A 121,896-nucleotide genomic window follows, 5' to 3' on the forward strand; every position below is an offset into this window, starting at 1 on the left:
AGTCAGACCACATGTTCTCTGGAGTTAGTGGGAGCCGGACCCTGAAGAGAGATCTGGTGAAATGTGACACGCTCCGGTTAGGAACGCCTGGATTCATTGCTGACAGGGACACAGCAGAACCGACCCGACAGTGGCACAGCAGATCGATCCCACAAGGACACAGCAGCTGCTTTAAGAGTGAGATGAAAATGGCCCTGGTGAGAGGCCCACTGGTGACTTTCCACCACGGCGCTGGGAAGGGAGGGTGACCTTGTTGTGTTTCTGTAAGCCGGCAGCTGCTTTTATCTTCCTGAAACTTCTACCTCTGGCCCTTGCAGCGGAGGTGAATTGTTTTTACTGCCTGCAAGGACATGACAAAAGAAGAAAAAAAATAAAAGTTTGGTGGTATGCATTTTTTGGGCAACCAAAGTTTAGATGCGTTCAATATTCAAAAAACGATTGCTTTCATGCATAACCGGTTTCTTCTAAATCAGACAGGTTTTGTTGTTTTTAATTGTTTCCAACCTTTCTGCCTTCCTGCCACAATATCTTCCTTTTACTTTAATATCTTCCTTTCTTGTGTTCTTACTTCCTTCTTCCTGTTCTTGCCTCCATTGTTTCTAAATCAGTTGTGTACTACCTCCCTTCCTTCTCACCATTACACTTTCCTTTTGTTCTTCCTTTTTTTCCTGCAACCTATCTCACTTTCCCTACCTATGATGTTTCCGCCTTGTTCTTATATTTCCTTGCTTACTGTTTCTGGATTTTTGCAAATTCCACATCTAATGTTCATGAACTGTGGAAATACTTGACGTTAATTCATAGTAAACCTTAGTGTTCTATATAATGAAATGAACAGAAGCAACCAGAAACTCTGGAAAGTTAAATAATATGGATTACTAACATGATAAATCAATAGGAAACCTGACAGTGGGATTCTTCTTGTCACTCTTCCATAAAAGTCATATTTGTAAACTGAAAACTTAAAATTGTCCCATCAAAAGATTCTCTCACTTGAGCCTTAAGTTTCTGCATGGGTCTTTTTGCTGCTTCTTTGCAAACTGTTTTTATTTTTGAGATATTTTAATGAATCAATTGACTTTTGTGTTTGGCTGATTAAAATTGTTGGATTCTTAAACATATGAAACTTCTTTTCACCTCGTAGTTATAATCTACTTAGTGTTGGTCAGTTGCACAAATCCCACAGCAACATATAAAAGTTTGTGGTAATGAATACGTTGTACACAGTGTATAACGTGTGTAGATTCAATTGCAAGAGACGGTGAGTGCATTCATCACTCCTTATGTATGGAATGGTCAAAATGTCTAAGTTCAATTCAAGTTCTCTAGTTAGTTTCTCAATGTCACTGCAGTTTGGGACACAGTTTGTTTTCAAGTTTGTCATAAATTACAGGAACATTGCATTTATGCAAAATTACATTTAGTAGAGCAAAGCGGATATGCTCCATGCAGTACAACCAAAATCGCAGGATGTCACGTCTTTAACCATTTTGACAGCGTACTATCTGCGCTCTTCTTCACAAACAAACACAGCAAAATATGGCAGTGGATCACCCTCAACGGCTGCCTTCACTAAAGGCCTCTTTAAAAGGGAAACTCAAGCAGAGGGGGCAGGAGACAAAGCATACGACTTCCGCTTCTCTGATTTCACTCACTTATGAGAATCCAATACCACTGGAGCAGCACTGGTTTCCTTCTCTTCCTCCGCTTAGCACTCCATCCACTGGGATAAGTGAGCAGAAAACACAGCAAAAAATGATGGAGGTAGAGAAGAGAAGAAGAGGTGTGTGTTGGGGTGCAGGGGGTGTGTGTGTGCGTATGCAACATCAAGACACAGATAAAGAGATGGAAAAGGGTTAGCGAGTGCAGCCGAGAGCAGAGAAGGAGAAGAGCGGGGAGCCTTGGGGGCAGCGTGCAGGCAAATGGAAGGGGGGTTTGCAAATTTTTTGGAAGGCATGAGTAAAAGCGAGAGAAATAGAGGAGTTTGAAACAGTTTAAAAGAGTGAACAAATGGAGGGAAGTCAGAGAAGAAACGGAAAACAGCTGGCTGAGAGGAATGCGGCAAAGAAGAAGAAAAACCCCCTTATGTGAAGACGAACCTGCATAATTCATGTTCTGCTCCTTTTAGAAACAGCAGCTTCATCAGGACAGGGCTGCTGCTTTACTGTAGCAATGCAGTGTGCGTTTCATGTGTTTGTGCAGGAGAGTAAGCGATGCGCCGAGTCCTGCCTATTGTGGCATGTTTTGGTAGCTGTGCTCCTTCTCTCTTCCCTGTTCTTTTTGCCATACCTGTGTCTGAGCTCCTAGTACACTGATGTTCTTGTGTGTATGTGTGTGTGTGTGTTTTTGTTGCCTTTTGTTCCCAGGAAGTGGATCTGTTCGCCTTCACCTTGCCCTGCTCTTCACCCTGACTCTCTCTGACTGCACTCTGCAAGGCCATTAGAGCTCTCCGAGGCCCACGGAGATCTACTCGTCTCTGTGTCTGCTTTCATGTGTCAGTGAGTGGGCTCTCATGTTTGTGTGCGCACGTGTACGGCTGTGGACGTCGATCCCACAAAGGGAGCGCTTCTTTTTTTCTTTTTCTTTTTTGTTTTTAAACGTAATGCGCACCCCATGTGTTCTGGAACTGATGTAAAATGAGATAAAAAGTGGAAATCGAGCTTGGAAAATGTTTGCTCTTTCTAGATGCTATACAAGCTAATCTTAATACTCATCAGAAATATTTGTTTGTTCACTATTTACTGAAATTGTTAAACACAAGGAATGCAACAGTTTCCCCACAACTGGAGATCTGGTGACTCAATTCAAAATCCTTCAAAAATTATCAAAACTGCTGGGTATTTTTTATTTTAATTTTTTTGTGGGAGTGTGTTGAACAATGGATGCATTGTTACATGAAGAGATTTTGCCCTCAAAACTATAACGAAGAAAATTGCTTAAAACCCATAATGCCTTTTTTTTACCCTGGCATATCTTGACATAACTAATTCTTCTGCACATTGCGTTTGGTTAGCATAAACAGAAAATATCAATTTGGCCATAGTATTAAAAATATGTACGTCTGCAACCGAATGAAGAACATTCATGAAGACTGAGGAACAATTTTATACATAAGTTGTCTGTTTGCATTTCAGCTTTGCCCATTATTAAAATAGTAAATTCAAAAGATAATGTGACATTAAATATAGATTCCATCTTTTTATTTTATTTTATTTTTGCATATCCATTCAAAACTGTTTTATTATTGGGCAGTCCAAGAGTTTGTGCCAGTGATTTCCATCGCAAAAAATCAGATCAAGCATTTCCAGTTGAATTCTCTGAATGAACATGACTTTGAGCATTTCCACACAAATGTAAAGTAACCTTGTCAGTCATTATATCCTGTTGAATAGGGTTAATTGTTAATAAACCCTTTATAAAATCTGAATATTAAGACTGCTGTTATGCCCTCTGCTTGTCCATCTTCTTTGACCACACTTTTTCCTTCCATTCAACTTTCCACTGATCTGTTTTGATGCAGTTCTCTGCGAATAACCTATCTCAGACTCACCTTGAGTCTCCCTAATCCTCCGATCGCCTCCAGGTTCAGACCACAACTTTCATGCTCCGAGGCAAACTCATCTGTCTCCACGGGAACCTGTCACTGGTCAACTCACTGCTATATCTGTCTGCTACTTAGCAGCAACACCAAACAAACAAACAAAAAAAAATCTTTCTCTCATCACTACAAACTTGCCAGCAGCTCTGCAACAGACAAAAAATATTCAATGAACAAGTTAAATCTGGTGAATAATCCAGTGTTTCTCTAATTCCCCTATTTTCTTCTTTAGCTCATCCTGTGTGCTGCTGAATAAGATCACAGATTTCCCTGAGAAAATCTGGGAAACTTTTGTATTGAAACTTTTGTATTGAAACTTTTGAATAAACATCTGCCTTTAACCTCACCTGTTGCCTCACACTGTGTTCATGCTTTTGAATATTAAATTCAGCTTTTTAACATGATAGTTTTGGGATTCCAGGCGGTAGTGTACCCCTTTTCACCAAATTTTCTTACAATCCTCCAGTTTTAACCCAACAGACACCAGGTTTCTTAAAACACATCCAGGAAGAATGGTTTTTTTGCTTAGCAAATAATAAATGAGTCACAGTCTTTTTATGATATTTGTTTATGGACAGACACATAGAAACTGATAGGGAAAATGCCTATGTTGAAACATAGTGAAGGTTTTACCAAACTGCTTATTGTACATGAAGAATAAAATATCTTTAAACAAGATTAAACGCACTTTAAAGTGTGTTAAAAGTGTGTGTTAATTTAAAAGTGTATTATCCAGTTTTTGAAAACAGCTTTAAATACAATGGATATTTTACGGGGGGACAAAAGGATAGAAAATTACATGTCTTTAACCGGCTTTTAAAATCTCAATCCAATTTCCGTTTAACACTTTGCAAAAAAGATGAAAAATGGATTATAAAGGTTGAAATTTATATCTGCTCTAGTAGAAAACAGGAAACTTATGAAACGTTATTCCCATAAAAAGCTTCAAGAAACTTTTGATATTACTATTTCAGCTTTAAATTTAAAAATTGCTCTGATTTTTCAATGCCTCTGATAATGTAGCATACTGTACACTGAACACCTCATTTTAGACATGTAATATTCAACACAAAAGGGCCGCCGCTTAATTCAGCTGATTATTTAAAAATAATTTGGCGACATAATTGGATGTATACTGTTTACACCCTTTATACCAAGAATCACACAGCCTCCCAAAATGGAGGTGCATCGTAGCCAACGTACATACTCTTTACAGGACAAAAAGACTTTTCCCAAGTGTTAAGGCTCAGGTGTGTGAGGGTGCAGGAATGCATGGCGGTAACCCCAGTGTGAGAACATCTACACAGTTTGTACAGCTGCAAAGAAATCTCTGAGGGGTTTCATAAAGGGTTGGGCTCTGCCAGCACCGTGGGCCTGATCAAAAGATCCGCAGGTCTCTGAAATACACAGCTTGGGCTTTAAATCTGTTAGCTGCTGGATTAGCGTGCTGAGAACAAACACCAACACACAAAGAGACGGATGAAAAGTCATTTTTTAAGTAAAGTCTGCGCTTCAACAGAGTGCTTTAAAATGCTCCTGTTCTGCATGAAGCAAAAGAAGTGGAGGATGAGATCGTTTCTAGTAAAATAAGCAAAGGCTTAAAATAAGTTATTGTTAAAGGTTTTAAGTCTCCAAACTTAACGCAGAAGAATAACATGTCCAAATATCTCTCAGACGCTGAAGTCAGCATAGTTTGCTTGTGTTTTTATTGAGTCTTTTAATCTTGGAGTCGGAAAAGGTTGCTTCACCCTAACAGTAAGTAAGCATAAACCTGTGACCTGTTGATATTAGCTCACCTATATACTAATAAACCATGCTGGCTGTGGTTATGATAAGCTGCTTCTGATTATGATTCTGCACAGCTTCTTCCCAGTAGGACCAGAAGTGCAGCTGCAGTTTGGATAGGAATCTTTTGAGAGTCATTGGATTTTGATAAGTGTTTTTAAAAATGCTTTTTTTTTAAACAAAATTACATTAAATCTCTTCATAAGAGAGCACTCTGAAATTGTTGCGTGGAGAAACCAACAACTACTCAATGATGGAAACTAAATTAAACTGGAAGAATTTGCACTTTTTGCAAAAATGCAACATGGATGCCTTAAGTTGAGAATTTGTAGTGCAGAAGCATTGGAAATCAACTGCAGAAGACAAACAGAAACATAAGAAATAGGCAGAAGGAGCCTGCAAAACGCAAACAGAAAATGTGTAGTAGAGATAAACTTTCAAACAATTCAAAAATCCCACCAAAGGTGTGTTAGAAATTCATACAGAACACTGTTCACAAAGTCAAACTGTAAGGTCAGTGCACATAGACTAAAATTAGCTAAAAAGCTAAAGCTAGCTGAAATTGGAAATAGGGTTAGACTGTAATTCTAACCATATTTCTACTAGAATTGGGGTTAGAATAAAATTTTAATTTGGAATTAGGGTTGGAAAATTTAACTCTGTTCCAGTAGAACAGTGATATTACAGTGGCAATATAAAAAGAAGTAGTAACAGGTTGCAGTACAGACAAGAAATCATCTATATTGGCTCATTATTAATCAATTGCAGCTTCAAACAAATGGGTTTTTACTCACCATTTAAAGGCGTTTCAATATTTTTTGTTCCAGATTAGTGGGTGGGGGGTTGCCAAGGGTATTATTCATGCAAAAACATGCACATTTCCTGTTTTTTCTTTGTGGCAATCAATGGAATAATTCAACACTCCCTTTTCAGCTGCTGAATTCAAACCATGACTGCCCAGCAAGATCAAAACCGTACCCATGCTCAAATCATGACTCTCCTGTCCATGCTTCACATTTGGCAGATTCTTTACTGAGAATAAATAGTGTTTATTTTCAGCCTCCAACTAAGCTTTTCTGGGGCCAAATTTCACTCCCATGAGAACCAGTCCAGCTAGAAACCAAACAGTAGCCTCTGCTTGTAAAATTCAGACAGATTTAACATTTAGAGCTGAAATCCCTGTAATTTAGTAAAAGTTATGTATTATTCCAACTTTCCTGTAACTGATTTTTTCCCCCCACTTGCCAATAATTTCTAAGGCACTCTAAACTCTTTCAAACATCGCATCAGTCACTCTTTATGTGTGGGAATATGAAAGCTGGTTTAGGAACGGCTTGACCCTGATCATAAGGTTTGATCCTACCGTCTTATCAGAAGCCTGGAGATATCCCACTGCCCTTCAAGAAACTTCGGCGGAGCATTAGCACGTCTGATTTTTCTTTTAAAATACTGCCATGTGCTACTGCTGACTCCAGGGTTTTGAATATGCATTTCGAAGGTTGTTTGGATTTTAATGTTATTCATCATAGTGGCCAGATGAAAAGACTGCTTGTTGGACGACTTCCTATTGCGGCGGATTGTGGCTCATCCACTCTTCATTGGAGAGTATTTTGAGTTTAGATCTGAACATATATTATAGGATATTTACCACCGCCTGCACTGTATTTTGTGTAACATCCCTATCCACTTTAAAGATGCACTAGGGGTCATCGGAGAATGTAAGCAGGCCATCCCCTTTGAGGGAATATGCAACACCCATTAAAAAAAATAATAAAAAAAATCAGCTTAAATCTGCCACCAAACAAGCAGCTTTTTTGATTCCGGCTAATTATGAAATGGTTAAACATTCTCTGCATGTTTTCCTCTCGCGCTCAAGTTGAGCGGCTGCATAGCTGCACTCCTCTATCAGCTCTCAGATGAGGCTCGTCAATTAGAGCCGGGGCCGAAGTGCGGCATGTTAATTCGCTGTAAAATATTCCTCCTCCAGCCCTAATTAGGTGCTAGCTGTGGTCGAGTGGAGCCTGTCCACTGCGTGCGAGCAGCCTGTGCTGCATCGCTGTCCCCCGGTATCGTTTGGCTGACCAAAGCAGGCGCGATAACCGGGAATTATTTTAATTAACCTGTGCCGCCTTCTGCAGCTAATGAGCGTAGTTAAGACTAACCCGGGATCTGAAACTTAAAAGAATAATGTGGCGCCACATGTTATGCATAGTCAAGCTGGCTGGGTGCGAAACTTGCACATGTTTTGATGCGCCCTGAAGCGTCTTCACTTTTTTGTCACATTTCGGGCTCAAAACCTGAATGTTTTTATTTGGTCTCTGAGCAAATAAAAAGACAAACCAATGCATGGTTGTGATGTAACAGGAAGACGAGGGTCACATGCTTTTTTGCACTTAAATCCTGAAAAGTGTGATATGCATATTCAACCCTTTTGAGTCAGTTCTTTGTAGAACTACATTTCATTTTGTTCAAATAGTTGTGTCACAACAACTTTGAACATCTACAGGCTGAAATTCTTACCCATTCTTCTTTGCAAAATTGCTCAAGCTCAGTCAGATCGGATGGAAAGTGTCTAAGAACAGCAGCTTTCAAGTATTTCTACAATGCAACGACTTGATTTAGATCTTAACTTTGGATAATTTATCTAATAGATTATTAATTTTTGATGCACTCCACATTATTGTGGTTCTGTTTAGTGTTATCCTGCTGATGTGAACAAGTTTTTTATGGCCGCTTAAGTTTTCAGCCAAGTCTGACCTACATTTAGCTTCATTCATCTTCCTGTTAAACTCTAATCAGGCGCCGTATCCCAGCTGAAGAAAGGCATGATTCTACAGCATGATTCTGCCACTATCGTGCTTTATAGTGGGGAATTATATTTTCAAGGTAATGTAAAGATTTTAGATTTTTTCCCCCCATGTAGTAATCCAAAAAGTTTTCAAAAATTCAGGTTGACTTGGCAGAGAAAAATCTTAATAAAATACTCTGACGTTTGCGGCTATAACGTGAATGAAAAGGAATTAAAATTTATGAACAGGTAAAAATAATTATGAGAGGTTGTGAAGTTAAAGTTGTTTGAAGAAAACCCACTTTTGCTAAAAAAGTGTGCAGCAACTTTAGGTGTTTTCTTTGACTACATTGAGACTTGCTGAGCACGAGCCATAGGCTGCGTGATGACAGCCATGGCTCGGAGGGAGTAGCATTTTTTCACTCCTAAAGTCCTTCATTGCACAGAAGAGCGGATAATCCATTTCCTGTTTACATGTTAAACAGGAGAAATTACATGTTACAAGACACTTTTTTCTCTCTTTCTTCTATCTGAGTCAGAATGAGAAAAGAGGAGGCTTTGAAACTCTGCCCGGTCTCCTGCACAGAGTGGCAGAGGAGAGGAAAAGCAGACACGTCGGCCCTTGTCGCCGGTACCAGCCTTCGGTTTGTGTAATATCGACATTTGCTCCGGTCTGAAGAACGCTCATCTCAACCTCCAGACCACCTGCATCTTGAGAACTGTTGGCTTTCACATCCTTCTGTGCAAAAATAACTTGACTGTGCGCAGGCGACACTTGTTGACACCACCCCTCGTCCCTCCATCTACCCCCCGGATCTGCTGCGTATGAAGAGATTGAGCTTAGGTAGGCACAGATGCTAACTGAGCTTTCAGGTCGGTAACAGCACTGTCTTTGCGGTGTCTCTCGCGGACAGTGTGTGCGTTGCACATGTGCAAAGGCTGCATGTCTTTGTAATTCCATATGGCGGGAAATGCGGCCTCTGCAATCTGGGAGCTGACTCCAGAGATCAGGTGGTGTCACACTGACGAGGTAATCACCACCAGGATCCAAATATAGTGAACTACAGGGTTAACAAACAGCTCTGAGACTCTGCGCGCCGCCCCCGTGTCCGCTGGAGCTCACTGCAGATGTCCAACCTCAGATAAATCTGCGACCTGGGCCTGCGGTGAAACACTGCAAGTGCAGAGGCTCTCATTACCTTTACATCGGGGCTGAACTTTAAATTAGTCAGCATGGCATATTCATTAGCCTGCCTGGATTCATATCCCTCTCACACACTTATGTGCATTAGCACACTTCATCTGTACATCACACGTCTTTCTGTCGTACTTAGACTCTCATCTAAGACCCAGGGATGCTGGTGGCGGCAGCAGTCAAGGTCATTTGTAAAGAGCCGGAGGTGTATGTGATGTGAATTCACCCGCTGGATTGATTCCTCCTGTACGTCCTAATGATCAAACCCTTGTGGTGTTAGAGGATAGTCGGGTGTCTTAAATGGGAATTTGGAGGATATGGGCGTACCTGGAAATGAGACACATGCAGCTACAGCAGACCGGGCCAGATGATGAGAACCTCTGTTGTAGTTTAACCTGCAGATCAAGGTGACAAAAGAAAATCCAGCTTTAATTTCAATTAAATACTGTCAACGAGTCATAGGACTGATTGTATTTATTACATTTTACTCTCACTCATTATTGTGTTCTTTCTATCCATCCATCCAATAACTTCTTTTTACTCACATTTTGAAGTGTGCTAAACTGCGGTCAAAATGCAGTTATTGAAGACCCAGAATCATCGCACAGTTGTTATTAAATGACTCAAATCCGTATCTTAGACATGGGAAAAGTCAAACCCAGAATCCCTGGATTTTACACAAATCAGTCTGTTGCAAAAGTACATTTTTCTCTGTTCATTTTAACTTCATCTGTTAGAAACTGAATGGATCTAGTCAGAAAATAAAACTCAAGAATGCGTGGAGAATGATTTTTTTTTAGACCACTTAAAATAAATGAAAAAGGCATCCACGCTGTAACCCACCTTGAGCGGTATGCCGCTGTGCACGGATGAAATCTCAGGTGTGATGTTTGTGACAGCCTGTTACAGGCTTTTGTTATCATTGTGACAAGGTGCTGATGTTTCAAACAGCTGCCTTGTGCTGAATGGGAGAAATATTTCTTTGACAATGAATCAGCTCGAAGGTGAAAAGGCTCGTCATCACCTGCGAGCCACCCCGTCTCCAACCGGCTCTACACTTTGCGTTTGTCAAAAGCTGTTGAAATAAGACTTATTTCCACAAGATGCATATTGCAAACAGGTGCTACACTGTGAATTTGGACATTACTAATGTGCAAGTCTTTTCTGCAATCATGTTATTTCTCCACAATCTCTGAGTTAAAGAAAAAAACCATTTATTTATTTTTTTGCTATCACATTTCTGTGTCAAAAATGGACGGCTCCTGCCCAAAAGTATGATTCACGATTAATCTTGATAACTGAGCCAGTATTAACTGGGCTAAATGAAATGAAAATCCATCAGTCACATTATGTAAAATATTGCCTGTTTATGTGTCTTTAGGAAAAAGTATTTACTCAAAGTGTGAATGATGAACATCCTGGGTCTAATTGGTTGTTTCTGATCGAGTCGTATCTTTCTGCAGGTGGCAGTAGGAACACCTGCAGGGGGAAGGCAGTGGAGCTAAATATTTTCACAAAATATTTGGAAAAGAACAAGACGAAAAAATGCAAACCCCTTCTTGCCCCCATGAAACTAGAAAACCTATTTTGCATCTCTAAGCAATGTGGTAAATCTGTGGTATTTCCTGCTTTGGACTCTCATAAGGCTGTTGTGTTGTGGTTTCTACCAGAGGCTTTTGTGAGGCCAAAAACATTAGATTTAAACACACCTCTGAGGGGAATTGGTGTGCAATAGAGTGTATGGGGCCCAGTGCTGTTTTGGGGTTGAGAATTAGGTTTAGGATTAAGGTGTGAATTGAGTTCAGGTCACTGGTTTAGGCTCAAACATTTACTGCTGATGGATAGATGCAGGGTGTTAGGCTGGAGAAATGAATGAAAAGTGAATGGAAGTCAATGCAAAGTCCTTGTGAAGATAGAAAGACGTAATATGTGTGTGGGTGGGTGGGTGGGTGTGTGCGTGTGTGTGTGTGTGTGACAGTAAAACATAGCACTAATGAGATCCCAAACCAGCACCAAGCGATGCTGGAATTAGCGTCTTTCACACCCTCGCCTCCTCCTCCCCCATCGCCCAGCAGCCCCCATATTCTCTAAACTCTTCCAGCGGCTTTATTAAAACCTGGACATGAGACGGAGTAGAAAAATGAGCAGAACTCAATCTCGGCTTTAAGGCCGACGCCGTCCGGCTTGTGTGCTCTCATGGAGCGGAGGGAAATGACCTATGAAATATTGCCTTGTCTTTTAAATACAGTACAAGCCGCCGCTGCACACATGCAGCGATAGAAGTGTGGGCCGTGCAGAAACCCATGCAGTCCTACGCGCACACACGCACCTTGCCAAGCATTGAAGCAATTATGGGAACTGTGTTTCATGTAAGACATAAAATTGGACAATATACTTGCTTCTTTATTTGACGTAAAGCCCAATCAGAGTCAAATGTTCTGCTTCACCAGTTTACAACTCGCTGCAGAATTATCCACAAAACAACAGAGGGAACATGAAAATGTGGCTTTGTAAAAATAGGGTAAATCAGCATAATCTTCCGCTGCGTGCCGCCAACACACACAGTGGGCCTAGCAAGAAAACGGCGCTTAGAAAAGTAAAGCAAATAGTGTGTTGCTTATTATCAAAGCCCTCCTGCTGCCTGTGACCAGTTCTAATGAGGAATTAGCAAAAGATAGAAATACACGTTCTGATTCACCATTCACTCTTTCCTTTCCCCATCAAAGGCCTGAGCTGAGCTGAGCTGATCTGAGTGATGGGAGCTTTCTTCGCCCAGTGCCAAAGCTGTGAAATTGTACAGGCTTATTGCAGCTCATGCTTTGCTGGGTTTCTCATTGATTTTGGTTTTGTTAAGGTTCACAATACTTTCAGCCTCTCACTGACCAACTTATTAGCCGTGGCTCACAGAGCAGCGGGGAGTATGTGTTCCTTGTCATTAATGTGCTTTGCCAGGTCATTAGCAGTTGAGCGGCTCTGCACCACAAGCGAGGAGCTAGGCACACGCGCACACACTCACACACTTACAAAACACACCGAATAAAGCGTGGGTGGGTCACCACTGACTTTTGCCCACAGCCTCGGCTCTGGCGATGATTAAAGCTAGCGGTGACACAAAAAAAATAAATAAATAAATGAACATGCATGTGTGTGCAAGAGCAAACACACACACAATCACGCAGACATTAGCCACGGTCACACAAACACATGCTGCGATAAAGACAAAGTCTGCAGAGCAACGCTGCAACGCGAACACAAGCAAAGTAGCAGCTTTTAATCATCTTTCGGGGAAAAGCCGGTCTACAAAGGAAGTCTCACAAACAGCTGCAGGGGCAGGGCTTTTTCTGCCGCTCAGTAATGGAGAGAGATCATGTTCACCATGTCACCAACTCTATAACAGAGTTCACCTGTAAACAACAGATTAACATATTAAATCAAAATCTGAAACTAATCTGTGGGCTGTTTCCCCCCCACCCTCTAGACTTACTCCCTCTCTTTGTCCCTGTCTGTCTCTCTCATTAGCTGGGCACATTAGCTTTCCTGCTACTCTTTCAGCCAAAAGAAAGGAAAGAGAGCCTGCGGCAAAGTGACCTTCTGGGGATGGAAGGAGGACAGGGGGGAATTCTCCGACACCACTGATCTCCAGCTAGTTCAGTCTCTGCGTGGGCAAAACTCTGATCTGATGCAGCCATCGGTGATTGACGGGGAAGCTGGAACAAACTCAGAGCGCTGCTTCTATGCAAGGGAGATCATTTAACTAAAGAGTGGCAAGTCGGGTAATGGGTGTTGGCAAATTAACCCCAGCAAAAAAAAAAAAAATGTCTTCATGAAAGAGCTGAGGTGAAGAAAGATCTTATGTGTGATTAAAGTGCAGGGAAGCACACAGGAGATGGCTGATCAAAAACCTCGGCTTCTGGTTCCTTCTAGGAATTATGGCAATAATTGAACTCATGAAGGATTTGAGTGGAAATCCAGAGAGATAGAGGTGCATAATTAAAGGGTCACTGTTGTGTTTGTCCTCAATCCCTCCTCCACTGCAGCTATATCAAATTATGTGGCCATGGTTCTCGGAGACACTTGAGAGACCTCCGGTGGCCCAGTATCACCGCCAGACCCTGGCAGGGTCAGCGCTTCTGCACAGAGCGCTGCTCAGCATGCCACATAAACTGATTATAAACTAATATAAAGTTCAGAGACAAAGGCTGACAGACACACAAACAGACAAGTGAACAGCTCAACCATCCGTCTGTGCTTTAAAGCCGAGGCACCAGCTGTTATCACAGCCCCGGCGGTCCTACAAGAGAGTAAGTCCAAACCTCAGACTTACTAAATTTGGTCAAATTAATGGTGAAATAGATCAAAAATTGATGCAGAAATAAATATTTATTTTTTTATGATTTGAAAGATATGAAATCTCTGATTTACAGTTAGTATTTGAAAATACTTAAAAAAGGAACGAGAACAGCACAATTTTTGCTCTTTGAAGGCATGTTTGTTTTGTTTTTTGGGGGTTTTTTTGCTCCTGTAGTGCTGGGGTCCAATTTTCCATCATGTATTTAATGTTTACCTCCTTCAACACATTTAATTTTATTTGATGGGAAATGAACAAGCCCATCCTGAACTCATTGATGTATAACAAAGGTACTTTGACCACATGAAGCAACTATGCCAGAGCAGGGATGTATCTTCAACAATGTAGGGCGATGACTGAAAAACACTAACGGACAAAATACACAAACGTTCTGACAATTGGGATTACTTTCTTTCACCTGTGCTGCCTCTGCACAAGTATCATGATACCACCACAAATTTCAATGTTTTTACATTGGATCTCCACACAATGGTGTACAATTCTGAAAACGATAAATCCGCAGATGCTCGTCCCCCTCTTTGATCTGACACCCCTGCATAAAACCCATGCAGTTGCTGAACAGGATTTAGCATGCAGGTTAAGTATTTAGCATATTTCTGGAGTTTGACCTGGGAAATCAATATGGCTGAGCTTTTAGATAATTGAATCCTTAGTCCTGTGGAGTCAGATAGCCAATGCTTGCTAGTGGGTTCACAAACTGAAAGCTTAGGACAAGTTCTGGGGTGTTGCATGGAAAATGTATTGTTGTATTGTGCCTAAGCCTAGATGAATCCAGGCGGTTAGTAAAACTCATCAACATTTATCAACAAACGATTACCAATTAGCACTTAAAGTAGTTTATAAAAAGTTATGTGCAAGTGTAGAAGAGAAGGTGGATCCACACTCATGGTCTGCAAAATGCCCTCCTGATGTCTCTATTGTGGGGTCTGACTTCAGTGGGTAAAATGCTGGCGCTTACGAGGCTCTGCAATCGAGCTGGCAAGGGGAGCAACCACACATCCAGAGTTAATCACTACGTTCCCTTCTGTACAAACACACACACGCCCCCACCCACAATCACATAAACTGTGGGGACATGCAGAGACACACTAGGGGAACCACAAATGCCTGCAGGGTAAAAAGGGGGGCTAATCCGACAGTGATCTAGTGACTCCAGAGAGAAACCCGCTGCACCGACGAGTGTCGCTGCCTTGGTAAATAGATGTGTGCACATTTCTATCTTACGCTGCAACTGCTGACAAAGTTTAGAGATTGAGACTGGGGATGAAGCGTTCTTGTTTTCCTAAGCATTAATAAAAATAATAAACATGGTTTCAGCACATTTCTCAAGTTTTTATTGTCTTGCCTTCTTATGAAGAAGGTCCTGGGGTTGAATCCTGACCAGAGGTTTCTCTGAGTGTAGCTTGCATGTTCTCACTGCGCATGTGTGGGTTCTCTCCAGGTGCCCTGATGCCTCCCACAGCTCAAGAAGTACGCTTGCTAGGTTAATTGGTCTTTGGTGGAAGAGTGTGTGCATGCATGGCTGTTCGTCCTGCTTGGATTGGTTACCTGTCCATGGCGTCTCCCGACCCAATGTTTCCCTCAAGGACCCCTACAAGGTTAAGCAAGCAAGCAGTTTCTTGCAATGTGGTAAATAGAATTTCCCAAATTGACCAAAAGAGACATTGTGAAAAAAAAAAAAATGACAAAACTTATTTATTTTCACACTTTAAAAAAAAAAAGCCAAACAAAAAAAAAATCAATTGCTATATTTCTTGTCACATTTTGTTTACTATCTGTTGTTGAGTTAAGTTATTTGCTGCTTCAGGTTAGTTGAGTTCCACACTTCCGTCAGAGGGATGTTGTAGATGATCATCTACAACATGATTGCTTAGAAGCTGCTGACTTTTTTTTCTTCTGAAAACACAATGTGATATTTATTAGTTCAGTTTTCATGTCACCTCAAAAAGGTCATAGAAGCTGACCTTTCACGCCGGACTGGGCCATGAAAGCAGACTGCTATTACCTTTATTATTTAAGTTAGTATTTAAAAGAATCTGGAGACCCGAGCAGGGAATAGTGGGAACATAAACAGCTTACAGAGTTTCTTGAGAACAGTGATGGTTATAGAGTCTAACAGCTGCTCCTGCAACAATGCTCCTTTGTGCATTTAGGGTGCAGCAACCTCTCACTGGAGGAGCGCTCCGGTGCTGCAGCAGTGTTAGTATGGGGTAGAAACCATTGTCCAGCAGTGATGTTACCATAGATCGCTTTTACTGATGTAGCAAGACTGAACTGATTAAGAAAGAAATTGATATTTGAACCAATACGTTTTGTGGCACACATGCTAAACTTTGTGGCATTTAAATGGATAAACGAAAACAATACCAGACTAAATTAGGCAGATTTTATAACATGCTTTGGATGTTTTGTTTTTTTCTGTTGTATTTCATTCAGGACACACAGGAAAGCAAGTTAATGTCTTGTGCATCAAAAACGAGGCTCAAATGAGTAAAAGACAGGTCATTTTAGAAACACTGAAACCTAATAAAGCTGTAAAATTGTACCACAATCCCCCTTTAAAATGTGCAGAATAGCCTGGCCTTGTAGAAGAGAAATATAGAGAAACAATGAATGGATCAAGATTTCTCTACAGTGTCTTGTTTACTACAGGTGCTTTCATGAATATTTTTACAAGTTAGGAGGAACCAGAGGTGCTGAAAAGCTAAGATGAACAAAATAGAAAAAGAATCAAATTGATAGAGATGAAGCAGGACAATCAGAAGGCAAACAAGAAGCAATTAAACAAATGTGCTGAGCGTTGGAGCAAGCGTCCACTTGGGGTTCCCATGGGAATGATCAGCTCAGCCCACTCTTATTGAGGGATGAACAAATGTTTCTGGGCCCACATGTCACCGAACAAAGAGTGGGTCGTGCCACACTTCTACTCCTCAGAGCTTCTATTGTTAGTGTTCATTTCCCTTTAGACTTCATGAAAACAAGCTTAGTAAACAGCTCAACCTTTAAAATCTTTCTCTGAGGTGGTAGTGGGAGGCTGAGGGTGAGATTTGAGTGGAGTCCAAATCTACAGGTTCAAAACCAGAATGAATTTGATGTGAACAAAAAAAAAGGAGAAAAAAAGAAAAGAAAAAAAAGATGAACAGGTGCGACTAAAACTACTGGTAGCTCGTTTCAGATGGCGCACTTTAGTCGTCCAAATATGCAGCTGTATTTGTCTTTTCTTTTGCCCACATCTTTTAAATTTCCAGTTTAAACACTGCGAACTGGAAGAGTTGTTTAGCTGCAAATCCACAGCTAACACAACGCCAAGCAGGAAACACAACACAAATATCCTTTTAAAAAAAGTCCTTGTGGCTAGAAAAATGTGGGGATGTTAAAAGTACTTTCTCCAAAAGCGTTGGAGACAGCATCGTTCTACAATAAGGCTGATGATTTTCTGGCATAAAACATGAAGGGCAGCGGCAAACGCACTCAGGGATGCCCAGCATTCTGAACAAGATCAGACTTTTGCCTGCTCAGTGAAACTCAAAAACTCCGAAGCAGCTTTCTGCAAGTTTTACACTTCACAGGAACTTTTTTAAAGTTTACTTTAAAGGCACAGTGGGGTGGATGCTTCCTGCAGGATTTGGCCGAGTGATAGAAGGAGGAGTTTCACACCTCGATATTCAACTGGTGGCTCTGGTTATTTTGTTCTCCATTAATTGAAGCCAAGGTGTTTTGTAGAAAAAGAAATATTTGCAGAAACATAAACCCAATGGAAGAAAAGAAAAAATCTTCAAAGCTCCCAAACTGAGTTCCTATCAAAAATACATGGTCTACGGTGGACCAATTGGCTGTGCAGCTCTTGCCCTCTCTGCCTTTTAAGGTCCAAGATCCTCAGATGTGCAGCTTCTCCTCCAGGTCTTAAACTTGAACCATCGACAAGACAAACCAACATTAATTAGAATTTAACCTCAGTGAGAAATCTGTCCAAATACAACATGTTTAATTATGCATCAAATATTTTTTAAAAACTATTTGGTTGCATAGATAAGAATGTAGGTTGTTGTTTTTTTTCCAAAACTGACACAAAAACATTCATAGATAGTGGCTTGGTGATCCTTCCCTTAATCACCAAATCTGTGAAAGATTGTTTTTTTTAGCCTCATTGCTTGGTTTTAAAAGACAGACATGGCAAAAAAATTGGAGAAAGACAAAAGTTGCTCTTAAATCTAAACCAGAAAAAATAGATATCGGCAGGTTAAAACCCAAGATAGAAGAAAACGGCTTTTGATGTCTGTCTTTCCTTTAGGTCCAGAAAACGTAGGGAGTTACTTTATGATTGTTTTTGGTTTTATTATTTACTCCTTTCTATTATTTACTCAGGTACAAATCAAAAGGATAAAAACAGACCATCTTTGATGTGTTTTTCTTGATACCTTCTCCCTTCAAAAGTATCAACCTGTTGGAAATTTTTTTCTTTAGTCAAGCAATTTCTTACATTTATGGGTGCTTTCTTTAAAAAAACAAAAACAAACAAACAAAAAAAACATTTCCAAACATCTCAATAACACTGAGAAATGAGAAAAGCTAACTTCAACCGTATTAACCTTGTGTTTTACATACAGAATATGTGCAATTAAAAATTGTTACAAAGGAACGATGCTTCAGTTTTTTGAACACCTGCAAAATAAATTTGTCACGTAAAACCTCTATGCTTGAATGACCAGATTGATTTGAAAGCTTTAAAAAGTATGCTTCCATAATGTAAATTTCAACATTTGAGTTTACAGCCTTCATGGCTGCAATGACTAAGTCCTTTCTATTTTCTACTGTGAGCAGCATGAAAGATCACTGAGCGTCTGGCGTGGCGGGGTGGGCTGACTGACTCTTGTACATACATAAATCTTCAGTTGGCTCTTAGTTTTCATCAGGGCAAAAAAAAAATCCAAAATTTGAGCATTTGTGCAAAAAGGACAAATGACAAACATGTGATGTATGAAACTAATTCAGTCTTATTATATTATATTATATTAAATTATATTATATTATAGTTATATTAAATAATTTTGAGTTTTCTACAATCGAAAGCATGTTTATACTAACACTGTGTAAGTAAACTTCGGTTTCTCATTGTACCGTTAAATAATCCAAATGCAAGAATAAAAATAGAGCGCATTGCTTTAGAGAATTTTTCCCTTCCTTTCAAACGTTAGAAGTTTCCGTCAACTAGGATTACTTTACACTTAATTGAGGAAAACCTGATCAAGCCATGGCATTGTAAGCTTGAACTGCTTGGGTGACCCGCACAAGTTTGGTCCTCGGGTAAAATTTCAATTTAACGTGTTGCGTTCATCTCCACAGTCATATAGAGCGAGAAATAACTTGTTTCTCAAATTGGAAGTCTGACTTATCATAACCCTTGGCAACCACAGTTTCTACACAATGAATAATAAAGATACACATTTATGAAGTAAATGTTTAGTAGAACAGTGAATGTGAGCCAGTAGGGCCAGGTTCTGTGAATTTACTTTCTATTCTTGGTTGTGCAGGTCCTACAACAAACATATTGATCGTGTTTACATTAACGGGTACTTTGGGAGCTGCAAAAGAGAAGCCGGCCCCAGCTTTACTGCAGTCCTGATTCCACTCAAACGGGAGGGCTAGTCTCAACTCAGAGCTGGTTTCACTCCCTTCCTGCGCAGACAGTAATAATGCACCTATGCAAACACTCTTCACAATTACCTCCTTACCCCAAGTCTGCACATGGTGGGAAAATCCTCCAGTGGCTCTACGGAAAGACCTCAGAGGGATCAACACACAAATGTATACTCCATAACACACAGAATTGCAAATGCACTTACCTGGAGAGAGCTGCATATTCTGTACAAAAAAATAATCACAAAATAAAAGTCCTGCACACATTCTGACAAGCCAAACCCCAGCAGACAGACTTAAAAGCATCAAGGAAATCATCCAGTTGTGGCAGAGCAGGAAAAATAATTGCAAGAGAATCAATGCTAGTTATCCGGGCCTAATAAGGCCGATATCGGAGAGTGAAAGAAGAAATGCTTTTAAGTCCAGCAGACCTTGGGTTCACACTGAAGTCGTAAACCGAAACCCCCCGCAGTGTGTAGTCACTGTAGGTTGTGGGATCAGATGATAATTAACAGTTTCCATCCCGTGACGGCGCAGGGTCCTGATGAGACGTTCAGACAGACGTTTCAAGTCTTTTGAGTCAAGAAGGAAAATAAAAAGACCCCCAAAAAATCACAACATGCTCAAAGGTTTTGATGTATGGTGGCCAACTAGAGCAAAACACAACTTTGAACAAAACTTTCATGTAAAAAGCACGCCTGTGGCCAATTACAGCTAAACAGCAACACACTGATGTAGTTGTAAACTTAGTTTGTGATGGTAGTTTAACAATAACAGGATCGTAAGAGCAAGAAAGTGCAAACACGTGTTATTTTTGTTTTGTAAAATTCATCTTGTATTTTGTAAAGTAACAGCTACAAATATGCACATATTAAGCCCGCCCTCACTTCATCATAAGATCCAGAGCAAGCAACTGCTTTACAAAGTTACTTGATTAGTAAATATATTCCACAGGTGTGTGTTCAGTGAAGGCCTTTGGATTTGTTACAGAACATTAGTAAACAAGGATGAAGACCAAGAAACACAGCAGATCAGCTTAAAGCAGCTTTAGGTTGTAAACAACATCCCAAGCTTTAAACCTCTCACGGAGGTGAAAATTACATGACACAAATGGAAGCCCAGCCAGGCTTATCTGAGGAAGGACAAAGTATACAAGAAAGCAGGCAAGAGACCCACGGTGGTCTAACTGTAGAGACCCACAGCTTAGGATGGATAATTTGTTGGCATAATCATTAGCTGTATGCTCCACACATCTAGTCTTTATGTAGTTGCAAGAAGAAAATCCAGAGCGTTAAGAATCAAGAGCATTAATCCTTTAATGTTAGCAGGGGACACACATACTGTGTGGAAAAGGAAAAGGAAATCACATTTTACAAGAAAATAAATAACTGCATATCTGAGCAACATGTGACAAACACGGACTAATATAAAAAAATAAAACACTTGTGTCCACCTAACAAATGCATGCTAGTTGCAAAGAACAAATGGAGGACGATGCTAGACTAAACTCACATTCGAATGCCAACAGATTAGTGGGTATAAAAATCTGGAAACAGTGTGATGAGAAAAAAACCTGATTTTTATTAAAGTTATTACAAAAATAAAACAAACAAAGTCTGTTTTGGGGGAGAAAAAATTGTGAATAAATTTCAACATATAGCCTACATATGGTTGGATCTACATAACCATGTAGTATTCATTTAGATTCTCAGGATGGCTGTTCATTACTGCTCTTTAAACCTGGAGACTCCTCTCTTTCTCATTCCATGGGAAACATTCCAGGACGGGAACTGATTCCTGTTTTTCACTTCCATAGTAACCGTTGCCCAGCATCAGAAAGCCGCAGTATGAATGTGAACACAAACAGGTTTTTCTTGCGGCATGTTTTGACTTTGGTAATTAATCTTAATGTGTATCTAGTAGATTATTTTCCCACTTTGTCCTTCTTCAAGTAGGGAAGTCGTGAGGAGACCAAGCAGCTAAATCCAAAGGGCCCTGTGTCAGTTTTGGAGCCACTGTGGGATATTTAAAAATCTCACGGCAGTAGTGATGTCGCTCCTTCAGAAAGCCCAGCATGTAGGACGCATAAAGCACTACATCGCAAACGATGCACATGGCCCACACATGTTTACATTGTGAGCTGTTGGAAAGTTGCCTTATAGTGAGGAGGAGGAAGACCTGTGCCAGATATGAATATTAATTCCTTTCTGAAAGATAAAAAAAGCACAATCTCCTTCTCCCTGGTTCTGTGCTAATAAAACATGTCGTAATTGCGAATCTCAAATTCCAGTTCTTACAATCGACTTTTGGTAGGAGTTGTAGTAAAACTTGCATTATTGTACTGCATGTTTACTTACAGTTGAATGACTCAACTAATTTGAAGGTAGAATTTCTTGTTTCTTTGGAAATCAATGAGTTTTGTGGCCAAATCGATTCCAACAAGCTAGAAAATACTTATTAATAAAACCTCTCACTCTGGTTCCTTAATACGCTGTGAAAACTTTATTCGTCTCCTGCTTTATTGGAGTAAACAATTTCTTTTTCGCAAGTCTTTGTTTGATTTATTTAGTTTGAGCAACAATGAATTCTTAGTGAACACCTTGAAACCTACATGATGAACACCACACAATTTAAATCCATTGTATTCAAAAGTGACACAGTGTTGTCATGAAATAGTGAAATAACTACAAGACTCCAAAAGTAAAGTATCCAAAATTAATTTGCAGTTTCTGCAAGAACACATAAAAACTCTAACCTGAACTATTTTGAGACCTGAAGAAGGAATTGAATCTGAAATGATTTCTCACTCAAAACATTTGTTATACTACCTGTTGTGAGTAAAATATTGGCTCAAAAACAGTTTAGTTTTCATCTTATTCAACCTTAATAAACCAGAAAAAAAACATGAATTGGCTGTTTAAATCTCGTTTTTAACTAGCATTTAATTTGATTTAGCTTCCTGATTTTTACCACAAATATAAATAGATAATTGTGTCTTAATTAAATGCTTTATTGCTGGGGGTATTTATTTTTTTTAAATGTGTAAAGTAACTTCAGCCATAAACTACAGAACTCTTCTCATTCTTACTTTGAAATAAATGTTTTGTATTTTAACTTTATTTAAAATAAATAAACAAACTCTTGGCATTAACAAATCCAGAATTGTCATATTTCAGTTCTGTTGATCCAGTTTTCTTATATGTGCATTCACACCGCTTGATTGTCACATTTATCAATATGTTGTTTCATGAAATGTTGCGTGCTGGTGATAATAATGGCAAGCACAGATAATATTACACTATATAATGGAAAATAATGTGCACACACAAAAATATAATGCAATATAAATAGATTCCTCCAGCCTCATATCCATTTCCCCTGTATCTCCACACTGACCCATGACCTGTTAGATGTAGCGCTTCCAAAGACACCGGCCTCATTACCCGGGCTTCTCTTTGGCTGAGCCAGGTCTTTTATACCCCCGAGGAAGGACAGAAATAAACAAAGACCACCACTGATTGAGAGATGGAAACAAAACACTGTGGCAGGAAAAGGTTACATTGGCTGTTATCCTGTTCGGTGGCCGCTGGCTTTCAGTCATTAAAAAAAAACAACAAAAAAAAAAACTTCCAGTCATCTGTGACAATATCTCAGTTATGCAAGAAATGTCACTAAAAACAGCTATACACATGAGAATTATGTCATTTAGTTGCAAACTGCTAGCTGAGCGCTGTGCCATTAGTAGAGACAATTTAGCAAAACGTAATTTTAAAATATGTTACATCACTAAAGTTTAATGAATTAAACAATGTCTTCATGAGGTCGTATATATGTAGCTATTGATATTCACCATTTCCTCTAATGATAATTCTCAAGTTTGAAAAAGGGATTTTCACATTCAAAAATATTTACAGATTGATGGCCTTAAATATTACCTGTGAAACAAGATCGCAAAAGTGTCTGCATGTCTATCTAATTTACAAACTCGCCGCCTAAGATGACTTCCTCCTCAAAATGTCCTATGAAACAAATAACGGTAGACTTTCCTGTTTACCATTGCTCTAGAAAGGGTTTACTTCAAACATGTTGTTATTATGCTGCCCCAGCTTGAGCTATATTCACATTTAAGCATCTTATCTTATCTGTAAAAGCTGTGACTGGTTCTAAGTTTTTCTTTTACGTGCGTGAGAACAACATGTGAGTGCACGGCCTCGTACGGTTAAAGTGACTTTCAGATAGTATATTTGTGCGATTTCCTTTTCCAAGGGTAAAGGGCAACTATGATGCAATAAGGGTGCAAATCTGCTCTTCCATGTAGGACTTGGTGAACATGTGAACAAGGCACTGAGATGAAGCAAACGATCAGACATGGGTCGTTCCTTCTGGATTAAAACCGCAAATACGAACAGTACTTTAAAAATATTCCCCTTTGTCTACCACACAGATTATCAGAAATCATTTTTACACAAACTCTACTTCCCATTCTACAACGCGACATCATAAGACCTCAGAGACCTTCGGTCATTGTTCTGCGTCTCTGTCCTCTGTGTGTGTGAAATGGATAGGCACTACATGTAGACAGACGAATGAACTGCAACCACAGGTGACAGGAGGGGTCAACATGGCGGAAGAACCTCCGGGATGGAACAAGGGCAAGACTGTATGAGTGAATCAATGAGACGAATAGTTAGTATTGATCCTGCTGGATTTATCCCCTTCAATGTCAATGAGCAGCATCAGTCAGATGAAGAGGCTGTGCCCCATTTGCCCGAAGAGCAGCAGGACAAATCTCATTCTCCCTTCTTCTGCTCATTTAATGAAGGATATAATGGTGTGAGTAGGCTGAATGACTGCTAGCAGACCATTTCAGCGAACAGACTGTGTATCTGTTATCCTCCTGACTTTAATATGCAGCAAAACCTCCGCTGGAAATTAGAGGGAGTGTGCGCTCACAAGAAAAATTGCATGTTTATCCTTTGGTTACCGCTAATTTTGAGGTTTAGCTTTTCTCGTGTAGCCATTCTGCCGCTGAAGAGTGAAACGCACTAATTAGGTGCTGATGTAGTGACTGGGAAATCAATACACGGCATCATTAAAAGGAATGAGTCAATAAAAGTTCAAAGAGTTACATCAGGATTCTTCAACCTTCCTTTGTCTGATGTGGATATATTGTAAAACAAACAAATGTGTGGTTATATTGAGGTGTTGCTAAAGCAATAACCTCTAATATCATAACTCGTACTCTAATATGTCTTACAAAACATACTGTGTTGAATTGGTATGTTCCTAAAATTAGTTTTTCATGGGATCAAAGAGGTAGGACTACATTGATCTTAACGCAGCGCATCAAAGACATCAGCAATTGTGTAGATGAAACAGTGAATCTATTTATTTTAATCCTTTTATTCTCTTTTTGCCATGCAAAACACTTAGAGCAATGCATTGCAAAGTTTCCAACATTTCAATAATATTTTCTAACCCTAAAATTGTGAACACAGACACTTTCTTCAACCATTTCTTAAAAAGATTTCTGATTGTATAAAAATATGGCATTGGAATTTCTTATATTCAAATATTACACTTCAAAAGAATGTTTCTTTAAAACATTAGTATTTGGGACTAAAAGGGTCAATATGGTGGGCACCCGAATATTGGAGGATTCACTACTCTTTCTATTATTTTGTAAAAGTAAATCCAAATTATTCACAGAAAAAAACACCTGTTCACAGATACTGAAAAGAAAATGCAGCTTGGGAAGATGAAATCCCATTTTCTGTGGAGGTGATTGCTATACTCACAAAAGGGGAGATAAGGCATGTTAATATATATATAGTATATACTCTCAATAAAACATGGACTTTCAAGTCTTTTGCAGCCTCTAACAGGTTTTCTTTATTTTACCTGATCAGAAGTCAGATCAGATTCCATGTTCTTGCTGAAAACATGCATTGCCAACACATGACTCTTCCACCACCATGTATCACAGTGGGAATGGTGTGATCAGGGCGAGAAGAACTTCTCCTCCATTCACACATCTAAAAGCCCAACTCAAGCTCAACACTAAATAAGGCAATCTGTGAACACAATTACTCGACAAAATGCCTAATTAAGTGAGCAGCATCGCTTGACCTGACTTTGAATGAGGAGGGGGCCAACTGATTCATGGAGCGAGAGGATATACAAGATGTTGAGTGTGTTGCCGCTAGTGAGTGAAATGAGTGTGAGTGAGTGTGTGAAAGGCACCTTCAGAGGTTCTCATCGATCACATTCACATCAAACGAGGAGGACAGAGAGGAGGTTCAGGTGCTCTGCAAAGCACCTGAACAAACACACAACTGCGGTGCATTTTGCACATGGATTCACAATAAACACGTCTGTGATTACAGCACAATGTGAATATGAACAGCGCCGCTTTTCACAGTCGGCTCCACAAACAGACAGAGACACCCACCATAGCGGAAACCTTTCTTTGTGGAACCAGTATGGTGCAGGACGCCGACTGAGTTCACTACAAATGCTGTTGATCTAAGATTTAGCAGCTTGTCGTCCCTCATTACAAACGAACTGAAAGGAACAGCAATTTAGAAAGATGTCTTATTTCTGTTCATTTAAACAAACCTTCTGGATTTTACCCCCCTTTTCATCAGATCCCTATAGCAAGAAACTCTGAAGATTCAGGAAGGAAAAAAGATGGGGGCAGTATGATGTATTTTCCATGCACATAGATCTATTTTATAAAACATCTAAGTTATTTTCACTTGTTTTAAAAATGCTTTATAAATCAGATATGGCTAAAAATAAATGTGACTGTCTTCGGGACAACTTCAGGAAGTGGACGCAACATCGTTCCTCTGTTACCCCTTTAATAGCGTTTTTACCAGAGTTTCACTGAGAGGCAGCTCATATACTGAGCTCAGCAGAAGCACAGTTCCACCAGGTGTTTGCTAATTGCTGCTGGCTAGTCTGAAGGAGCTGAGAGGGGGAGGGGTGCGCTGTGAGGCAGAAGCTTGGAAGATGCAGCTCCAGGGAGGTGCTGCATCTCGAAGGCGGAGCTATGTCCACCCAGGCGTTTTGCACAGCTGAAGGTTGCCACGGGAGATTAAAGGATTTCTCAAACATGCATGAAAGAATAAAAGCAACACTCTATCTATGTTTAAGATGAAGGAATAACATTATAGACAATTTTATACAATGCTGTCCCTTTGAGATTAGTATAATTGCCAGCAGGGGAAGAGTTTGATGTAATGGCCTGAATCATGTGTCTGCATTGCGGTGTATTTAACTGTTTATGTTTTGTCCAAGATTTCTTGTCAAACTGGCTGTCAGATGTGGCGACTCCACCCATCTGGAGGAGCAGATTTGGCCTCTTTGTTCCTTGTTGTAGATGCTCAGCATCTTTGGCTAGGGTGTCAGCATTTCGGGATCACCTGGGTGTAACGTTCCCAGAATAAAATCTACCTTGCTGCAGTTTTTAGTGAGTTCACGGAGGAAAACTCACACACAACTTTAGCTTGATTTATTCTATTTTTAGCTCTTTTGACACACTTATGTGGTTGAGATAATTTCACAAGTCTTGATATCAAACAGCGATACGCCCAGTAAATACTAAAAGTGGTTTTCAGATTAAAATGTAATAAAAGCTGTCCAGACCAACCTCAACTTGCATGGAAAAATGTTTTCTTCAGATCTTGTTTGCCTTGCTCCTGCTGAAAAAAAAAAAAAAAAGAGTTCATATTTTCAAAAAAACCCAAAAACAAATACCTAAATTAACAATACTTTCAGAAAAAATATTTTGTGGACTGATGATACAAAATGGAATCTCTTTGTAAGGTGTGCATCCTATTAAATAAGTTGTAAAACTAAGCAGCATTTTTGAGGAAAAACTGATTTAACTTGTAACACTTCATCCATCCGTCCATTTTCTTACACCCTTGTCCCTGGTGGGGTCGGGAGGTGCTGGTAACTTGTTCACACCTCCACCCTTTATTTGTTACATTTTTTAACTATTGTGACCCCTGATCTCTCAGTTGTTTCTCTGCTGTCCAATAGGACAGACTTAGTGCATGGCTCGTTATCATACCACTACTGCATTCGTCATCACAGCTATTTCGACAAAACTGCGGATCCATTTTGGATTATGTCAGACAATACCACACATATCATGCACATAGTCTATGAAAACCTGCAGACATATACATTTTCCAGTGAAATTCAGTCCTATCAAGCATGCACAGGCACAGTAACACGTTTTATTAAATTAGGTGCTTCATTCTGTGAGTAAAATTATTGTTAATCAGAATTTATTACACCACTGTTGCGGCTTGGTGTTTTAGCACAGATCAAAACAGCAAAAAGATTATTAAATGATCTACTTTACTAGTCATAACTGGGAAGAAAATGTATTCTTCAACTTTCTGTAAGTCATAAATATATTCCCACCTTTAATGTGAATCTAATTGTTTAAACCTCTGGATACTTTTTAGATCTTTTAAGCATTTGCCAATATTATCATATGCTGATGATTGACTTAAAATTGGTGATATATCCTACAATATCTCATTTTCCATAGACTGTTTTGTCATGAATCACTTAAAAAACAAATGGACATCACCAGAGGGGTGAGAAGTTGGGTGTTCCTGTTTTTATAGCCTAATTAGATCATTTCCTGTTTGATTAGAAAAGACATTACTTAAATGTGCAACTAAAATGTTGCTGACGTACAAAGAGTAATAAAAGGAGAGATCACTTCTCCACAATAAAATAGAAATTTGTTCCCTCTTACACATAAAATGTTTAATTACCAAACTCCATCTCATATAAGAGATTTGATAGTTCCATCTCAGAACTTTACTTTTCTGTACTTTATAAAAGTACAGGGTGATTTTCATTCACCTCTTTTGTAGAGCCGCGTAACACTGTTCACTTTTATGACTGGACTAACTTTTTTTCCTTTTTGTTAAAGAATGTACTTAGTGTGTTTTTCCCCCCCGTTTCGCTGCACGTATGTGTGTTTTGGTACAGGCCAGCTATCTGGTCAAAAGCCATTCTGGTTTCGACACAGTGAATATATAAAATATTTTTGCACGTGCGCTGCTTGTTTGAAACCTTCCAAAAGTTTTACATTGATTTATGCTCGACAGAGACTCCTCCACCGCCTCACTCCGGCGCTGTCCTTTCAGCAAACAGAGAGCGGGAAAGAGAGATGAGTCCTGTCCTGATCCTTGTCCAAACTCTGCAGGTGGCCTCGATGAAGGGTATGCTTTTTTTTTTTTTTTCATCAAGGTCTGCCAGCTAGGCTATCCTGACAGTCCCATCCTCTGCCAAAATTCAAAGAGTGAGAGAGAAAGAGAGGAGAAGAAAAGAGGAGTCTCGTCTGGTCTTGCGATATACTTTATGCAACTCTAAAGAGTAAATAAGAAGAAAACGTAATTAGAAGAGAAAACGTGTGTGTGTGTGTGTGTGTATGAGCAAAAATCTTTACCCGACCATTGTGCACTCTGCGCAGTAATAGAGCAACACTGGCAAAGGAAATGAAGGCCGTGACGCATTGTTTGGCGGCGTACTGTAATGCTTACAAGCCTGGACAGGTTGTTCTATTGTTATTGATGCTCTTATTTGGGTGGACATAATTTAATTCCAAGAAACAGTATCACTCATTCATCACGTCGAGGGTTGACGTTTCTATCAGGCTTATCGATGCACAGTCAAGTGAGTTTAGCAAGGTGTAAAATCATGCGCAGATGTACATAGGCTGCCGTTGACGGAAAATTATCATCTTGCATGTTGGAGAAAACACGGAGCAGTCGTTTTACACAAGTCGACCCGAAATGCGGCCGGGCTTTCGCAGCCTACACGTATAATCTGCAGCCATTTGTGGAGATAAAACTGTTCAGAGCTTAATCATACCGAGTCACGTTTCGAGCCCGGCCGATGGTCTCTGACCACCGCTGAATCAGTGGTGAACTTTTGGCTTAAATCACGGGCACCGAGCTACCGAGGAGGAAATGTGACAGTTTGTTGCAAATGTTTCAAATTCTGCAAAGCGAGTGAAACCCAGGGCACCTTTTGGAGGTTTAAAAGTGAAGGTGAGAGCGCTGCTGAATCATTTTTCTCAGCCTCCGACAACGACGCATGGTTTGTGCTTCATCTTTGACTCAGAGGCTGTTTGATAAGTTCAGCAGGAGCCATTTTTTTTCTTCTTTTTTTGCCTGTTTGAGAGTGATAACAATTACAGGCCTGTGTTGCTACATATCAATTGCCTCTTATGGAAGCGACTGTCGCATTTTCATTGTTCTATTGATCCCTGGAGGCGCCAGTGTTTGGGAGGGGCATATTTCCATCTGGGCCTGTTGACAGTGATTGGAGACATGGGGTCTGTTAAAACCATCAACTTTGGGAAAAAAAGGGCAAAAACTCATCTAAATAAGGATGGGTCAAAATGACATGATTCAAAATGCTAAAAAAAAATCAGCTCAATTCTGGGGTTAGAATAAATTGAAATGTAGTCATTTTCTCGTCACATAAAAAAAGTCTGACTCAGCAACAGGCAGAGGGAATCAATTCCCCGTTGACTGCACAAACATATAAACAATAGAAAACGTGTTCAAGGCACAACTTGTGGATAGGTTAATTTTTATATATATATATATATCTTTGCTTCTGCACCTTTCCTTCCTGATGACACCCCGGGTGTCTGGCAATGTGGCTTATCAAAAGCTGTCACTGGATGCACAGCTCTGAAAAAGAAAATAACTGCAGGAAATAAAATCCATCCATCCATTGTCTTCTGCTTATCCGATATCGAGGCAACAGGTCCATCTAATTCTGGGGGGAAAAGTAAGGCTGAATAAAAATAAACATAATATAATTCTACTGCTAATCAAAATATCAAGCATTAAATAACTAAACAATCCAGCAAACATGCATGTTAACATTTGCATGTGAGATCAAACAGCATGAAGAAATTCGACTTTGTAAAACATTTTTTGTCGGATCAAAGTTGGGTTGCCGACCACCTGCTATTCTTCTCTCTCTAGTATGCATGTCATAGCGCAGTCAGCAGCTTTGCTTGTGGATATATTTTCAACTCGGAAGTCACTCAACACCATCGCCATCAGCAGAAAGCTTAGTTTCACTTTTACGTTTGTATTATAGAAGATAAAATGCTGCGCTACTGTATTTTTAATTCATTATTCTGAATATTGCGTCCTCTTAGATGGTACACCAACATGGATATTATGTATTCTAGTATGAAATGGGGATTCCATGGTGTGACAAATTTGAAATTAAAGGTCTAATTCACTGCTTTTCAATTTAACTATTTCACTCCGCTTCGCCATAGAAGCCATACTTTATTAAATACACAAGATTTTTTTTATGTGATGAAAAGAAGACTTTATGATCTTGCATCTGGACTTAAGTAATAACCATTCATCTTGTTTGTTCTCCACAATGTTGTGTCTGCTCGGTTCAGGGTTATTAGTCATATTCTGAACTTAATGGGTTTATAATCATGAAATGATTAGAATCACTCTCACCAGCATCTTGGCTGCATTTTAAAAACCTTAGGGTCACGATGGTGAGCTTGAAAATGAAGAGGAAGCATTTAGCAGCATTGCGACTCGAAATGCAAGACATTTTGATTGCAGTGTTCTCACACCTGGCTCTCTCTCTCGTAGATGAAACATAATTCCAATAGCTAAGTGTTGTAGCATGCAAATAAATTATTCTCCAATAAGATGTTCCACAAATCTGCTGTGAAATCCTTCAGCATTCACAAGCCTTGAAGTGGCCGCTGCGTTTGCAGGTCGCACAGTTAGAACGTCTGTCCCCTCTATTAAAGCACACAATATACGAGTCTTCTGCATCATCGCGCTTCTTCTCTGCTTCCTATTTTTGGCAGGTTTAATTTGAGAGTTAATTTACTTGCACCGCTGTTCACTGAGTTGAGTTAACTCAGAGATGTGTTAGTGCCGTGTTATGGCATCCAAGAAGCCATAAAGGGAGCCGCGTCGTAAACTTCTGAAGAACAAGGGGACGTCTGACAAAGGTATTGACTGAAAATAATAATAATAATAATAATAAACAGACAAAAAATAAATAAAATTACATTTCAACCAGATAAATCGCAACGTATGAAAAATAGTGCAATATTTAAAAAATAAGAACCCCACAAATATTTAATCACATATTTACTGTAATTAACTTTGTATTTCTGGAAAGTAGGCTAAAAGATCTTAAAGCAGCACATTATTAAGCACCAATAAGAACCAAAGTAATTGACATATATCCATCTGCAGCAGGTTACAAAGACGATTTAAGTCCAGACACCCTGCAGAGGAAACCAGTTTCGGCTGCTTCTAACCCTGATTTCATTCTTAAGCTTGCAGGTGATGGTAGGAACGTAGAAGAACCGGCAACTTACAGTAGACTGGACCTCTTCGCCACGACAGACTGCTTCAGCAACCACATCACTTCAGACGCAGCACCAATCTGCCACAGTTTGGTGGGACTTTTCATAAATTATTCTGTGGACTGACGGGAGAAAAGTCACACCTGTTGAAATGCTTGAATCCCTTTAAGTATTGTATGAAGCTAACACAGGATTTCAGGAAAAGAGGACCATCTCGACATTCAACATGGAGGTGGTAGTTTGGTGGTTTGGGCCCACTTTGCTGCTTCAGGGCCGGGATAACTTATCTTAGTTGCACCATAAGCTCTGTTGTCTTCACCAGAAATTGGCAAAAAGCTTCTTTTTTTTTTTTACCTTGAGCTGAAGCAAACTTAAACACTAATTTCCAGTTAGGCACAATGTCTTATAGACATTCAGTCTATAAGAGCAATCATTCTGATGTTTTATAGATAGTTTTTCTTCTTATTAAACAAAATCTTCAAAATTGCTTTTTTATCATTTACTGTATTGCAATTTTTGTTTCATATTTAAAAATTGCATACTTGGGGTGCTGTGGTGATGCAGGAGGTAAGCACAACCTACATATGGAGGCCTTAGTCCTCCATGCGGCCGTCGCAGGTTCGATTCCGGCCTGATGACCTTTGCTGCATGTCTTCCCATTTCTCTCATTACCCACTTTCCTGTTAATTCACTATCAAATAAAGGCCACAAGAGCCAATAAAACCTATTTTTTATTGTATACTCGTGTTGTACATGACTATCAGAATAAAAAGCAAATGAGAAAAACACACCTAGCATTGCATAGGGGTGGAAACTGCTCCCCACCACTTTTCCCCCTTGACCTCTGCTATGTGGAAACAGTACAAGGCTGACCCAGATGTTCCTGAAAACTCAGTTTGATATTCATAATCCTTGTTCATAATCACATTATTTCTTCCTTTTTTGCATGTTTGTTTGTTTCTTCCTTTCTTGTTTCCTTTAGTACTTTCTCTTATGTCTCCCTTTCTTTAGGACTGCCTTATCTCAAGGCAGGTGAAAATAAATCGTGGTAGAAAACTTGGACTGAAGCAAGGTCCACCTGACTGTGTTGCTCCTGGTCAGTTCGCCCAATCAACAATTCCAGTGCCTCTTATCTGTTTTACTTCCATTTTGAACATGTAAGCAATGCATTTCAATTTAAATGCAGATTATTTCTCAAGTTAGTGGAGTGTTTTTGGTGATTTGCGTGACATCGTTTTCATGTATTTTGGTTCTAAATCTTTATTTGGCCACGCAGACTCTTATAATGTGTAGAATATGGCCCAATGTGATCAAACTAAAACACTGTCAGAATTCCTCCAGGAAAGTCGCAAGAGGCGAAATCACAGGATTCCCACAGATTACGCAACACGGACAGCGCATGGCTGCCACAGAAGAGAGCGATGCACTCCAAAACCTTAACGCAGTCATTAAATAAATAAATAAATTTATAGTTTCTTTATAGTTTAAAGAAACTATAAACTCTTTTATAGTTTATTTTATAAACTATAAAAGAAAAAAAAAACTTATAAAAGAAAATATAAAGAACTCTTTAAACCACATAGACCATGTTTTGTGGTCATTTCTTGTACAGTGTGATAAAGTAATTGAATTCAGCTGTGAACTCTTCGTTTAAAATCCAAATCTAGCTTCTTATTTTTCACCCGCCCGGAACTACATAGTTCAAAACTAACTATAATCGTAATCTTGGATACGCCTCCGTCTTCCCGCTCGGTCCTTGACACCGAGCCGGGCGCTGATCGGACCTGACCGGGGGGCTGAGGACAGCTGAGGACAGCGACGGACTCGCGAAGTTGCGCCGCCCCGGTTCAGACAGCTGCACTGGAGCAGATAGAAGCCGAGATAGTGATTGAAAGTGATGGTAAAAGGATTTAGCCTCGGCATTAACACAGAGGGAGGGAGAGAGAGAGAGAGAGGGAGGGAGATAGGAAACAGAGAGAGAGAGGAAGAGGAGGAGGGAGGGTGATATTTTCCATAAAGCCCTTTCCACCCCCCTCCCCTCCCTCTCTTTCTGCCCTTGAGCATCCCGGGTAAACCCGAAGCTTGTAAAGTGGGAAGAGGAGGAGGAGGGACGGAGGAGGAGAGGGGGGTCTGATCGGGGCGGGCTCAAGCCTTTCTTCAAACTCAATATTTTATACTTTTGATACTCCCTGACGGTGGAATTCATTCCTCTTTTCCCGGCCGATCCCAGATCTAGGACGCCGCTGAGCCGTCATTGCGCAGCCATCTACGGTGGGATAAAAGAAAGATTTAAAAATAGAAGAAGAAAAAAAGTGTCCGGCGGACTGCAAATAAGAATAATAATAACAACAACAACAATAAAAAAAGCAACAAACAGCGCGCAGGGCAGATTGATATCGGGAGTACAGTGAGGAGACGGCGGCGGGGAGCGAGTACAGTGGAGGATCGGACGGGATTTAGTGCTGACTGGCCTCAGAGAGACGCGTGCAAGAAGTAAGTGCTCTACCTGATCAAGCATTTCGCAACACGGTGCGTTTATCTTGCTGGACGTATGTGCACGCAAAACGGAGCACTTAGTCGGGAGTGGACAGACGGCCTCTTTAATTTGAATCAGTTAGGAAGAAAAGGCAGCGAGTCAATAAACAGTTTGTGTGTGTGTGTGTGGTGTGTGAGCGACGCTGCACTGTCGGGTGCATAACTGTGGAAACTGACACACCCCTGAATAATCGGTGCCGGGGAAAACCGCCTGGGCCACTTGTCAAGTGAGCAAAGTCTGCATGGGTCGGGACGTGCTGTTCGCGGACCGGACTTCTGTCACAAGGCGTGTGAGGTTCGGATTACAATCCCTGAAAATGACAATGGAAGCGCAATCTGTGTCTCATTTATCAACGCGTGCGGGGAAAAAAAAAAAAAAAAAAACAATAAATAGAGTTGAATTAAGTTTGGAGTTTCCGCTTAAAGTTAGTTGCGCTGTGAAATAAGAATAGCTAAGAGGGTTCTCTCTAATGCACCCGATGAACCTAAAGAAAACTAACTTTTTCCTCCCCACGGAGCCGCAAAAGATTTTCTTCCAACTCCGCATTTTGCACAAGCGCCAGTCAAATAAATAATAATAATAATAATAATAATAATAATAATAATAATAATAATAATAATAATAATAATAACAAAAAGGATGACCCAGATAGATGTTGACTGGTACTTTTTACAGTGTAATCGTGGTTGCAACATCTGTAGCCCACTCTGCAGCACAAGAGGAATTACACGCACCGGGCAGCAGCACGTGTTTTTACGCACAAGATTAAAGTACACAGACAGGCGCTTTTTGGCGGGTTTTACGTGGCCAATGATTTTGAAACGCGAAATTACCGCAGGTTAGAGAGGACAACTTCAAATTTATACTCTTAGTGGAAAGAAAGAGGTAGTGTGGCAAGTAGTATGTGGTATGATGAATTTCGTTCATAAAAAGTTTCTAGGCTGCACAACAAGCAATGTCAGGAATAAATAATGCAATTCTATGCTGTTTTTTTATTATTAACTTTTCCTCCCATTGTACTCACAGCGCTCCAGATCTACAAGAGGAGCCCAGGCGGTCTGAGCCCCTTCAATGGATCTAGCCGGAGACACAGCCGCTGCTTTTTCACCTTCCCCTCCCGGCGCCGCTGTTCCGCTGCAGGACCCCGCTCTCTGAAACATGGATTCTCGTGAGCATCTCCCACCCAACTCCCTACAGCATTATGGTAAAGGTGCACACCGAGAGTCCTCTCAGTAACGGTTTCCGCCCATCCGTTCCCGTGGAAACCAGCCGTCCCAAGCAACAAACTTCTTTACCTCTGTCTCTCTCTCTCGTTTCTCCCCGGGGGACGTCAGTGTTTGTCAGGCGACGCTGACTGAAAGCTGCATATCTACCTGTCTCCTTTCACCTGAGGGATCTCAATCAAAAGCTAAGAGGCGAGTCCTTTTAAAAGTCGCACGGTGGTCAGGATGCTCACGTTCTCCCTGTGATCACCCCTCCATGCGCTTTACCTCTCCTCTGAGCCGTGTGGCCCCCTCACCCTGTGCCGGACCCTGCTCCATACGCCACTCCCCAGGCCTGCCATGCTCCTCCGGGCTGCGTTGTTGCTGTTGCTGCTGCTGCTGCTGCTGCTGCACTGCTGGGCCTCCGCCCTCGGCCAGTACAACATGTGCAAGTCTCTGGTGAGCACGGACGAGGGCTCGGTGTGGGAACATTACGCATGCCAGCCCAGTCCCGCGTCCATGAAGGACTACATGCGGATCAAGGTGGATCCTCACGGAATCACGTGTGGAAATCCACCTGAGAGGTTCTGCACTCTGGTAGGTTGAGTCACGCACCTGTGATTTTGTCATTTATTTTCTCAGTGTATCAATAAGTAAAGAGTGCTCTCAGACGTGCCAAACTTTGTGGTCAGTGACAGAGTGTGACGTTTTAGAGCTTGAAAACTTTTATTCAGGTTGTGGCAGACAGGACTGAGATAATGTGAAGCCTGAGGGCGACACAAACAGGGAAAAGCAAGAAGTCAGAGCAAGATTGATATTTAAACATTTGACCTTGAAAAGACATTGGCGTTTGCACCTAACATGAACTTTATGACCTTGGATCAAACTCATATTTAGACTCATAGAAAGAGCCCCAAAGTCTTCCAGATGAAATGCAGATATCAGGACCTTTCACTTCCAAGGACACTACAGGATGAGCTGAGGGAGAAAAAAAAACTCGTTAAAATGTCTACTAAACCCTGCAGGCCAGTCCTGGCTAATGAAGGTATAATAGTTTGAAATAAAGGTAATAAAATCTCAATCATAAGACTGCAATTAGGGTTCTCTTCCTTCCTGTGCTCAATGAGAAGTTTTCTATCCGAGCTTTGACTCATATCTTGACTCATTGTGTGTGAGAGATGAGATTTTTGATTTTTTTTCCCTTGACAATCGACCCGCTGTCACTGAACGTCCACTCGCTGGCGCTGACCGCTGCAGAAGGCGCCAGACTTGTCTCCACAGCCATGACTCAAAATCTCACAAACAGTGTTAGAACCGATGTGTAGGACTGTCTATATCATGTTATATAATAATGCAATTCTGTTAACTACCCTTTTTTTTTTCTAAGTTAGAAATTATTTGCTACTTTGGGAGAAGTTTTACCTTTTTCTGGCATAGGCTGATAATTAACATGTGAAGTCGTTTAAACAGGAGAGGATAACGCGTACCTCAGATACCTAATGGTTAATGACTTGTTTTAGTAGCGGAAGCCGGCATTGTTTTGAGTGAAACCTCTCCGCTTAAGAGATTAGATGGACCTGAGTGAGGCAAGAGGTGAAGTGATGCCTACTGCCATAACGTATTGACGTCTGCCCCCTAATGGCCCGGGCCTGGAAACTTCTATAACTATGTTTCTGAGTGAGCGATGATGAAATATTGATGCAGCCCTTAATGGGCTTCCTTACAAGGGGTTGGCTGGCGACGCTTCATCCCAAGGATCCTGAGTGTGCTGCACAGCTGATGAGACAGAAAGAAAGAAGGGTGATGGAGGGCGGGACAGGAAGGAGTCTGGGCTTAGTCAGCACTTTCTTGTGGGATGGGATGGGAGCTTTACAGTGGAAAGTTCTGGTTCCCGTAAGGTCATTTGTGGTTGTGGGGATTGAAACAGGTCCCAGACTGCTCTGATTAGGGGGTTTAGAGAGTAACGTTTACGTGAGAAAAGAGAGATGTCAGCTTAATATTCCAAAATGCACTGACTACTTTTCTCAGAGAGGCTATTTTTCTGAAGCATATAACCGTCCACTGAGGATGTGAGGCTTCCTTTGCCTCAAGTCTTCTGCAGCGTGACAAGTGTTCATTCCCTGACTGCTTCCATTAGAGACGCCAAATTGGCATTGCCCATCATTTATTAATATGCACCAGGCGTGGACGGTTATCAATAACTGAATATTCAAAAAGCTTTGAAACTCCTAACTTTTCCTGCCACACTATTGCTACTGATTGTAGACATTTCATTTCAGTGCCACTGAAAGTGTCGGAGTGACCAGCGACACCTTCACCTGTGCAGAATAATGCAGCAAGCCCCTTCCCCCACTTGTTGCTAGGCACTGCTGGTTGAAAGAAGACTACTACATTTCTAAACTTTCCACAGAAAAGAAAATTAATGCAAATGTGGAATATTTCTGGATGTGACAAACAGGGATGATCATGGTGTGTTTACTGAAGTATTTTAAAACTGTGGCCGGGTGTTTATTCTTCTTTTGTGTTCTGTAAAAATTTTACATTTAGACCAAAGTCTGCATTATACTATAATAAATGTAACACTTAGTATGTTCGTTTTTTTTTGGGGGGGGGGGGGGGGTTGCAGCATTTGGACGTACTACTATCAATGCAGATTCATAAACTTATGATTTTAGTGCTTGAACTAAAACACGCTCCGTTGTGCAGTTCTCTGGCTATATTACTGCACACTGCTGGTCAGCTTGCTAAGTAAGAGTTCTACACTTTTACATCAATAATAGAGACAGCTCTAGCTGTTTGGAAACATTCCCATGCTTGTGATATATGTGCCACTCAATAAGGAGCAGAAAGGGAGAATGGTATTATTTTCTGTGCCACTGTGTGAGGTTCTATATAGTCCATTTAACAGAATATGCTTAAAATAACTATTCATTTCCTGTTTTAAATTAAAACAAAAAAATAAACTTTTGTTTTGCTGTTTCATAGAAAAACCACAAAACTGCGGCATTTGCCTAATGTGCACATTGTGATTTTTTAGGGAAGCCTCTTTTTCCCCTCCTTTTTGCCATGCCTAGTTTTAGCAGCTACTCAGAAAAGTCAGTATCATATCTAATTGGTTTACTTTTTCAGTCACTCATTCAGCAACGCCACAAATCAAGAGTAAAATTCTTCTCACTTGGGAATATATATATATATATATATATGAAAAAAGTCTTCACATCCCAACGCGCCGAGTCGTTCATCTATAAAAAGACTTGAGATAAGCTGCGGAAGATGCAAAGTACTTTTTTCCCCTCCATCTCTCACCCTACAGAATGAGTGCTTCTGCACACTCTGGGAGAATTCACTTTTTTAAAGCATAGTGGTTTCCATTGAGTCCATCACTTTACAGTAAGTTTTGCTTCTTCCTTCTCTATAGGGATCTATTTTTTTTCCTACTCCATTCATCTGACTCGTTTCTTGGGAGTGCAGTATCGTGTCTGCACAGCCAACGCGGCCAGCATCATGTTGGCTTCTTTCAACGTGACACGCTTCCAGCACTTTGAAAAAGATGCTACTGTCACCAGTGCTGCATGAGGAGCTTCAGTGGCTTTTTGTGTGTGTGTGTGTGTGTGTGTGTGTGTGTGTGTAGTTTCATTGTATAATCTACTATAGGGCTTGTAGGGAGTGATGGAGCAAAGATATTCAAGGCAAGAATGCTGCAGATAGGCAGCTAATGATGAGAAAAAGGTGGGCCAGATCAAAGCTGAAGCATAAAGACAAAACCCTTCTACTGTCCCGCAGAGACACTCACAGCGCCTGTCTCAAAAATGCTGCATTTAGAAGGGTTTGGCTTTTGTTTGTTGCTGTGGTTTTTTGGGGGGGGTTTGGGGTTTGAAACCAAGCCTTCAATCAGCCATCTCCCTTGGGTGGAGAACAGAGAGCAGTCGAATGCTAATGGGAATGTGCATGTGTCTCGGAATGTGGCGTTAACAGGGACCGGTCGGGGTTTGAGAAACATGCGGACGAGTTGGCTGAGAGTGTGCGTTAGTATGTCTAAGGAAGACACAAAAACAACAAAAAAAAAGCCCTCACACACACACACACACATATACACCTTGCTGTTCCACAACACATTTGCCCATTTTAGAAGCTAGAAATCAGCCAGCTCTAAAAATAGACATGAGAGGAGAGAGGAGCCGCGCAGCAGCGGAAGGGGAGCATGCAGGAAGGGGAGAAAGATGGCAGCTGGTAGTGTGGATCAGTGCATCTCAGACTGGGCCTGTGGCCATAATTCAGGCTCACTGCCTGGTGTAGCCTTGCCAGACCCGGATGGCCTGCCCTGCCCAGCAGTGGCCCATCAAGGCCACACGAGAGGAGGGGGTGGGAGGGTGGAATAAATCCAGGAGTGGGCCAAATCTCGATGAACCTCCTTGGTGTAAATGATAGCCCAGGTGGCCAGTGTCCTGATAAAACTCGACTGGGGGTGAATACAGGTGCAGCAGGAACTGGTCTCACGCTGCAAGGCGTACAGTAATTGGCGAAGGGAACAGATAGTTGAGGAGAGCAGACAACGAGAGTGAATGTACAAACAACGGACATGGGGGAGGGTGCAGTGATGTAATGGTGTGGCTCGCTTTCCCATTAGGACACGGTTGAAAGTGATCTGAGAGTGTTTAGATGTGTTGGCAGAACGGGAGGATAGTTTTAAGTGAGATTTATCCTTCACTGAGGTGATTCTAAGAGGGATTGGCCGCAGGCGCTTAAACAGCCTGAGGTGGACTTAGTAAACCACCTTATCAACCAACCAGGATCTCTGGACAGATACCTGTTTGAAGAGGAGGAAACATATGTAGGAGCTAAGAAGCAATTTGAGCATGATTACAAGTGTGAGGGATTCAGTAACGCAGACGGCCAACGCAAAGCATTTTTTTGAGCAGTCTGATATTTTTCTGCTCCAGATGTGGTCATAGCTGTAGATACTTAGCAAATAAATGCAAGGTTTCTTTTAAAAATCTTAGCTAGAAAAAAAGAATCTTGTTGCAACGTTTTGATTTGAAGTATTAAAAAGCCTTTGAAGGCTCTCATTCACTTGAGATTTATTCTATTCCAAAAGTCTTTGCATTATGTGGTTTATAAAAAAGCATTAAACAAAGGAAAACTAGATGTCTTGAGCTTTCTAAAAGCATTTGAATATACATATTTCTCAGAAACGTCCTTGTTTTGTTTTATGTTTGTCTTAGTTTGAGTCAAAATCAGGAAATTTCCAACATGGCTCCATATCAGGAACTTCAGAACTAGGTTTAGACTTTTAAGCGCAACAGGAGAGTATTTAAGATTAATTCTGAAAATTGAGAACATTTTTTGTCTTTCTGTGCTCACTATAAAAAATAACTCCAATTTAATTACTATAAAACAGTCTTGTAATAAGTGTGTTTGAGTAATTTAGAAACTGCTTTACTAAAGAAATAAATATTTCCTGGATAACAAGTAATTGTCCTCCTTTTTAAAAACTCCAATTATTTTTAACCACATTCCCTTCTCTTTACAGTTATTTTTTTTATATTGCATGCTATGGCTTATACGTAACATTTTACATTTTCATTTGGGTTTAAAGTCTTTAAATGCCGAAAGATTTACCTATTGGTATGTGTTATGTCTTAAAAATAAATATTTTGTTTCATAATAAGAAAAAAATGAAAGTATCGAAAAGCTATTTTAAAATAAAAATCAAAAAACTAGTCTTAAACTTTTAGAGATGCATCACAGGTCCACAAAGGGTGGCAGCATGAGAGTCCTCAACCTACCCTGAAAAGATATGATTACAGGACTCAAAATTATTATTAAAGTGTAAAGATTAAGAACGTCTGTCGGAGAGAAGAAAAAAAAATGTCAGAGGTTCAAAGTAGCAAAGAAATGAGGTGCAACTCTCTAGGTGAAGCAATGACAAACTTGAGGCTGTATGAGGTACTTTAATTAAACCTGGTGTCAGTTCAGTGACATCCTGTATAGCTGCTGTGCTTTACCAAGAGCAATAGTGTCTTCTAATAAACCGTGTTATACTTTAAGTTTGTTGCACTTCCAAAATCTAACAATAAAGAAGTAACTTAATATTCTGTTACACAATCCATATCTCAGTTGATTTGAAGCCCTAGAATCCCCTTTTCTTGCTCCGGCTTTGTGGTTGGCTTTAGATTGAAAAACATCAATAAAATATACAGTAGCAGCTTTTCCCTGAATTCAGCTCTTAAGTGCTTACTCAGAAAACAGCAACTGTTTTCTCTGAAAATGTGGTTCTCCCAATGAACTGCATCTGCTGTAGTCTAAGTTAAGTTTTTTTTTTTTTTTAAATAACATGTCCAGGTCCAACTGTGGGGACTTTATTAAGATGAGCTCAGCTGCTGCTGCTTTGGAGCAGCATGATGTCTCTGCTCTGTCCTTCTCTCCTCTTCCTCCTCCTCCAGTCACACATGCCTACAGTAAACATTTCTTCTTCTTTTTTTTCCCCCTCCTTTCTCCTTGCGCACACACGCACACACACACGCCGACATAAACAACACCTGCCCACGCAAACGCACACCTAAGATACATTTACACGCGCCGAGGAGCTGTTTGGTGCCGGGGAAGGCATTTCACAAGAAACCAATAAACAGTGTTTCAGGTAATTAAAGCAAAAAAATAAATAAATAAAAATCCTAGGACATTATATGGTGTTTTATTCATAAATATACCAGCAGCATGTAAATCGAGTTAAAATGGTGTCTGTTAAAAATAGTTTAATAAGTCAAAGGTGACATGCTGTTAAAATGGAGTTAGAGATAAAGCATTTATTTCATTTTTATGCTAAAGCACTTATTTTATAGATGAAATAGAACAGGAACTGGAAGCATACCTTTGAGCACTCTGCCTGGTTAAGTCTTACCATCAAAGGATTTAGCACCTACTTATAGCACTATGATTACTTTTCTCCCCTTGGCCTTTTAGTTTTTATTTGAGCGATTTTCACCAGAACTGTTTCCAGTTCCTCGAAACTCTGGAAGCTTTGCCCAGCTCAGAAATCGCAGCTATTTCATGGAATTGTGTAAGGTTTTGACAATACGCAAAATGAATGAAACTTTGATAGGGATAGTAAATGCTTAGCTGCAAATGAAAACAGAGAACACTTTGTTACATTTTTTTAAAGCCTACTAAATTAGGTTTTATTGCTAATTTAATATTGGTGAGTATTTATTGCTTTGGTTCTGACTAAACTGTGATGAACCGCTGAAGTTGCATCTTATTAATCTGTTCCTCTTTCACACTTGTGCCGAACTTTTCACCTCAGCCATCTGTGACTCCTTTTTTTTCTTATTTTCTCTTCCTGAATTCAAATAAAATGTTCTTTTTTTAAGAGAATTGTCACTCTTAAAGCAATCGTAGGGCAAAAATATTGAATAAAATAAAATAAATGTTAAAAAAAAAAAAAGAAATCCAGCACAGACATGCAGCTCAGGGTTTGTAGCTGCTTAGAGGAAATTTTATTTATTTTATTTACGATTGCCTGAACAAGTAATGAGTTACTGTGCAGCTTTAAAGCAAAGGTGATCCCAGTCTTCTTGAACTAAATGTCCATCTTTTTGAAAAAAAAAAAAATTAGTAGGTGTTGGAGTATTTCTATGACCAAAAACCAGAATTTCCCATTTCTGCTTACTAGACACTTTAGTAAACTTCACATTTGTTTCATTTCAGTCCTTAAAAGACAATGAACATTTGCAGTCACACACTTATGGTACTTGAAGGGACTGCTTTTTTTTTTTTGTTAGGGATACCCAAATGTTTGTATTCCCCTCTATGCATGTGCAGATTTGTCAGGCAATACTCAGATGGAGAGAAACCACCATCACTCTCCTTGAAGAAGAACTTCCAGCGTGACGGAAAGATGTCATAAGTGAAAAGCAATATCCCTTTCTCATCCCTTCTGTGGCCTTTTTAATGGGAAGGTCGTTCTGTTTGATGTTTCCTCAAAACATAATAAATTGTGTTGTGTGTGTGCCTGCCTTTATTCCCCTCGCCACCAATATAAGATAGAAGCTTCTGAAAGTGGAAGGAGAAGAGAGAGCAGGAGAGCAAAGTGACATGTTTTGAGTGGAGAGAAACGAAGAGGAAGGGAGATGAGAAGCAGGTAAAGAACTGATTTCTATGTAAATACATGTTGGTAAAGTGTTTTACCTGGGAAAAAAAATCTGTATTTCACTTCTTTTAAAGGAATTAAGAGCAACAATAAGTCATAGTGACAACATTCCTCTTGTAAGGTGATATTTAGGAAGTAGGAAAGCATTGTGTTTTTTCACACTCAGGACGCTGTGTGGTAGAAAACGGATATTGTGGACATTGTACCAATGATGTTACACCAGCCTTATGCTGCAAAATTGGTGATGGTAGCGTCATGCTTTGGCATTGCTCCTCCTTGGCATGGTCAGGAAATTGGTTAGAGTCTAATTCAGTTCAAATGTTATAAACATTTACAAAACAAGGAGTACACCAAAGGGCTGGACAGGGCAGCAAGGCGAACAAATAACTGCAGTGCATAAAAGACTACTGTGCAAGATGGTGAGGCCTAAAATTACTAAAACAATATAAAAAATTTGACTTTACGATAACTGAATATTGCAGGTGTCCAGCTCAACTTGAGTTAAAATCTGGTGTGTCTTTCAAAAAGATTTAAAAGTTGGGTGAGTCAAGGCAACTTTCATGTCCTTGATGAACGTAGAGGTAGAGCTGCAGTGGAAAGGTTTGGATAAAAGGACATTTAAGTGTGTGTGGATGGAAATGAAAAATTGAAATTGTATCAATCAATCAATCAATCAATAAAATTCTATTTGTATAGCACATTTCAGCAACAAGGCATTTCAAAGTGCTTTACATCATATCAAACACAGAAACACAAAGCAACATAGAATCAACAATCAAAACATGACATTAAGTCAAGTTCCATCAATAAATTTGTAATTGATTACGTTTCAAATACAATTCTAAACAGGTGGGTTTTTAGTCTAGATTTAAAGGAAGTCAGTGTTTCAACTGTTTTACAGTTTTCTGGAAGTTTGTTCCAAATTTGTGGTGCATAGAAGCTGAAAGCTGCTTCTCCTCGTTTGGTTCTGGTTCTGGGGATGCAGAGCAGAACCAGAACCGGAAGACCTGAGAGGTCTGGAAGGTTGATACAACAACAGCAGATCTTTAATGTATTGTGGTGCTAAGCCGTTCAGTGATTTATAAACTAACAACAGTATTTTAAAGTCTATTCTTTGAGCTACAGGGAGCCAGTGGAGGGACTTTAAAACTGGTGTTATGTTCTCTATCTTCCTGGTTTTAGTGAGAACGCGAGCAGCAGCATTCTGGATCAGCTGCAGCTGTTTGATTGATTTGTAGGACAGACCTGTGAAGACGTTGTTGCAATAATCAATACGACTGAAGATGAATGCATGGATGAGTTTCTCTAGATCTGGCTGAGACATTAGTCCTCTAATCCTGGAAATGTTCTTCGTGGAAATTGTAGTGAAAGGTGGCTGCAAAAGAAAAAAAGAAGAAAGGTGATTCTAGAGAGCACTTATTCAAAAGTCAGTTTAATTACTTTCAAAACTATCTGCGCTTCACTTCACAGCTGTACTGACATTGACATTTTGTGTTTGCAATGTGACAAGAGTGAAAAACGTTGGCGGGGGTTTGAATACTTTTCCTCATTGTCTTGGTTCCCATTGTTGTCCCACAAGTCAAACCACTCGTCACTGGGGCATAATGGCAGCTGTTGTGGTGGAGGCAAGAGCCCAGTGAGGATAATTGCTGGAGGGGCTTAGCGACATGGGCCACCTGCTGCAGCATTAGGCCTGGATCACACAGAGACAGAGCGTGTTTGCGGGAGTTTGTGACTATACTGGCGCAGATATACCAAGGAGCAGGGACAAAGCAGTGGCAGGCAGCAGAGGGGGATAAGGAGGACAAGGTGCACAAAAGGGCTTAGACATAACCTCGCGTAAAGCTCTTGTGGGGGATGAAAATCTTCCCGCCTCTATTATTGTACAGTGCATATCACCTCTACTGTAGCTAATCCCCAAAGGCTCTGTAAGGTCAGAGCAAACTGACGAGTAGCAACATGCAACAGTTTGACACAAGGGCTCCAACAAAGTGTAAGAAAAATTGCATGAACTTTTATTTCCATTGCTGCTCATGCAGCTTCGCTTGCGCACAAAGCCGCCACACAAAGCCCTGTGCGGCGGAATCCTCTGTGAGAGCGAGACCTCTAACCTGGAAGGAGTTCGCTCCATATCTGGGACAGGATGACAGGGCGGTCATCTTCAATAGGATTTGTGGGGTTAAGGGTCATCTCCAGAACAACAGCATTCTAATCTTTGCTTCCAAGTGTGTAAACATTTGTCTGGAGTGGGGTCGAGAGGCGCGCTAACAGGAGCAGCTGGACCTCCAACAGGGCAGCCAGTCGCGCTCCCAACATCTGCAGCAACCCTCCTCACCTGACTCTAATTACCTTGTCTGTTTGCAGTTGTTTGCGTGCGTGGTAGATTATCATCCTAAGTGTGTTTGTGCTGACAGTGATCTCTATCTGAGTCACTGCAATGGGGTTAATTGGGTTATCAGGTAGTAAACAATGCTGCGATGTGGCTTCAGTGTGAAGCAAGATGTATCATCTGCAGTTTGTGGTGTATAGATAGTATCGCTTCACAGCTGTGTCTTCACATGCATTATGAGCCCAGCTTTCCTCAGCACCACCTCAGCGTTTGCTTTTGTTTAGAGTTTTCCCGCTCTGCGCTGTCACCACAAATCAGATGATTTATAACGATAGCCTCACAGGATTCCAACTTTTTCCTTTTCGGTGTTACTCCGCAAGAGTGGCTTTGAGTGACTGCTCACTTTCCCGCCGAGCAGCACCAACAGAAGCTGGGCCCTCACTGGCTCCGGATGTGAAAAAGTGAACGTCTGCAAAGAAGCAGTGACACATGATCTACGCTCGCACGGTACATCAATATAATGCGGTATTGCTTTCACGTTAGAGCTTACATCATAAAGAAGAAACTGCTGTATCATGTGATACTCCACCAAGATCTTTTGAAAATTGACCGCTTAGCTTCCGCGGAACTGAAAGGAGGCAATAAAAAGTTGAAATTCACAATAGTTGCAAAAAAAAAAAAAAAAAAAAAAAAACACCCCAAAGGTTTTCACTTTTCTGGCCACTCCCACAACATTTCTCCATCTGTATGCTGAACATGTAGCAATACTCACATTTCCATGCAAAACCTGCACTGCAAACAGATATCTGGAAGGCTCATTTGCGTGCGCTTTGGTTTGAGCAGGTTAAAGCGCCTTGCTGATATCTGCCGCCATTTACCATCGATGATGTGAAAGGAAACGTTGCATCCACCTTTTAAGGGCTGCAGGAGGTTTGAGGTTGATGGTCAAAAAACAAATTATGGGTGAAAATGTAGGCAAGCAATTGCAGCTTCATCAAACTAAAATTAACTGTGTTTTGACTTTTAGATTAATAGTGCATCAGTTTGTGATCCGATATGTATCCGGTTGTAACTCACATCTGATAAAAATGAAAAATTTAAGCTAATTTAATGACAGCCTGGACAAATGGCTGCCACTGTAGAAATCTGGATCAATGTCAAAGAAAAAAAAATATTCTGGACCCAAGCAAAACATGTAGGTGAAGTAAATACTTGAGAATTTATTTCTGTTTAATTAACTAAATACAAACATAATAACATCTAAACTTATTCATTTAAATTTAGATGTAAGGCATAAATGTGTATAGTTATGTGTAGTTACAAGAAGCTCTAAGTTAAGAGAATTTAAAGTTCAGAAATATTAACATCAATACTTAATCATTTCATACGAATAAGTCATGAAATATATTAACTGACTCATTCGACAGACAGCGCGACTTTAATACATAGGGGAGAAAATAATAACCCTTATCAAAGTAATTAGTGCTTCCTTGGGGCATTAAATGAGTCTTCTGTATGTAAAACAAACCAAACAGAACCCGAGCTGAATTTAGCAAATTAAGCATCAAGAGAGATGAGCGCAGATCTCTGGGAATTCTTTGTGCAAATATTTTGACTCCTGTTTTGAATGGGTTGTCAGAAATCTGGCAGATAACAGTCAGCTATGTGAACGCTGGAGCTTTGTGAGTCTTTCAGTCACAACCCCCTGTTATGAGTGTGCAACGTTTCACACTTCAATCATAAAATAGAGTTGTTTTCGAAAAATAATTCATTCGGTGATATTTGTGACCGCAGTGGTTAGATTACCATTTCGTAATAGCGTTCTAGTATTTCAACAGACTCGATGCATTTTTGGGGTATGCAATTATGAGTGAGTGGGTGACGAAATTGTTTTCCATGTCACACAAGAAGATCTCCAATCAGAGTAAAAGACATTTCTTACAGCGGGTAGAAAGAGGCTTGTGGGGCTCTGTGAATAATCCTGTTGACTTTTGCTTGTGTGGCAGGGCAGCAGTTTCAAAGTCTTGGCATCAGTGGAAGTGGAGGATCAATCCTCTAGAGTTAAAGTGCAGCAGCACTCTGCTGCCCATGCAAAGACGGTGATGATGCACGATCCCCCTGACCTTCACACTTTGTGTTGTGTTGTTTTGCAAGTTTACTTTTCAGACCTCCCAAGTGTCTTGGCAGGGTCTGCCTTCCTAAGATTTTTGTTTTTGTTTTGGTGGAAAAAATAGGTTAGTTTATATTCTATTTTTGGACATTGTTGGAGCAAGTTCACATATCTAGTCACAGGTAACACGGCCTTGGAGGAGAGAGTTATGCCTAAAACATACCAAAGCATTTTGTACTTCAACTGAAACTTATTTTAGGTTTTTTTTCATAGCGTTGTCATATAGGTGACCAGCTGAGTGCATAATGAGTCATTGCTTCCTGAAAACATCCTAAACTGCACTTCTTGTCAATAGCTTTATCAAAGTAGCATCAGAAGGTTTTGGTTATTTACTGACCTTTCTGCTTTGTCTGCATCTCTTTTGCAGGAGAACCCATATTTGTGCAGTGACGAGTGTGATGCCTCCAACCCAGACTTGGCTCACCCTCCTCAGCTGATGCAGGACCGTGAACGCAACGGCCTAATCACCTACTGGCAGACGGTGACCTGGGGTCGACATCCCGAGCCCCTACTCGCCAACATTACTATGTCTTGGAACAAGAGTCTGGAGCTCACAGATGACATCCAGATCACGTTTGAATATGGCCGTCCCACAATCATGGTTCTGGATAAGTCCATGGACCACGGGCGCTCCTGGCAACCCTACCAGTTCTATGCCGACGACTGCCAAGACGCCTTCAACATGCAGCCCAAACGAGTGCGTGACCTCTCACCCACAAACCTGACACGGGTCATTTGCACTGAGCAGTACTCGCGCTGGGTCGGCTCCAAGAACGATAAGAACGTGAAGTTCGAGGTGAGGGAGCGCTTTGCTCTGTTTGCAGGCCCCCGGCTGCAGAACATGGACAATCTGTACACCCGCATGGAAAGTATGAAGGGACTGAGGGACTTCTTTACCTTCACCAACCTGAGGATGAGGCTGCTTAGGCCTGCGCTCGGAGGCACCTATGTCCAGAGAGACAACCTGCTAAAGTACTTCTACGCAATCTCCAACATTGAGGTTCCTGCCAGGTGAGGACTAACTGTTTTCTTGCTTGTTGCACCTTTACCATCACAGGTTTACACATTTCATCAAGCAAAGAGTTATTATGTATCAAAAGCCGGCAAAAATGTCTTAGATATTTTAAAATACATACAATTACACAAGGAAGAAGGTGAGGATGTTGCTGGTCATTTTGCCGTTCTGTACTTTTGCAGTTTGGTCATAATAAGGCATGAAACAAATGACTGTGTAAAAAGATTTCTTTTGTGTAAAAAAGTGTTTCTATTTGCTGCAACTAGATGAACTGATGATCTGTGTGAAGATCAATGACAACAGCCTGGTTGTCAATAAAATGTCCCTAACCCTTCCGTGGTGTTAAGACGGGGCAATTTAGAGCCTACAGGTTTTTTTACTCTGTGTGCGGTCCGGCAGTGTCGCACTGACCCCGTGTGCGCTTTTGCAAGTTCTTTTTTTGAGTGGTTTCAGAAAGTGCTGGTTTGAAAGGACACCCCTCCGTCCCCTCTGTCCCCACTTCCCCGCTGTCTGATCATGACATTGTTACAATCCTCCTGAGCGGCTTGCTAGGACCACAGGAGGGTCAATCTTAAAATTACCTTTGAGATCGACAGCTTGCATGGATGTGTTTTTGGTTTACTCCTAAAACTCTTTAGATATATAACAATTTATCAAAGATATGTGTTTTGTTATTACTTTGTAAGGGTGAATAGGAATTTTTTTGCGACCTGTTTTGCTTTATGCTGTCGGAAATAGCTAAATCTTGTTTAGTTGAGACTTGCTCAGCCCTCTGTCTCTGCTCCTCACACACACCCAAACACACACACCCCATATTAATACTTGATCAAGGGAAGAAAGAAAGCTTGTAAGGTTACAGTGTTGCCGACTTAGCAGTTTCTTGCTGCTAGATTTAGGGTCTTTTCAGACTCTTTTTGCACACTCTTTAAGTAGTTCAATAAGAGATTTGTGGTTAGAGGTACTTGGATGTTTTTGCAGACTAACAACAGCATCTTGTAAAACGCTCAGTTGTAAAAGTATAAAAAGGCTTTGCTTCTTTACCTAAGCTACAACAATAGCACTGTAAAACAAAAAAACATTTGCCCATATAAGAAGAAAGTCTTCAGTGAAAGAGACATTTGATGAAAATCCTAGGGATTTGTTTTGACTCTAAAAAACTGATCAGTGTCATTTAGAAGCAAAAGTTTCTAGTCTGATATTTAATTGCAATCACTGCAGTGCATGTGGGGATTTTTTCCCCGACATTGATGGGTACTTTGTCCCGACCATAGATTCCACAGTACATCCTCAAAATGCTGCAACATTACTTGGTTAAGAAAGCAGGTATCAATGTCGCATAAATTAGCAAAAATTCATTGGTAAAAGCTTTTTCATTCATTTACCTAACATACATAGCTACTGTCTTCAACAAACTGATGTATTTGTACTGTTAAGTTTTAGTTTATTGATTTGCTAGGCTGACATTTTTTGCTTTCTGTTTTTATATGACTTGTTGATCATTCGACCCATAAAGTGCATCAGGAAAAAAGATCTTACATGATGTTTTTCGTCCATCCCATAAACTAATCCTAGGCTTGGATCATTGTGAAATGTATTAATTAAAGTTTCGGCTCTTCAGGATGGCTGGCTTTATCAAGAGACTCCAATAAGAACAATTTAAAAATACTCTGATCACATGAAAATTAGGAAGGATTACATCCTGTTTCTAACATTCAGAAAAATAAATGAAAAACTACCAAAAACAACCCTTTTTTCCTTTACAATTTGGTTTTACTAACTTCTAGACATGTTTAATGGCACTAAAGAGCAACAAACTGCTATTGTCTTGAAGGACGATTACTCTTGGTTTAGTCATTTACATCTGGTCAAATCAGACCAGTTATCACAAAGTATCTGTTTACTGTGTGGTAACCACTGCTTCCTTGTTGTACAGTGGATATGTGATTTGCACTATTTCCTCCCATCTAGACGACTACCAGTTTGAATCTTGATTAAGGTGTTTGTGTGCAAAGTTTGAATGTTCTCCAAGGTTTTTCACACCCTTTCAGCAAACCTTAAGCATGAATGTTCGGTAAGCTGGAGATCCTTTAAATGACTGTTAGGTGTTAGTCTGTGTATGGTTGATAAATTAGTGTCTTTTCCTCCTGCCTGTGACCTTCCGGTGATTCTGAACAGGGTTAACTGGTTACAGAAAATGTATAGATGAATGGATGGTGTCTGAAAAGCTATGCTTTGTCAAACTAACAGAAATAATCTATGCACTGCTAAAATTCCTGAAAAGCAAAGTAGAAGTTAAAACACACAAAAGCAATTACATCTTACATCTCATTGCACTTTAATCTTTTACAGTGTATTACTAACTGTTTAATAAGCTCTTCGTGGAATCAGTATCTAAGGCTCTTGCATGAATTCAGCAGAGTTTGCTGATGTAGTGCATAATAAGATATACAAATGAGAAATACTGAGTCTAGCTTATCAGTTTTGCACTTAAGTGACAAAAAATTCAATAAGAACATGGATAGCATTCAAACTCTGCAAGCTGTACTGCTAGAATGTGTTCATGTATGTCTTTTTGTTGCAATCATACATGACAAGAAGCAAAAATCACTTGGTGGTGAACATACCCTCTGGTTTTGACATGCACACACAGCGACCGTGACCAGAGGGCTCTCAGACTGACCCCGCTCTCAGCATGAATCCGGGTGTGCCTGTCACTGAACAATGATTAATGACAGAAATAAAAGGCCTCGGTGGTTGAACGTAAACCCTGATCCACATTCTGCCAGGGGATCCGAAAACCCTTACATGGCAACTTTGTGACAGTGAATGATGTTACGGCGATCATGCACCTGCTTAGCATCAACAAGCCATCTCTTCTTCCTTTCAGAGTTATTATTCCAATCAATACGGCGGGGCTGACATTTGAATGGTATTTAACATCCTTGTTGGGACGCATGTGCAGTGGGACGAATTTGTGTATGCAAGACGACCGGCGTGTGTGCGCGACTTACGGTTTGCTGAGCAAGAAGGTGGAAAGGGGAAAACGAGCATCTGAGTGGGGCGTTGACCGATGTGGGTGTCTGTGAATGCGTGTCTGCGTGTGAGGAAAAGGTGTGGGGAGTGTTTGATGAAGTCCTGAGTGGATGCTGACACAGCACACATATAGACACACGCGCACACACACACATTCACAGACACACTAGCCTTCTGGCGGCGGGCCTGTAGGTATTGATCACAGACACTTTTCAGGCTCAGCACAGAATCAGAGAGAGAGAGAAAAAGAGAGAGAGTGAGAGAGAGGTTATTAGCCTAATATTCAGGGGGGTAAACCTGAATCAAAACCCAAAACATTTTGTAACCAGCCACTGAAGCAATTTTGTTTTTGATTCTTGGCTATGTCCGCTAACATTACACATTATTCAACCAGATGAAATGACCCAGGGCTGAATTTATTGATTCCACTGTTATTTTTTACTTGGTGATAGCAAAGTTACTCATTTCAGTTTGATCTTCCTGGTTACTAGCCACTCAGAAAATTCAAAATTTGATTTTTCTTTCCAGACCAGTGGCTTTTACTGAAGGAAGAAGACACGTAGTAAACTACTTGCAGTATAAGATCTGTCATAAATTAACACAGAAACCACAAATAATCTTTAAAGTGTATGAAAAAAGATGACCTGTCCAGACATTGCTCCAGTTCATTCTGAATGCAAGTGAGAGATTATCATTAAATACAAAGAAGGCTGAATGCTGCACATAATACAGAAAAGTTGCATAGTTGGTCTCTATCCTTTATAGATTAGAACCTTTTCTGTGCGCCATTTTGAATTTGTGAAAAGTCCAACCTTAAGATAATCATTTTGTCATTGCTTAAAAATAAGACACCACATCTACTTCTAACATAAATTATTAAAAGATGACAGGAAGGCCAGAAAAGATGTGATGAATGAATGCCCTTCTCATGTGTTCTTATATTACAGGTCTAAAATGAGAATCTCTATTAACTCAGCAGCTTAAAAACTTTACAAAACTGGAGATTGTTGCATCTCCACTGAGCTTTTATTAACTTTTTTTTTTTCCAAGAAAATTCTTCAAATTTTTCTTCAAAACCAGAAATTTGGTGACAGCTGGTGATAGTGTCAGCATGCGCTAGATCTGATGACAAAGGACCCAAATTTAGCCCTGCAGAGAATGACTGAGGCCAGTCCATCTTCCGCCCTGGCCACCCGCACCTCCCGTAACATTATCGCCAATCAATAAGTTATTCTGGGCAGCCGGGAGGGGTATTAGGTGATAGCAGTGGAGGGGGTCCTCAACAGTACAGTACAATCAGGAGTGTCTGATGCTTACGGCTGGGAAATTGATTCTGGGGAGCGAGACGATTAGTCAACGCTCTCTGGACAAAAGGCTAAGCTATTTCATCTCGTCTCATCTGGCCTCAGTAACATATTGGGATTTCCAATGCTTAAAATTTGAATAATGAATATTCCACTACGCCGCCGCTCCATCGGGGACAGCACACTGAAATGGGTTTTATATGATCAGGACCGAGTGGCAGTGTACCTCAGGTCGCCACGGTAATGAGATATGCCGGCGTTATCGATGGTTAGAGGGTTGTAGTCACTTCCTGGCCGTATTGTCTGTCCTCGGGCTTCTTGCTGAGGCTCTTGGACTCAACCCGGTTAAAAGTAATTATTATTAGTTGACTGTTCTTAATGGTCTGAATTGAGGCTGCACAGAGACAGCAAAACAAGCTTTCTTCCAATCAATCAGTACAAATGTTCCCTCTACAGGATGAGTCCCTTGTATGCGTGCTATCAGAGTGCCCAGCCAATTCCTAGCAATACAGCAGGGATAAATACTGCTGTATTATCAATATCTATAGAACCCGATAAACCAGTAGGTGCAAACGCAGGCAAGATTAGGTTGATGAGTGGGAGATTTGTTGACAAGATGAGAACGTCGAGCCGGCTGACTCTGAGAGGGCAGCCAAAGGTGGAGCAAGTGTTTGGAAGTGGATAAAGACAGAAGAAAGGTCAAACTCAGACCAGTTCAGATCGGACCGAGTCAACAGAAAATGACTCAGCATCGCTCAGTTCTCTCAAGGTTAAACAGGATGTGCTGAAGCACCGGCTCCAGAATGAGCTCCAAGCAAAGGTGTTTCAGTTTTTAAAAGCCCAGGGATTTATGTTCATTTCGCAGGCTGGATTCAAACTGCAGATGAGGGTATTTCCATATCACCGCTGGACCATATGAAAGCTATCTCCGACCATCAAAAGATAGAGTAGCAAAGTCTCAGTTCTATCATCATTTACATCAGTGAAATGATATTCGCTGGGAAAGGCTCACTCATAAGTACGGCTCTCAAATTCTCCCTTATCCATTTGACCTCCATCTCTCCATGCCTGCACCCTTCAGTCCCATCTGTCCGGACTGCGGTGCAGACTGTAGCAGCTCACTAGTCTGCATTATGGATTAGACAAAGGGTCATGGATTGGGCCATTTTTAATGAAATAAACAGCAAATCATATGGTGGGTCTTTATAATGGAATAAAGCAAAGGCTCCAAGCTCAGGAAGAGCCAACTAAGTGGATTAAGGCCAAGAGAGAGGAAAGGAGATGGAGCAGGATGAGGAGCTAGACAAAGTCTGCAATGGGTTTTTTTTCTGTTTTTTTTTTACCCCCACCTTTCCAGGCTTGTAATCGCTGCAGCATCAAGTTCTCTTCTCCTCGACTTCTAAATTTGATTTGATTGGAGAAGATGGCATTTAAGAGAAGCCAAGTAGTCTGAGTGTCTCTTACTGTGTTATGGCAGTTAGCTGAATCAGGTGTAAAGAGCAACAGTCAGCAAATGTGCCACATTACATCACTGATCATTCTTCCATTACGGCAGACGATGCCAGTCTGGTGCAAGCCAGGCAACGTTCATGAAAAAATATTTATAGAATGTGAAATATATTTAATTTTTTTTTTATTACTATGAGCAATATAGATTGTGCATTAAGGTAATATGTTTTTCATATGTTGACATCTGCTGAGTGCAGGAGAAAAGAAATATCCAAACAAGGTACTTTGTGAGTGTCTCTGGACAGAGATTTGTGCTCTGTGTAATCTCAGAATTAGACAGCAGTCTCGGGTCAACCTGAAGTGGCACACTCATTGATGAATGCTCATTGATAAACTCATACAAGACAACTTGCTGCCTATTTTAGAGAGTATGACGTTGAATTTGTTTGTGTCAATTCAACTCTAATAAAACGTTGATATTTACTCAGTGGGCAAATTTCACAACTTTTATTTGAGAAATAATTTTCACTTGAAAAAGGTGACTGGATTATTTAAAAATAGGCTGAATACCATAATTTGTACCATAGTAGCGAAGGTCACAAAGCAGCGCAGTGACTGGGCTCTGTAGGCCTAATCCCTAATTACACTCAGTAGGCTCAGTCTTGCCTGAAAGCAACAACTAATTATTTTCCAGTGGTGTGAATTAGTTAAGAGCTGACCAGGCAGGGAGCGAGGTATCCAAATATTATACCTTTTCCAAGTTTCTCTTTTGCTTTACAGGCATGTTGTGTCATGCCTGCTTGACTCGCTTATCCTCTGTGTGTCTGTGTTTCTCTCTGTGCTATTCTGGCCCCCCTGCTGATCGAGCTAATGTGCTGAGAGGTTTAAGCTCTCCATCTCCTCACAAACTGGCACAGGAAACTTTCCATCGCTGCTCAGTGTTCATCTTTGTTTGGGGCTTACAGTCCAGACGGAAGCAGAGCCACTTTGTAATACTTTATCCAGTGGCAATATTTTTTTGCTTCCTTAAAGGTACTTAACTTAGATATGAGATTTTGAAATATTCTAAAGCATTACTAGTACCATTTATAATTCTATATAATGATAACTGCTGGCCAGTGGGATGTTAGTGCCTATATTCAGTAAATAGTAGACAAGCAACCCTACATGGCACAGATAGCCCTACTTGAATGGAGATGAAAACTCCACACAGAAAGGTGCTGGCCCGGATTCAAACCCAAGACTTTCTTTTTGCAAGGCAACAGTGCAATGTGACATATGCCAATGGAGACATTTGTCTTTAGCACTGGTCCAGTGAGTTCTTGCTGAACCTTGAGAAGGTGTAAATCTTGCACCAGACTGTAACCATTTCCACAGCAGGTCTCCAAGGTCCAGCATCTGGGGTGTTGGATCAAGAAGATCCATGAAAGTCAGATCTGTAACTTCGGCTCTGAACTACAACAGTAACTGTTCATCTTCAAACTTCATTGTTGATTAATGAAAACATTCTTGGCAAATCTTCCCACTTTTGTTCATTTTGCACCAGTCCAAGAATTTCGCCTAGCAGTCCATCTTAATTATGGCTTCATGTTCTATTACTCGAACATTTTTATTGGAAACAAATATTCGCACATAAAGCGCAGATGTAATTCAACGCATCCAACAATGGTTAGATTATACTTTTCGAGTGACGTGTCACTTTAAGGTGGACTTGTACTTCATACTTGTTCTAGCTGCCTCAACCACTTTAACCTTAACATTTGCCCTCTTAAGACATCAGCAAATTAGTGTGAGATTCTCATGGTATGGAGTCCTTATGGAGAAAACTAGGTACTGAATTATTACATCCCTTAATATCAATTAATTAGTGACAGAAAAAGTGTTGACACCATTAATCGCAACTTCTTCAGTTTTCTGTAATTTCTGGCACAACACTGATGCACACAATCCAGTCCTAGAGGTGGTGGTAACACATGAAGTTTGCTGGATGCCGAGAGGATGTACTGGATGTATTGAGCCCCTCAAAACTAATCTTAAAGTATTGACACAATGCGAAACACTGAGGTGATATTTTATGAATACTAGATGTTAGAGATAACAGCCAATCAGAGACTAGATGGTGGGTTTCAGAGCCAGATAAAGTCAGCATTTCACATCACTGTTCACATGATTTGTTAAGTCATCAACTAAAGTTTGCTCAAATTAAAAGAACTTCTCCTACTGTGTCAAACATTGCTACTCGTTAAAACTGTCATCACTCACATTAAATATGAATTAATAATAGTATTGAAGCCACCACTTCTTAAAATATGAAATTTTTATATTAAATATCCTTCATTTTTCCCAAAAAACACACAAGCTTTAACTGCCTTGGAAAACTTTACCTCTATCAGTTTCAGCTGTTTGTGGTTTGCTGGACTTGCATGTCTCTGAGCGCCAACAGGAAGGCTGTCTTCAGTGACCAACTGCTGCAAAGTGTCTGTAACAAACTCTAGATCCCACAGTGGAACTAAAACAATAAAACCAGCTTAAAAAAAAAAAAGATGTAGTCTCAAAAAGTCCACTACAGAGGCTGCTTTCATGCCAGCCCACAAAAATGAATGAAGCCTCTGTTCTGTTCAAAGGGATCCTGTAGAAACGGAAGCTTCTCTGGAGACCCATGCATGAGTGGATCTGCCAGGTTCACCTTCTGCTTATCACAACTCAGATGTTCACATGCTGCTCACTGTAAAAATGAAAAGAAAGCCAAACTGATTATGCACTTCTGAGCGTTCCTGAACAAGTGGTTGTTATTAAAAAATAATTTGCATCCAGAGTGAGAGGTTGTGACGCTTCCAGGAATATGGAACAACTTTAAGAAATATTGTTTCTACAATATGGTGCAATCTTTTATTGACCTTTGAAATAACTAGTGTTAAATGTTCCTAATTTTGTTTTATAGGCTTTACTAAAGCAGCAAATTGTGTTGTCTAAGTGCAGTGTAATTATTACATGCAAATCTACGTTAGTTTTGAATTGTGGTTGAGGTTTAAATAATCTCAGGTAATAAATTTAAATGTTCCAGGTAGCATAGGTGTGTATAAAATCATCTTTTTAATTCCTCTTGGTATAATTTCACACTTAGACTCCAATCTTTATTTTGACCAAGTTTCAAGGTAGAAAATGCACAGATTTGTTGTTTTTTTACAAACTTACTGCTGCCAGTAAGTGCTCATGTTAAGACTTTGTACAATCCCCCTTTGACAATAATGCAGCATTTAGTTTTCTGCTATAAACTCTGACAAGGTTCAAGTGCACAGTAATAGCGATTTTGAATATGCCTCTTTGCAAAATCTATTTATATTTATAACTTCAGGCTCCTCTCTTATGTGCTTCTCTTCAGCTCACCTGACCTAACCATTTCTCTGTTGCCTTAACACAGAGGATGAGGTGTTCTCAGCATTCATTATTCTTTGATTTCCACCTGAATCATCTAAAATCGCTTGTTGTCGAAAAGTCCAAGCTGTTGGTTAAAGTTAGAGTTACATTTGGCTGTCTTCACTTATTCACGTGTGATGGTAGGACAGAAATAGCTTCTTCTTTTTGCAAGATCCAAAGTGAGTTTAATTGTTGTTTCTAAGATTTTGGTAACTCAAAAATACTTTGGAGACTTATTTCCCTGCTTTAATGTCCTATTTGAGAACATGGCAACAGAAACATTGGTGTAATTCTTTTTCTTTTTTTTTGTTACAGTGTTGTCTCTATTACACTTTAATACTGATTACCAAGATGGCAGATATTGGCAAGTTTGGGCAAGTAGCTTTTTTTTGTTGTAGCCCTTCCTGATTCATAAAGATGAACATGCTCCTGTTTTATTTAAATGACATGTTCTCCTGTCATTTCCATTTTGAAGAGTGTCTGAGCCACATTACATTCTTATCCCATGGAAACAAGAAGTCGGGCTGCACACAGCTGGTAGCACTGTTGCTTTGCATCGAGAACATCTTGGGCTCAGATCCCATGGATGTCTTGTTGCAGGGAGTTTGCATGTACTCCCTGTACATGTGTGGGTTCTCTCCAGGTACTCCAGCTTCCTCTCACGGCCCAAACACATAACTGGCTATAGTCTTTCTAAATCAACCAACTGGAAATAGGCAACAGAAGCTCCAACCACACCTAATTTCCCCTAAAAGGGCAATGTATTGACAATGACTGGATGTCCAAATAATTAATCACATACTATATTTTTTGCCCATGAAAAATTAGGAAATAAATGTTTTCTTTTGTTTAGTATTTTTATTTTAGAAATGTTCAGACTGCAAGAAAAAAAATTATCTTTAGGGATTTAACCCATCTTCACCATATGGAAGATGGGTTAAATCCCCAAAGATCCAACCCCTCAGTAATCAGTACAGTAATTCTTCTACTGTATCTTCATCAGTAGAAGAATTACTCAGATCACACATACAAACAAAGTAAAAGCTTAACATTTATGGCCATTTATTAATAATAAAGATAAACTGTTGCGGAAACATGCTCATTTAAACTAGCAAATCACCATTATATAACCCTTGTGCAGCAACGCTGTAGCCTAAGGGAAGGACTAATTAGACCCTTAATGGCTTTCTGCTGCTAATCCTACTTGTACAAAGGTTTATCGTTTCAGTGGAAGCATGAATGAGGATGACAGGGCAGATAGTGGAGAGTCTCTGTGACTTCTGGGCTTGCTCCACCACTGCACAAGAGAACAAGGAACAGATGCTTGCCCTCTGCCCCCCACACTCACACCCCAGCTTTTTGGGGCCTTCAGGTTGTGTGCGCGCGTGTGTGTCTCAATGAGCTTGTTAGAGCGACTTTGACTTTGGAGACTGTCCCTCTATTTTTGAATTACCCCAAAGTTTTCTTTTTCCGTCCTTTGCAGACGGAAGGTGAACGGATGGGAGGTGTAAGCCTGGATAAAGGAGAGAAAAGAGATGCAGGCAGATGATGGATTAATGCCTAGTTCCTGGGGACTAGCCGGGCTGTGTGATTTTGTGATGAATGATGTGCAGTGTGAGTCTCTGTAAATATTATTCACCAGTTTACATGGCCACCATTTGTCCATCCACACAGCTGAAATCTTGTATCGCGTTGAAGGAAAACACCACTTTCTGCTCCATTATTGATGGATTTGCTCCCTGCATGATTGGATACGGAACCTTGTGAAAGTATTCACACCTGTGGAGCCTTTTCACAGCTTGTCACATTACATTTAGTAATTTTTTATTATTTCTTTTGCGTATGTGTGTGTGTGTGATTGACCAGCAAGAGGAAGCACATTGTTGTGAAGTGGTATGAAAAGGAAAACATCTATAATAAGCATTTTGTTTTACTCTAATTAAGCAACATTTTCTTTCAGTATGTGTTTAAGTGGCTTTTAGAGTACACCTATGTTTAATTTAATCTCAGTATAAAGCTGTGAATGCAGCTAATAAAGTCTGCGAGATGCAACACATGGGAGACAGCAAACATGTGGAAGAATGTGCTTTGGTCATGTATTTCAGACTTAAATGCATCACAACTCAATGTGTGGTGGAAATCTAACACTGCGTCACCCTCAGGAATTTGCTCCTATGATGAAACATGGTGGTTGGCAGCATTATGCTGGTTAGAGTTGATAAAAAGATGGACGGAGATAAATACAGGGCACTTAAATTACTCACTTAAATTTTGCTACCAAATAGACAATCTGTCACAAAATCTGAAAATTCCTCTGCACAGAACTCTCTTCATTTAACTGACTCAGAGTTATTCTACAAACAAACCTCACAAATATTGGTCTCTAAAAGGGCAACAGCATTGGAAGAATAAAACCCTGAAACTGCAACGAAAGACAGTTCTAGAAAGTATTGACTCAGGTGAGTAGAATAGAAAATGCACATCAATACTTTTAGATTTTTATTCTTAAAACAATGTACAATTTAACTAGGTTCCCTTCTATTTCACACTGCTTTATGATAATCCGTCTCATAAAACTGCAAAATACACTGAAGCTTGTGATGGTAAAAAAAAAAAAGTTCAAGGTTCATAAATATTTTTGCAAGCTCCAGTGTAAATAAATACTTCATATGCTGGCTTCTGCACAGAACATCTTTACTTTTGGCTCCTCCCATCTTGCTCAGGCTCCTCCCTCTTGAGCTATCTCCCTTTGAGGCAGCCGAAGCCTTGGAAACAGATCACTTTTTAAATCATTCATGAGCAGTCCACGGAAAAGAAAGGCACGCAGAAAGCTGTGGAAACGCAATGAGGGATGTGTCATTGTTTCTTTCATATGCAATGATTTATGACACGACGGTTGTTACTGATTTGATAATCACAGTTTATTTCCTCTCAGAAAGGAAGAAAGTTATAGTCAGCAATTTTTGCCTGTTTTTCTTTCATTGCTTTTGTCTCATAGATATTTTTTTTTTGCTTCCCCACTCCCTTTCAAGAGTTTTCTCTTCTCCTCTTCCACCTTCCCTCCTGCGTCATACCCATAAACATCCTTTTAAAAACACAAACACAGAAAAGAAATAAAAGCACTTGCACTGTGTCTTACCTTACATCTGGTGAGTGGGGGGGGAATCTCTTGATACCATAAGCGTGCTCTAAAGCTGAAAAGCGCGCTGGGAATTGTAAGTGGGAGAACATGAGGTTCAGGGAGTGTGTCCTTGAAGAGATAGCTTGTTCTCAGTCAGCCACATTAATTAGCATAGCATTATTACAGGCATGGTGTGATCAAAAACACACTGTCATCTTTACTGCTGAACCGTCTCTGTCATTGCAGCCATGTTGATGGGTATGGATAAACAACTCTTTAGCCGGGGCCTGAATGTGCCACAGTGAGAAAAGGCTCGTGTGTTTTAATGAGATGTGTCCTGTCTCATACTGTCAGCGCTCTGTGGTTGTTGTCTGAGACTTTCTCTTTTCACCAAAATCTGGTCCCATCATGGACCTTGGGGAGATGACAGACAGCAGCCTCCTAAGTCAGCCAAACAAATCTTCAGGGAATGTCGTTTACACATCGCCTCTACACTAATAGCTTATTTGTGAATAGTTAAGAACCGTGGCTCTCGTTGAGTTTCAGCGCTTCCGGCTGTCAGTGAAGGTTGCCTAAAAAGTTGAGCTTCATGTGACATTTCATCCTTATGTTTTCAGTTTTTGGAGCTACACTCATGTATGCCACATCAGCAGATTTAGTTGGCGTTTTTTTTCCACTGTTGCTTAATCAGATGTAAAATTAACTGCAAGCAGAGACGGAATATAAACACTACAGGTGAGAGGTGAATTTCTTGATACCGTAAGCGTAAGTAGGTACAGATCGGTGTAAGTCATTTAAGTAAAAATACTAGACATGATTTTACTTGAGCAAAATTCTTATATTCATAGACTAACACAAGTTAAAGAAAAATATATAATGAAAAACCAATTCCTGCACACCAATTGCTTTGCCATGAGTGAAATATGTCTCTAAATAAATATCCTCCCTCCAAAGGGAGGCGCTATTCCAACAACTGAACTTTTAAGGTGAATTCAGTGACAGATAATGCAGTAGATTGCCTATCTAAACATCTTCAAAATGATGTTAATTTTCTTTTATTCACAAATACTACCATAGTCTGACTCAAAAAGTCCTAAATAGAAGCCTTGATCATTTTAAGGTGGTCTTATTGTTGGAGAATGTATCCAGGGATTTGCTGTAAATGATCAAACTAAAGCTCCAGACAGTTTTTTCCCCATCGCCACTATAAAATATAATAAAATCCAAATATTTTCACAAATTTGAAAAATTTCTTTGTTTATTGCTGAATGAAGTAAAAGCAAATGATTTTCTTCTCTTGATCAAAGCATGTACAGAAAGTAAAATGTACAGAACTGTGACTTTTAAACCTTCAGAATAGATATTTCTGTGTATACTTACACCTCAACTCAACATTGATTAGTTAAAATATTTATAAACCTTGCTTCTGTTTGTAAAAAAAAAAAATGGCATTCTCAATTCTTTTTGGCATTAGGAGTGAGGCGTGATACTTATGCTCTACAGTGATAATAGTTGCTTCAAAAGACAAGTGTGAAATCAATATGTGAAATATCAGTGTAAAAAAGAGCAGTCTTTATCCCAGTTAGTATCATATCAGTATTTTTTAGATGTCGTTTTGGCTGATTTTTGGTGGGACCACTGCTTTTTGCAGAAACAACTTTTTTTATGAATATGCATGCCTTTTTTTTTAAATTTGCCATTAAGTTGTTACAGCTGTCTAGGATGCCAATGTGGAGGGAGTACAACAAAAACAGTAAAGCGTTGTCATCTTTTGTATTTATCCACAGTTTCAAATAATTTACAAGTTGTAATTCTCATAACATCGACTTTATTTAAGGAGTAGAAATAATAAGAGGAAATATTTTTTCTGTAACGTTCTAATAAAAAAAACCCAGAGGTGATTTCATTAACTGTAAAATTACATAGCACACTGGCCTCTGAAGACAACAAAAAAACTTTTGCAACACAAACAAAACAAGTGTAGATGTTCCAGGTAAATATCACAATTACTAAATAGGGTGCATGTTCCTGTTACCCTTCATAGTGAAGCTAAACACAGTCCTTGCTTCTTTTTTTCCCCATTCCTCAGCTAAGACCCTCAAGTTTTAGTCCTTGTGCTAATTGTCTTGCTAAGTGCTCAAGTGGGTTTTGATGCTCTCCTTTTTGCCTTCCCCTCCTCCGTTCTTCCCTCCTCCTTTCTTCGCCTCTCCCCTGGCCCTGCAGCTCATGTAGCTTTTCACCCGCTATGACTAATGATGTTCTCTCAGTCTCAAGGTTTTGGTAGGATAATTATATTAACCCTTGTCCTCTGAATGATCCCAAGTCGGTTCCTCCACCCCAGGCATCCTCCCCCCCTCGCGGTTTCTCGGGAATTAAACTGTAATTTCAACAATGGGCGTAAAAGAGCCATGAACACTATTATATGTGTGCGTGTGCGTGTGTGTGTGTGTGTGTGTGTGTGTGTGTGGGTGTGTGTGTGTGTGTGTTTTGTCAGCATGCATTTTGCTGTACATTTTAGGACCTTCCAGAAGATTTCACACAAAAATGGTTTAGTCATTCAAATGAGGTAGACTGCAAAGATGGCACTCACTGAAAGTATTGCACAGTCAAGGCCAACAGGTCCAGGTGTGCTTGTGTCTTTAAATATTAATAATCTATAAAAAATACTCCATGACACATTAGAGGTTCAAAAGTGCATTGGTTAATTTTTTATGATGGGGAAACAGACATCAGAGAAAAAGACAAAGAGATCCTGCATGGACTTTGATTCTCATCTAAAATGGTTGCTTATCTTTTCTTTTCATTTCATTCTAATACATAAACAAGAAGTTGATATAGATAGCCAACAAACAGTTATATCACCCTTCAGGGGTTTAGATGCTCTGCGGGGGAACAGAGAACAGGAAGGATCTCCTAACAAACCCCATCCCGTCCCAAAGTTCCTGCCTTTTCATCACTTTTTTTATTCCTCCCTTTGCCTCCCGTCTCCCATTACTACTTTCTCCGTGTTCATATCTTAAATAAGAAAACATATAGCAACCCCCCCTCGGCCTCCCTCGTTCTCCATCTCACACCCAATTTCCTCTCACCCCAGGTGTTACTCTTTGTGAGAGTATTCATTAAAACAAATTCAGCAGCAGTAAGGAGTCTGCAGGGAGGTAACATTCTAATATCAAGCACAGTTTTTATGGTGATTTCAGGACTTTTAGGGGAGGACGGACCGAGGCTGGGATCCTCCTCAGTGGAAGCGGCGCTAAAATGCATTGACGTGTCTGCCTCGGTGAGACGGTGTCTGTAGTCTGTATCATTATTCCCCTTGCAACGCTATTACAATTCATGCCGGGTCTATAATTATCACCCCACCGCCCCCCAGCAGGGTGAGCCTTCACAGTGGTCATTTACTTCTGGAGGTGCCTCCATTAATGGGTGATACATTTCAGCAAAAAAATATATTTTAAGTACAACTTTTCATTAGCATCATGGGGTGGAATTGCTGACATGGTGCTTTCACGCAGCGTCCCACAACCCCTGTAGCCTAAACGTGAACAAAAGCGGCCAGAAGAGAGAGTCAGATCCTTTCATTGGACGGGTTCAACCTTAAAATGTCCTTATTGTGTATTTTATATGTAAAAGGAGATGAATCTGGCAGTCAGTAAAATGAAGTTACACTTATGTAATCCTTTATCTGTTTGGCACTGTTGTTACAACTTAGTGCCTATTGAAAAAACAAACGAAACAATCTAAAGCTCTGGAAAAAGTTAAGAGATCACTTAAAATAATCAGTTTCTCTGATTTTGCTTTTTATAGCTATATGTTTGAGTAAAATGAACATTGTCCTTTCATTCTATGGACCACTGACAACATGTCTGAAATTCCAAGTCAAAATTTTATTATTTAGTTGCAGAAAATGAGAAATGGTCAAAATAGCAAAAACGATGCTTTCAGATCTCAAATAATGCAAAGAAAACAAGTTCATGTTTATTTAGAAACAACAATGCTAATGTTTTAACTCAGGAAGAGTTCAGAAATCAATATTTGGTGGAATAACCAAACATTGATTAGGTTTTTCCTCTCCACTGTCCCAACATGCGTGATTAATATGAGTGGTTGCTTTAAAATCAACAACACAATGCCATCAAGTCTTTACTGTCGCTATATTCTTCTCCAGGGGGAGTTGATGCCTCGAGTTATGGACTTGACATAGTCAGCTAGATTTCCTTGAATAGAAAATGTTTTAACCAATTGGAATAATAAAACTGAATTTGATGTGCTGTTTGATAACTAGGATCAATTAGAATGTATGTATGACTGAATTGAAGGGACTTTTTGGTAAAGTGCCTTGAGATAATGTATTGTGCATTAGCGTTATCTAAATAAACTGAATTAAAATGAATTGAACTTGCTCCAGCTGAATGTTTTCATCCAAAGCGCTTTTCTGAAACCGCAGACTAAGACTAGTGTGTTTACTCTTTGTTTTAATATGACTCCTTGATAGTTTGACTGATAACATATATCAATGTGGTTCCAGCTCTGCAGAGACAAAACAGAAGTTCTCTCGCGTCCTAAACTTTATGTTTAAGATTGAAATCGAATCTAAACTGACGATACGGCTGCTTAGCTCTCTTTCGAAAATATCAAAACAACCCACAAAATATGCCACATGACATGGACATGGAGAACAATAGCAGACAATGCAACCTCTCTTTCACTATGACTAAAAAACATTAAAACCTTTAAGGCTAGAGTGTCTAATGTCAATCCTCAAGGGCCGGCATCCTGCATGTTTTCGTTCTCTCCCTGGTTTAACAGCCTTGGATCAAATGGTGGCTTGTTAGCGGGCCTCTGCAGAACATTGACATGCTGAGGAGGTAGTAACTACCATCAGGGACAGAACGAAAACATGAAGGATATCGGCCCTTGAGGACTGACTTTTAAACCACTGCTGTAGAAAAACACAGATTTGTTAGATCAGGGAAAAAAATTGTGTCTACAGTATAGAGTCTATGATACAGTTTAACCAAATGTGCTCATGAAAATAGACTAATTGTTGCAAACGGCTGAGTAAAATGCAGCTGCACTGCTCACTAAGGGTTTAGCTGACTAAATCACACATACTACAGCAACAACAACAGGTTTCATGGGTTGATTTTTTTTCAGAAATGACAATTTGGAATCTGATTAGAACATCCCCAGTATTATTTACCTGTTTGGTCTTGTGCATACACTGCATACTTCAAAGCAAGGCCCAGTTTGAGAGCATCTAGTTTTAGGTGACAGTGAAAAGGACCAAAAGTATCTACTAATTCCTCAGTTCTAAAGTAAGATAAATAAGTGTAAAGGATTGATTTTATGTACACATTGCATTATTATGGGCAGAGTGTTATGCAAGATTCCTAATTAATTCAAATGCATGCCTGGGTGGCTTGGTATCACTAGTGCATCTTATAGAAGAATGCTTATATTGCATGTTTAAGTAACAGTCCTACACTCATATACATGAGGTGTGATCAAAACCACAAAATCCTACTCCCTGAGAGCAACATATTACTTCCCACTGTAGTTTGAAAGGCCAGCAAAAACAGCACACAGCTGGCATGTAACCCACACCTGAACTGCTTCAATATATAGCTCTCCCACTCTCAGCAGGCTCTGCTGCAATCATGAGAGTAGTCCTCTGAGGTCCGGATGGGGGAACAGGACGTGCCCCGGCTCCATTATTTACCTGTTTGGTCTTGTGCATACACTGCATACTTCAGAGAGCCGGGTACCTCAAAGCGAGGCCCAGTTTGCCTGCTGCTCTTTACGTGACCCAACACAGCCAATCACAGAGCCGCTCTCCGGTCGGAGCACCGGCTCGACACGCAATAGCCATTTATTTTATGCTGTGTAAATAATTTACTTGTGAGCTTAGTCCCACAAAAGTCTCTCTCCGTCCCTCCGTCTATCCCACATTAAAGTGCACGGTCACAGACTGAGGCACTTTCTTACTGAGAGCATGCTGTGCTAAAATAACGAATTATCCCAAAAACACACCAGGGAGTTCACACATCCACCGTCCAGCATCAGCACTGCACACACTGACTACAAAGCCACGCAAGGTGTGGATAGCAAAGACAGTCAAGGTCATCGCTCCTCTCTGAATAATTTAGGATGTCTTTTTGCTTGACGCACCTCTCAATGTTTTATCCAGGGCCAAAAACATCCAGTAACCTCTTGACATTAAATATATTTAACAAGTAGAAGCACTGAGTTTTTGTGTGTCTGTTGTATTCAAAGGAATAGGAGACACATAGTTCTTTGGGGCCTGTTTTTATTTTTATGTTTGTAGACAGTCCTACATAAAGTCAGAGGAAGAGAGGTTCAGCGGTTGCAGGGCCCCCTACTGCTAGAGAGTTGTAATGCAATGCAATAACTAAAAATAATCATTAAGAGGAGACTGTAAAGGATAATCAAATCATATTTTGCCTGCAAGAGTCGCAACGACATAAGTGTGACTGTTTCTAAGAAAACAAAAAAGTAGAAGAAAACAGCAATTTTTTTGAATGCCGACAATAAGCTCTGACCAGATTCAGAGTTATTTAGGAGTGTCCTGGAGCAGCTTGATGCTCCAATCGCTATGCATTCTGGGTTTGGGTCCCAGTGCAGTCTTAATAACGAGGCGGTTAACCCTGCGTCGCGGCTTTCAGGCCAAAATGGAACAGACAGCATCTCGCTTTGAAATCTATTGCTCCACAGCAAAATACAGAGCAAAAGAGGGTGTGTTTTTTTTTAACTAGTAGATAATGGGTATTTTTACTGTGCAAAGCCACAGTACTATCAGCTGTAGTAATGCATTTCTCTCTTGGTGAAACCAACAACAGAACTAAAGCTTCTGGTGAGCCAGGGAGGAAGAGAAACAGCATAAGAGGGAAAGCTGTGATCAGACAATGTGATCCAGAGAGTACAGTGAGGCTTGTGAAGGGGCTTTGTTAACTCATTCACTGTTTACTTTCTGTTTGGTCAGATGCAGTAAAGATTATCACTGTATGAAGTCAAACAGTGTTAGTGTTTTATGATGCATCCATAAACAACGAAATACCGCTGTTATTTTATTTACTTTTTTATCAGTAATGGTGTCAGGAGTGATACTTTGTAAACTAGATCCACAGTTGTTCAAGAAACTGAGTCGTTCATTTAGCTAGTGTTTCTAGTGTTAGCTAGTGTAGAAACACTAGCTAAATGCAATGCATGCTACAATTCTTGGTGTGTGTTTGTGCTCTAATCATTAAGATTGTCTATGTTCAAAGCGAAACCTAAGTTTACAAAGCACAGAAGACATAATTTTTTTCTGTAGATTGTGATTATACACAATGCATTGAAACAGAATGGTAAAATGCTGTGAGACAAACTATTAAAGCTTCATTTCAAAACAGAGGAGTAAGCTGACTTTGCAGTAAATACTTCAAAAATCTTTAACGTAACTGTAAGAGATAATCAGAAATCATTTAATCCAGCATTGAAGTAGAAAAGGCCGTCTTACCAGAATCCCTGGGTAACATAATATCGTACCTGTCCAGACAACAAAGACAGAGGAGACGTCAGCATCCTGAATATCATTAGTGAGGGAGTCAAATGTGAAATTACCACGGTAACATAAACTTAAAACTTTCGTATTATTTCTGGGTAGCTTTCATTTTACAAAAATACTTTCTTTTCTTTCCTTATTCTCGGATCAAACATGTCAGCTTTTAATATTCTGAAATATTCTTGGAATAATATTCTTTTCAAGCATTCCTTAAAGCAATTTTATTTGCTTTAAAATTGTGTTGTTTTGTAGCAAATAACACAATTATTCTGAAGTGTTAAAATGTTGCATATTATCTATGTAATTACTTTTTAGCTGTGAAATGAATTTCATTGTGGCCTAATTGTTGTTCAGGAGGTATTTAAGCAGTCTGCACTGAAGGACAGACTAGAGTATATCAAAACTGCATCAAATTACACAATGTTTCAAAACTTTTTCAAAAATATTGTGAGATTTTGTCTGCCTACAAAATTACAAACTCACTTTCCCATTTTTAGATCACACACTGGCTCAGATTATCCCGTTTTCACATGTAGAAGGAAACAACCTTTATGTTGACATATTTTTATAAATTTGAGTTTGGCTTTTAAGTGTTGCAATTCTAACTGCTAATTGCAGTATTGAAATGGGCATCTCGAATCTAACTGGCCTGCAGCTTTCTCCACTCCATAGCAAAGTTTTTAAAAATGAAGAAATGGAAATGTATCCAAGGAATGTGTGTTTTTGTTGTTGTTCGCATTAAAAGAACGGTTGATATAGCGCTGCAAATATCTTTGATTTGGTTTTTAGGTAATGTGAAAGTCTTGAATGAGCTGACAAGATAGTGAGAAAAATATTGGAAAGCGGTGCACTGCAATCCCCGCTCCCCACCTTCCTCCAGAGCAGGTCAGTTATAGATTATCTGTTTGGTCTTGAGAGAGAGAGAGAGAGAGAGAGTGGAAACGCAGATGAGAGGATGGATGGTGGTGAGAGAAAGAAAACGACACGAGGCGTGGTAGAGAGGCGAGCGAACGTTTGAAGAGGCCCCTGTTCGGCCTCGGACGGCTGCGCTCGAGGAAAATCGATCTTCTCCCTTCAGAGAAAGAAATTTATGAACCTGGAACATAAACGCAGTCATGTCCAATTAGCTGCTCTGAATTTACGAGTTGAGGCGAGGGGAGGAAGTAGGAGGAGGACGTGGTGATAAAGACCTCAGTTTAAGCCAATAAGGCGTGGAGCTGATCGTTGATCTCTTCTTTGTATCCACTCCCACCCTGCGCTTGATCTCATCTGTTGTGCTTTGGTCACACATAGTTTGGAGACTCTTCTTTTGCCCAGGCTACCAATAAGATACTAATTGTAGGTCACTAATAATGTGTTTTAGAAAAACAATTAGCTGAAAACCTTTAGCATTATCTTCTTATTTCATTTGGGTTTTTTTTTAATTTTGAAAGTAAAAGAATAAATATTCCACACACTGTTAAAATTGTTGCATAAGTTTAATGCATTTTTATAATCAAAAGCCCTTTATTAGGCAAACATTTCAAAACAACTGAAATGCCAGGGGGCTTTCTCTATAATCATACTGAAACCTATAAGGTATTTCAAGCTACTTACATGTCGTTCACAGTTTTTACCCTGAAATTGAACTCGTGGTTTAAAAACATCTAAATATTGAAAACAACAAACATTTTCATCATGACTGTTTTAGCAGCGTCCACCATACAGATGCAGCTAAACCAGATTTGCAAAGAGGAACAGATAAAAAAGAAATTTTAAAAAACATATATGACTTTATACAGTAAAAGGCAAATAAAAAACAATTAAAATGCTGTAATAAATACATTTTTGCTTTTCTTTATTTCTAATATAGGAGAAGGAAGGTAACAATTTTGTGCTTTATGAATCTTATTTTTGGCTTTTGGTGGAGCAGTGGTATTGTGTTGTTTGTATGTTCTTATTGCATTGCTGTGAAAATTGCCTTTCTTCCATCTCTCCAGTCAATTCTGCAGCATCTTCTCGCCTTTTTGGCATCCATGGTAAATAGGGAAGATGATGCAAAAGGTAAACTTCAGGGAAAATGTAAATATTTAAGAAAAATCACAGCAAAACATTCAAGACACTTCCCATAGTTCAACTGGATTGCGGAGTGAACACAGCAGTCAGGGAGTGAGACTCAAAGCTCTTTCTCCAAGCTGCAGGATTTCCTGGTGGTTTTACAACAACACTTTGCAAAACAGGAATCATCTTCTTGTTGCAAAGTCAGATCTATATGAGGTCAAGAGGAAATATGCAGGAAATATGTTGCACAATTATGGAAACCACAAATACCACCCTTATCAGCATTTCAATTAAATGTCCTTGAAATTCATTTAGCAGAAAAATGTAATGGATACTTTTCACTTTTTTAAGTTCACTGGCGTGTCCAGGAATTTATCCAAAGACCCCTTTCTCTTAGCCAGTCTTAAGACTTGAGAAAGAAAAGTCATTCCTTTCAAGTAAAGCTGTATGTCAAGTTTAGATGATGTATGTCATCACCTAAACTTGCCCAAAATCTTCAGTCAATGCAACTGTTACGGTCCGACCAGTAAGGCACAAGGACAAAGGCATATATAAAAAAATATCTTCCATTTATTTTTCAAAAAAATCTTAACAAACGGTACAAATCTCAAAAATATAGCAAAATGGACCCAAAAGAAATCAACTAAAGTGTACCTAACTCAGAATAGCAAACAAAAACTGACCTCACACAATGAACGCACAGGGGAATTTATACACAAAGGCTAGCCTACACAAACGAGGAGGGATGGGAAAGAAGACAAAGACAAACGATGCATAAACATAAACAACTAATTCAAACCAAAACATTTTGACTAGAACACAACTGTAAAAAAACAAAACAACCTAATACCAAAAATGTTTTAGCAGTTATGCTATTAGTAGAGAGAGGCAGATTCTTCAATATCAAGTCCCCTGCTTCCAGCAGCCTGATGGTTTGTTCCACTTCCTGGTTTGCCTTTCAACCAGTCCTCTCACCCAGCCAGTCCTTCAAACTCAACAAAACAAAATAGTTAAATAAATAGTCAAATAAACATAAGGTGTTTCCTAAATGTGTGCACCCATAATAGTAAACGACCTAATGCAATAACCACCACAAAAAAGTTAAATTATAAATATAGTGTGTGAAAATTCTAAATATATTATGTGAAGACATTTAAATAAACACTAACACTGGGGAAAAGATGGAGGAACCTCCACAGCAACATTTAAAACATCTTAAAAAACCCTGATCTGTGTCAAACCAGATTCATCAGGATGCAGATTGTGACAGAAATACCCAAAACTCTGTTTTAGAGGACCTCAGCAAAAAGTGCCTTCATGACAAAGTCCCCATAGCAACCATTACTATTAGTTACATATTAGCCATGTCAATCCAACCCAGTGTAATTTCCCCATAATCCTCAGTATGAAAGACTAGACTTAGAAAAATGGATGGATGGACACAAAAGATAGTTGGCCATTCTGTCACCAGCCAGCCCTAGTTTGGCTTTAAGCCTTTCTTTCCTTTTAAAAAGCCATAAGACTTTGTGCCCATTAGACTCGACCTCTGGCGTTACTACCGGAGGTTGTGGAGCCTGTTGTGAGTTTTCTTTTTTTCCTCCCGAGGAAGGAGGCAGTTAAAAGTGTGGAATGGTCCGTCTCAGAAACGGTTGATCGACCGCAGAGCAGAGGAGGGAGACCTCCTGTTGGGTCAGAGTTGCATCAATACAATCTGTCATCACAGGTTAGAGCACACAAACACAGACCCTCCTCCTGCCCCTCCTCCAAGTTTCATCACTGCGAGCATGAAGGCTGGCAGACTGTCATGTCTCTGACACGGCCGCCCTAATCTCTGTTGTACTCACTGCTCAGCCCTCCGTATCATCTAAATCCCCTCTATTCTCTCTTTAGACCTCTCTTCTCAAGCACATGTCCACAACCCAATTTATCCAAAGCACTGCTCAGTGAACACTTGTGCAACGAGCAAGAAGCAAAGGAGCTAAAAGGCTGTGGCGACACAGACCGGCACGGGCGAGTCGAAGACGGAAGAAGGGAATAAATGAAAAATGAACGTATAGAGAAGAAAAAGACATTTTGGACAAAGTTCAGAGGGACTAGATGGAAGGAGGAAAACAAGTGAATGATAGCTGTGTCCCTGGTGAGCATCAGAGGAATGCACATAAGCTGCAGTGAAGAGACAGATAAAGCCCCATTAGCTGATGCTTCCAGCTGCTTTTTTAGACTCTGCCACCACATGACTCTCCCCCTTGATGTTTGTTTATCTTTCTTGTTATTTATCCCCATAATTGCTGCATTTCTGCTGTCTAAATCAGGCATTCTCAAATCATTAAGTACTTTCAGGCTTCAGGGGGGATGGACTAAGAAACACATAGCAAGATGGGCTGGAAAGAAGAAAAAGTCCAAAGCACAATGTCAGCTAACAGCGGGCTATACCACATGTTTTTATGAAAACTACATGTTTTCAGACACACTTTCTTTCTTACTTTCTTAAAAAAGAACAATTATTATTGTTCTTTTTTATTCAACACCAAATGAGACAGAAGCCCCCATACATTACATGTTTCTTTATTACAGGAGCAAAATTCACATTGTTTACTATCAACACAGCATGTTATTAGATTACAGAGATTGAATAAATCTTATTCAATGTAAAACACAGCGCCCATTGGTTGCATCAAATACGCATGAAAAAAATTTACCCTTATTACTTTTTGTGAAACTGCGCACATTGTAGGCGTTAGCTAAGCTAAGCTTGCGAAGTCAGCACTTCTTTGTAAACAAAAATGTTGCTCTTCTACAATTTTTAGTAGCTCTTTTATCAGATCATATATATTTGTGTATATATCTTTGTAATTTCCCAATTAAGTTGTTGCATATTTGACATGTGTTTCTGTGTCATTGAAATACACAACGTACTTCCAAAATAACGTTCCAATTTTTCCTGCCTTACTAACTAATTCAATTATATCCTGTCTAATCTAATTTCCAGATAAGCCAGACTGTTTGATATGTCAAAAATTTACCAGCATGTAAATTTGCCATGTAAAGCACACATGTGCACCACTGCGACAAAAGCTTCACAATTATGACTTAAATGCCACATTAATTACCTAACAGTAACTATTCCTAATTCCATGCAAAACTGTGAATCGCTTTATTTACCTGGGTATGCTGGTTTAAAATCTAAATCAATGACATTGTGAAAAAGTAGCACAGCTGGTGATGGTGCAGCAGAACTCTGTGAATTCTCAGTTTCCATTTTGAGTCGGGTGCTGCCACTTACGATTTATCCCACTGCTCTGCTTCTTAAGCCTCAAACTAAAGGCACAAATATAACAAAAATGCCAGGAGCTTTGGTGGCTTTCTTTTGTCGCTGGAGTTTACTTTAATATTCAATGCTTCTTACTGAAGCACTGCGACTGTTTCTTTGACAAACATTAAGCAAGGCTAACATTTCTCTTAGGTTAAAATAAGGCTTAATTCATGAGGAAGTTTTTGTTTTCACTGCCTGGTCCGAGTGAAATAAAAGTGGAAAAAAAGCCAACCTAAAGCATCAGGCCTGTTTGTTCGATTTTCCTTCCTGTAATGAGGGTTTAGTCAGTAATAGCCATGGAGCACAAACGCATGCAGCAGGTTATAGAGATATCTTGGATGCGGTTTCCCTTTTACCATCATATATTTTGCTTCTGTGGTATAATTGGGCTTTCTCTCCACTCGTTGTCTTCTTGTGGTGTGTTTGTCGTGACACCCACACCCTCTACATGTGTGCTTGCATATGCATGCAAAAGACAAACAATATGGGAAACAGAAAGAAAAAAAAAAAAAAACTGCTGCCAGTTTCACAGAAACTGCACAGAGCAGATCGATGAACAGAAGCACTGACCTGTAATTACCACAGCTAATTAAAACTCCAATTTATGAGTGGGTTCTAATGCAAAGAAGAATGAATATTCCTTCTGTTCTGGAAAAAAACTCCCCCCGTTTTCACTTCCTCTCCTCTATCTTCATCTAATCTGCTTGCTTCCTCCTGCCCTAACTAACTAAAAACAATTCTGATGGATCCAGCTGTCCCATCTTAACTTCCTTCAGCTCATAGCTGCACTCCTGCTTTGATGACTTTGCAGCAACGGCCGACATCTTGCACATTAACATACGATTGTTCCCATGTATTATTTGTGCGCGGAGGGACTGGAAAGAGGGACGGGGAAAATCCCAGAGCAAGCTGTCAAATGCAAGAGTGAGAGCAGCGAGACGCATCACTCTAAGAATCGGAGTGTCACATCAGTCAAGCGGAAGGAGTGCGAGGCTGGAAGTACTTGTGGTCTTTATCGGTGGTACTGCGAGGTTGAGGTCAGAATATCAGGTCAAGGGGATAACACGCCTGAGTGACGTCTCTAATTATTCTGCCTTGCAAAATTATTCATCCCGCTTGAACTTTTTCACTTTTTGTCACATTTCAGCTCTGGACTTTTATGCATTTTATGGGCTTTAGAAGAAAACAGTGTATAATTGAGAAGCGAGAGACAATTACATTTTTCTCACAAATAAATGTTTGACCCTATAAGACCTAAGTTTCAAATGGATATTTTTGCTTATTTTAATTGTGTGCAGTTCTATAAATGTCCTGTGAGCAAATATATTTGCCCATTTATCCATAACAACTGGGACTTTCAATCTCTAGCAAGTTATTTTCGCAAATTACCGTCTATTAAAAGAGTGCCCCTCAGATTAATTTCCCTCCCTGCTACGGCGGCGGTGAAATTATTGTAATAACCCGAGATTGGCTGGAAAGGTTAAAGTCTCCCCTTTTAGAAACCGCTGGAATTTTCCAGATAGTGCAAAGTGTGGCAGAATTACGATACTGCAAATTTGGCTGGATAGTCGTCACTACATTGGGTCTGGAAGGGTTAAGAAGTTTCAGTGGATGTACATTCACACATTCACCTTCCAATCAACTCTGTGCTGCTTTCCAGAAAGGTTTAGTTTCTAATCTTGTCTAACTGGAAAACATTTTTATTAACATGTTTTTTTTATGTTACAGAAATTTTTTTCATAAACATTAAAAGTTGTAGATATAATGTGACAAAATGTGAAAAAGTTCAGTGTGAATATATTTTGCAAAGCACAATAGTTGACTTTAAGGAGCCTGTAATCAAATACTGGACCATATTGGCTTTTTATTAACCTAAATAGTCTTTTCAACTTGTTCCAAGTTTTAATGTTGTGCCTAAAGTGGGGCTTGTCATCTGCATAATCGTCTGGACGGGCTAGTTCTCGCTGAATGAGAGCTGCCAAACACAAACTGCATCGCACAACACCTAGGAAATCACTCTATTCTCCAGTATTGATTTAAGCTTCAACTCTTAGATCCTGCACTCAGCAGTGTTTCCACTTTCAAGATGAGACAGATGAGATTTATCAGCAAAGATACAGGAGATGAAAAGCGGTGATATGTTCACGGCTGTCAGTCACTCAGTGCAGGCATTAGTCACAACGCGTCTGTTTTTGCCTGATCTGTTGCCTGTCATCTGCGCTCGCAAACAAATGCATCCCAAACGCATGGGGTAGAACCACACACACACACACACACACACACACACGCACACACACACACACACACCTGTCTCATTTGACACACATTCACTCTCTCATACAGAATGCTTTCTTCTTGAAAAAGATTTCCAATTTCAGTCTTCCCTAAGTGGACAGCTCTTGTCCTTCAGAATGCAGGCAGGAAATGAGGCTTTGTTGGTGGATGAATTCTCCGTGGCATGTCCTGTCAGAGGGAGATGGAGGTGGGGGGCGGGGGGATTCATTGGACCACCGTAAGGCTCGTGATCTGAGACACAATTTTTCCGTCAACCGAGTTCTTGTTTTAATCTTCCCAAGTTTTGGTAATTGTTATTTTGCACTTGTTGCAAGATCAGGCCTCCGCTTGATGGGCTGCTCACCACATCCGCCTTCACAGGAAGAAAGGAGATACAAAAATACGAAAGAGCACCGAAGATTAGTGAGAGGAGAGAAAATTGAAGCAGTCGTCTCTCCTCGAATACAGAGGCCATTCTTTGAATATTTGATGCAGACGGATAGGTGTTCACTCCAGTGGAACAAACTGGATTGGAGTCCAGTCGCTCAACTGGAAAAGGCTGTAATTTCCAGTCATACTTGCGGAGTGTCCTTAAGATCCTCATTTCCTTCATGGCAGAAGTGTGGCGTGTGGATCAGCACACCTGGGCCCTGCCCTCTGCCGAGGTCAAGTATGCACATGTGCATGCACACGTAGCAGTACTCAAGAGACGCACACACACACATACCTGGAAATTTAATTTAATATGTTTTTGGAAAATTATGAAATTGAGAAATACTGTTCTTTTATATTCTTATGCAAGATAATACAAGTGGTAGTTTAAGTATGCAGCCTATGGGGTGGCAAATATAGATAAAACTACATTTTAATGTTTTATCTTACTTTTTGTGTCTTCCAGTCCTTTATTTTATAGCTTGTTCATCTTTAATATTTTTTCTTCTTCAATGTTTGCTTTCCAAATGTACTCATATGTTGATAATTTCGAGAGGAAAAACTATCATTAATGTTGGTCCCCCTGTAGCAGATTAGTGTTGAGGATTAAATTATGAAACATTTAGCTTGTTAGGTATTGATTTTCATAGTTTGCACTCTGACCTGGACCAAATGTCAGGTTGTTCTGGACCCAGCCCATATCTCATTTTTAGTTCTCTCAGATATTGGGAATGCAGAAAATGTGCAAAATCCACTGTAAAGAAACAAAACAAAGATGGTACTTTGCAGATTTGATATAAAAAAAACAGGGGATTTTGGACCATGTGATATTTGAAAAAAAAAAAAACACACACCTAGTTTATGAAGCTGGAGAAAAAATTTTTGTAAGTCAAAATACAATCGCTTTGAAAACATTGTTTCAAGCCCAGCTGTAAACGAGGCACATTAAAACAGAGACAAAGCAAGCTAAGACGTTGCTTGCTGTCTCTGCAAACTCTTCTTTGCGCAAAGATTCTTAGCAGAAGTGAAATACTCATTTATAAAAAATTAAATAAATAAAAGAAAGAAAAAACCTTGTTTTCACTTTGTAGCAGCTTCCTCCAGACTAGTTAACCCTGGGACTCTGCAGGAATGAGGAGAAGGAAAAATATTAACTGCTTTCCAAAAAAAATAGCCAAAGATCAAAAACAAAACATCCTCAGAGTTTCTGCTGATGATTGATTAAACTGGAACAGAACTGCACTATTATTGCATAGCTGCACAAAAACATTAAATGATTCCCAGTAATATAATCCTATTGAACTATTACATTCATATTGTTTTTTTAGTTGGTTTTTTTGTTTTTTACCTTAAATAACAATTCTATTTAAAAACAAAATTGTGAGAAGAAGAATGTTTACTGCAGGTCTGAGTGTCTCTGGGTATCTTTCATTTTTACCTCTGCTGTTGTAGAAATGTTTGAAAAGTTTGCAAAGTAAACAAATTGGCAGTGTTTATGTAAAAATGTCTCATAAAATTCCAGCATAAAGGTCAAATTATTTTGCTTCTAAGCCATAAGGGAATATAATAAAAGGAATATGCTGTTCACTTTTGTGTTGCATGCCTTAGACCTCCTGTGGAAATCAGATTTGGACAACTTGCATTTTATTTCATAGATGCAAAAATAGACAAAATCAGATACTGAAATACCCACATGCTAATTTACTGTTAACTGGTTTACATGTAAATCAGCCAAACATGGAAGCTTTACAATCGATTAATAAAACAGCTAATTGCAAGAAATTGTGGTTGTTTTTTTTGTTTTTTTTTACTTCATTCAGTTGGTGAAGTAAGAAAGGCTGCAAGTGAAATCAAACAACAGAATCAGATGGAGTGGCAGCTGTACAAACTGAGAGAGCAAACATCAAAACAGGAAAAGGATGCTGCAGTTCTGTCGGTGACTTCTGAGGCAGAACTGAATATATTTGAGACTGAAAAGTGACAGTTAACACAATGAACCAAAACATCAAAGCAGAAAGTCTCGGGGCTCTGCATAAGAGGTGTGCCGCATAAAATCTGTTATTTTTGTAGGTTTGTAGTTTTAACTGAGTAAACCGCTCAGATGTTTCTGCAAAACTAGCTGCAGTCGGATAACCGATGCATTTCAATTTCAGGAATGTGTTCGGTTTTGCACCGTCTGTCCGTAGTTGCCCCTGATTTATTTCTGTTTTTACCTTCCTCTGTAAAAACCTATTCTCTTAATTTCTTCAACACGCTGGGTGAAATTACAATGTTTCCCCCCCTGCTACTATCAGTGGGTCACAGTCTATGTTCTCACATATGTCAACTGTTTTCTCTGATTCTTCTCCAAGGTGTAAGTGTAACCTCCACGCCTCCCAGTGCCTGCTGACTGAGGGGAACCTCCAGTGCCAGTGTGAACACAATACCACCGGGCAGGACTGCCAGCGATGCAAGAAGGGCTTCAAAGCCAAGTCCTGGAAAGCAGGTTCCTACCTGCCTGCACCAACTGGAACCCCCAACACCTGTACGTACTTTGTTGCACACTCGAACAAAAGTGATGTCGAGACATGCGGTGGTTGTAAATTTCCTTTACTTTCCTTTTTATCTGAAAATACAAACAACGTTTATAAATCCAACGTGCGTCACACTATGGCTGCCATGTTCTACTGAGCTTCTTCAACACAGAAACTTCGCTTCGCAGTCTCCACTGAGATAAACATATCTCCGTTATTAATACAGCAACATACATTTATGAAACTTTACCACTTCATGTTACAAACATACAATGACTTTTGGTAACTTTTTCTCTACTTCGGCTTACCTGAAAATACAAACAATGTTCATAAATTCAAAGTGTGTCACACTATGGCTGCTATGTACTACTGAGCTTCTTCAACACAGAAACTTAGGACCCAAGGCTGCCCTAAGCGCCTGTTCAAAACTGATGCCTTTCTAAACTAATTTCCCTCTCATCAGCCAGAATAGTTACCAACATATATATGATTGTTCAGCTTAACATGGACAATGAAACACAATGCTTTTTAATAACAAAAACAAAATATTCATAGGAAAGAGAATAGAATCATATTTTAATGGAAGGGGATGAGGGGGTGTCCTTAAAGTCTCCAGCAACTGGTTCCCCACAACTTGCTTCACGCATTGTGTTTATCCAATTCACGGTGGAGGCAGTTCTGGTCAGACGTTTGCGTCCACACATCACGGGATAAAGCGTCATACATTTTGGGCTATTGATAGTTTATTTCAAGGGTTAGCATTTTCAGAATGGAATGATTTTTAAAAATACAAATTGGGAACAAGTTATAACCCGCCCCCCCAAAAAAAATACCAAGGTTGAAAAATATACAAAAATCTTATAAATCATTGAAAGTTTCAGGTGAATTTTATGGAGGGTTTCTAATGGCTATCAAACCCCTGAAACAAGCCTGGGGGAATATTTGGCGACTCTTTATGGTGGATCTGGTATCAGAAGGGTTATGATCTCAATTTACCAACTTTCAACAAAAGTTTAAACTGTTGTTAGTTGCTAATTAGAACTTGGTTAGTGCTTTTTGCCCTTTTGGAAGACACAAATATGTTCAAGTTTTAAAGATCTACAGTAAGTGTTCATGCTAGGTAAAGTTGGACAATGTAGAGATATTTTTTTATTATATGGTCCAGCATTACTCTTTGTGAAAAAGTCCCAAAGCATGATGCTACCACTACCAAGCTTGATCATTAATATAATGTTCCTAAATGTGTTAGGATGAACTTGATTAGTCTAAAAGTTCTTCTCGTCTATGTAGCCAAACAACTCAATCTTTTTCTCATCTGATATTTGAGCTTTTTTCCCAGGATGCATTTTGTTCATCCATGCGGAAAGTTGGGTGGAGAGGCTTCCTTGTTGGTCGTCTTGCTCTCACTCCATGACGATCTAAATCTCACTTCACCACAACTCTGGTGTTTTAACAATTTCCAGCACGAGATAGGCTCGAGCCGCAACGTTTCCTGTGTTGTTCATGAACATCTAAACTTTTTCCTTTTGTCTGAAGGTGACAGCTCAGGTATCCATCAAGACCCAAAAAAGTGGTGACACATTAGAAAAACTCAACTCCTGCATGAATATTTAAACTGATGATCTTAGAATTTGACTCCGAATGTTTTTGACAAACTTTTATAGATCTGCAGTTCTCCACACATCTCACGTAGTTTCTTTGATTTTCCCATTATAGGCGAATTGGTCAGCGCTGTCAAAAATATTTTCTTGTTGCTGGTAAAGAGAAAGTGCCAGCTGCACTCGGTTGTGGTTATTAATGAGAAGCTAGACCTTGGCCTTTTCAAGGCGAAATTTATTTTACTGCAGACACAGATAGGTTCTGACAATAACAAGATAAATGTGTAAATACTTTAATGTGTAAAAAAGTAAAATAAGAAAGAAGTTTTACAAAACTAATTTCTCCATTTATAGTTGATGTTTATATTTATATCTGCTGTACAAGCTAGCATTAGCATTACTTTATAGCTAGATGCCAGAGGAAGTTAGAAATGTAATAATTAAAAACTCCCAGACATGTAGGGCTGTTTGGGTTTTGTTTTTACTACAATGTGACAAACTTGTAGGTCAGACATTTTTCAAATAATTCCTAAAATTACAACTGATATGATTAATTTTTATGGCTGCTGTAAGCCACAGATATAGATATAGCATTTGCTAATTACAACATACTTTTGTGAAAAAGCCCCAAAGCGTGATTCAAACTGATTTCTGAAGTTCAAATGATTGAACTTTGTTGTACTCTGCTAAGCCTTCATGTTCTCTGGTTCAAGTCTTGCTCTCTCACAGGCTGAATGAACCAGAAACAAATGGTGCTTAAATTAATTCCAAGTCAAGACCGTGGACTTTGTTTCAGAGGGTTTACTGTAGAACAACTGATGCATTAATTGTGTCTTAACAAGCCATCATTGAATTCAGAATAATTCTTATCTAAGAAGAGTTGACATTCATTAGTTTTGTCTCATAAAATAATTCAATGTTTAAAGATTTTGAATGACTTTTTTGCTCCATATTGGACTGATGAATGTACAGTAGGCGTTACTATGACTCTCAGCTCCTGAATGAAAAGTAGAACCAGAAGAACAGGCTGAAAAGAAAGGACGGTTTGAAAGATTACGAGGACACTAAGCTCTGTGGAGTTTCTGTGACCTCCTTGCAGAGAGCAGATCAGGGATGTGCAACAGCACAGCGGTGTGTGAGGAGGAAATCCTTTTGGAGAGAGTAACCAGGCACAGCAGCTAGCTATGATAAAATAATAATCTAGGGCAGCCCCTCCCCACTTTTCTGCTTTTACACTGCCACACTCTTTATGCAATAAGAGAAACACCAGTGGAGACGCACACACTTTTACATGCACCCACACTGCAGAAAATTGTCAGTTTCTCCTCCCTCCTTTCTCCACTATGCTGTTGTTTCCAACTTACTTATATTAGTACTGACACACACCTTCAGACCTCACCCCTGGCCTTTTAAAACTCTTGGATCCCATTAGTGGCATTTAAAAATTTAAATGTTTGCAGCTTCCGCTTGGTTGCAATAGAAAGCAAAACGGCCATAGCTTGAAAAGGACACAATGCATAAAACATCACAAAACTAAATCTAAATTTAGTTGAAAAATAAGCTTTATTTGTGGGTGGAAGGGGGGGAAGCAAATAAGAAAGACACTTTGCTGGGGAGAACAAACACATGAATCTGGGAAAAAGGAAAATATGGGATGAGGGGGAAGACAGTTCAGATCCTGTAATTACTCTGAGACGGTGAGAGGTGGTCTTCTGCAATCCTTATTTTTCTTAGCAATTTTCCCCCACCTGTGTCTGATAAATGAGCCAGAGTCAAGTCTTTAGGCAAATTGAATGCATAAATAAACAAGTTCTCATCTCCGCTTCCTTTTTTTATTCTCTTTCAGGTACAATTGCTGGTTCCCCCTCCGGTTCTAGTAAGTAATAATGCAAAGCAAAGCAGAAGATGTGCTACTCATTTCTGCCTCTCTTCCCCGCTCGCTTCTTATCCCTTTTCTGTTGCACTGAAATTTCGAAGTTAACCATCTATTTTTTGTCCCATCTGTATCCCTGCTAAACTCCACCTCTCTCCCCTGTGATGTTCAGCTGGCTCTCTCCAGTTGCTCGTTTCTTTTATTTTTTATTTTTTTCCCCCCACATCTCTACACTTGGTGAGCCCTTGGAGCTTCATTATTAATAGATCTCTCTGTCGCCACATCCTTTCATCACAGAACATCACACTAACCTGCACAGAAGGAATTCTTCCACATATCTGCTTTTTATATTTAGACTAATGACAGTTTGTCGCTGATGGATTGAAGGAAGGAGGAATGAGAGGATGGGGGCTTGTGCATATGTCGGTGCATGGAGCAGCAAAACAGAGCCGAGAGAGAACAGAGGGAGCAATTGGAGATAAGGATGTGGGCATATGTTAGTTTGTAGTAATGCAGTGTGATTCAGGGTGAGGAGCGAGGGAAGGCAGGAATAAAAGGGAATTTGATTAGGGATTCTCTCTGTGGAGAGGCTCTCAGCCTCCGAGCTGTTAGACAGAAGCGATCGGCAAAGTGGCAACTTCTACCCTGACAGCACTGGGCTTTCCTCCACATGGCCCGACAGTAAGAGACGAGTGGATGCATGGGTAAACTTAACAATTGGACCAGGCTGCAGAGAGCTACTCTAAAGCGACCTCCTTTGACAATCAAGACACAACTGAGTGATTTATTTGAACAAATAATGGCTTTGATCAAATATTCTTGATGACTGTGTGGTGTTAGCTGTGGAGAACCAATTTCAAACTCACAGATTCAGTTTTAATTCAATGGCATGGAGACTTTTAAACGGGATTTTTTTCTATTTTTGAAAAGAATCTGTCTCTGAGATTGCAACACCGGTGTTCCAACAGTAGGTGTACAAAACGTCGGTGTTGATAACATTGAAGCTGTTCCTGAGTCAAGTTTTTTTTTTACCTTAATTTTTAATTTTCCTCTCAGCCAATGACGTTTTCAACTTACTAACCTCATTATGAGTTTAATGAGTCAACAGCAGTGTTTTGGGGTTTGAAAAGTGAAAGTGAGAGTCGACTCTCAAGACGTCATCATTTTCATTTTTAACAATCACAGGATATTCGATCCACATGAACACATCACAAACAGTTTTAAAAAATATTTGCCATTTGTCCCCAAAATCAGTTGCGAACAGAGTAAACCATCTTTGATATGCAAATTATCACCTCTTTACCTTCACACTGTATGTTTTCTTTTTCTGGAAATGAAGATAGGAAAAAGGGTGAGGATGACGTTGAAGCTGAAACTGAAGCAACAGTCATCTCTGAAGCTGAACGGTCGCCGGCCGTTACACATGAGCCTTTAACTTCTCCTTTGGAAGGTGTGAAACGTAGTTTAGCCGTAGATAGAGAACCAAGTAGATTTTCCTTTTTACTGTAAAAAAAAAAAAGTAGCGGAAGCCTAACCCCATAATGTCACTTCAGTCCTGTCTAGTGTACACCAGCAGACATGTAGTTCTAGTTACACCAACAGTTGCACACACTGCAGAAAAAAAAGTGTCTGTTATTTAGTCCTAAAACAGCAAATCTACCTTTGCATGAAGGTCACAGCAACAGAAGCCAAGTGCTTTTGTGATTTTGCAACAATAAAATGCTTAAGGCTATTTTTTTTTCCTCTTAAGCTCCCCCTCTTTAAGATTCTGACATTTACTTCACCAATATTTCTTAAAGAAGTGCTTCAGTATTTTGGGAAACATTCGTCTCTGTGTCAGGGAGCTGGAACAGATGATTGACAACGCTCTCATGTCTGTTTCTCAGATATGATGCAGCAGACAGCAGCTGTTTAGCTCATCCAGACACTGAAAACAACAGAACGCAACAATCCTGGCCTACAAGACAATGAGACACCTTAGGTTAACCTTTCCTTGTTTTGCAGTCAATATAAAACATATTATGGAACCAATGAGGAGATGTCTGTTGGCTCGGCACTGCCACAGCTTGGAAAAATCATTGACTGCACAAAAACTCCTAGGAGTATAGTTTATAGAGATTTCGTTCAGATTATTAGAATAATTTAAAACTGGGTTAATATGTGAGCTTCAGAGGTTCTAAATGGACAATTTCAGTTCTTGGTCATATGCTACACTGACTTGTTGATTAGCTTACAAAGAAATATCGTCTCAATTTTGTACAAGTGACGGTGCCAGAAGTTTGAAAACATTCATGGCCATAAATGTCAAATAAAGATGTCCTTTTTTTATCTCAAGGTGAAATTAACACACCATGATTTTATAAGCAAGAACTGACTTCATTCATTTGAGTTTAATGTGAAGTCCTTCCAATCAACACAGGGACATAATTATGGATGTCAGCTAAAATCTACTCACATCCTATTAGTCTTTGGTTTATTGCATCTTGGGAAGTTGCAGAGAAGCCCCTATCTTTTGTAGCCATCATAGTTCTCTCTTATCAGACATGGTAGTGTTCCTTTAAATCATTTGGCTTCCTGGAATAGACCTGGCTTTCAAGAATAGTCCATAAACTCACTTATTTTCCCATTTGGCGCTATTCCAGGAATAACATGTTCAGCTGCTTTATCAATTCCCAAACCAGCTTTGATCTGTGTTCGGGTATATGGTCCTGTTGGATCACCCAATCTCACCAGAACTGTCACACACACACACACACACACACACACACACACACACACACACGAAAAGAAATTGCTTTGGATGTTTCAAAACAATCCAAGCAAGTCAGAGATTCACTCCTAACTAAGATGTTGGCGCACCATTCTTCTTGGGGGATGAAAAAGTGGCAAACGTATGGAATAAAAATCGTCACACAAAACTTGAATCGCCTCTGCTCCAATTAGACCAACCAGGAGGAGATTTATTCAGCACGTCTACATAAACATTACAAACTCCCTAATTAAAGCAAATCTTCCACAAAGCTCCCACTTTTTAATGGTTACATGACCTTTTATAGGACTTCATACCTACTGGGGTGCATTTAGATGTTTCGACCAATGATGTCCTCTCCTTCCACTTGGCTCATTTCATACTGGAGTTTCATGAACAAATCATCCACAGATGGGAGATTTCAAAGCCGACTGTGTAATAGCTTACAGCAGTTTAAGAGTTTCTGTCTCTGAAATTCACTCGGATGACTTTAAGCTGTGAAGAGTGAAAACATAAAGAGGCAAATTGATTATGTGTACCGATGAGTTTTTAACTTGCTAGTGACCTGATACATCAACATGTACACCCCAACACATACATTTTCATAGCTAATATATGTAGTAAATTGTAATAATCTGCTCATTTAAGTTTGGGAGTAAGTTAAAAAAATTGAGTACGTAGGTGTTCCAAAGTGGAAAGTTGAAAGTTTGACGTTTCTCTTTATTTGATCATGATAGCGAAGCGGAGTCTAAGGAGCCTCTTTTGGTGTCTGCATATACAAAAATAATGCCCAGAAGGAAGCCCAACGTTGAAAATTAAGAAAGACTCTTTTTTTTCTATCAGTCCAAAATATCTGACCACTTTAATAAGTGACATGAATTTTTCTCCTTCTGGATGTTTAAGTGATGCAGTCACATTGTAGCAGGAACTTCCTACACATTTGTGACAAATCCAATGTGTGCTCCTGTGGACGTGCTTATAGACTGACAGTCGGGGTGTTTGTGTCGGTGCAGAAATCATACATAATTCATCCTCCAACTTACTGGAGGTCTTAGGCTGAACATTGACCGTTTCTCAGGCTATTTATATCCCTGACATTAATGTTAGATGGGGATTGTCCTGTCTTGAAAGCTGGGTTGTCAAAGTGTTGTGGATATTCAGACTTTATTTGTTCTGACTGACTGATCTGAAACAACCCCCGGAGAGATGGGAAAAGTTTCTGTCAGCTGCCTCGATGTACAGTAAAGTGGTCTTTAAAGCCCTTAAAGCCCAGCTTGCCTTCATACTAAATTAAAAACCTGCCATCTTGGTAAGCAGCTGCACCTTTAATGCCGTGCCAAAACGGAAGTCAAAACGTGGGATGCGCTTGGATTTCCACATCAACGTGATGTCATCGGACTTTTTCTGGTCTTGAAGGAATCCATTAAGCGTGGGCGTTTTGAACAACGCAGCAGTTTTGTTGTTTGGCTGACATCAGGAGGAAACTCAAACGAGTTCAATGATTAGCAATGACTCAGGAGAATCTGACAGGAGCTTCAACTAAGGGGCTCGTGAGCCTTTGAAAGTTCATCATTAAGGATGTCGCCTTCCAATAACATGCACGTTTCAGTTAAACTTAAGTGGAACAGAAACATTTTCTGATCTTAAACTACCTACAGAGTGTTTCTTTTTAAGTTGTATGTTTTTGCTGTACCTTTGCAACCTTAATTCAAATATCACATATTGATTTTCTGATTCAGTACCTTTCTGTGTGGAGATTGCATGTACTGTGTGCTCTGCATGCATGGGTTTTTGATGGCTTTCTCCCACAGTCAAAAACGTGAGTGTTCGTTTAAGGAGTCTCTCTAGCCGCCCCTTGTAGAAAACTTATGAAAACTAAGGTGTGTATTTGTACTCAGACCCCTTTACTCTGATATACATAAATAAAATCCAGGGCATCTTATTAGTTTTGGTTTGCAGTGTCATGTAGAAGCACTGCAAACATGGGGAAAAGAGTAGGAAGTTTAGACTTTTCAGACAAAATACTGTTTTGGACAGGACAGCTCCTGTATGAAACATTGTGGTGGCAGCATGATGCTGAGGGTTTTTCTTCAACAGGGATCGCAAAAGATTTGAGCCAGAGGAGGAGTTTCATGACCCCAAACTTCCAGACCCCAAACTAAACTACATTTAGACCAAAGCATGTTAGTTTTCAGATGGCCCAGTCAAAGTTCAGATCCAAATCCAATTGAGAATCTGGAAGATCTGGAAACTGATGTTCACAGACACTCTCAGTTTGACTCAGGTTGTGTAACAGACAAAAAAAAAAAGTTTAAAAATATGGATATGTATGCTCAGAGAGTTAAAAAAAAGTTAATTCTAGAAACATTCATGTTACTAAATAACTGTATTTAATATAAGTAGCTCAAAGGGTCCAGCTGTCCTTCTGGGACACCATAATGAAAACTCCTATCCAACAGCGAACTTGTACTGCTACCATTTTAAAAATCATAGGCTTAGAGGAGTGTATTTAGGTTTTAGCCTGACCCTGTTGTATGTAAACCCCGTTTTTGTGTGTGTGTGTGCGTGTGTGTGTGTGTGTGTGTGTGTGTGTGTGTGTGTGTGTGTGTGTGTGTGTGTGTGTGTGTGTGTGTGTGTGTGTGCATGTTTAGATTTATGGCAGGCATATGGTGCAGTTCAGTGGAACCCATAAATCATCTCCATCTCCTCTGTGTCCTCCCGGGGATCTGAGGTCTTAGGTCCCATTCTCACCAAGCGGCCGCCACTACTGTTTGCACACGCACACTCTACAACACACACACACACGCGCCAACGCACACACAACACACTGACATGCCAAGCTTTTATGCTGCTGGGTAGCTAAGGTGCTATGATGTCTATAAGTAGTTCACTTTACACCATTAATTATCTTAAATGACAAAAAAACTTTAATGTCTCATCTTTTCTGAAGCTTCAAGGTATTCGACCAGAATTGGAAGTTAGAAAATAATTGTAGCATCCTATTATGGATGGATTTTATTTCATATCTTAATATTTTCTGGTTGGACGGGAAGGAATAATGAAAAGCGAAGGGATTTGTCGTTTGTTTAATGTTATGACTGCTGCCTGCCCAGAAGTATCTATGAAATCCTTACAGCAAACAGTATGTGTTAGACAGCCATGTCATAGTACTCACATCCTTTGTCTTGTCCCTGCCCCAGTTACATCAGTGAGCACGCTCAGAGGATTAGCGATCTATTGGCAACAAGAGTCTGATCCACCGGGCACGCATCTCATTGGTCAGTCTGGACAGATGGGTGCAGGCATGGTGGGGGGTTTCAGGTCATAGTGACCCAATCCGTGAACCCTGTCATAAATCTACAAGCCCCGACCACATGGCCTTCACGTGACCACCGTTTTATTTTTCATCCAAAATCTGGAACTTAACAAGAGCTTCAAAATGCACGGTCATGTGGTCGGGCACGTGCGGAAAAGTGTGCGAACACGGGCTGGTGTTCACGCGGCTCTCTTCAAATCCTTGAATTTTCACAAAAACCAACCTCGGCTCCGGTTATCGACTGATTGGATCATGGCTTGAAAATCATGTGACACATTAACAACATCCATGCTGTTTGACTTCCATTAAGATTTCGTGCAGATGCTAACAGATCCTGAATCACAATGGCTTCATTATTGCCAAGCCAAATCAGCGTCTCACACTCTTGTAACAAATGATGAGAATGCTAAGACTGACAAGTGACATTTAGGCATTATTTACACTTTCTTAGATGATTTTAGAAGAAGTGATAAATCATCTCATTATATGCAAATCCATTTGTGAGGAGGACACCTAGACGTGTGTAAGCACATGAACTGAGGGGATGCGTTCGGCGTCGTGTGTGTGCAGTAGGTGAGTGTGTGTGTGTGTGCCAGAGAGACTGTGTCATCATGGGACTGTTAGTGAGTCCATTTTGACAGATGGGTGCATTTCTACAGGATTAAGATGGATATCAGTTCAGACTGTTGATGCCGTCCATAAGAGAGCAATGGTGCTGTCAGATGGATGGAAACAAAAGTTTTATTTTGCATTTTTCTGTGCATGCAGAGGATTCGGACCTCAAAGACCCCGCTGCTGAGGTTGGAAACTCACTTTTCAGTTCTCTAAACCCTCATCATCTTGATAAAAGTGAAGGTAGGCACGACGCATAGAACCTGCCCCAGATAATTTAGCTGTGCTTTAGTGTTGTTCTACTACAATAGATAATTGCACACTCTAAAAATTGCTGGGTTAGTTAGGTGGTATAGTTGAGCTCAAAGTTATTCCTGCACCTTACAGAGTCAGATTTAAGACAATCTTTAGTTTTTACAAAGAATCTAAAGATTAGGGTGATGGGAAGGGGGCCTTCCTTAAAAACTTGGAGCTTTTAAATACCGGCGGAACGTTTAAAAAAAAAAAAGTGTCCAGAGATAAGGATTTTGTTGCTTTGAAAAAATTAAGCCAGCAGTTTTTGGTGTGTGTCTGTGAGTTTTATGATCTGCAGAAATATTAGTGAATGTAGAACACGTAACCTGCTTGCTCAACCGTTTTTTGCCCCCTCCTCTTAGTTTGCCCATTAGCCTTTTGTGCTTTTTAGCTTTGTGTTCTGAAAACTTTCGAAGAACAATAAAATATTTTCAGGCATAAAATTATAGTGTTATCAAACACTCTTATAGCCAGTGAATAAGGTAGCTTTTATCTATTCTGTCTTTCAAACCATGCAGTGCATTTAGTGTAGCAACTCCAATGTATGTACAAAATAGAATATGGTAGTAATTTTGAATTAATCTTTGTTATGTCAGTCCTGTAATGGAAGACGAGCGTAATTATCGAATTAGATTCTGTTACAGACGCCATTATCTAAATGCAACTTAAGTTACACAGTGTGAAGAGGAAATTCTTGATCGATCTGGCTGGCACTGACAGACAAAAAAAATAAATTCGGAGAAACATCTACCCATATTATCAACCAAATAGAAGAACTGCAGTCATAAATAAATATCCTATGGTAATGAAGAGACATGATTTAAAAAAAGATAATATCAGATGTGCTACCTATAACAGAAAAAGAAATGTATTTTTTATTTTTGCAGGTATTTATACAATCAGTTAATAGAAATTTCAGTGAAGCAGGATTAGAGAGAGGGTTTCATGAGCTCCAAATACAAAAAAACCCATAATCTGTTAGTGGTACTTGAACAAGTTAACAGGGAAGGGGCATTTTTGTGTGTTGAGCTGAGAGAAATGTGGCATATGTAGAGTGCAAAATATTAAGGAAGTAAATAAAAACATAAATAAAATAGTACTGTATCTAAAAGGCTATTTGCGAGGAGATATACTTTTGTAGTTTCGAAGACAAATACCTATCAATACAAACATTAAACATGATTGTATTCAGTAGGAAACATAGTGATGCCTCCTAAAAAAGAGAATTTATGGATACAAATGATGGTTTTCATTGGTTCTCAGCATAGTGAGAATTTAAGCATACACAGTCCAGTGTATGACTGGGTAACACCACAATGAATGATATTGTATTTTTTATTTTTATTTTACAACCACGTCAACAATGGTCACACCCCTAACACGCACAATGTTTGTAAGCTGAACAGTATTTCCAGCAGTGAAAGGGTTGTGGAACAGCTTTTGAATTTAGCCTATCTCAGCAGTGTAAAATCACACTTTCATTGTGTGTTCTCACTTTCTGCGTGCGCGCGTGCGGGCGAGTGCGTGTGTGAATTAGGAAAAGAAAAGCTAGGCTTTCTTCAGATAAACAATCTGAGGCAGCATCTCTTATGCTAATGCCTTAGCTTGCTCATTCCTCATTGCATTTACATTCTCTGTCCTCCTGCACCTGATTCAACAGACAGCAGAGCTCCAGCGCCAGAAAGCAGATTTACAGAGGGCTCAGTCCCTCAAACGCACCACGCGTTATCCACCCGTACTCCATCTGAGCCTCCGCTGGTACGGATGGGGCAATCTGACCCGCTTTCTGTCAGAACGGAGCTCCATCCTCCTTCGTCGTCGTCTCCGCCGGGGGAGAACAGAGTTTCCCCGCCACGGGAGTTCACTCGTTCAGAAACAGTCCCTGAGCTTTCACATCTGTCCCACCCTGTTCCAGAGGGTTCCTCTCATCACTCTGTCACCAATCATCATCATCATTACATAGAAGAGACTACTGTTAAAGTTCAGCATCATTCAAGCCTAACTGACGGAGGTAAGGCACACCATTGACTAGGTTAGTCAAAATCTGACTTGGGGGATCATTTTCCAACAAGGCTGCTTTGTTTTGGGATCATTTTTATGTTATACTGCATCATCTCACATGTCAGAGGGAATTGTTGAGTTCACTGAGATTTCCTCACTGAGGGTGTGAGGGTGAGCGAGCGTACTGATGAGGGAAAGTTTAATGTGCGATATAGGGAAGTCTTTGAAGGAATGACTTCAGTTGGCATTGTGTTTGCATCATTCAGAGACATTGAGGGGGATTGAGGAACATCAGCCACAGGATCAGAGCCAAGAAAAGACACGAAGACAAAGCAGATGGAATCGGGGCAAAGCCCAACTTAACCTCACCCAGCTGCAGCACATTACAAACATCAGTGTCTGCAGCATTAATGTACAAACTCTGGAAGCATAAATAAAGACGTATTGTATTGTTAGAGGTAACTGTCTGCTGGTTTAGGCATGGTGTCAGCGTGCCTGCGAGGGGGCAGATGAAGAGCTTCATCACTGTCTATCCTTACAAAGCCCGACCGACTCTCACACACCCCTTCGCTTTTAGTCGCTGCAGAATGAGCAAGAACCTGGAATGCCTCCGCTGCCAACGTCTGATGTCAGACAGTTTCGGGGCTGAGCTGACTGAGATTAATCCCGAGAATCATCCTGCCCCCGAGGCAGCGCAGGTTACCGAGATCAAATTCATTTACGATCTCCACTGCACAACGGCAGCCCCCGAAACAACCCGTGAGTCAGAATCCCGCTTCGCTACGGCGAGCGAGTGTGACAGATGTGTGAGAAGGCGGGTCTGGTTGGGCCAGAGGAGGACACAGTCAGAGAGATGTAGGCAGCGTAAACTTTGATGAGATGCAACGATGGCATGATGCCAGTTGTGTGAAACGGTTCTGGGTGCTGTGAGAACAGCAGCCGACGTCCTGTCTCACCGGAGCCCCGGGGAACGAAGGGAAGAGAGTGAGGGAGGGAGGGAGGGAGGGAGGGAGGAGGTGAGAAAAGAGCGAGTGGGCGGGAGGTAGCCTGGAGGGGGATGCACCGCAGGGGAGCAGGATGCTTGCTGAATCCCCCCTATCTGAAAAAAAGAAAAAACGCACAGCGCCGGCTATAAACACCTCACGGGGGGGAAACACAGATGGAGGCATGCAGCTCTGTAGTCTCTAGCTGTCCGGCAATCATTAGTCCCTCAATGATGTTCATGGTGTGGTCACTCACTTTGATTAGTTATTCACATTTTTGTTAGCAATCATCTCTTTGAGGAAGACTGTGGTGGTTTAATTTAATGAACTGTGCTTTTGTTGATGAAAATGCTTGATCTACATTTAAGTCTGACCAGCAGCAGTCTGACCAAGAGTTTATATTGTATTTCATCTGATACAAAAAGGGTTATAATTATGCACAGAGTCTCAAATGCATACACTGTATGTAGTGCGCTCTAATATTTAGTTACATGTCCTTTAGCAAGTTGCAAAGAAATAACTCACTGCTTGTGTCTGTCAAGTGGAATTATTCTGGCTGGAAATTTGATCTGTCTTCTTACAAGAAAGGTAGAGTTCCATTAAATTTGCTGGTTTCCTGACATTTAAGCTTTGCTTTCACCATTTCCAGTAGAGTAGAAGGTGAGGACACTACAGAAGTGCAATGATAAAGCCATGTCGATGTGCATTTCAAATCATTGTCTTGTTGGAAAATTTAATTGTATTCAACAGGCTTATCTGTTGATTTGAGCTGAATTTGAAAATCATCTTTCTTCATTATTTTACCGACTGATGTTGTTTGCTGCACCAGTATCATTGGCATCAAAAACATTTACAAGTCTTACCTTGACTCTTTCAAACATACATTTTGTCCTTAGAGAAATGTCCTCTGAACATAGAGCATTCCACAAGAAAGCATTCGATTTCAACATTTAGGCAGCTTCACGTTTCAGATGTGATAGAAGGTGTCTAGTTTGGACAGTCTCTTTCTTGGTCACCTCAGAATACGCTGATGTTATACACCTCAGTTATATTTTTATGCAGGCATAAATAGGTGGTTCCTGGATTGTTCTTGAATATCATAATGAGTGAAAATGTGCCACAGCTGGGTGACTGAAAAGAATAATTACCTCAAGCACATATTGAAGCTGGTTTGGAATGGCTAAAGCTGGCTAATATTAAGCCTCTGTAATGGTTGACCTCAGCCTTGTTGGAGATTTATGGGTTTTGCTTAAAAGCATATGCTGTGCCAGTAACCTACCAAATAAGCTTAATAATTTCTGATAAGAAGAGTGGTCAAATATTCAGCTACAACCTTGTTAATTCCTAGAGAAAACTGTGCAGTTTGAAAAAATTCAAACTCGTTCACCTAATTTCTGTTTTGAAAATCCCTTAAAGTTCATGTCGATGTGTTTCTGTAAACTTTAGACCTGCTTTGTATTAACTAAACTAGTTTCACATCTCTCCTTTTTTGTTGGACTCAATCTGTTAGCCCAAAAAGCTTACAGTAGAGGATCTTGGGAATAATATAAAGCCCTGAAGGAGAAATAGGCAGAGGCAATTAAAAATGCGTTACAATTGGTATGTGTGTGCTAGGTTAGCTGGTATTGATTGGAGATGTTTTGTTCTCATCTCGACACAGGAAAATACATCCGTAAGAAGGCGTTACTGTTTCATAAGCCAGGTATTTTGTGCTTTGTCTAGGTATATTTTGGATTAAAAAAAAAAGGGGGAACGAACATTCAGACACATTTATGACATTGACATAAAAGCGGGAGCATGTCATACCTTTCACACCCAGAGTGAAAATGAAGCGATGAAGAAACCGCTCAAGCCCCTTTGACTCTCACAGCCCTCCCCCCCCAAAGCCCAGGGCTGAGGCCCCCAAAGGGCCGATCCGCTATCTGACAGAAAGGGAGAGAGAGAGAGAAAGAAAGACAAGAAAAAAGAAAAGTAGGTCTTAGCAGGAGGCAGGAAAACAATAGACACTATCGGTAATCTTTAGCCGCTGCAGCATCAGCCTAATTATGTAGTTCGTATCGTTCAGGCTGCTGAGGAAATACCCCACAAGGTCTCTGTTCTTGTTTTGTTGATTATGACTGTGGTTCTTCAGTTTCCCACAAGTCTGTACATGAGAGTCATGGACACAAGGCAACAAGCTCCACTGAGCATGAGCAAGACAGGGAGGAAGAGGAGGACAAAGAGGAAACATCTAAAACGACAGGTATTTCACGTAAATGTAGAGGCAGACTTAACTCTCAGCACAGAACAGTGCGCAAAATAAAAATTTTTATTATGGACGTTGACAGCTCAGAGTGAAAAACGACCATATAAAAACTCAAGGTCAGATCTATATAAATTCATCTCTTTGCTGACAAAATAGTCTGTCGTTGAGGCAATTTTTGACACCAAGAGCATCATCATAGATTCACTTAGACAGTGACTGAAGCTGATGGGTTCAAAATGAAAAACAGACTTTTAGAGAAAAGGGGGAAAATAAATTTCACCTCCTTTTGAGGACCTTTGTGTAAACAGTATTACTCTGTGATAGGTGCCCACAGCCCACAGCCCCGACACGAGACCCACGGCCACAAACCAACAACTTTATCTGAACATGAAGGGCAGCGGAGAGAGGCGGAGGGACATGCAGAGGCTAACGGTATCCATTTTGTCTGGATGGTAGTTCTTTAATCAGCCGTAGTTTATTGTAATTGTGTAAACATTTGCTCTTGACGTGATTTCATTTTAACTGTGAAGTAGATCTATCAGCAAATCCCTGCATTTATAGCTGTTTGCATTAAACAAATTGAATAAATAACTTTCAACACAGATGCCATTTAAATGACTGCACCAGTTTTATAATTATTAAATCCATTTCTAAAAATGTTTGGGTTTGTGTGCGGCTTCCTCCTTTTTTAATTCCCACTAGATTTTCAATAGTGATCAAGTCAGGCAACTATATTGTCCGATCCAAAATCCTACATTAATTCTTTTGGGACCAAGGTTGTGGTGTATGTCTATATCAGTAGTCCTTTTAGCATTTATTGTGTGTTACTTTGGAAACTGAAGTCTTCCTGCCAATCAGTGGTTTTCTGACGACCTTCCTCCTCAGGAATCATGCAGGTAGCATGTTTGTTTTTTAAGTTTGAGTTCGTGAACTGTGCTTCCAACTGTATCTCTAAGAACATCACGGGGCTTTGCTATCTTTTTGTATCTGTTTATTATTTTTTTCGTGCAAGGAAAAAAAGGAGCTGCAAGGAACTGATCTCTTCCCGAACAGCTCCTTGGTCTCTTTGGATGAACAAACAAATCTAACAATTCAAATGTTGCAACATTTCCAAATTGGAAATGGTAAAGCATCATATGAACAACTCAGACGAACTTGATTTTGAGGAAAATTTATGTTTTTTGAGAACTCAAATGAGAGATCGAAAGGTAATTTTAGACTTTCCTACTGTTCAAATCCTATAGGAATATTTCAGGGATGTAGTCTTGCTCACCATCACAGCATGCAACAGTGGTTGTAAAGCCATCGTTTAATTGCAGACATATAGGCAAAGAGCAAATATTTGTATCTGGCAACCATAAATATACTGAAGCTGCAAATATTTTTCTATCAAGGGGACAAAGTTTGCAGCTGAACTCAGGATAATTATGGAGAACTTAAAAAATAAGTGTCTGGTTTATTTGATGAGCTCTGGTTACAGCTTTTGGAGTCATTGCCCAGACTGTTACAGAGGATCCATAACTTAACACTAAGTGGGGGCATAAATTGTGTTTGCTGCTGTAAAAGTTATTAGAGCTGGCTATATGCAGCGCCTTGTATTAGCTGCGGCTCAGATGAGGCACTCCAGTGTTTGCTGTCTCACATCATTATCACAAACCAGTTTGTACAGCTATTAAGATAAAAATCTATGTAATCTGGCATTCCACTTTCGTTGTCTGATAACAGAAGTCATAAAATAATTAGCTTATTACCAAAACAAGAGTTTTCTGCCGAGCTTATCGGATAAGTTGCCCTTTTTCCGTACAATGATCAACCTACTCAAGTTTTCTTAGATTGAATAATTTCCAGTTTAATCAATCATGCACCATTAAGAGGGCAAACTGCTGTAAGGCAACCAAGAAAATTAAAGGAACTATTGAAATACAGTATATAGTCCTGAAATTTCCTTTGCTATTTCAGTTAACCTTGTGATTTTTCAGACCTCCACAAGTCTGAAGAGTATACACATGAAACTCACGGCCACAAAATACCCTCATCTGCGCATGGAGAGAAAGGGAAGCAAACAGACAATCATGTTGAAATTAAAGGTATATTTTCACATGTGCAGGCAATATTACCTTGGACACAACAGAACATTTTAATTTTTTATGCTTCTTATAATAATTCTGTTGTGTCAGACCCCCATGCATCTATGGGACACAAACATGAAACTCATGGACACTCAACAAAAACCTCCTCTGGGCACGTAGAAGACAGCAATGATACCGAGAAGACAGGTATTTATGAATCTGAGAATTTGTTTTAGTGATTAGCTCAGTAGAGAAAAATGAATTCATATGTTTGGTGAAAAACAGTAAAAAATGTTTGAGATTTCGCTGAAAACCTTGGTTTGTCAGTTTCCCATATGGCGGAGGGACATGTACATGAGGCTCATACATCAGCTGGCTTGTCTGAACACGGTGATGAGCAGCACACAAAGGCAAATCCTCACAAGACAGGTAACCGAATTTCTATATTCATGTTCTGATCGGTTGTTCTGAAATTAGCCTCGTCAGAGATCCACTTAGGTCACTGCTTGGGTGCGATAAAACAAAAACAAAAGAAATCCTACCTAGGCAAATACTTTTAGTTTTTTTTTTTTTTTAATAAATTAATTGCCATAGTAGTTTGCGAATATTTACTTATATAACTGGCCTCAGAGCCAGAAAATTGAAACAAATCACAATGCCCTAACTTAGAAAAACACATTGCCAGCTTTATGGCTACTAAAAGGGCTGTTGATGTTCAGCTCCCCAGATGGTTTTTCTCATTTTGGAAATAACAATCGTGTCTTGATTGTTTCCAACGAGTTAGAGGGACACAGACATGAGATGCATGGCCACAGAACAACTTTACCTGAACATGAAGAGGGAAAAAACACAAAGTCTCAAACAGGTATGTAACGTAGCAGCTCTGTAGTGTCATGTAGGTACATAATCTCTACCGTAGCAGTAGAAACCAATAGTGGTTAAGTTATCAACATGACCTCTAACAGTAGTAAATGACCCCCTGACAGAAAAAAGGCAAGAATGCACCTTAGTGTCAGCTTTCTTCCTGGCTTTGCTTATGACAACGGCAACTCTGATGTGACAGTTTCCCACATGTTTGAGGGATACGCACATCAACCGCATGGCCACAAAACACCCACTTCATCCCAGTCACATGGAGAGAAAGGCCATGAGCACGGGCATGAAGACATAAAAGGTATATTCTTGTTTTTAGAGTTTTTCTCATTTTAAAGCTGTAGCTCTGCTGTCGGTCTTGCCATGCCTGTTGGTGTAACCAGAAACACATTTCTATGTGGCTTCAGGTCTTAGGAAATTCAGATTCCGAAGTAAAACCTTATTTATTCATGAAGTGAGTGTATAGGTTTTTATGTGTGCCAGATATAGATGCTAACTGTGCACTGGATGAAAGGTGTGTATATGAATGGCAAATAAGTTACTTTTTGCAGTGGGTTTTCATTGGTCCTCCCATATGTCATGACTAGCTTTGAAAGTTCAATCAGATAATCCGTCCAAGCGCGCTCCCAAATGGCCAAGTAATATCAGCTTATTCCAACAGAAAGTTGAAGTCTGCCTTGTCAGAAACTACAAGAATTTAGCATGCTGAGGTGAGTGAATCCTCAACAGGACAGACAGTGTTTGAATAGAGTGTCGTGAGATAAAATAATGTTATTGGGTTCAGAAATATCACTTTCAACAGTTTCATAACTTTGTCACACATTAAGTTTATATTCTATTTCTAAACTGCAGCGCTCATACCACTAAATTTGTTATGGCCAAAATTACCAATAGCTGTAAATTGTATTGCATGTGCTGCAGTATACCATAGAAAGTTAGGAAATACTTGAGCAGTAACATTTTAAAATGCCTAGCTTTTTAAAATGTTACTGGAGTCTGGTGTAGGGATAGAGTGGACGTCCTTAAGCTGGTAGTCTTTGACAAAGTTATTGTAAAAAATATATAGATGTGTTGCTTTTATAGTAATGATTGTGGTGTTTCAGCTCACAGCAGTCATGAAGAAAACATACATCAGGCTCATGGTCATGAAGCAGCATCTGAACACAGAGCAGAGGGTGAAAAATCCCCAGAAAGGCAAGGTATCATTACAGGATGCAACATAAAGCTTAATGCCATCAATGAATGCTTGAACTCTGGTATATTTCTGTGGTAGTCAATGAAAAGTCAACAAAAAAAAGATTGACTTTGAAAGCCACAATGCTGTAAACATTAGAAGCTTTTAAAAGTTTTTTCTTTTTTTTTTTATTGTCTCAATATTCATAAAAATCTTAATGTTCCAGTCTTCCACAACCACGAGAACCACGGACACAAAACAAGCTCAGTGGAAAATAGGCAAGAGGAGACTAACAGCATAGGTACCTTGTTTACTTGTGGGGCTGGGGTTGGTTTCTTTATCATTTTATTAAAATTAAAGTTACCAGGGGTTTTATTTTATTTTTCCTCAAGAGAAATAAACATGAACAAACGGGCAGAAAGACACTGAAAGCTTGATGTGAGGACTAAAATATAATTAAGAAATATACAGTTATTTATTTTTCTTATTTTGTTCTTTGCAATCTTGCTGGGTCAGACACACATGGGCACAACACCCAGGGACACGTTAAACCAGCCGGTCACGGGCATGAGGAGCATCCACACAGAACAGCTGAAACTACAGGTATCAGCATATAGTTACAGATTGTTTCGATAAACAGAAAAGTTTAAAAATCAAAGTTGGAAAAAATTATCATTTGCACGTCATGTCATTTTGGACTACGTAAGTTCCATGGATGTTACTGGGTGGTATTTTACGTCTGGAATAAAAGGTAATAATTATGCTGTGTGTTGCTAACGATGATGTTTATCAGTCTCCCATACATCTGAGCGACAGTTTCATGGAACGAAAGGTGAGGCAAAACATACAAAAAGAAAAGCTTTCCGTCACTGTGATCGATCCACAGGTAGAAAAACCGTCCTGTAGCCAGCAGAGTTTCCTTACATCTACAGTAGTTTAACGTTTTCCATCTTAGTTTTTTATACACATACATTCACTTGGAGCTCCTAACCTCTGTAGTATCCTGAGAACTCAGACTCATTCAGCGATGTTAGCTCCACCCCAATGAAGTAGATGAGAAATGGAAACATAAAAATGCAAAGTTCTTTTAATGGATGACATAAGAATAATGTGTTATGTTAGGCCATCACGCATCTGAGGAACATTCGCATGGGACTCTGAAGCATCAAACATCATCTCATCATGGAGAGGGCCACATAGAAACACAAGCTGAAAGGAAAGGTACCCTTATTAGTTGTAGTGGTTAGAACTGCATTATGTGGTAGAACTGCATTGGGTGGCTTAGCTTGATGTATGTGGAAGGCCTGAAATGCAAGAGATACAAGTCACACATGATGTATTTTATAAATTGGAGCTTTTATTCCTGACACAACGGTTGGTGAGCTCATGAAAGATATTACGTGTGATTGTTGGATTTTTCATAGTCTGCTCTATAATAATTTTTTTTATTCATATGTTAGGATGAGTTTTTCCTATTAAAAAGAAAACAGAACCAAAGCAAAATCCCATTTTCGACAATTTTGGCACATTTACCTCCCAATAAATTCATAAATGAAGTTAGTAGGTGAACAGAAAATGTATTTATTATTGCAGTGATTAAAAAAAAAGCTATTCCAAAGATTATTTTACATTCTGTAGTCTAAGCCATGGTGAAAATCTACTTTTGCTATTGTTGGTATACTACGTAGTGCTTAAAGGATCTATGCCAATAGTTTTTCCTTTATTTAATAGGAACTGTGACGATTTTCCAAGAAAAAATATTTGACTTGCTCACAAGCAAGAGTAGATATACAATCTTCAAAAAATTTGTCCCTGAAAAAGATGGAGGAAAATCACTTGCTTTTCAGGGCTTCAATAGATTTACCCACAAGTTACACCTTGTAAAATTGTATGAAAGTAAAATGAATCTTCTTTTATTATTATTATTCTTTTTTTTATTAATAAAATTGATGGGCTAGACCAGCACACATCTGAGGAACATGGACATGTAATTCAGAGCCAGACATCTTCTCATCATGGTGAGGAGAGAAAAGGTAACACATTTCTATTATTAAGAATAATAATGTTTTCTGAATGGCAGCCAAAAAAAAAAAAAACATCTTAAAGACATGTATTATTTTCATGATAGCTGTGTCAGCCCCTCACAAATCCGATGGACATGTTCATGAGACTCATGGCCATAAAACAGCAACAGATGAACAAGGGCACGGTCATACTCAGAAAGCAGGTATCTATTCAGTTTGTGTTCTTGGCTTCAGTGGTTTCTTTATATTAGTGTGCATGCCTACCAGAAACAGCAAAAGTGGATGCGAATGTTTGCTGTCTATATTAATGAACATTATTGCATCAGTCTCCCAGATGCATGAGAGGCTCGCACAAGGCCACAAGACAACAGCCTCACATGGACATGGAGAGGAAGGGCATGGACACAATAAAGTAGAGAGGACAGGTATACAGTATGGATGTAATAATCTAATCGCAATAATCTGAAGCTGGACTGATGGAAACGTCAAAGAGAGAAAACAGCCTGTCGCTTTTTTGCTACATCAGAACCACACACTTTAATGTTTTTATTGGGATGTGATGTGATGGAGCAACAGCAATTAGTGCGTAGCTGTGGACTAGAGGGAAAAGGATACAGGTTTTGACAGATTTTACAAATAAAAACTTGAAATGTGCATAATGTATTATATGTGCCTGTTCTTTGCGAATAAGCTCCAGTTTAGTCAAATTGAAGAGTTTCTATAAACAATAATTCTAGAACTTGCCAAAGACTTTCAGATGAATTGTAACATATTAATAAGTAATCTAAACTGCAGCTCTAGCTTTAGAGTTGTTGTCGACCTCATAGGTGAACTTCTAATCCCATTCAAGTTCATTACTGTCTCTAACTGGGTTTCATCCAGTATTCGTCTATCCATCAGCTCTGACACGCTGCATAACGCTGCCACCACCATGTTTCACAGTGGGTCTGGTTGTTCTCTGATGTGCAAAACATGGTGCTCTGTATGTAGGCCAAAAATTTGATTTTGGTCTGCTGTAACCAGAGCACCATTTTTCACATGTGCTCCACCATGTGTCGACATGGGTTGTCGCAAACGGCTCATGACGTTCTTTGAACACGGACAAAAAAAAAAAACACACTGTTAAAAAGGTCAGATTTGTTGTTGTGTTAAAAGATTTTTCCAGCTGAGCTGGGCTGAGATTTACATATACTGGGTCACTCGGCTGCCTGTCTGAGTAACGCACACCTTGCCAGGCATGTCGGTTTAAGTGGTCAACTATGCATCCTTTTCCTTTCACTGCATTTGTATGTGCTACTTTATGTAGGTCTGTTATTAAATTCCACTAAAATACACTGAAGTTTGTGGTTGTAACAAAGTAAGAAAACGCTGGAGATGTGTGAATAATTTGTCAAGGCACTGCAAGTTTATAAAAATGATCTGAAATCTTAACTAGGAAATAGTAGCATACTTTTTAAAATTAGGTGCTGCATGATTTTTAAACTTTATATCACAATATTAGGAAAATAAATATACAAAATGATGCCACTGGAACCTTAAAAGTGTAAGAAGGAAACATTTTGCTTCTATTCTTAATATTAAATGATTTATTTCAGATGCCCTCAAGCCTAGTGGACACGTACATGATGCTCATGGTCACATACCAGCAACCCCACATGAGCATGGAGAAGAGGGGCACACACACACAGACACTGACAGGACAGGTACATGCTATAGAAAGAAGGAATATCTGAGTTGAAAACTATAATGTCACTATGTAAGTTTACATATTCAGTATGTAAGCTTACATACTGAATATGCAAGTGTAGCATAGTTGTAAAGATAATTTACTATATTTTCAATAAATGTAAATGAATTGTGACCAATAAGCTAGCTTTCACAGAAGGTAAGTGCGACTCATGAAGGAGCAGACAGACTAGAAGGTTGCAGTTGCGAGTGCCTTGTATTTATAGTGTGAAAAAATTATATACATATTTACAAGTGGAAACATCCAAATAGCCATATAAAAATGCGCAAAAAAGAAAGAAAAAATAAATAAACAAAACCCAAAGTTTATCAATCCCACAGTTCCAACATAAATGGACCCACACCCTTCAGTTCATCTACCCCAAGCTGCGGTTGATTAGAGGTCCCAAGCAGATTACAATTACAGTGCTTGGTGCAGTGCAGGTCATCAGCTGACTAAAGTCAGATCAGAGTGGGGACAAAATTGTTCATTAGCTGCAAGGAGCCTCCTACCAGCCTGGCATGAGAAGCAGAAATCTTCCAGCACCAAAAGTCCAATCTTTTCTTGGGCTCTAGCTCGCCATGGAACCTGGCCTGAATAATAAAACAGGACCATTTTCTCAGTTTAAATATATATATATATAATCAAAACATTCTACACTAGTGTGCACACAAATTCATTAAATGTCACTCTTTGCACTATAAATAATTCTAAAACAGTCAATATGCATTTTCAATAATTATAAAATTCAATATAAATTACATCCATGAAAAATCCAATAAATATGCACCATATAAATTAGTTAACATGAAATGTAAAAACCCCAAATCGAAACAATTGCTCAATAAATATTTAAGGCACCTTATTGTCCATCAAACGGGTTAACAGTCATTTAGCAGCTACACCGACAAACAGTGACAATGAGCTAATGCTAAATCACACACGGAAACACTCACCATTTCCGCAGTTTTATCTCACACAAACAGATTTTTTTTTCACCTCCTTTATGGCTCCTACAATTCAGCACATTATGTAAGCATCATACAGATTTAAGGTGAATGATGAATTACACAGCTCTGCTCCTCCCAACGCGTCCTAATGTTTCATACCTCCCGGCTCCTGCTAGTATACCTAGCAGATAGGCTGCGATAGTACACGTGACACTGATTCCCAACAGCGATTGGCTATGTGGAAATCTCGCGAGAATCGCTGACATTACATTAAAGATATCGCGAGATTTGAGATGAAGGGGACAGGGAGTGGAGAAACCGGATAATGAGGGAATGGTAGTTAAAATTTATACCCGGGTTACACAAGTTTACAGAAAATAACTGAAAATTACATGTGCGAAAAGTAGATATTTACACAGGCATTTACTCGTAAGCTAAATGAAAACATGTATTTCAGATCCTCATGAGTTTCAGCCTGTTGTACATCATGGCCACAAATCGACAACCTCACACGGACATGGAGCGATGGAGCACACACACAGAAAAGGTGAAAGTGCAGGTAAACCTTTAGATGGATAGTCAGAAGTTTTTGTAAACTTTTCCAAAACATTGTGATCATACACATTTACAAAACATGTCCCCAAAAGTGTTGAAAGCTGCAAAAAGCAGGGATTTTTATTATCTGATATCTTATTGACAATTATTATTTCAGATGCTCATGTGTCTCACACCCATGTACATCACAGTCAGAACCCCCCAGCCTCACACAGGCACAGAAAGACAGAGCACTCCCACAGACAAGTTGAAGCGATTGAAACGACAGGTATAGTTGTTAGACGGAGTAGACATTATTCTCTTAAAATCAAATAATGTATGATATGCAACAGATAAGTTCGCAAAATGGGGAGAAAAAAAAGGACAACGCTGTGCAGACTTGTCATTTTTTGACAATGCTTATTTCAGATCCTCCGGCGTCTCATGGACACGGACATGAGACGCATGGTCACAAATCAGCAGCCTCACATGGACACAGACATGAGTCGGACACACACAGAAAAGGTGAAAGTACAGGTAAACATTTTGATGGATAGTTAGAAGTTTTCGTAAACTTTTCCGAAACATTGCACATTTACAAAACATGTCCCCAAAATGTTGAAAGCTGCAAAAAGCAGGGTTTTTTATCTGGTATCTTATTGACAATTATTATTTCAGATGCTCATGTGTCTCACACCCATGTACATCACAGTCAGAACCCCCCAGCCTCACATGGGCACGGAAAGACAGAGCACTCCCACAGACAAGTTGAAGCAATTGAAACGACAGGTAAAGTTGTTAGATGGAGTAGACATTATTTTCTTAAAATCAAATAATATATGATATGCAACAGTTACAGTACGTTCGCAAAATGGTGAGAAAAAAAGGACAACGCTGTGCAGACTTGTCATTTTTTTTGACAATGCTTATTTCAGATCCTCCAGCCTCACATGGACATGGACATGAGTCGGACACACACAGAAAAGTTGAAAGTACAGGTAAACCTTTTGATGGATAGTCAGAAGTTTTTGTAAACTTTTCCAAAACATTGAGATCATACACATTTACAAAACCTGTTCCCAAAAGAGTTGAAAGCTGCAAAAAGCAGGGATTTTTTTATCTGGTATCTTACTGACAATTATTATTTCAGATGCTCATGTGTCTCACGCCCATGAGCATCACAGTCAGAACCCCCCAGCTTCACACTGGCATGGAAAGACAGAGCACTCCCACAGACAAGTTGAAGCGACTGAAACGACAGGTATAGATGTTAGATGGAGTAGACATTATTCTCTTAAAATCAAATAACGCATGATATGCAACAGGTACATTTGCAAAATGGGGAGAAAAAAAAAGACAACGCTGTGCAGACTTGTCATTTTTTGACAATGCTTATTTCAGATCCTCCGGCGTCTCATGGACACGGACATGAGACGCATGGTCACAAATCAGCAGCCTCACATGGACACGGACATGAGTCGGACACACACAGAAAAGTTGAAAGTACAGGTACATATTTAGATGGATAGTCAGAAGTTTTTGTAAAATTTTCCAAAACATTGAGATCATACGCATTTACAAAACATGTCCCCAAAAGAGTTGAAAGCTGCAAAAAGCAGGGATTTTTTTTATCTGGTATCTTACTGACAATTATTATTTCAGATGCTCATGTGTCTCACACCCATGTACATCACAGTCAGAACCCCCCAGCCTCACACGGGCACGGAAAGACAGAGCACTCCCACAGACAAGTTGAAGCGACTGAAACGACAGGTAAAGTTGTTAGACGGAGTAGACATTATTCTCTTAAAATCAAATAATGCATGATATGCAACAGATAAGTTTGCAAAATGGGGAGAAAAAAAAGGACAACGCTGTGCAGACTTGTCATTTTGTTTGACAATGCTTATTTCAGATCCTCCAGCGTCTCATGGACATGGACATGAGACGCATGGTCACAAATCAGCAGCCTCACATGGACACGGACATGAGTCTGACACACACAGAAAAGGTGAAATGACAGGTAGAGCTGTTAGATACAGCATAATGCAAATGTATATATTTACTAGATTTAGTCAAAGATTAGGTCATGGAAACATTATGTTGGTACATATGAAAAATAAAATAAAAGCTAAAATCAATTAGAAACTGAGGAAAAATATCTTTAGAGTGTTTTCTTTGAGATCTTAATAAATAAAAATGTTAATTCCAGGCCATGACAAGTCCCACGGACACAAGACTCATGGTCACAGTTCAACATCCTCACATGGACACGGAGAGGAGGAGCACACACCCAGAAATGTTGAAATGACAGGTAGAGCTGTTAGATACAGCATAATGCAAACGTATTCAAAGCCTTTGACCTCTTATTATATATTTTGTAACATTGTAGCCAAAACCTTCAACATATTTCATTGGAGTTTGATGTGATAAGCCAACATTTTTGTGTTATTTGTGAAGTGTTTGGAAAATAATCTGAAGAAGGTAGAGCAGATTTAGTTTTCCGAAAAATTCTGCAACCAATTGCAATCAGATTGGTTTCAATCTAATTGCATCAGATCACTACCTAATTGTTGAGCAGAGTCCACCTGTGAACAAGAAGAAATCTATTGTTGGTCACTTAGTCTCAGGCTTTATTTTAGAGCATCGGAGCAAAAGGGGATGAATGTAAATGCATGCACATTTTTATTTCTAAAATAATAAATAATCTACTTCATGAGCATGTGCTACTTTTTTGTGGATTTATCACATAAAATCCAAATGAGATGCATTTACATTTGCAGCTGCAAGTTGACAAAATGTAAAAAAGCTTGAAACATATGAATACTTTTGCAACATCATATGTTGTGGTAGTTTAATACATCAAGCATAAAAGTAAAAAAGAAAAAAGCTACAAAAACTAATGCACAAAAACAACTAGTGATGTATAACATAAGTTTATTTGTAACCATAATAAGAATATTGATTCTAGATGCTTCCAACTCCCATGGACATGGACATGGACATGAGAATCAAGGCCACAAATCAGAGCATGGAGAGACACGGCATAGCCCAGGTACCACTCAGTTGTGTATTAATATTTTACATATAGAATAGAATAGAATAGAATAGTTCCTCATTAGTTACATTTGGAATCTCCTAAAAATAAAAAAAAATGTTGTTTCTGGTTTGAAGACCCTCATAACTCTGAAGAACATGGCCACAAATCCACATCATTTGTACATCAGCTGGAAAGTGGAGGGCACGGGGAAACTCACAGGACAGGTATCTGTTTTTACATGCTGTTGTAGAGATCTTCCCATAAATCTACGTAAGAGCTTTACTTACATCTCCGCTGATGATGGCATTTCAGTCGCACATGGTTTTGAGGAGCACGCACACAGCACTCACGGCCACAAAGCAACAATCCCATCACGGCATGGGGAGGACAGGGAGGACGCTCACGGCCACAGGAGGGCTGAAAATGAAGGTACTTCGATTTTATGCAGTCATTGCGACGCGCTCGTAGATTTACAGTAGCTATGAATACTACATTACATGTGAGGCAGCGGAAGCGGAGTAGATAAACATTTACAACAAATTAGTCTTGGCAGCTCACGGTGAGAGGGAAAGATGCATCTAAACGTATCTCTTCAACTGAATAATTACCTGTCAGTCAACATGAGCAATACTGCTAAATCTTGATCTGGTAGTAATAGTAGTGACATATTATTTTATGACAGGCCTTTAGTGATGTTGAAGGCAGGAAGTAAATAAAAAACTGCATGGTATATGAAGTAAAGATCAAATATGCAGGTTTACTCTAATCAGCGTGTTGTAAGCATTCGGTATTGGCTTTTTAAAATTATTATTATTATCTATGGCAATAATATTTTACTCAGAAATCTGTGAATGACGCTGACTTTGTAGTAGCATTTGTGCTATGGTGTCATGAAAAGTATTTGCCCACTTACAGATTTATTCCAGTTTATATTTTTTCCTCACACTTAAATGTTTCAGATTGTCAAACAAAGAAAAACTAAGAAAATGTAAAAAAGAAAGAAAGAACATTTTATAATTTTGATTTCATTTATTATGGTATACGCTATTCAAACCTACCTTGCCCTATGTTTTTGCCTCCTAAACGCAAAAGCTACGTTAATTGGCAAGGAGTCATTTACACCACTGTCAAGGAGTTTTGGCTCACCGCTCTCAGAAAAAATGTTATAATTTAACCACGTTGCAAGCGTGAGGAGTCTATTCAAGTTTATGCTGCAGTCTAGACTTTTTAATTTTTATTTTCTAAGTGTTTCAACGTTGGACTTCATGGTGTGATTCAGATCAATGACCAACTTCATGACCCAGCTCAAAGCCCCAAACTGGACAGACATTTCCCTTCAGGTTTTCTATTGCGGTGGAGAGCACAAGTCATGGTTATCTATAGTTACAGCAAGTCAGCATTTAACACGTTTGAATGTTGGTGTAATATTTTGCCAAAAGTCTTGGGGGTCGTTGGGTCTGACAAAGAAGACGGCTGTAACAACTTCCACACTGATGGATGTCAGAGATTATTTTTTTTTCTCCATTTGCTGTTGGATTTCTTTAGGTCAAAGCATGATGACTTGCTAAGCAGATTTTTCAGCCTGTTTAATGGTGTCAAATTCATTTTTTGATTCTGGCAGAAATAAAGTGTCTGTATGTCCAGTCAAGTTAAAACTTAAAAACTGACAACAACAACAAAAAAGAAGTAATTAGCAAAGAGACTAATTATTTTCACAGCATTGTAAGTCGCTTGGTAAACCACTCATGATTTAAACCTTGCTGAACGAATATAAATTGATTTTTTGAGTTGTGGATCGTTTGTAGAGCACAGTATCGTTGCAAACCACGGGAGAGGAGGAGGTGGTCACGGGACCATAAGGCATGGTGTTCGGAAAGAAGACGACGAGGACAAAGAAAGAGGGAAAAAGAAAGGTAGAATCTTGTATCGATGTAGTCGCACAGCAGTTTGTAACTGGTTGTACATATTGATTACACAGTTACACAGCTGAGGCAGGCTTATGGGATTGCCAAAGGAGAGCTTATTGTTTTTCTGCAACTATTTGTTAGCAGTATTTGTGCTGACGTGAGGCTCGCTGTCCTGCTTACGGTCTAGGAGTTCTGTTTCTCATCATCCCATGAATGCTGGTGTATAAAAACACATGTAATGAGTTGTTAACATGAAGAAATGAAGTGCGTTTTTGAAACATCTCAATCTGCTGCAACCTCTCAATCATGGTTGTTAATTTTAAAGTGCGACATTGCCAAGGGACAAAGTAAGCTACACTTGCTGTGAAGTCACTTCTGACGGTAAAATCTGAAGATCGAGCTATATATACGCAATGATAGGAATACTGGAGGGAGTGTTTTTGAAGTTCTCCATCTTCTCAAGTGAAACTGGGAATTTTGATGACTTCCTGTCAACAGAAACTTTAAACCAGTTCCACGCTGGTTTCCTACTTTTTAGTTTGTTTCAGAATAACAATTTGCACAAATTACTACTTGTGAACACATCGCCTTTTCATCCAAATCAAAACATATTTGTAACTAGAAAGCAACACAAAACATTTCTTTATCAATGAATTTTGTTTCAATTATGTCCAACCAGTAAAGAACTCTGCAGTAGTTATAGAGCCCATCAGCTTTGCAGAACCATTTCAACCCATTTTCTCACGAAGATTTAGGTTTTAATCCCAAACACCTAATCTGTTAGATTCCTCTTTAGACTCCTGTGTTGCTCTGACACTGTCCTCTAGGCTATGCAGACTCCAGCTGTGAGAATGTAAAGTGCAGTAGAAGACCGTGGCATGGTGAATGACATGAATCTTAAACAAAGGTTCCTTCATTTCCCCAAAGGGCTTCTGAAACTCTTGACCTCGGGAGAGCCTCAGGTCAAACAGTTACTCGGGATCATATACGACAATTTTAAAGGTAAGAGGTCGAACCTTTTAGCAGCAGGTCTGAAGAACTGGACAGAAAGATTATATCTCAATGCACCTTCTGGATTCTTTGGTGTTAAAGTGGAACGTTTGTAGAAAAATTCCTTCGCTTTGCTCCATCTTTTTCATCTGTCCCTCTTTGTTCATCCCTTCCCTCTGCGCCCGCTCCCCTCTCACGGCTGTGTTCACTTTGTGTTCATGATTAAGGTAAGAAGTTGCACTTTGTGTTCATGCTGCTGTTCAAACACCTGCTGGTTGTTCACATTTCTTTTTCTCCTATGGAAAGGATGCTTGTTCGGAAAATATGCAATCATCGCTTTAAACTCACAATCGTCAATCCGGACGGTTTTCCTCTTTCTCTCACTGTGACCTTTCACTGTTAACCATTCACAACTGATAAATACCAATAAACCAGCATCTTGACTCATAACACTAATTTGAGGAAGAATGTCCCATTGCCTTTCCAGTCTGGAAAGTAATTGGCCATTTATATTTAATTAGGCAGGTCTCCCCTACTGCTTGCACGGTTCCCTCAGTGCTGAGAGAGGCACTTTATGGTTCTCCTTGCGTTGGCTTCCTTTAAGCCGGCTCATTAATATTTTAGCTGGCATCATCAGCCGAACAATAATAAAATAATAATGTGACGGCTGATTAAACAGCTAAACTCCGACTTTCTAATGTGCATTTAAATGCGTATTTGCATAAACATGCCCGGTAAACGCCTCTTTAGAGGACAGTGATGCCTTGCAGCACACTAGTGCAGCCAACTTCTGAAGCTTAATAAAAGCTTAATTAGGAAGCGGCCTCAGCCAAGATAATCAGCGAGAGTGGAGCAACACCTCTCCACCGACGGCTGCACCGCCTCTGCACAATGCAGACACCTCTGTTCCTAATATCATTAATCTGTCTCTGAAGAGAAATTATTCCAATCATTGCACAATTTTACTTTTGTTGTTGTTGCCGTTTGTTTTCGGCTGGTGTTGGTGGGACGGACTGGCGACCTGCACAGGGTTTACTCTGCCTCTCGCCCAAATACAGCTGCAGATAAGAACTGCGATTGTGCCGCTGGCGCTACCTTGATGTCGAGAACCTGTCCTCAAAAAGCAGCTGCAAAATCACTGACTTTAAATAATCTATAGGCTAATCTACTATTTCATTATAGCAGACTGAATTATAGCAGTGTACAAACACACACCAACAATGTATTTTTACATATTATTTTATGCAACATGTCTTTATTGTCAAAGTTATAAATGTTGTATTCATATTAGCTCATCATTTTTCAAATACTTCACCTCAGCTGCATTGTTTAAACAACTATAGGTTTAGTGAAAGTTGTTGGAGTCATATGAGTTGAAAATGACGCATCATAATCGCCGGGCATAGGAAAATCAGAATACAGTGATAAAAAAAACAATTATTATTATTAGTTTGAACAACAGCTTAATCAATGTGAAGCGGTACATTGCACAGATTCATGCAAATGTTTCAGGGCTCCATAATAAACTCAAGCCAATCATTTATAGGAAGATTTGCCATCTGCTACACATGTGGCGATAATATTAGTAAAAAAAAAAAATTCTAGTTAAATATATATTACATTAACCACACCATGCTTTCATTAAGATGATAATTAATAAAGCCTTAATTTTGATCATTCTCAAACTTTCATGACCACTGGATCTCTCATATTCCTAAAAGTGATTATAAAGTTGTTATTTTACGCATGAACAACCCCTGGGTTTGATTTTAAGGAGAACAGGCTTGCCCCAAATGCATCTCATTTAAATTTCAGCTAGCTTTATCTGGCTCGTTTTATTGCTGCGCCCTCGACTGGACCCATCACGCTAACGAGGGTCAGGCTGATTTCGCAAGTTTCCGCTTCAGGTCCAGAAACACCGACTGTATCCTTCACTTCCGACTCCCCAGTTTATGGTTTTGCGGCTTGTAATCGAGTCATCTGGTGACGTAATTAAATTCCCAGGCAGAATTAACATGCCTGAACCTACACGAGATTAAATGCATGAACGCAAATACTCGCCCGCAGAAACACACAGGATGGAGGAATTCCCCTCAGTAATCAGTGCAGCACACCGAAGCAGACTCAGCAAACCTGCGAGTGTGCTAATGGAGAGGGAGTGGTTTGTCTTTATGGAGCCAATATAGAGTGAGAGATGCACCCCATAAAACACAAGCAGAGCAGTTTATTCTTCAAACTGACACCAAACCCTGTCTGATGAATTGGTTAGAGCGAATCAGTTTGCACTTCTTCCTGCTACCCTTGATAAAATCCCCCCTCTCTCCCCATTTTGGTTATTTATACCTTGAAGTCAAAATATGAACCTCTTTTACCTGGGAACTAAACTGAAATGTGTCTCTTTTCACTCAGACTGTGAGTGCTACGGCCACTCCAACCGCTGCAGCTACATCGACTACCTGAACATCGTCACTTGTGTCAGCTGCAAGCACAACACCAGAGGCCAGAACTGCCAACACTGCAGACTGGGATACTTCCGCAACGCCTCTGCCGAGCTGGATGATGAGAACGTCTGCATCGGTCAGTCAGCTGGGAGTCGATGAGAGTGTGCGGAGGGGCGGGGGTCAGATCAACGTGTGTGTGTGTGTGTGTGTCAATATAGCAGCACAGTGGGATTTTTTTCTGTGTCTAATAGAGGAGCACATAAAAGGATGCTACTTTGAAAATTAACACAATTACTCATATGATGTGGTTTTAAGCCAAGGAATAACTGATCAGTATTGTGGATGGAGGATTAAATTTGAATATACAAAAACCACAAAAGAAAAAAAGAACCATTCATACAATAAAACATATGACTGCTTGTCTGAAAATTAACTAAAATTGAACTGGACTGTTATAAATGTTGAATTTTTTATTATTTTTTTTACTCTATTTAGCATGACTCTGTAGTTTCTAAATACTGGAGTTGTGCAGGACATGCAGTAAGTTACATTTTGGGTAGCAGTAACTCCCATAGCAAAAGCTCCTGCTGAAGTTAGTCATCTGCTGCCAGTAAACTTTACAGAGTCTGTAAATTAATGTCAGCACAAGCCCAGCTGTTTTGCGAAGGCCTCCGATCTTTAATGGTAAACATTTGTGAACAAGCAGCATCTTAAAACAAAGGAGCACATCAGGCAGTTCAGGGGTAAAGTTGGGGAAATGTTTCAAGAAGGCTGATGATACAGAACAGTTAATTTCGTCCAAATGAACAAATATTCCGAAAAAGGGGACCATTGATTAGGGGAGAAACCAAGAGACCCAGAACGCTGGTGAATTTCTTTAGAAAATTTGTAAGCAGTTTTCCACAAGCCATGTAGGAAACACAACTCAAATGTGAAAGAGGTTGTTCTAAAAATGCAAACACTTTGACCCACGTGCAAAATGCGATGTAGGGGAGAAAGCTAACGTCCTTACCACACTCTTTGTCAGAGTAAAAAAACATGGTGGTGGTGACATTATGCTTTGGGGAAGCTTTCCTTTAGCCAAACATCTAAACATACAGATCTATAATGAAGTAGTTTAGATCAGGGGTGTCAAACTCCAGTCCTCGAGGTTTCCTGCTACTTTTAGATGCACCTCTGATCCAACATCTGGATCAAGCTGAATTGGCCCTTCAGCATGGAGTCAAGTGCTACAGAGTCCTGCTAATGACCTAATTCTTCAGTTGGAGACTGACACCTGTGGTTTACATCAAAGCATATTCACGTGTTAAAATGGCCTTGACTTAGAATCTGCCGAAAGAATTGAAAATAGATGTTCACGGATAGTTTACATCCAATCTGACTGAGCCTCAGCAACTTTAGAAAGGAGGACCATCTTTGATAATCAGCCTCTAAAAGTTCAAACCTGGGAGAGGCAGACCCCTAAAGACTTGCAGCTGTAACTGCAGCGAAAGGTGATTCCACAAAGTATTGACTCTGGGGGAGAGGAGGGGCTGAGTACAAATGCATGCAACATTTTTCTGATTTCTTTTTAAAATCATTTCAAAAATCCTTCATACATGTCCTTTCTGCACCACAGTTACGCTACTTTGAATCGGTTTCCACAAAATACACAAAAATGTATGGCTGTATTGGGAAATAATGTGAAAGAATAAGGGTTTTTTTTTTGAAAGGCATTCTGTTTTCTACAGAACATTGTTCCCAAATCAGCCCTCATTTTCCCTTGGGAAAGTCTTTCTGACCACATTAATATATTTTCTAACTTACAAACGAATTTAACTCATTTTTTCCATTTCTATTTGAGATATAAAGGACATTACAAATAAAATTGATTATTACTGTAATTATTATCTTATTTGATCAAGCAGCTGTTGACTCGACCAACGTGGACTATGCGCCTCAGCGTCAGCTCTGTGATTTTAAGTGGCCTACCACTTTGGAGCTGGTTTGCTCTCATTCCCACTTGCTTCCACTTTGTTTAAATGCCACTAAAATGTTAAATATTTAGTAGCAAGGAAATTTCATGCCTGGACTTATTGCAGAAGAGTCCAGGCATCCTATACTTCCTATACTTACTATATGGTAAGTATAGGATTAGAAGAGTTTAGAGTTCAGGATGAGTTATGGTGGATGTGACATAAAGAATTAAAAGTATACTGAATGCTGAAATGCGCATGAATCGTGTAGACTTCAACAGAAAATAAAGCAAGCGTGCTTCTCTTATTTTTATTCTCTTTCAAGCAGATCAGAGCCAGCACAACATGTACAGGAACTGACAAGAGATTCCCATAGTCTGGAGATAAAACTTTACGTTTTAGGCCTGTTGCCTTTGCACCCTGAAGCAAGACGGACTACAATATGAATGGTGCAAACAGCCTCAGGCACCCTTAAAGCTGAAAGTCAACACTGTGAACTTCCATCATATCCGCTATGCTGAAGTGTGCCGCAAGAACAATGCGGGGCACGACCGGTTTAAAACGTGTAAATAGTTACACGTAAATATGTGTAAACACTTGCCGTTTCTTTGCATACGTCAAACGGCTGCTTTTTGTGAAGCGTTCGTGTTGGAGAGCAATCTGTTTGCATAGCTGTGGAGGTGAAATCTGGTGTTGATTTTAAGCCATCTGTAGGTGAACGGCAGGAGGCTGGAGGGTGAACTCTCCACAGTCAGAGCACACACGGTTCCCGGCCTTAGAGTCAGCACAAATAAGCCCCCATCAGCTCATCTGCCTGCACAGTGGCACACCGAGCACGGCCAAAGACATCCACGGACCCTAGAGCAAGGAACATCTTCTAAACAGCTTGACTAATATACTTAATAATCACTGCTTGCGACCCAGAACTGAAATATTAATCACTTTCCTGCTTATTTGTTTGTTTGTTTTTATGTTTAACATATTTTATAGTAACTTCATTTGCAAGTTTAGCTTTGTCCAATTTATCAATTCAAAGTGTGGAAATGGTCCCAGATTTGAATTCAGTCTCTTTGAAGCAGTGTTTGGAACTCTTATTTTGAAGAAAGGAAGGAAGTAGTTGTTGAGCTCGTCTGTTGTTTTGATGAGATTGACAATTAAAGATTGTTGGGTGGGTTGGGTTGGGCATTCAGTTACAAGCCCCTTCCCTGTTTTAGTTATTTGCGATTAAAAGGACCTGAAGTGCTGTGAGAATACTGCAGAATACTACAAATGACGGTAAAGGAGCAAAGTAAAATGAGTCTTAGCTCTATTTGACAGTTCTAGTTCTAAATCTAACATTTCTAGACTGATCAAACTTTAACCAAATGATTAAGGTTTTTTTTTTCTTAGGACAACAAATTTTTAAAGCTTTTGTGGCATTAGAACTATATTACAACTGGAGTGATAAGTGTTGGAACAGCAACAGCACACATGAAGATTATTTTTATTCTAAAAACAAACGAAAAACTCTAGATATCCACAAAATAGTGTTGAATTTTAAATTAAACAATCATTTCATATCATCTTCATGAACCTATTTCCTGTCTTTGTATCTTAGAATGTGAATTAATTATTACTCCCCTCCTGAGCAGCCATATTGAATCTGAACCCAGGGTTGGTTTGGCAACTTCCAATTTTACAAATCAAAATCACGACTTCAGCAGGTGATTGTTTTTGATTTTCCCAGCATGTAAATCACAAATTCTGACTTTGTGATGAAAGAAATGCCTTCACCTTGTGGTCAAGAGATGACTTGCACAGGTAGATATATTAAAGGCTCTTTGTATTCATTTGGGTTCTGTAGATGCTGCAAAACTCTTTTCATGTTTCTTGCGGTGTATACCGGTTCGTGAAATCTGGTCCATCTGAATCTAAGATCTTCAAATTCTAATAAAGTCTGAATCATATTCTGAACAAACTGGTAAATAATGCAGCATAAAAAGAGGGACTTTTTGCATCTCCGCCAGCTTTTGAAAATAGCACCACATTTCTGACGCTTACTTTTGAAATCAGAGGTGATCAAAAAGCTTGCGCCTCCGCGTGGCTGAAGGGTTGTCATCTGCGTCTGAAATAAATACTTTCCTACTTAAAAGGACACCTGTCATTTTGATGTTTTTTTTTTTTTTTTTTGCTCTGAATGTGAAGAAAGTCAAAGCAAATTCTTCAAGGCGGCGAGATCCGTGCTGTTGTCTGGGAGCAAGCATATGACAAGTTGGTGGAAAGCTCGTTAATTTAACCTCAAGTAGACCTTCAGTCAGTTTGTGTACTCATGCTGTAGACACAAACAGCAAAAAGTTGTTACGAAGCACATGGTTTGGTCCAGAGAGCTAAAAATATCTGCAAATATTACAAAAGAGCTTCAGCTATCTCGCAGGTGGTAAAAAAGGGGTGAAACTGCAATAATTAGCCGAGAGAAAAGGATTACACTTAAGATCTGAATCTCTGCAATACTGCCTGCCATATCTGTACTTTGAAGACACGTCGCTCTCCCTGCCGTGTTGTGGATCTGATTTGAAATGTGAAATGTATTGATTTATTTGGCAGGGAAAATGCACACACTTTGACATTTTTGTAAGTGCACCAGACGAAGCTAAATTCCCGTTATTCTTTTGCTGTCCCTGAACAAAATTATGAATTTGTTTTGGTAAGAAAAAAGGTGAAACAAAACAATGTTCAATTGACTTAACTGTATAAATTCAGTAAAAACAATATAGTAAATATAAAACAATGGAAACTATTATAAATAGGATGATAATTTTGGGGGGGGGGGGGGGGGGGGGGGTTTTTTTTTTTTTTTTTTTTACATTTTCTCCACAAACACCCAATGTGTTCTAATTTGATATTATGTGATGAAGGAATACAAAGTAGAAAAAAGTGGTTTCAAATTCAGGAGCTGAAGAGAACCAAGCAGAAGCTGCGCAGGAGGAAACACAGTGCAGCTGAAGGTTTTGCAGCTTAAATAGATAATAGAAATCATTAGGCTATGCTTGGTATATTCTGCAGAGTATGAGAAATATCACGCGTGAAGCAGCATCTCAGCCGGAGGTGACTGTCTGAATTAGCTGGCAGGCGTCGCCTTGTTAGTGAACAAACACAGCAAACAGGTCAGAGATCAAGTAAGACGGTGATGTTTAAAGCAGAGTTTTGTTATTTAACAAAGTCCTGATCTTTAACAATCTCAAAATGAAAAAAAGTATGGCACGAGAGAAGAGAAACATCCTAGAGGCCAATGGTAAAACTACAGGAGATGCAAAGATCCACAGCTGTTAGATATGTAGCCTAAAGAATATCATAAATACTTTTCCTTCTACTTCAAAATTGTGCATTGCTTTGTGTTGGTCTGTCCCTCAAATTCCTATGAAAACACAATAAGGTTTGTAGTGATAGGGTCTAAAATGTTGCATAGAAAGTTTCTTGTTTCAGCAGGAATACAAATCCAAACACTATTACCAAAACTATATCATGATGTCAATGAACTAGGAAGAAAAATGCACGTCCTCTACAGCGGCAGCGTCAAATTTGTTTTCATTTTGGAATCATAAATGTCCCCAAAGGGCCGGTTGTGGCAGATTTTATTGACAAAACCCATTAGCAAACTGTTAAAATATTAATAAATAACTGTCTTTGCAATCAATAATTCTTGGATTAATAATATGAAACATTTTCAAATTGATGTTATTTGGCAACATGCATGCAGATAAAAACCACTTTGATTTGTTTGATATAAAATCATATTTAAGCACACAACTGTTTGAAGGTTGTTTTCATGTGTCCTTCAGGAGCCTAGAGGGCCACATGAAAAACTTTGGTGATCGTAGTTAGCCTCCCTGGGCATTGAGTTTAACAAGTTCAGCAAGAAAAAAAAAATGCTACAGCTAACAAGTCAAACCTTTATCTCTTTCAATTTTCTGTGCCTTTCCTCAGAGTGCAACTGCAACCAGCTGGGCTCCATCCACGACCGGTGTAACGGCACGGGCTTCTGTCAGTGTAAAGACGGCGCGGCGGGGGCCAAATGTGACGACTGCCTGCCGGGATACTACTGGAAACAAGGCTGTTACCGTGAGTGCGAGCAGAATGAGGGGGGGGGATGTTGCAGCCTTTCTGGGACCTTTTCGAGCGCACCGGCCACTTAACTCGTGGCCGCTCCCAATGTTTTCTTTACACACAGGGGAATAGATCATGTAGTTCATTAGAGGCATCAGCTGCTTTTTAAATTGATGACCCTGTCACACCTTAACCCCATTACAGAGAATCGCCTTCCTTTCCCATCTACCATCTAGTCGGGTGCCTCAGTCTCGCATATTTATATATTCTAAAAAGACAGACGTGGATGCAACCCACCATTGGTTTATTAATAATGATAAATGAGAAAATCTATACAGTGTATTTACCAGTGTTTGTTTAAAGTTAAATGTTAAATACATCAAAGCAAACTAATTGTTTCTTCTGTAAAAGAAAGAAAAAAAATCATCTCTGGCCACAGAAGCCAAATCCTCCTTTTCTTTGCGAACATTTTTAGGTCAGGTATTTTTAAATATCCAACTGCTGTTGTCTGTGCTCTCACTAATGCCTTTTATAGCACTTTAATGACGCGCCAACTCTCTCAGATCATTACTTAACAAATTCCACATGTGCATATTTTATATGTTTATTTATTTAATTATTAGTTTTGCTGGGTGTGACAAAAGAGTTTTGACTCGACCCCGGGAAAGTGCAACCTCAAGGAAAACTGGAAGGGCTGTAACAACAGGGGGAAAAATAAAAAAGCAGGTGTTACTTTTTCGTGTCCCCAAGGAAAAAACTGGAGCATTTATCTTGCCCTTCTTCCTTCTTTCCTTCCTTCCTTCCCTCGCTGTCCTTCCCGCTTTGTTCTCTCCGCTCTGAACTCTGCTCTTCCTGCTCTATCCCTTGCTCCCGATCAAACTGACCCTCCTTCCCTTCATCTTTTTTTTTTTTTTACCCCCCTCTCCTCTCCTCGCCTCGCCTCTGCTCACAGCTAACGTTTGCGACGAGGAGATGCTGCTGTGCCAGAACGGAGGAACGTGCTACATGAACCAGAAGTGCGTCTGTTCCCCAGAGTTCAAAGGGGTCTTGTGCCAACAGTCTCGCTGCGAAGCGGGCAAGGACTGCAACGGCGCCTCTTCGCCGCGCCTCTCCGCGGCCGCCCTGCTGCTCTGCACTCTAAGCTACCTGCTGGCCACGTTATCACACCACTGAGCCACGAAAAGACGCCCCCAATCCCCTGCCTCCTCCTACCTACCCACCCTTCAGACACTAGAAGTGTGTGCACATGGAAGGGGAACCGGAACACGAGGTGGAGGAGGGCATCTCTAGTCAGGAGCCCCCAGCCCCCGTCCCGAACTCCCCCCCCAGCCCTCCTGCGACAGCACTCCAACATGCACACACTCTCACCAAAAACACTACCTAAGCCCTCGCAAAGCACACGTATATACACACACACCTCACAGGACTGTTACGACACCGAGTGTGTGCGCTCAGGTGTGGGGAATGGACGAGCAGAGAAACAAACGCCTCAGAGAAAAGCGATGCAGTCAAAGGGGAAGAAAATGATACCAACCACTGTTCCCTTTATTCCTCAGCTGGAGCAATGTGCATCAAACCAAAAAGCATAAAAAAGTAACACTTAAATCACCACTGTTTCACTTCAAAGGGAATGGCTTTTGTAACCACCGGGATTTATTTTTTTTTTTTTTTTCCGTTTCCTTCTTCTTGGTTGAGCTAAAAAACTCTCATCTGTTAGACTGACTGACAGCTTATGTGTGGGTGTGGGTGGGGTGGGCGTGTGCGTGCGTGGGTGTTTCGTGTGTGTGTGAGTAAATGTGAGGGCGTGGGTGTGTGTGTGTGGTCAGACGAGTCGACTTGACAGAAGGGTCAGAATGAGCTTGTTTAATTCTGCTGCTGCGGCCTACATAGTATATTAACCAAGTTTCATTTCTCCTCAGACGACGAGACTTGATTTTACATTTATTCTATTTCTGCTGCGTTTTTACTTTGAATTGTACCGTCAGTCATTTTATCTAAACGCGCCCACTAGAAGTCGCTGAGATTATACATATTATATAATATCCAGGGGGGAAGACATTATGAGTAAAAAAAAAAAAAGAAAGAGAAATTAGCCACTATTATGGTTGTCGTAGGAATGAGTGATTGTTGCCACGCTTAACGAGATTTAATCTTCACACAGTATTCAGGAAGCAGAGTTTACCAACTTTCAACTAATCAGAGGTCTAAAGGAAAGAGGAAAAATGTAAAACCACGTATCAATTATATGACATTATTTGAATATTTTTTGTAGAAATTATTTTTGTTTGAAGTTACAATAAATTATACAAAAAAAAATACATTTACAACTATTCCTAATGTGCATTTTATTACACTGATTGTAAAGCTTACAGTAAATATGACTGTTATTTGCCTTCTTGGTTGTATTTTATTTTGTTCACTCGAGAGTTTGTGTTAACAACATGTTTATCCTGTTCTTCAGCCATATTTACAGGATCCACAAGGACGGTTCTCATTTAAAAAAAAAAAATCAATGAGAAATATGTCTCTTAATTCTCCAACAGTAACAAAAAAAAAAGCTAAGATACCCCAAAGAGACATATAATGCAGTTCAGCTAGTGTTTGTACACACATCCACCTAGCATGATGCTGCTACTACCCAGGGTGTTATGAAGTGATTACATCACCTTCTTTTACATGCTGTTCCTCCTACATGGCATGTGACAGATTTTAAATGCTACTTCTCACTCTTTCAAAAAAATTCAGATTAGAGGTTTGCAGAACTAACGGCAATCAGAGCCTTATTTATTATTATCTATTATTTATTTATACTGC

General features: G+C 39.8%; 1 protein-coding gene across 2 annotated transcripts; it reads left to right on the forward strand.

Annotated features, from left to right (window-relative positions):
- The first annotated feature begins 33,567 nt into the window (after window positions 1-33,567).
- Window positions 33,568-121,639, forward strand: LOC102235888 (filaggrin-2-like). Of its 2 annotated transcripts, XM_023338206.1 has the most exons (41): window positions 33,568-34,277; window positions 35,347-35,524; window positions 35,655-36,119; window positions 48,538-49,181; window positions 79,484-79,656; window positions 83,090-83,119; window positions 84,456-84,566; window positions 89,950-90,036; window positions 91,748-92,098; window positions 95,203-95,313; window positions 95,641-95,748; window positions 97,296-97,403; window positions 97,494-97,592; window positions 97,713-97,814; window positions 98,170-98,250; window positions 98,449-98,559; window positions 99,362-99,457; window positions 99,659-99,733; window positions 99,949-100,035; window positions 100,555-100,653; window positions 101,391-101,465; window positions 101,561-101,659; window positions 101,783-101,881; window positions 104,590-104,691; window positions 104,845-104,955; window positions 105,096-105,203; window positions 105,345-105,455; window positions 105,602-105,664; window positions 105,817-105,927; window positions 106,068-106,175; window positions 106,329-106,439; window positions 106,582-106,689; window positions 106,879-106,980; window positions 107,638-107,721; window positions 107,841-107,930; window positions 108,019-108,135; window positions 109,512-109,619; window positions 110,541-110,615; window positions 113,013-113,180; window positions 118,963-119,097; window positions 120,035-121,639. In XM_023338206.1, exons 3-41 carry the CDS (start codon window positions 35,883-35,885, stop codon window positions 120,253-120,255), a joined length of 5,016 nt encoding a protein of 1,671 aa, XP_023193974.1. In that variant the 5' UTR covers window positions 33,568-34,277; window positions 35,347-35,524; window positions 35,655-35,882; the 3' UTR covers window positions 120,256-121,639. The 2 variants fall into 2 exon arrangements, with proteins under 2 accessions (XP_023193974.1, XP_023193975.1); XM_023338207.1 differs by lacking the exons at window positions 104,590-104,691; window positions 104,845-104,955 and having other exon boundaries at window positions 33,569-34,277; window positions 35,347-36,119.
- The last annotated feature ends 257 nt before the right edge of the window (window positions 121,640-121,896 follow it).

The sequence above is a fragment of the Xiphophorus maculatus genome, chromosome 8 (assembly GCF_002775205.1).
Source record: "Xiphophorus maculatus strain JP 163 A chromosome 8, X_maculatus-5.0-male, whole genome shotgun sequence".
NCBI classification, from domain to species: Eukaryota; Metazoa; Chordata; class Actinopteri; order Cyprinodontiformes; family Poeciliidae; genus Xiphophorus; species Xiphophorus maculatus.

Coding starts and splice junctions, on each gene's coding strand:
- LOC102235888 (XM_023338206.1), top strand. CDS start 35,883: ATGCTCCTCCGGGCTGCGTTGTTGCTGTTGCTGCTGCTGCTGCTGCTG. Junction 101,882..104,589: donor CAATAAAGTAGAGAGGACAG/GTATACAGTATG, acceptor CATGTATTTCAG/ATCCTCATGAGTTTCAGCCT. Junction 119,098..120,034: donor CTGGAAACAAGGCTGTTACC/GTGAGTGCGAGC, acceptor CTCTGCTCACAG/CTAACGTTTGCGACGAGGAG.